Consider the following 125,000-nt stretch of genomic DNA (forward strand, 5'->3'; position numbering starts at 1 on the left):
GTTCATTTTATTCAAAACAAAAACTGTTAATGGTGTATGAGTGATTGATATTATTAGGTGAATGGCAGTGGCAGTTGGACCTCCAAATCTTCTCAGACAATACAACACAAGATTAATATTTTTCATTTTTTGTACACTAACTTAAAAAAGAATGGACATTGTATCAAGAAGAATGATACATAAGCAGCTTCCTAAATAAGTTAGGAGTTTCAGTATCTTATTTTCCTAATTATCTCATTGTAAGAGTCTATATATAGACTAGAATTGCACTTTTTTGTTGTAAGCTCTCATACTGAAGCAACATACATAAACACAGATATAGACAAATACAGACAGAAACACACAAACGGAATAAGGGCACTATTCTGTGGATGCTAGTTCTGGGACTGGCGTCACCGCAGTTCTGCTGGTCTGGATGTGCGACACCTGAAGAACAGGCAGCAGCAGCTGGAATGCATTGTGAATGTAGGTAATGCTATTACAACCCTAGGGAAACAAGACACAGTGTAGTGATGAATGGTCATCAGTATCTTAACTACAGTCATTCTAATCATCAACATCAAGTCCCCTAACACAGTCTCCTCATTTGTTAGCTGTGCATTATGAAAAAAATAAAAAATAAATCACATTCAGTTTTACCTCTAGCATCACTCTGTCCACTAGAGGATTTACTTCTTCTGCTTTTCTCTGACTCTATAGGGTCAAAAAAAGGATGTTAAATCTAAACTTCAGAACAAAAATTACATAATTTAATCATTTCAGCAAAACCCATTTCATTTCAGTATATATATATATATATATATATATATATTACCAAAAGCAACAGTATACACATTTTATGTATCAAAAGCATATATTTTTGGGACAATCCCATGGAGCAAACTACCTGGGGTTCTGAGTTGTTGCAACCCATATTTATACTATTTAAAATAAATAACATTATTTTAGTTTTAGTAATTTTGGTTTAGTAATATTTATTGTTTTTTTTTATATCCATTTTTATTTTAGCTAGTTGCCAAAGTGAAAAATTAGCGATGAATTGGTGTGGACAGTTATATTTGTGGTTCACCTTACTGCATATGCATTTTAAGGAGTTTCCTTTTCAGAGGAGAGGGAATAAATCATGCAAGATCTTTTACTAAGGTTTGCGGCAGTCAGTTTACTGGCATTTGCGCCATTATTTAATGCTTAAAAAAGCATGTATTAAGCCATTTTGCACTTGAATTGGCTGTGATAATTGCTAATTAGTGTTGCTCTTGTTAGACTGCATTAGTCATTATGGAAATGATCTGAAAATGATTTATGCATTGCCAGTAGGTCAACCACACAACTTTCCACTCCCATCAGTGCTTTTATGGGATTGCGATCTCATGTTAAAGTACCACTATAATGCCATTTTTACGTTCCTAATATTGTTTTGGGAGTCTCCAGTTTTCTCAGAATATACACCTCATTTTCCAACAGTTCTCAAACAATTCATTCGAAGCAGTTCTAAGATTCAGTCTCTAAACCCCTCCTTTCCATGAGCCTACACTGCTGTGATTGGTCAGATGGCCCAGTCTGTTGTGATTGGTCTACCACATATAGCGCACGTTAGAAACTATAAGCACATTGTTATAGTTCCATATTTTGAACGCTCGATAGAAAGTATAATCATCTATTATTTATCATACTTACAGGTTGTGATACATGGAGCCAGCTGGCCCAAATAAACTGGGTACATAGCCATGTTTCTAGAGCACGCGTTTTGTGAATCCCACGCTGAACTCCCAGACATTAGAGAAGCAGTGATCAGTAAAATGAAGTGTTTGAGGGCGGGTTAAGTTGTTCACGGCCGGCCAATGTAGAATATAATAAAATGGGTGGGCATTATGCAAATGTAATACCCCGTGATGTGCAACCGTCACGGAAGTGTGAATTGAATGACTAACGACTCGTTTAGGCTGTTCAGAGTCGATTCTTTCTTTTTGGAGACAGTAACTTTATTTATCGTGCACTTTTGCTTTACAGTTTAGCAGATCGTTTGCATTCACATACAGCTATATTACACACTGCATCAAAGGCAATATTCGAAAGGGGCACTTTAATTTGCCCTGTTTAGTAAATCCGGTCCAAAAAATTCAACTTAATTAAGATATTACAACAGAAATGCTCCCAAACCACAAGAGGGCAGTGTTGACCTGCCCTGAATAATGAAGATTTTACAAAGTCTTACTAGCATTAATGTAAGTTACAGATTTTGTTTGTTCTTTTAATTTTTTTATGTGTTATGCCAGAGTAAAAACATTTTGAACCGGGAAATAAAATAGTTGGGACATCAATGAGGAAATGATTGGTTCAAGACATGACTCAGTGTGGCAGGTGGTTGGAGCATCTAAAAAAATGAATGATTTCATCTTAATAAGGAAAGTCATTTCAGAGGCTGAGCTATTAGTTATTGCTTTTTGTTAAAAGATAAAGACAAATGATTGTTTTCTTGGCAAGAACATCAAATGATGAATCGTTCACAATAAGATTAGGAGCATCCATTAAGAAATTAAATAAGGTCAGTTATATCATGGATAATGTGTACAGAATGAACTGAGCTCAGGTCAGTCAGACTCACCCCTACAGCCATTAATGTGTCCGTGAACTTTCGGGCCAGGCATTTGACTTCCTTACACATGGCACTGGTTAACCTGAGCACACGCAACAGTCACTAAATAACTAATAAAAGGACTTGTCAAATAACATCTTACAGAAATGGCTGAGGAACTCACCTGACCAGTGTACTGGCCTGTTGGCAGGCTGGCTTCTCCAGCTCTTGTCCGTGTAAAATCAACTCGGCCACTTTGTGTAGCTGTTCTATACTACGAGCGGTCACCTCTGCAAGACTGCCCACTGATGACATATACACCTTCTACATAAACAAACATACACAGATAACTAAATATTGATACACAAATTATTAGAATGATTTCTGAAGGATCATGTGACACTGAAGACTGGAGTAATGGCTACTTAAAATTCAACATTTCTATCTCAGGAATAGAAATGTTAAATTTTAAAATGAATTAAACCAGACAGCAGTTACGGTATGTTAGGCATTAATATTATTTCACAATATTACTGTTTTACTGTATTTTAATCCTATAAATGCAGCCTTTTTGAGCATAAGAGACTTCTTACAGAAACATATAAAAATAATGTAATTATTGCAAATGGTATTTTTTAAGAAGAAAGAAATTAAGACTTTTATCCAGCAAGGATCAAATTAAATTGATCAGTAAAGACATTTATACATCAAATAATTGCTATTCATCAAAGAAATAAATGCATCACAGTTTCCAATTATTAAGCAGTGTTATTAAGTGTTTTCAAAATTGATGATAATAATAAGAAATGTCTCTTGAGCAGGAAATATAAGCACACAGTTCAGATTTGATAACGCATTTCTCACCTCAACAGCATCTGAGTTTGCATCCTTTGCATTATTTTCCTCATTCTCTCCCTCTTCTCCCTTCACTTTCTTTTCTTCTTCTTTCTGTTCCTCCTTCCGTGGTTCAGGGCAAGTGGTGGCGCTCTCTTCTAACAATTCCTCTGTTACATTCTTGACATCATTGCGGGATTGCTCCACTTCTCGCACCCAATCATGAGCTTTTATATGGGCCTGCAAGGCACAGGGTATGATTAGTGTTTGTGTTTGTGTGCTGGGGAGAGTAGGTACACATTTGTGTTGCGTGTGCATATGCAGTGTGTGTATGTGCAGCTGTACTTTGTTCAGTTTGTCTGGAGTTGCAGCAACATGAAGCTCAAAGAGTAGCTCAGTAAGAACACTGACAAACTCCTCTCCATCAGCAGCTGAAACACACAGATCACGTAAATTTAATACCCGAGGGCAAAAAAGGAGGAGGACTGAAATATTTATAGCGCTCTGACAGAGTCGCCTGTCGTATCAAATCAATGTTAGTTCATTGAGATTTGCTAATATTGGGTTTTCAGATACTTGGTGATTTCAACCAGAATTATAGCCTACAAAATCATTTCACAGCCGTAATAATTATGTCGATTATATAACTAATCAAGATCTGTGATTGGATTTTAAAATTAAAATTAAAATTGTGAATGTGACCATTTAACCTGATTAATCTACATTAATGCACAAATTGTAATAAAGATTTATCAAGCACAGGATCTTGATTGTGGTCTGGATTTGACAGTGATGATCTGGATTTGTCTAATTATGTTAAAGATCACCGTTTTCCCCTGAGGCGGCATCAGCTTCCTCCTCTTCATGAGTGATGAAGATCTCTTTAATCGCAATCAGCTCCTTCTTCAGAACTTCCAAATCTTCCTCCTCCAAAGAGGACAAGTATTCCTGCACCTGAAATGAGGAGAGAAACAGGATGAAAAGAGGAAAGGAGAAGGACTGTCATGTCTAACTTATTAGATACGTTCATTTATTTGATCAAAAATACAGTAAAACACACTTTGTTTACTATTTTAATATATTTTAAAATGTATATTTATTCCTGTGATGGCAAAGCTGGATTTTCAGCATCATTACTCCAGTCTTCAGTGTCACATGATCCTTCAGAACTCATTGTAATATGCGGACTTGCTGCTCAAGAAACATTTCTTATTACTACCATCAATGTGGAAAACACTGACAGAGACTTTGCAGTCACTTATGAAAAATGTAATGCATCTTTGCTGAAAACAATAAAGCTAAAAAAACTTTCAAGAAAATACCTGACCAAACTAAGGGTTGTGTATGCTAGCTTCATGTCAACAGTATCACTCAGTGGTCTCTTATTTCACAAGTAATAAGATCATTATTAATATTTTGTTTCCATTTATTTATTTATTTAATAAGTAGCTGTGTAATAGTGGGTTAACTGTACAGTCAATCATTAGTGCAAAAAAAAGCTCTCATGGGATTATTTTGCAATAGGCAAAAAAACTACAAAAAACAAAGGAATTTTGAAAAATCATTTTGTTGTTAGACAAAGCATTAAAATAATGTAGGACATAGTCTTGGATGGAAATGTATTTCTGGTGACATTAGTATTTCAGCTTGTTTTTACATTGGTGTTACTAACCCTCCCTTCACTCTCATTGGAAAGTATCTCCAGTGCCTCAAGATGAGACAAGCCTTGGTAATCATCAAACAAGATCCCATAGTGGACGGTTGGTTCTGTGACCACCTGACTGCTCAGTCTCTCTCTCTCCTTCTCCTTTGCTTCTTTTAACATCTGCAGACAAACACAAGTACATACAGCAGCTAAGAGACACACAAGCATACTGTATACTGAAAATATGGCAGGATTTTCCAAAAACAAAACACTGTATCTTCTAAAGTAAGACGGTTGTAGGCACTCCGCTGGGTAACAACACCCAATAAACATGGTGAGAGATGTTAATTGAGCATTTGTTGACCATCTAACCTGAGACAGAGAGACCGTTCTCTGCATTAGTATTTTGGTCTTTTTAAAACCTGGGTCACTCTCTGCCAAGACATTCATGGTCTTCTTTCCAATGAACTCCAAAGCATCAAGGCCTCCTGTTATTACTGACTTTCCCTGAAAAAGCAAGAGGAAGAAAACATTTGTATGAACATGACAATTGTTCTGCGATACATTCACAAGTGGTCAGCCGAGACTCAATACTACGTATCTCAAAAGCATCTCCAGATTTGAAGTATTGGGTCTGATTTTGCTACCATTCAGTGATATGTTAATGATAGTAATCCACACTCACTGTGTTCTGAACAGCGCTGCTGATGCTTGACAGTACTCCTCTGTGCACCTCCTCTGAATGAACGTGTTCTGCCGTCTCTGTCCCAGAATGCTCATGGGCCTCTTCTGCCTCCTCACATGATGAGCTCTGCCGGATTCGTAATGCCACGCCTGCTTTCTCTTTTACAGAGCTTAACCCTTGACCTAGGGACAAACAAAGGATGGAAAATCATTCAACTTTACCCTGCAAGGCCTAACACACAGAACAGATACTGACTGAATCTGATTTATTGTACTGTGACAATAACATCTATGAAGACACACTGAGCTGACAATAGCACTTTCTGCAAGTTAGCCCTTTAGTATTATATCTAAAGTGTTTTTAATGAATGCCAAGTAATATATTATTTTGCAAGTACTTGCTCTGTATGCTGTTAATTTAATTAATACAACTTGTGTGCTGTCAATCACCAGAAACTTTTCTTAGTTTATAAAAAAAAAGAAGGACAATTTGCATACAGTAATGCACTTTAAATCACTTTACCTTGGTCCCACCGACTGCATGAATGATAAAACAGATAATTTGAGATCATTGCAATATATAAAAAAAAGACAGTTCAAAAGGTTGGGGTCAGTAAGTTTTTTTTTAAGAAATTAATGCCTTTTATTTTGCAAAGATGCATTAAATTGATCAAAAGTAACACTTAGTTTATAGTTTATAATGTTATAAGAGGTTTTTTTTTTTTTTTTAAATAAATGCAAAACTTTCTATACATAAAGTATTCTTTAAAAAAAAAGTATCAAGGTTTCCACAAATATATTAAGCAGCACAGCTATTTTCAATATTCATAATAATGAGCATCAAATCAGCATATAAGAATGATTTCTGAAGGATCATGTGACACTAAAGACTGGAGTAATGATGCTGAAAATCCAGCTTTGCCATCACAGGAATAGGTTACTTTTCAAAATGTATTAAAATAGAAAACCATTATTTTAAATTCTAATAAAATTTCACAATATTATATATATATTGTTTCTACTGTATTTTTAATCAAATACGACTTCTTTTAAAATGATTTTAAAAAATTGTATCAACCCTAAACTTTTGAACAGTATAGTGTTTTTATATTGAATTTAGAAATACGTTTTAGTTGCCACAAATTGGATAGCAAAAAATTAAATCTCATATGTATTTTTGCTGTTTACATGCATGCAACAGAATCTGATCTGTGCTAGATCAACAACCCAAATGCCAAACTGTGACTCTCTGTGATGATGTTATCTAACAGTTAACTATGGAAGAATCTACTGTATGGTTTACTAAGGCAGCCTCACTGTAGTGACAGGTTGCTATGGTGACTTACCCACAGTGGATGTAGCGGTGGTCAGAAGTGACTTCCCCCAGGAGCCCCAACTACTCCAGCCTTTAGATTTAGACTCATCCGGGCACTGATAACATGCATCCACACAGCCGAAAAATACACACAAAAGATGGATTTATGGATTTTGTAACATGACGCAAACACAGATCAATCCTATTAAATGTACCTCCGTTCCCTGCACTTCTTCCTGTGTAACTTCTGGATCCAAGCTCACTGAATCCACACATTCAGTCACCTGTCCCTCAGGTTTTTCTTCTGATGGATGTATGTGCTTCACTTCAACACCTTTAGTTGTACTGTGCTCTTCTGCAGCCACATTGGTTGAGTCAGGGGCCGATGTGTCTAGTGAGAGCTGAGATATCGGTGGGATCTCGTCTGTATTTGCTGCAGCTATGGAGACAGTTTCATCAGAGGCAGTCGTATGGAGGGAAGGGGGGGATTTTGTAGCGAGGTCTTCCAAGGTCTCATCTTGCGACATGGTGCTCTAAAAAAAAAAAAAAAAAAAAAAAAAAAAATTAGACAAAGTGAAGCAGCTGGCCATGACAGGTTGTGACTGACAACAAACTAAACTAAACACTGAGACAGCTGAGCTCTGACTAAGGTTTGCAAATTACAACTGGAAATTGATCAGTGACACAGACGATTAGCAAAAACACACCACAAGCACAGTGAAAAAGAAAAATGATGTTGCTCTTGTGAAATATCAAGTCACATTCTAAAATATATTGCTCATAAACGCGTTTCTCAGAAGTGCAGATATAAATTGGCTTGTCGTTGTGCATACAGAACATACTGGGTGTTATTTAGGAGGCTAATGTTAATGGGATCCTAGGATCAAGAACAATTTGTTAAGATCTTCCTTTATAACTGAAATACTCATTTATTTTTAAATTTATCTATTAGGATCTTATTTAACTCTTAATGAATGTTTTTTTTTAAATTAACAAATAAAGCAAAATGCACTACAGCTTCAAATATAATGTGAATCCAACACATACATGTGCATGTAAAGATAATAATTCAGCTAAATCACATTTTGTATTTAATCTCATCATGTCATCAGGTTTGTGGTCAGGTTAAGGTTAGATTTGGGTTTAGCAACTATCATCGTCTCTGTATAAACCCCACTGCACTTGTGAGATATATTAATACATACCTTGAATATAACATGAATACAGTGACACCAATTGTTTATGTGCGTGTGTGGACAGAAAAGCACTGACACATTGAGTAGCAGAGCTGTCCCTGAATGGTGCCACACGGTCAAGCGCCTTTGTTTGATGCGGATTGCAGCGCCATCTACTGGTTCTTTTATACACGTACAAGCTACTTTCAAACTTCAGTTTGTAAATACACGTTCAGTAAATGAATACGCGTATGCATAGACTGTAAATAAAGCAGATTATAAACGTCAAGTCACACGTTACAGTTTCTATACAACAGGTTTATGATCTCAAAGACGGTATTTCTACTAGCTGAGATAAAACGCCCATGTTTGATTATAAATCGTTTATTCGTTTCACCGTTATATTTGTCTTTTTTTTTTATTGGAACTTATTTATTTGAAGAATGTTATTATATGTATATACTCCGCGTGCACTTGAAAAGCGCCAATACAAACCAATTTAACTTTTAAAAAAACGACATGCAAAATAATAACAACAAAACGCGACAAATGCAAGTACGCTATAAAGATAAGCATAACGCTAAAATACAAAATAAACACATGCAAAACTAACATACGTGTTATTTCTTGCTTCTGAAATACAGTTAAATCATAAGCTCGTCCCTTCTCGCCAGTTCTGCTGATGACAGTCGCGCTCGCGCAACCCTTCCGCTCGAGCTCGCGCCACGTCGGCAGCAGGGATGCGTGCCGCTGTGGATGGTGACGTCACTTGAACTTTTGGCACGCAGGAAAATAAATAAGCGCACAGATTCCAATCACACCTCGCGTTAAATTGCAGTAAAATGCTACATCCAACTGTAACTGTGCTACTTATACAGAGTGAGGTATTAATCGGTTTGGTGTCGGCTTTTAAGGTGGCTTTGCGTTTCAGAGTTGTTTTTGCAAGTGGGAAAACTGGACGTAATGAAATAACTGATCTATTGCAAAATAAGAAAAAAAAAGTTTTCCTAACACTGAAAAAATATATATTTGTATTCATATTAACGAAATGATGGTAATAAGAATATCACGTTCTACCTTAAAGTTTTGTGACTTGTTACACAGATGTGTATTTTGCAGCTGGCTCGTTGGTCTAGGGGTATGATTCTCGCTTAGGGTGCGAGAGGTCCCGGGTTCAAATCCCGGACGAGCCCTAGTTTTTAATAAAACCTGTGCAATGGGGCGGAAATTTATATTTACATTATAAATGACTTACAATAGAAATGTGGAAGTCCTGGTGCCAGATGCATAAACTTGCTATTAAGACTGTGTCAAAAGAACTATCCTGAGCCACTAGCAGTTGATATTGAGTCTTATCTTTTGGATTCAAATTAGACCAGTCTACGTTTTTATGTAACTGACTTAAAACAGATTAGACCAGTCTTAAAGAAAAAAAAAGATAAAAATTGATGACTAACCTGTAAGACTAGTCAAAGACTTATTTGCAGCTGGTCACTGAAAATCTGAATTTGTCGAGCAATTTGGTAATGCTAAAATAAAAAAACACAATGACAACACATTTATACAAAATATTCACCATAAAAAGTTTATTGAATGATACATATTGAAATCTATATAATACAAAAAGTGTCTGAACAATTTGTATTTAATTCACAGTTTGATATAATAACAGCATAATATTCCCTTTGAACTGTGAAAATATAAGTAATTTAGAAAAGACACAAGATTCACATCTTTATAAAAAGTATTTTTGTTTAGGATTAAAAATTTATCATAATCATGCTTTCTATAAATTGCCCATTCAGTCATATTATATATAATATATATATATATATATATATATATATATATATATATATATATATATATATATATATATATATATATATATATATATATATATATATATATATATACATATACATATATATATACCATATACATTATACAATATATATATATATATATATATATATATATATATTATCTCCATTATCCTATCTGATTAGTTCATTCCTGTGATGTGTAGGTTTATACATTAGACCAAGAAACATATGCTTCATCCTTTTTCTCTGTAATTCTTTCTTTGACTCATATCAATCGTTTCATAAAGGACTATTTTACTTTCTTATGTAAGCTCCCCCTTGTTCTTTTCCTCCTTCAAAATTGTCCTTCAGTTGTGAAGAGAAAAACAGGAACGGGTCTGTTACAAACTGTTAAACTAAGAAAGACAAAAAAAAAAAAAAACGGAGATAATGTACAGCACAAAGCTCAAAGCCATTCATGGACCCCCATTTACAGATATTTGCCATTTCAAATCTATTTTTAAAGTGCACTGTTTCCGTTTACAGATTGCCCTTAACAAACATCTGCTCACGTAAAAATTATTTGCAAAACCTACAAACAGAAAAACAAAAAGTACACTCGTCCCAGCATATATCCATGACTATCTCACGTGTTTAACAAATATCTCACAAACAAAGTGTTAGCAGTAAGACAATGTTACCCATAACCTAGATGAACACACTCTAATAAAATAATGCCCCTTATTGAATGGTTCACATTTATCACATTTCTCCACCTAAACATCCCTCAGTGAAATAATAGTTTACCCTTTTGAGCCTCGGACACTGGATTTGATAAAATACAACAAGACACAACAAAATATTTAGGATTATATGAATATTCATGATTACAGAAATTATTCAAATATGAATAATGGTGAGATTAAGCAAAATAAAGCTTGCTATAAGTCCTTGCAACTAACATGTATGTGTTGGATGACCAAGCGTTCAATTTTCAGACCTGCCTATTGCTTTAAGACGCCATTATTTTGAACTTATTTTCTACTTGTATTTTTAACAGGTATGTAGGGTAAAATCATAATTATAATTTCATTACTAAATCGTAAATTGTGCATGTGCATAGTTGCAAGAACTTACACAGTACATAGTACTTACGGTAATAAACTACACTATTAATTCATGATTACAATTAATAAAACATGCCAATGTTTCACTAAGTAAATAATAGGTCAGTTGCTCGGAAGCTACTTTTGGAACCAAAAACGTTTTGTCAAAACTGAACTCCTTAAGGCTCATTCACACCAAGGACGATAACTATAACAATATAGTTTTTTAAAAATAGTTCTAAATGTATAAGAATAGCAGAGTCCACAACTATAACGATAACGACACAGAGGAGCCATATCGTTGGAATCGTTTTCACCATGATTTCTTCCAGCATCTGAATGATGAAAGCATTGGCAGCCAAACAGAATCCATTCTGCTTTAAAGGGCTTGAGCATTTAAAGTGGCAGATGACAAAACTGCAGCGCGTGCTTATAATAAACAGCATGTTATCGTGGGTTCTTGGTGTGAACGGGCCTTAACTGACCCAACCAAACGATCTCAGGAAACATATGAAGGCGTAAGACAATCAGCCTCGGTCCTTACACTGAAACATGAAACACACATGCTGAATACATATACAGGACCTGTGTATACACATTCATTTTTCTGAATAATATAAAAAAAGAGAAAAATTCACATTCTGCAGGTTTGACCCGAGTTGCATCTTAAAACAACATTTAAAGTGTGAAACTGTGTGTGTGTTGGTATATGTGTGTGACTAGCTACTGATATACTGTAAATGTATTTTGCTTGTTTGTGTAGTGCTGTAACTGGCACAATGAGCCCTCTGACCAGCAGAGGGGTAAAACAGAATGGTAGAGAGACCTGAAAAGAGAGACGGAAGAGAAGGGAGAGAGAGAGAGTGCTTGGTATCAAGAAAATACTTAAAGGTGCCTATTGTCATGAATTTGAATGGCATTCAATTTTGCCTATAAAAGGGTCTTTCCACAGCACTATCAACGTTTGTCCGAATCCATAGTAATGGTGACGAAATCCACTTGGACAAAAACTGTTTTCATGAAGTACGAGCTAGCCATCATAATATCCATCAACTCCACTCCGTTTCCTGAACAGAAAGGGGACAGGAAACACAAAACGGCCCATAACATCACTGAAGATGAAGCTCCTGTTGAGCAATGGATTAATCAAAGGTGCAATTTCTGCTCCGGTCACGTTGCAGTATTGAGTTCACATCAGCAGGTGGCGCTTCTTGTGCAAGGCCAGGTGATCGGAGCGGGAGAAGGTGCGATCACAGTCAGGGCACTGGAATGGCTTTATACCCGTGTGCTTCCGAAAGTGACGGGTCAGCTCATCAGAGCGGGCGAACTTCCACGTACAGCCTTCCCACATGCACTTGTAAGGCTTCTCTCCTAAACGGTCACACAAAGAGTAGGGAAGGAACATTTAGAAGAGTCTTTATTTATCCGAATTAATAGTATCAGAGTAAGGGTAAATGAGTATTTCCATCTGTATATGGGTCAATAACAATCTCTAAGATGATTAAAAAGTATTTGATGATAAGAAAAAACATGAATCAAGTGATTAATAAAAAGTTGGAAAATCGTTTGTAACATTATAAATGCCTTTACTGTCATTTTTGATCAATTTAATCATTCAGTTCTTTCTTAAATACATAACATATATAAATCCCCCCAAAACTTTTAAATGGTAGCATATCATGGTTTTAAACATTGATAATAAAAAACCTTTCTTGAGCAGGAAATCAGCATATTAGAATGATTTCTGAAGGATCATGTGACATTGAAAATTGGAGTAATGATGCTGAAAATTCAGCTTTGACTCAAAGGAATAAATTACATTTTAAATATATATTCAAATACAAAAACTTATTTTAAATTATAATAATAATTAACAATATTACTGTTTTTCTTTATTTTAGATCAAATAAATGCAGCCTTGGTGAGCATAAATAACTTAAAGACCAAGTCCCATATCATGCAGAAGTGTACTTATGCAGTTTTTGTGTGAATTGCATTTGTATTGTATTTTTGAACTTACATCCACAATACATCCAGGCAAAAAAAATAAAAATAAATGAGCGTCACATTAATTGTGCATGTATGAACAAAAGTCTTTGCATATATAGCCTATGTACCTGTATGTGTGCGTCTGTGAGCTTTCAGGTGGGAGCTTTTGGTATAGACTTTATTGCAGCCATTGAAGTCACAGCGATGAATTCGACGCTTCTTCAGTGGATCTGGAGACTCTACCTTTCGACGTACAATCACAGAGTGTGTGTTTTCCCTGTTAAAGACAAAAAGAAAGATAAATGTATTCATGGTCTCCACAACCTCTTTGTTTGAAGTGCACCTCTTGCTTTAACCACCAGAGGTCAGATCCATAACATACAGTCTACCTCAAAGCAAAAGCCAGTCCTTTGTGTACAGTTACCTGAGTATTGTATGTATTTATGACCTTAGATTTTGTTTATAGTGCCCCTATTATAAGTTCCTAATATTGTTTTGGGAGTCTCCTACAACAGGTTTACATGCATGCAAGATCAAAAAACATTTGTTTTCGCATAACATTTAACTTCACCTCAGTTGATTCAATGATTAGTTTGAAGCAGTTCAAAAGAATAAGTCTGTCTAAACCCCTCCTTTTTCGTAAGCCTACACTGCTCTGATTGGTTAGATGGCGTAGTGCTTTGTAACTGGCCTACCGTGCATGCTGTAGTGTTTGAGGGGGGGTCAAGTCGTTTGTGGGCGGACAATGTAGAACTTAGGCAGGCATTATGCAAATGTGTTACCCAGTGACGTGTAGCTGTCACGGAAGTGAGACTGGAGTTCCTGACAACTCGTTTTTTTTTTTTTTTTGCTTTTTTTTTGAGAAACAATAACGTTATTTTTCGTGCACTTTCGTCTATACAACTTTGTAGATCATTTAAATTCACCGACAGCTACATTACACACTGCATGAAAGGAAATATTCGAAAATGCATAATAGGGGCACTTTAATTACAGTACACTGATGTCACATGTTAGCAAGAATCCTTATTACTGCTCACACGTAGGCCTTAACCACAAGAAACTAAGGTGGGTAACTTGTTCCACACCATTTGAGCTACAGACATGAATAACACATCCAATTGTGCAGCTTTCTGATGAAAGGCTGTTACTTTTCTAACTTACTTTTCCAACTTGCAGACAATAAACCAGTTGAAAAAACTCCCATACATTTACTTAGAGGAACACCTCTTACTGTAAGTTCCTGCCTAAATACACCCTGTAATTAAATAGATCCTTCTCTCTCTCATCTCTCCATTAAACCTCTCCATACACTTTACCCTCCCTTTACATATTTTCAATCTTGGATTACAATGTCACTTATTCACCCACTTTTTGACATTTGTTCCTAAAAGAAGCTGTTTTCTGGCACCGCACCCACTATAAAATTATCATTCTACCTTCCTCCTCCCTTCCTCTCTCAATCAAGCGCTTTCTCATCCCTGCGTCATCACTTATTTCTCTGTATTTCACCACTTTTTTTCTTTTCTGTCACGCAGTATGTCCATAACTGATGACACCAGACCCACTGGAAGACATCCCACACACATCCACTGTGAAAGTGCACTAAACCACGTACGAATAAGAATCCAAAAACGTCTACACAAACTCTCAAGCATGCACTTACATGTGCTCAAGCATGACCCCATGAGGGTTTGAAGAATACGTGGAGACACACTGTCTCTGAAATACATACTAGGGAATTTTATCAGACCCACAGCAAGTAACATCAGATACAGAAATGTATGCATTACACCACACACACATACACACATGGATAAAAGAGAACTGTAGGCCAAATGTACTATAAATGAGATCCATAATAGACAGACAAATATATATATATATATATATAGAGAGAGAGAGAGAGTTAGACAGATACTACATGTACAGTATGTGTAGCATTTGTTTGTTTCTGTGTCTAATTACAGGTTTCTGTATAGAATCCAGTAGGCTGTTTTTACAAGCAGCTGTTCATTGTTGACTGGGGATGAACCACTGTAAATGTGTAAAAACATGCAACAAAACTCCTTAAAGTGACAAGCTGTGACCTGTCTCACAAAGAAATTCACAATCGCATACACATAACCAAACTCATTTCATTTAAACACAAGATACAATTTTTTTATATATCTATATATATATATATACATATATATAATTTACAAACATAGTTCTGTCATGAATCTCTAGATTGCGCAAGCCGATAGGTTCTCAATCTGACATAATCCCAATATTATTCACATGGCACAGCTGATTGGTTTCTTTTCGCATCAGCAGCCATTGAGCTTGCTGTTCAACGTTCATATACTTGGCTAGTGCTTGCTGTAGCAGCTGTAGCGCTTCAGAAACCCTTCACCTTCCCCAGCTCCACCTGTATAGATCTGCTGCGGGGTTATTTCATATATGTGACCCTGGACCCCAAAACCAGTCTTAAGTCACTGGGGTATATTTGTAGCAATAGCCAAATATACATAGCATGGGTCAAAATTATTTATTTTTATTTTATGCCAAAAATTATTAGGATATTAAGTAAAGATTATGTTCCATGAAGATACTTTGTAATTTTCCTACTGAAAATATATCAAAATGTAATTTTTGATTAGTAATATGCATTGCTAAGAACTTAATTTGGATAACTTTAAAGGCGATTTTCTCAATATTTAGATTTTTTTGCACCCTCAGATTGTAGATTTTCAAACAGTTGTATCTCGACCAAATATTATACTATCCTAAAAAAAACATACATCAATGGAAAGCTTATTCATTCAACTTTCAGATGATGTATAAATCTCAATTTTGAAAAATTTACCCTTATGACTGGTTTTGTGGTCCATGGTCACATATACTACATATGCAGCAGCAGTATTTCTCACATGCTCACAGCAGCATATCTGTGGATGTCTTGGCAGTAGCAAGTCTCGGTTTTTGCTCTGAAACAGCTGCAGCAGCAGCGAGCAGAACTATTCCACTAAGACCAAACTCAATAACATTGCCATGTATGTTACCATGCTGAAGAGTTGCCATGACAGAAATGCATGTCATGACAGTATTATTTGTGATCATCCAAAATATATAGGGATATTACAAAAAAATAAAAAACTGAGCGTTTGTGTGTGTTTGAGGAATCAGTACTCACTCATAACTCGGTGGGACAGTAATGACAGGTGAGGTTATTTCCTGGCTGTGGGAATCCTGAGCGTGTTCAGGGTAGGGATCAGATTTGATTGGCTTGAGGAGCTCATGGTTGTCTGGAGGATTCTCTGACTGCATTATAGGGACTGAAGACAAGAAAGGAGAGACAAATCAATCAGCCAAGCAAAAATATGTAAGGCTACTTTATATCATTACAACTGTCACCCACTAAAACTCATGAGAAGAGAGTAAGAGCATGTGTTTGCTTCAAAAGGGATTATGCTTGTGTGTGATGGAGCATGTCATCCCACTTACACTGTTTGTGGTTAGTAGGATCCTCAGGTGTGACAGGTGATATCATGATGGAGGGAGACAGGTGTAGGGCAGAAGGGTAGAGCACAGATAACGGCTGCAGCATAGAAAATACTGGTACAATAGGTGTTAAAACCTGCATCACACGTAGAGCAGAAAAACAAACACAGATGGATTATGACACGAGAAATGTCTGTTGGTCTCTAAGTTTAAGGTAAGACATCACAGCTGTGCTTTCTACGATATACACTTTTGTTCAGATGTTCAGGCTCAAGATTTAATATTTTTATTTTTTGGATGCAAGTATGCATTAAATTTATCAAAAGTAAAAGTTTTTATTTTTTTTATTTTTTTACATACATTTTCTATTTCAAATAAATACTATTTTGAACTTTCTATTTACCAAATAATCCTGAAAAAATGTATCACCGTTTCCACAAAAATACGAGGCAGCATAACTGTTTTCAAATTAGATAATAATAAGAAAAGTTTCACAAGCACCAAATCAGCATGTTAGAATGATTTTAAAAGGATCATGTGACACTGAAGACTGAAAATTCTGCTTTGCCATCACAGAAATAAATTACATTTAAAAATATACTGAAATAGAAAAAATATTTTAATAATATTTCACAATATTACTCTTTTGCTGTATTTTTGATTAAATATTTGCAGCCTTGGTGAGCATAAGTGACTTTTTTCAAAAACATTAAAAATCTTGCGACCCCAAATAATATTTTCATCCATGTTAGTCACATAACAAAACCATTTTTTGGTGGACAAAAAGTTTTTCAAATATTAACAAGCATTATAATAAAACTATTATTACTACTTATTAATATGTTTTGTTAAAAACATTTTTTTCTATTAAAAAATTAATTAATAATAATAATAATAATAATACAATAAATTAAAAATACACGTTTAAATTAAAAATATTCTTATCAAAGAAGATGTATTCTCAAATCATTACACATATGAATTGCATTATTTATGTATTTTTGAAATTGTCAAATCATACTGACATATGTGACAGAGCTAATAAAATAGGATATGTATAGATATATACCATGTTGTTTTTTTAGCACATGTAAACTGAATTACCATGTAAATACCATTGCATGGGAATATGGTAAACATTCAGTAGCATGGTATCACCACAGCACTTTTTTTGTAAGGCATCACCACTATTCTTACCGGAGCAATGGGAAGGGCCAGTGGTGGGGTCAGCTGCCTTGTCTGAGTGCTTCCTGTTACAGAGCCGTTGCTGGAGCCAGGGCGAGGACGTGACACAGGACTGGAGTAATCAAAAGGGGATGGGGGAGTGGCTCTGGGTGATGATGATGCCAGAGATGAGGAAGGCGACGAAACGGAGGATCTTTTGGTGGTCAAGTCGACAGGTTCAGTCTGGGACTGATGGAAATCCTGGGACTGAGGGTGTGTGTGAGGGGGGCTCACGTAGGTGTAATGTGCTTGGGGGTAGTAAGGAGAGTATAGTTGAGCTGTGGAAGTAGGGACCATAGAAGATGGCATTACGACTTCAAATGCCTCAGGTGTAGGTTTAATCAGGTAAGTCGGGTAAAATGACTGAGAGAGAAAAAGAGAGAAAGAGACGTTAAACATGCTGAACTTGCTAGCATAATTACACATTCACATGTACATAATTACACAAGCACTCATATAAAGCAGCTGCGCTGAACAGCAGTTGAGTCTGGGGAGTATAAACCGACAAAAAAGACTAACTTTGAATGACTGAGTATGAGCCAAATTCAACTTCCCACCCCATATAAACTCCTAACCTAATAAGAAAGGAATGCATGTCCATCTGCAGCCAGAGGAAGAGAGAAAAAAGGGCAAGTACGAGATGAGTTTTAGAGATACATTTTGTAAGATCCTAATAATAAACTCATGCGCTTTAAAACATATTCTTATTAGTGTCTATCAATGAGTCTTGTGCTATTACAGAGAATTCAATGATTGCACATGGATACTGAACACACCAATGACCCAAGACCAGGGTGTTCAGAGGGCCAAGTGCCAGGCAGCCCATTGTGTGTACGTTGGTAAGGCAGGTTTGTTATTGGAAACGGAAAGTGCAGCATTGTTTTCTTTAAAATCGCATAAACCGGATACAAAGAACTAGACAAGCATCAAGGTGGAGGACCATTTCAGATTAGCCCAAAACCACTTCTTCTTGCTAATAGATTTTAATCAGGTTAGATACCATATTTAATTTAAAGTGAATGAAAATGAGGGATAGACTTACAGTAGTGTTTACAATGGCACGTACTGTACAAAGGTTTTAGATTTTTTTTTTTTTTTTTTTTTTTTTTTTTTTTTTTTTTTTGGATTTCTTCCAATTTTTTTCTTCAGCAGAACAATCAGTTAAACAACAGTACAACCCCCATTTTTATTCCTGTCAAAAATTAAATATGGCGCTACCCTGACTAAGGTATATACACTAAACAAAAAAGTTGATGTAAAAAAAAAAAACCATTCACTCAAAACCTGTTTGCATATTTCACAAATAATTACGTAGAACTCCTTGAATTAAACTTTTTATGCAGAAAGACTGAAAGTAAGTATGTTCTCATAACACTATTTTTACAGTGTAAAAGGGATCTCTACAAAACCTTTCAGAAATGATTTATACCATCATACCAACCATTTCTTAACAATTTATTTGAGAATATTTACCCTTAAAACTGTACTCACCATGTCTGGCTTTATTGGGTCACACCTGAGCATGGCTGGAATTCTGGAAAATACAGAGAACAAACAGTGGTACATCAGATAGCGACCAAAAAGCTCTCATTAGAGACATGTCCTGAGCCATCAGGAAGTCATTCTTCATTCCAAGCACACAGAAGCAGAGAAGCATGAAACACTAATCATTTAAAGTACAGGGGAAGTCAGAATGCCCAGGGCTATGAACGCTGTTTGTGTGTGGTTGTACATAAGATTGCAACACTATTAGGAGTTTTTCCACCTGACCCACATGTCTTGGGAAACAGAGAGGCCACATCCTACTGCTGCTACCATTTCATCCGTAGATAATGATTCATTCCCTGATCTTACCAAATCTTGGGTTGTTTCTTTAACTTCAGGGGCTTTTTGTCCAGGTTTTTTTTTTTTTTTCTACTGATCATTTTCCTCCTTTGTGTTAAATGGCAGTTACATTAAAACTTCTTTGGAAATCTTTTAAATTTTTTTTTTTTTTAAAGAAATCTCTTATGCTCACCAAGGCTGCATTTATTTGATTACAAATACCATAAAAACAGTAATATTTTTAAATGTTTTGTCCATTATAATATATTTTAAATTTGTATTAGATCATAAATGTCTTACTGTCACTTTTGATAAGTTTAATGTGTCTTTGCTGAACAAAAGTATTGAACATTTGAATGGTACTGTTTATAAATAAATACAATTTTAATTTTACATGAATAATATAAATAAATTGATTGTAAATACTGTCCCCCAGTTTAAAAAAAAAAAAAAATCCACCATAATCCAAGGTTAATGTATTCAAAGTAAGCTTGAAATGAAATATGAGACAATAACAAAGCGAAATCAAAGTAGGAATTTAACCTAAGCAAGACAAAGAAGCCAACTTTTTTATTAAAAAAAAAAAAATCTGATTTCCTCCACAGAATGCTATTTAACACAACACATCATCTGAAATGTGATGGAAATGTTTATATCAGACAAATGTGATGCCAGTACTGTTTGATATTGTAGGTGGACAGATTAGATAAACTAGCGAGAGTGTGAAAAGTGTATTATAAGAGAGTTTACTTTGTAAAAATCCACTGGGTCAAAAGTAGAAAAATAACACACCTAACAAGTCTACAATGCACAAAGGAAGCTAAAAGCTAAAGATGAAAGGTCTACAGCACTACCAGCTCATCAGATATCTTAGATATGGTCATGTTGTCTTGCGAATACAAAAGAGACAAATATGTTTTGTGCTTTAATCTGTCTGTGTGTTTGTGTGAGCGCACAAAGCCTGACACAAAGATGCAGATACTACAGTCTATACAGGTGCTATAGGTGCTGATCAATGTCTATATCCAACAATTAAAGTAAAAATGATCCAGGACTTGTTTTCATGGGAATTCAGGAACGGGATGTGGGACTTCAGTGAGCCATGAGACTGACTTCAATGATATGTGAGTGTTTTTACAGTCCAAAGTCTGAGAGACAGAGGAAGAAAGAAAGAGAGGGGTGAATGTAAAGTCTCTTTTTACAATCATTAACCCAGGGTGGTGCTGTTAACACACACACACACACACACACACACGCACACACACACAGAACAATCATACTACAGTAGGTCCACTGAGTCCAGATCCACTTCCAGCAAACTGAACACTCCTCAGTCCTCAGACACACATATATAAACAGGACTACTATCGCAAGAGACAATGCCGATCACACACACACAGGCTTGCAAAACACTCCCTTTGGCCCCAGGGTCAGGTGTGGGTTAACAAAACAATGTATTGAAGCGTACACACAAACACAGACATACTCATCCCAACCTGAAACCAACAGTATAGAATCCCATACAGATAAAGAGATGCATCAAAACATAAGACAAGTCGCGACATATGAGTTAAACACCATTCAAGACCTCAGTTTGAACACTTTAATAAGAGGAAGTTTTTGGAACTAGACTCTGTTTTCTTGTCTGTAGAGCTTAAAATGAATAGTTCAGCCAATACTGAAAGTTCTACCATCATTTATCTACCATCACGTTAAGCCTGCATATGACTTTCTTTCTTCAATTAAACACAAAAGGAAAAGTTTAGGAGAATGTGCAGGCTGTTCTTATCCATACAACGAGAGTGAATACCATGCTACCAAGCTACAAAAATAAAATAAAAAAGCATCACAGGTCTACATATGCAGAGAAAGAAAATGAAAGTTACATGGGTTTGGAATGACATGAGAGTGAGTAAATAATGGCGGATTTTTATTATTGGTTGAATCAACCTCACATTTAGAAAACTGCACGAGCTGAACCCTCTTAATTATTTTGATGAAAATAAGGGTTGTATGGGGTTGTAAGGCCTCTATGTACACTACAATTTAAAAGTTTGGGGTTAGTAAGATTTGCACTTATCAAAGCACAGGTTTTCTTTTCAACTTGTCTGCAGAAGCATCAAGGTCTGCTAAGCTCCCTCTTGAGAAATCTTAGTCAAACAAACAGTCCCTTTCAAAATAAGAGACAGACATTTTTTATATTGCCATCATAACTGTTGCACTCGGAAAGATAGATAGATAGATAGATAGATAGATAGATAGATAGATAGATAGATAGATAGATAAGATAGATAGATAGATAGATAGATAGATATAGATAGATAGATAGATAGATAGATAGATAGATAGATAGATAGATAGATAGATAGATAGATAGATAGATAGATAGATATAGAGGTGTTCAAAACTGTCCTCCGGGCTTGGCAGAGTTCAAGTGAACCTTTTATATTAAACATGAAGCTTTTTACTGCTAACAACAACAAGCACACACTCACATACACACAAGATCGTCAATTAAACTTTACAGTCTCATAAAATAAAGAGAGGTTAGAACAAGTTCCATCAGATGCTGTTAGTACGGAGAAATTGGAGTGCCAACTAACTTCATAACACATGAAACACCAATAATTATCATTTTCTGTGAGCAATTAAATGAAGATGTTTAAATGCTTAATTTTATTATTATTATAGTCTTTGTGAGTTGATAACACAATCTGTTTCTACCCTCTATCATATCTGATCATCACTTCAATGTTAAGATGTAATGGTAATGATGAGGGCCCTATAAATCGGCAGAAAAATTTTATGTTTTAAATGATCTTTTAAATCCCACATTAACAGCTGTATGTGTTCTTATACAGCTGTGGCTAAGTTTAATATTTTTCTTGAATGCTGTGGTGTGTTTAACCTCAGGTAGTAGAGACTGTTCGAAGAACTCTTTCTGTCAAATCCACCATGTGTGACACCTTATAAATTACACACGCTTGTCATTCAACATTGCAGACCGGTGAAGTAGGCAAATCCATTAAGGCACACACACATACACACACAAAACCACAGAACGCCAGTGTTACGCTCTAATGCAGTTTCCTAGTGGAGAGAAATGGTCCGGCTTGCTGACATGAGGAAAATGCGAAGACCACAATTACAAAGTACAGAATCTAATAGCAAACCCATGTAAAGCCCAAAACCAAACGAAATGGCTCTGGTTCAGTGCACAAAACCCATCAATAACCGCCGCCGCTCTGAGATGCCAGGTGCCAGGTGTCTGAGAGTTGCGTGAGATCTGAGTTTGATCAGGTGATGATCGGGATGATCATAATGTGAAAAACTTTACAGATAGGCTTCTATCTGACTGAAAGATTTAGACTGAAATTTAGCCCGTAGACCAAATTTGGCAAGAGGGCCGCAATGTGTCTGTTATTGTTTCCATAGTGAGACTAACACATAGAGAAGCTCTGCTACATGGGGGCCATAGAGTCCCTTTTGGCCTTTCCTCAAACTAAAGAAAAAAAGAAAAACAGACAGAGAGCAAGAGAGAGGCTGAGCATTTTAACAATGGTATGCGGCTCTGAAAATGATCCTCTTTTGTAGTGGGTTGTTTGTGTGTGTATTGAGATAACATCAGAGTATTGATCCAAGGAAAGAGTCGTGTAAGTGGGTGGAGGGTCTAGGCATGTGTGTATGAGTGTATATGTGTGTGTGTGTGTGTGTGTGTGTGTGTGTTCACTCCCCTCAGTTAGCCTCCCCTCAAATGCTGAAAACAGGAAAAGAGGCTCCATGTTCCAGATGGAATGTCTGACGCAAACCTCAGCCTTGAAACAAAGCTCAGAATACAACAGCCGTACTGACCCTGGGACTTTGACTATTAGTTTTACTGTATTTGATTTGTACACAAATAATGCTACAGTATGTCCACCATGTGCATATGTACTCTTCACATAATCTTCATACAGTCCAAAATGCAGGGGCAGGATGTTCAGATTTTGATTTTTCATAATAAATGCAGGCCAAGCTGATCACAAACCAAACCAATTACAGCAGAAGCCTACAGAATTGGGCTTGGAGCCATATTAAATAATATTTCTGACTTTAAAAAGTTCAAAAAACAAAAACTATGTATGCACTATCTTGCCAAAATTTAATTTGAATAATTTCAATGAATAATCAGTAGTTCATGCACACTCAGTACATACAATATATGAATCAAGGTGTCATGACATTTCTAACTGTTTAAATGTAGATTAACTGAAGACCTGTCAAGTATTTTAATGCAATACTGTTTGTTAACATTTAAACTTCTTATAAAGAGTTGCAGGTCCCAGCTCAGAATGTGACCAAATAAATGTTTAGTTAAAAAATGCAACATGATCCTGCACGCATGTTCCTACAGTGCATATAATTTGCCTGAAAATTAGATTTGCATATAAGCTCTAGCACTGATCATATGCCTGAGAGACTGTAAATCATGCCAATTATTCATGCTGATACAGTACAAGATTCAAGTTTAAGTCCAGCTAAGAACACAGTATCAGTACAACAATAAAACAGTAAGTGCTAAAAGAGCAATATTAATACAACTCACAATAATCAGAACAAATGGATTGCAATGACATGATCATCCATATTTTTAAGTTGTTCAAAATTACAATAAAAATGCAATTCATACTGGTTAATTACTTGAATTCACCTCTCATTTGATGAACATGTTTCTTAATTCAAATAATTTAGATTTTGTGATATTGCTTTAAAATATCTGGATGGTGTAACTGTATGAGAAGATTTATTATAGATAAATAAATAATTTATATTAGATAAGAATTTTTGTATAATATAGAAATGACCCATTTAGATCCCCTTGATTGCATGTCAAGGCCATTAAATGTTTGTACAATCACGTATGAAATATTTTGGTACTTTTTTTACAAAACTTTTAGACACTTTAGATCCATTAAATTCATGTTTGTATGGAAAAAAAAAAAAACTACAACAATTGTTTACTTTTTTTTCCGTATAAACATGAATACATAAATGACATTTCTGAAAACTTGGCACAAATGTTAAACTAGATTCTTAAAAAGCTTTCTCGTTGTCATCACCTCATAACGTCCTTATTTGACACTGGCCCATACTGTACGTCTGTCAAAACTACTGTAGAAGTAGCCTACTTACTGCAGATTGTGTGAAATAAAACATTCTAAAATGGACAAAAGAAACTGAAAAAATAATTCTACTTATATAGGCTACACGATTCATACGTGTGTATTTTGTTTTGTTTTATTGAATATTTATTACATATTAATTTATTTAAATAAATCAATTAAAGATGGACTAAACTGTTTATAACTACAGGTTGGGTTTTGCCTGTTTTAAGTCAGACTATGGTATTTAATGAATATAGCAACTTACTTGTCAGTAAATATTCCTCAAGGCAAAAGTTCTCCGTTATGAAGGACCGCAGACGACAGCAACAACCCGGATCACAATGGCATAAAACACATCCAAATGACACTTTAGGCTGACGCCGAAAAAAACTTCACTGAGAGTTACGAAACAAGTTGTCCAAGTGTTTAAAGTGTCATGAGTGCATTGAGCGTCTATCACATGATTAGGGCCGGGCGGGCGGGCGCGCGCTCGCGGGAGGTGAGGGTGGGGCGCGCTCTTGGCTCCAGATACGCGCAACCGGAGACAGGAGGGGCAGAAGAGAAGAGAAAGGGCTGGGTGTGTGTGTGCCTGCCTGCCTCTCCCTCTACGCCCTTTCCTTCCTTCTCTGTTTGTTTCTCTCTATCTCTCCTTCTTTCCCTTCCTGACAAGACACGCCTCACAGTTTCAAAGATCTAACAAGTACGGATAAAGGTCGCCTAACAATGGGTGAAGACAAATGACTTACATTATACATTTTTATTTAAAGGGGTCATATGATGCGATTTTAATTTTTCCTTTCTCTTTGGAGTGTTACAAGCTCTTGGTGCATAAAAAAGATCTATAAAGTTGCAAAGACTAAAGTCTCAAATCCAAAGAGATATTCCTTATCGAAGTTAAGTCTTGTCCACGTCCCCCTGAAACGCCTCGTTTAAACACACCCCCACATGTCTACATCACTGTGTGGGAAGATTTGCATAACACCGTCCAAATGTTCACACAAAGAAAGAAGGCGTGACTTTTATTTTCGCTGTAGTATTGAGATGCTGTGTGTTTCGTTGTGAAAGTGAAAATACTTTGTTTGGGCTTCCGAAAGAGGACGATATCCGCTTTGTCATGCCTGGGGCTGATCCGTGCTGGTCGCTGAGGAAATACATCAACTTCACACTGTGGATCGCCGGATCTGCTTTCATGGTGGATGAAACGGAGTCCAGCCCGGGGTCATCACATGTGGTTGCCACAAGCCTGCTGGCCGCTCCTTCGTCGAGCCGCCTACCGCGCCATTCTCAAGTCCGCCGGCCGTTCCTCACTCAAGCCCACAGTGTGTGATGCATTGTGACACATTTTATGGAGGACCATTTCCTGAACCTACAAAGTAGTAGAAAGGGTCTGTGCTCAAAAGCTGTTCTATAAAGTTGGGCAGTTCCAACTTTGCGAGGACAGTCTGGCGCTTCTGACTCACAGACTGTAAGTACATGTTTTATATTTTAAAAATTTGCCACTGATGATTCAAACACGTTTTAAGCAGTGTAGAGTAGCGCTTGTTGTTTCTCCGATCACAAATGCAGACATGGTTTTATGTTCACGCGCTGCGATATGCAACACAACACATAAAAACACAGTATAAGCAGTGGTGGAATTGCATTTATTAAACAAACTATTATTTTCAAGCTTTTTTTCCCTTCTGGGGCCTGAAATGGAGGAATTTTGGTCAATACTGCTAATTAAACTATTTTGCTAAATTTGTTTTTGTGCTGGCACCTTGGCTGGTTTAGGACTGTCATGGATAAATAAAGATGACAATAAAACTGCCAGTGGTGGCAGCGAGTCCCTGTTTTAATAAATAATTTATTGAATCATTCAAATCAAACGATTCGTTCAAAACGGCCGATTTAATTAGAAACGAAACAAGGGAATGGAACGTTGAATCACTGGCTCACTTGATTCGTTCAAAAACAGATTCATTCAAGGAATGAAACACTGTGTTGATCTACACTGTTGTATGAAATTATTAGCATATTTATGCTCGCGCACATGTGCTGATATTCTGAAAAGTACATTACTTGTGCAATAAATATATAAAAACATAAAAACTCATACATGGGTATTTTTTTCTTTCATTTCTTTAATTATAAGGGCATTCTAACAGCACTTGAATGGGCTTCATCATGCAGTGAATGCTTTTTTGTTTGTTTTTTGCAAAGTCGGTGACATAGGCCTACTCGACAATGTCAGCTCTCCTATCGTCTCTCAAGTCCCTCAGAGTCACACATACAGCACAATGACATTATGTCAGGGGAATGTCTTTAAAGGTGTCATATGATTACAAATTTTCCTTTGTTTTTGGAGTGTAACAAGCTGTTCGTGAATGGATAAGGTCCCGAACCTGTCAGTCACGCAAACATGTGTATGTATAGACTGGCTGCTGAAGTTATTGTATACTGGAGTTATGCCAAGTCATCAGTAACAATAACATATCGCGTACCTGATGATGCCAGTGCACGTAAACGCAACCTGTGTCTATTTACCCGGAATAATAAAGCAAACCATTGAGATTTACCAGACCTTTACTAGAACTACACTCGCCTCCAACACTCTCACTCTCTCACCCACCCACATCTCTCGATTTGCGCAAACCCACAAAACCAATACTGCACAACTTTGAATTTATTTTCTTTTTGGCAGTTAGGGGCGTGGAAGTGGAACTGATGAAACTCCACGCACTCAAGTTTGTATTCATATTGTACAAATCCACTTTGCATGTGTGCGTGAATTGCAGAAGGTGTCAAATGATTATTACTGTTATATCTATAATTTTATGACTATAATATTGTGTGTGTGTGTGGGTGGGTGGATGTGGGTGTATATACAGGTATAGGCAGGATTTTCAGACAGCCTGTTTTTCAGTGATTAGCCTAATTAGTGAAACAATAGCAGATTGTGTCATTTTGCTTGTAAATGCACAATACATAAAGCCTTTGCCAAAATATTTTCAGGTAAGTCAAGTTGGGCAGAAAAATCAGTAATGATAAAGATGCCAAATATCCAGAATCTTTGTGCTTTCATTTGTTTTACGCTGTCAAATAAAATCTAAATACTCTTGAAATGAGTTAGAAAACCTTACACCTTCAGTGAGCCCAAAATAGAATGATAAAATATTTTTATAATGTTAGTTAAAGCATGATCTCATGAAAGTCATGAGGTCATCATAGACTCATTCTCCCAGCCAATGAGAATTATCTCATGATGTCATGGAGGATGGAACAGTTGCACTTATCTTATCTCATTCATTCAGGGCTTTCCAAACAATAAAACAAGGTGTGTCAAGAACCAATAACAAAACAACTGAATTGTGTCCAACACATTCTTAGAAAGATTCCAAAAATATTTAATAATCACTATTTCTTTAAAAGTCATTTTTCTAACATTTGTAGTGTCACTCACTTAGCATAGCTTTTTTTTTTTTTTTTTTTTTTTTTGAGGAAGCTCAGATTACAAACAGAAACCATTTATAAATTTGTGAATAATTTGGACAAATTCCTAAACACACACACACACACACACACACACACACACACACACACACACACACACATTTGTATCCACAAGCATGTGTAGCACATATGAAACCAAACACCTACTTTGTTTTTACTGTTAAACATGCACACAGTGGAATGTTCTATTGAAATGTACAAAAACCCCCAAGGCAGAGATGAGGTTGGAAAAAATGAAAAGGAGATAAAAAGATTAGGTGAAAAGAAGAAAATGAGAATGCCGAAAAAAAGGATTGTCAACACTGAAATACATACAAACATGACAGTCTGCATTTTAACAGCACTATATTTACTTATACCTACTTTATTGATATTTAATTACTCAAATTTACATTACACACATTGTTTCAAAGAGTTTTACAGAAAGTCACGTACATAAATTTTGATTAAATATTACAAGGTTTTTAAATATTATTATTTTTAATGAAATAGACATGAATAAAACAATTAACACATTCCAAACAAAACGCTAACAATCAATATCAATAATGTAAAGTTCATAATACACAGCCAATGAATGTGTTCATGAATTCTTATGTAATTTATGAAGACCACAAGTAATTTGGAGCATATATAAAAGATGTATCACAAACAAAGACTAGTTCTATATTACAGAATAATAAGGAAAACATTTTCTTCATTGGTTCAAAGTACTGTTTAAATAAGGTGATTCTTAACACAATTAAAAAAAAGTTACATTTAATTCTAGCTGATTCGGACAATATTAGTGAGACACTGTGAGATTTAATTTTATGCTTTACATGATGTGTTGTATTCTACACATTCTACAATTGTGGTGTTAAATATCTATTTATTTTTTTACTTCAGGGAATGTCATTTGTATAAGGCATCCACCCATCTACAGTGACTTGATAGCTGTTCCACAGCAACACATGGTTCATTAAAATGATGAATTGAGCTGGGTGTTAAAGTGATGCCCTCAGGAGAGAACGACATTGTCTAGAGTTTCTTTATAAAGCCTGCCAAGTAACTTCATCTCACCTCTGCCTTTTCAAACCTCTATTAGTTTGTCAGGTGTGGAATTTATGGGAATCAATAACAATATGTGTCATAAAAATGGAATTAGATACAAAATGTTTTCAATTGTCCTCACCTGATTTATAGGTATTCAGGTCAGAGTAAGGGAATTAAGTCTGGTTGTGTGAGACAAACACTGTTTTATATAGAAGCTTGTTTCTGCCACAGGACAAAAAAGGTTGCAATTACAACTTTTTATTTCACAATTCAGACTTTCTTGTAATTCTGAGGAAAAAATTCAGAATTGTGAGATTTACCCCCGGTTTCACAGACCAGGCTTAAGCCTAGTCACAGACTAAAGTGTTAATCTGAGCTGTTTTAACTGAAAGAAACTTGCACTGACTGAGCTTGAAATATATCAGTGCCGTTGTTTTGTCTCAAGATGCACACAGGTAATGATTTTTCTAAGGCATGTTAATAAAAATTACTTAAATGTCCTAATTGAACTATGGCCTAATCCTGGCTTAGTCTAAACCCTGTCTGTGAAACCGGGCCATAAACGTTTATTTTGTGATTTAAACTAACAAATGTGAATTTAAACTTGGAATTGCAAGAAAAAAGTCAGAATTCTGAATTTATTTCTTGAAATTTTGTCATTTTGTCCTCAGAATTGTAAGATATATCGTCATTCTTACTTCATATCTCACAATTCAATTTTCCCCCTCAGAATTTAAAGAAAAAAGAATTGTGTGATAAAAAGTAGGATTTTTTTTTTCTTTTCTTTCACACGTGGTGGAAACCAGCTTCCATAGTTTTATGTAAATTAGTATTTGTTTATGTATTATATATATATATCTATATATATATATATATATATATATATATATATATATATATATATATATATCTATATTTTTTACTATTGTGGTTAATAGTAAAAAAAGAAAAAAGAAAGTGGTTAAGCAAACATTATAGATGCTTTACAAACTTTCCTCTTGGTTTAACATGTTCTACAAGTAGTTCAAAGGTTCTCTTTATGATAGATCCAACTTCAGAGGGCAAAATACAGGTTAAAATGTTCACTCTGTCACATTCAGGCATGTACACAAGAGGTTAAACAGACAGGGAAGGCACTGGGAATGACAGCTGATATTTATTAGTTTCAAATACTTCACAAACACAGCTCTTATTTCATGTCTATTGCTACACGTGGCCAAGACCTGACCAAAACCCATCCCTCGAGCAATGCTTACCCTTTAAAGGGTTATTGAAAACACCTATGATAAAGCCAGGACCACACCCAAAGAATAAGAACCTCCTGGGAAGAGAAGCGGGGGTCTGGATCAAACTCATGTCTATTACCTCTGTAAACATGCACTCCTGGTTAACATATTTATTGCCTGACAAACACATGGAAATTGATTTGTCACTCACCATACAGAGAAGAAAAAGGATGAGTCATTCCATGAAAGTATCATTTGAGTGTACAACCACAAAAAAAAAAAAAAAAAAAACACATACATACTGTTTATATACATACTTATATATAAAAGATTAATTATATTTAAAATATAACATCATGTGCTGATGGCATACATTTAAAAAAAAAAAAGAAATTTTTAAACTTTAACTTTAAGATAACTAACATTTTACATGTATGTTAAGCCAGTCAGATAAATTGTTTAAAATATTTTTAAAAATTATATCAACACCAAAACCTATAATATTTTTTTCCAAAATGAAGAGTATGGAGTACGAGTATAACGGGTAAGGCATGTATTTGCATATAGTGACGTTCACATACCAGCACACACAAACACAAACACACACACACTGATAGCCCTTGGGTCCGTTCATAATATAACTATCATCATTCATATGTCATGTTCAGACATGTATCTGTACATGTGTATGTACATAAACAATATACTATTTGACTTCATCTTCTCCAAAACATTTTACTCAACATTATCCAAACTCTTTAACAGTAATTGTACCACTAGTAATTTGGAGCGTATATAGAGCATATAAAACAATTCTGAGTTTAAATCTTGCAATTCTGACTTTTTTCTCTGAATTTACATCTCACTTTTTTTTTCTTTTTTTTTATAGCATGGAATAAAAATTCTGATTTCTGAGAATCGCAAGAATTGCAAGGAAAAAAGTCTGAATTTTGGCAAAAAGTCACGATTACCTTTATTTCTTCATCTGATATTTTGTGTCAGAAACAAGCTTCCATACAATGAATGCAGGTTATCATCAAATAAAACCTGACAGCTCAAAATTGGATATAATATTACAGGTTTGCTGTTGTAAATTGCACTAAGGTTTTTTATGCACTTGCTCGATAATGGAATTTGATTCATTTTTAAGCATATGAATATAAGTGTATGCATTTCCAAAGTACCATGGCAGGGTAAAAATAATGTACTGCTTTTGAGTTTGCTGTTTTGAGGGGTAATAGTTTACAAATTAACCACTAGGAAAACAAACAAACATTGTTATTAAATTATTGCTAAAAAATATAGTTAATTCTTTCATGTACAGATGACACCATTCCTGAGATGCACTTTCTCCATGGTCATGTTCTTTATTTTGAAACCCTTTGTTTGAACACACTCCAGTCCCTGATGGGCAAAGAATTTTGCGTAAAGCAATCATTCCTGAGGTGTGATTGGAAACCAATCTCTTAATACAGATATTGCACAAACAGACACACACGCAGCACTGTGAACTGTATCTTTATTGTATGCACAGTACACATTCAGTTCAAATTCATCACTGCCTGCAGGCTATAGCACAAACATTTAATGAAGCACACAGCAAAAGTATCATCTGGTTGCTATGGCCAATCACAATAACAGAGCAAAAACAATAGGAAAGTGCGTGAGGGAGGCAGACAGAAATGGTGACAGTGGTTAAAGATCTGAGCAGTTATCCAAAGTTTCAAACCCAAAGTGACCACAGACGTTCCTGTAGTCACTTTGGATTGGTAGTCTGTAAATTAAGCTAGAGATTCCAATTATACACCACGTACTGTACATGCATGAAACTGATTTCCATAGTGTTACTAGAAATATGCCTACATTTGGATTCATGTAAGTACCTGTTATTCAACTTATATCTGGATGAGTGAATTTCACTCAAGGCATGAAGGTTACTATGGGCACAATGTGTACTAAACATAGTAAGTGAGTCCAATCAATCAGGGAGGCCTTACACTTATTGGTAATGAAAAAAGTGATCTTATTTCCACAATCTTATTAAAAGCTCAGCAATGAGAGAAAATAAAACATGTATTGCAAAGAGTATGCCTTCCAAATGTGTTCTTTTATTTAATAAAAGTATAATGCTCACCCAAAATTAAATATAATACAAACAAACAAATACATACACTACCATTCCAAAGCTTGGGGCCAGTAAGTAATTTTATTATTATTATTATTTTAAAAGAAACTTTTAGTCAGCAAGGGTGCTTTAAACTGATCAAAAGTGACAAAGACTTTTATAAGAACTTTATATTTTTTATATGAACTTTCTATTCATCAAAGAATCCTGAAAAAAAAATGCTTCACCGTTTCCACAAAAATATCAACATTGATAATAAGGAAAAATGTCTGTTGAGCAGCAAATCCACATATCAGAATGATTTCTGAAGGATCATGTGATCCATCAAAGGAATAAATTACATTTTATAATATTTAGAGAAGTAATGTTAAAGAGTTAATTCACCCAAAAATAAAAATTAGCCTGTGTTTTACTTACCCTCAAGCCATCCTGGGTGTGTATGACTTTCTTCTTTCAGACGAATCCAATCAGAGTTATATTAAAAATTGTCCTGGCACTTCTAAGCTCTATCATTGTAGTGGGTGGGTGTTTCTGTTCAACAGTCCAAAACACTTTCGATAAAATGTGTGCATCTTTAATAAAATGTGCCGCAGATGGCGAATATATGCGTTTTTGTCAGAAAAAATATCCATATTTTAAAAGTAATAAACACTTTCTATCACTTCCGCCATCTCTCATATGTGGAAGCCGTTCCTATGGTGCCAGAGAGAACTCAATGCACTGCAAATAGAAAAACACACCTGCAAATTAAGTAAACAACTTCATCAATTTGACAACACACATGCTGCAAATACTCACAACACAACCAAAGAAATGCGCTGCAAATAAAATTCTTTATTTGGTTGTGTTGGGAGCATTTGTTTTTCTTTGCTAAAGTAAGGAAACTTTGCTACCGTAAACAAACTCGTTAGACTAGCATATCTCAGAGGCGCGCACATGATGCATATATCTTACATCATCCACCGAAACGCTTCCACATACAGTACGACAGTCAAAAGAGTTTATTACGTTTGAAATATGAATATTTTTCTTACAAAAAATGCATTGATTCGCTACAGGAGGCCTTTATTCACCCCCTGGAGCCGTGTGAGGCACGTTTTATTAAGGATGCGCGCACTTTACTTAAAGTGTTTTAAACTGTTGAACAGAAACACCCGCCCACTACAATGATAGAGCTTAGAAGTGCCAGGACAATTTTTTTTATAATTTTGATTTGATTCGTCTGAAGGAAGAAAGTCATATACACCTAGGATGCTTCGAGGGTGAGTAAAACACAGGCTAATTTTCATTTTTGGGTGAACTAACCCTTTAAATTGTATATATATATAATGGTTTTACCTTTTACCGTTGTTAGGTGTCTTCACAGATTGCATCTTTTCCAGCTGCAGCCCCACCCATGTGCCTAATTTGCATATTACAGGAAAAATACAGAGTGATGCGCAGAAAACTCACAAACAGCAGTTACATAAACTCATGGCATCTGTCCAAGACACTGGTTGTTTGCTCCATATGCATTTATCTTATTTGTGTTATGCGCTTAGAGGCTTATTCAGTACTTTATTTAGTGATTACAAGAGGAGCTACATATGCCCGACATGATGTCTCATCAATAAACAATCTAATTTATTTACTTAAAACTAAATCACAGCCAAATACAATATATGACCTGTTCTAGTTTTAGGTTTTTTTCTGGTTGTGACAAGAAATTCTACATTCCAGCTCAAACAAAGACTAAAAAACGTGCCAATTTCCTCCAAGAGCTGAAGAAATATCCACACTTATTTCCATTGGACTTCCATAGAGATCTTCTTAGTGAGTCACATCAGAGTCATTCAGTTTAGCTGGTCCAACAGAGAAAGCAACAATGCTGGAAATCTGCCATTACTAATTGAGGCATTTATTAGTTCTCTGTTAACCAGACGTCACTCTGAAAATCATAAAAGACACAGTTCCAAGACAATCATTAAAACTGGCATAATGGAATGCATGGAACAAAGGCTTCCACAAAACATTTGTTATTAAAAGTGTCAGTCTGTAATTCGTAAAGAGGTGGTTTGCAATCAAATAGTATTTTAAAAAATGAGTAACCATTATACAGTATAACAACCATAATAACTGAGCACCAAATCAGCATACTATAATGATAATGATCATGTAAAACTTTTTTTATATATATTTATATTTCTCAGTACTGTTTTGTGCCGTATTATTGATCAAATTAATGCAGTCTTGGTGAGCATAAGAGGCTTCTTTCACAAACATCAAATCTTAATTAATCCAAACAATTGATCGGTAATGTATATATGAATTATAGAATCTTTAAAACATTAAAAAAAAATTAATTAATTCACCCAGTTCAACCTATAATTTGATTGTTTTTATTTATTTATTTATTGTTTGTTTGTTGAAGTTTTTATAAAAATGGTAACGTCAATGTTGAAGTTAAAATTCAAAACATCTATTCTAATTTATGCAAAGTTTTATGACTTAAGAGTTTTATTGAGAACTGTCACTTAGAGCTACTTTTGTGATTTAGAAACGCTTATCTTGATCAAAACCAAAATGCAAAGCAATTTTCTTTCGATTTGAAAGGAATCAAATACAACTAGATTAACTGTCTCTATTGTGAGACACACCCTGAGATTTTTGCATAAACTAGAGGTAGTGTCTGATAACATAAGAAATAGAGCGACTCATTTACTGTAGGACAACAACGTGAGGCGATGTGCACTAATTAGTTCTAAATGCATTCCATACATCTCCTACCATCAAAAAGAAGACATCTGCATGTGCTCGTTGTTACTTCATTTACTTGCACTTTTAGTTTTGTGTCAATATAAGCTCAACACATAAAGCTGATTTAAGGAAGCTTTGAGAATGAACAACCCATATATTGAGGAAAAAGATTTATGAGGCGTTTCGAACAATATGTATATATAGTGGTGAAATATTTGGATTTGTAGATCATTAGGCCTTTCATCCATCTTTTGTCAGGAACCTTTTGTGCCCCTGTTGCGAGTAGAACCAAGTATAAAGATGAGCATAAACATTTGGGGTTGGAACCAAAGAAAGTTGTATTACATCAGACACAGGAGTGTAGAAAAAAACAGAAAAAGACAGACAAAGAGAAGGAAATTAAGAGAAAAGGGAGGGATGGGTCACTTGCTACATTTCAGATGTGACCTCAGTGTCCTGATCAGCCATGCAGTGTTTTTTTTTTTTTTTTTTTTTTCTTTTGATACAGGACCAGGGAGGGTCAGGGTAGTGTCTCTAAGAGCAAAGCTATGTGTGTGTGTGTGTGTGTGTGTGTGTGTGTGTGTGTGTGTGTGTGTTCCGATGCTGTCCCGGGCTACATTTCCTCTGTGCACATAGAACTTAGGCAGGGCAGATTGTTTCCTGTCATAACCATCCCATATGAATGTCTTTCTGCCCTCTGTGCTGCTAAAAGAAACTTTTACTTTGTAACAGTATTTATTTTTTAGCAGGAAACAGATATGAATATTAATGTCTTAAAAATAGTTAGCAGTGCTTAAGGCATGTTGTTCTATTACTGTTGTACATCCCTTTTAAAACAAAGCCTAAATTGTAAGTATTAAATGTTGCTGTATAACACATCAGTTATACTTCAAATGATGATCCCCCAAAAGGTACCCTGGTAAAACTGGTAAAGTGTTGCTTTTTATATTTCCAGTATCATAAAGATTCATTTCAAGCACTAGAAATCAGAAATGTTACTTAAATTGTATGGTTTGTATGGTTGTAATGGACTTATTTCTATTAATTCAATTCAATTAAATTTAATTTCTAAAGCACATTTAAATTCAACCTTTGTTGGCCAAAGTGCTGTAGGGGTAAATAAATTAATTCATAAATAAAACACAAAGTGGTCTTTTTTTTTCATAGTAAAGTATCATACACATTATTGAGATTTAAAAACATTAGAAAAAAGATGCGTTTTTAACCTGGATTTGAATTCAGCTAATGTGGAGGCAGTTCTGACAAGTAGTGGTATTAAAGTATTAAAGTTACAAAAATGATTTAGCCGAGATCGAGAGATTTTGTTGTTTTATTAACATTGACACAGACAACACCAAGTTTATAAGGATGCTGTCACTTTAAGACAGAATGCAGGGATCCAATATACTAATACACATTTTCTTTCTCAACTGTTTACTTACACTTTTACTAACATAGCCGTGTATTTTGACACGTAAGTGTATGTATTTGACTCTTCAAGCTCAGTAAGATGTCAAAAAGTTCAGTTCAGTACTAACTTGCTGTGTGAGAAGCAGCTTTATGTGTGCACACTCAAACCATCTCTCAGACAGTACCTTACAAAAATGAACTATGGTTTTATTATAGTAAAAGCGTTGTAACTATGTTTTGCAGGATTGATTACAATTTGTATAACCACAGTTTTACTATAAATTCCATGATTAAACTATGGTTAGTGTAGCAAAACCATGGTTAATTTGTGGTTATTATGGTTTAACTATAGTGTAACTATATTTTTTCCCTGCTCAAACAATTTAACCTCTTTGTGTTCCACTGTACTTCCCGCGGTACACTGCATGTTTGTGAGGGTTAACTTCATGACATAACTCAAAAACAAAACAAAAAAGCTAAACTTGGCTTTTTTTTTTTTTTTTTTTTTTTGAAAGCTGACATTTGTAATTCGAATGATGCAAACCATTATAAGATACAATCAACAGCAGGTACCACCAGAGTCTTTGTCAGACCACCAACAAGGCTTCATGTTGTGATCCCATTGTGTTTTCCAGCCAATAGCCCGCCCCCCCTTTTCAGTGTGTTCAAAGTTCTATTACTCAACACCAGTAAGACTCAAGCCCCTTTCACTCTGCGATTCTGGAAAATACACGGGTAATGTGTCCCTGCAATTGTTCCCGGGTTGCTAGATTTTGCCCCTTTCACACTGCCAGTGATTACCCAGAATATGTGCGGGCGTTCACACACAACCCGTAAAGGTCCCGTGAAGACACGTGATATCAGGGTGTGACGTGTAATGTACGAGTCGAAAAAAACTAGGCACGTTAACTTTCACTGAAGCTGGCGAACGATCTCATCTTCAGTGCGGATAGAGAGGAACTAACTGATCTCTGCTTCGTACAGTTTGCACATATTTGTTTTGTCGCGAACGTTGATCTGCCTTCAAAACACCCGCTAAAAGAGTCGCGCGATAACGTGCGTCATCACTACGACACACCCTTTACGGCATTGGTTCGGGCTTTTGTTCACACAGAGCTCGTTCCGGGACTGAACCTGACAATGTTACTAGGCCCCCAACCCAGGATCGATCCAGGAATCAATCCCGGGATGTGTTTGCGTTCACACAGAAGGCGACCCGGCAATGTTCCGGCAATTTTCCAGGTCCAATGTGCAGTGTGAAAGGGGCTTTAGAGTGATTCTGAGGTTTGTTCTGTTTGGTCTCCTTTCAAAAGAGACCAAAACCATGCATATACTCCAAATGTTTTTTTTACTCCAAATTTTACAGGATTGCTAAGGGGTTAAACACCTGGAAAACACCGTTTTTAAACCGCAGAACTTTCAAATTCAAATGACAGGCTTTTGTGACAGCGGTACATGGAAGAATCCAAAATCTAAACTGGTTGACAAATTTCTACTTCTATCTTGTGCAAATAATGACAAGCCTGCTGACAGTGTATAATGCAGTGAGAGCGACAATTGCCTCTCCTTCATGCTGCCATCATCGAAGATGCATCAGAACGTCAGCTTCTTCACCGCATCCGATGGCTACCGTTTACCGAATTTGCGCATGCCCCATTTTTAATACGTTACATAGAGCTACCTTGCTTACTGTTGTTGTGTCTGCCCTGCATTCAGTGCAGCTGCTTGTTTATTCTGGCCAGATGCTAATTTGGTATACCCGAGTTAAGACCTTAATTGGTCTAGCTCCATCTATCAGCTGCAGGAATTGTGCACGATTTTTCCAAATGCGAATGCTTCGTAATGTAGAGTGAACGCTCGAAAAGGAACATCTCTGGTTACTGTTGTAACCTCGGTTCCCTGAGAGCGGCAACGAGACATTGGAAGATCACTGTGATCGTTGTTCGATCAAAAGAATTCAGTCTTAGATTCTGGCTCAGACTCTGATTCTTAGGCTCACTGTCTAACGCTGGCCGCTTGGTCATTACTTAAAAAAAAAAAACTAAAACTTACATTTAACAAACAAAAAATGCTCCAAACGTTTTTCTAAATTAACTTAATAAAAAAAAAGAAACGAAATAAAATCACTTTGCTATTACATACAAAACAGAACTATTTTAATAGCTGTGACAGTATAAGCTGTTTAGGGACTGTTTAGCGTTTCAGATCAGACACTAGAGCATCCCTTCATTCAGACACAGTGGAAGATCTGATAAGAATCAGTGTAGAGGGGCCAAGTCTTCAGATTTTGATGCTAGAGAGAGTGTGGCCAGCTGGTTTAGCCAAAGATCAAGAAGGCCAAACTACAGGAGTTTGCCATCCGAGGGGCATGTCACTGCAATGGAGGATAGTCCATAGGACATTGAGCCATGAGATGTTCAGTTTGAAGCCCTTAAAACACTTAATTTAGATTTTATTTTTATTTCATTTATCTTGAGATATTGTAAGTTTAAATTTCAGCTCAGTGAAGCACTTTAAGCACCAACACTTTTTCAGTAAGTTACCTTTCTTGTAGAATTGTGCTTTATATGAACTTTATGTTGACCAGATTGTTAGTTAATCATTTACAAGTCAATATTGCCTATATGGACAGCGATTTAAAAAAAAAGTGTTAAATGTTAAATGCAATGCGGTCGAAAATTTGGCTGCACCTAACTTTTGTGCTGGTGCACCTAAGAAAAAAAATTTAGGCGCACCAGTGCAACCAGTGCAAAAAGTTAGTCTAGAGCCGTGATTTATTCTTAAACTCATATTACACATAATAGAGCCATGTTATCATTTATCAACTGTCCAGATAAGTCACTTCCGTGTTTTTTTTTTTTTTTTTTTTTTTTTGGGGGGGGGGGGGAGTATCTAAACATGCACCTGATATTAAGTAATGTGTGCGTTTACTGTCTTTTGACTTTGATCATAGTTAGTGGATCTGAATGTTGTGAGCTATTACACATCACACAGAATCCACTGATTCCAGGGCTTAAGTTAAAACACACTGTATTTGCACATGGTTTAAGACTTGTTTGATGAGCACTGATGAATGTTGTGTAGCAAATACAAAAATACAGTCATTGATATCCAGTTAACAATTCCTAACTATTTGCAAACTGCAAATTTCATTCAAGTACCCATACTTCAAAAGGATATTTCACCTAAAAATGAAAATTCTGTCATCATTTACTCACCCTCAAGTTTTTCAAAACCTGTATGAGTTTCTTTCTTCTGTTGAGCACAAAAGAAGATATGCTGAAGAATGCTGGTAACCAAACAATGATGGTAGCCACTGACTTCCGCAGAATGGAAAAAAATTCAATACTACGGAAGTCAATGGCTATCAAGAACCTTGCCATGCAGTCTGCATTTACTTTTCCACAAATTTGTGAAAAAACGGGTCACTCTGAAGAGCTGAATGAATTCAAGCGGGGTACGAGGATAAAATTCCACTTTTGCAACTAGTCAGAACAAGGCATTAGATTACTGTTGGGGATTTGTCGTGTCACGTCGCACCTCGCCACATCCAGTGAAGACAGCATCACTGATTATAATGGGCTCTGTAGCATTTTGTCGAGTCGCACCGTGCGGCTCGCATCCGGTGTAAGTGGTATTATTGGAAATTGGAAGTGTTTAGTAACAGCAACTCAGCCACGAAGCAGAAGACCACATAAAGTCACAGCGCAGGGTCATTGAGACTTGAGTGTGTAAAATTCACCAATACTTTGCTGATTCCATAGCTGAAGTGATTCAGACTTCCATGGGCATTAATATCAGCTCAAAAACTGTTCAGTGGGAGCTTTATGGAATGGGTTTCCATGGCCGAGCAGCTGCATGCAAGCCTCACATCACCAACTACCAAGTGTTGGATGGAAATCACATTTAGAGTACCAAGACATTTTGGACAATAAGGTCCATAAAGGCATTAGGCTGGATGAGTTTGGTGTGGAAGAACTTGACTGGCCTGTAAAGAGCCCCGACTTCTTTTATTTAATAAAGGTATAAAGCTCACCCAAAATTAAATATAATACAAACAAACAAATACATACACTATCATTCCAAAGCTTGGGGCCAGTAAGTAATTTTATTATTATTATTATTATTATTTTATTATTTTAAAAGAAACTTTTAGTCAGAAAGGGTGCTTTAAACTGATCAAAAGTGACAAAGACTTTTATGAGAACTCCTCAAATAGAAAAACACACCTGCAAATTAAGAAAACAACTTCATCAATTTGATAACACACGCGCTGCAAATACTCACAACACAACCAATCAGAGAAACACACTGCAAATACTCACAACACAACCTAATAATGAAATGCACAGCAAATAGAAAAAAAAAATCACCTGCAAATTAAGAAAACAACTTCATCAATTTGACAACAAACACACTGCAAATACAACACAACCAAAGGAACGTGCTGCAAATAAAATTCATTTGGTTGTGTTGTGAGCATTTGCAGCACCTGCTGTCAAACTGATGTTTTCTTGTTTTTTTCTTGATTTGTTGGTGCTTTTTCTATTTGCATGTGTTTTCTGAAGTTGCAGCGTGTTGAACTCTCTCGGCCACCGTATGTGCAGGTGGATGACGTAGGACGTCGGCGTTGCGTGATTAGTGACGAACGTGGAGAGAGAACAAAACAAAACGCTGGTCATGATTTCGATATAAGCCATGAGGAGACTGGTTTTTCTTTGCTAAAGTAAGGAAATTTTGCTACCGTAAACAAACTCGTTAGACTAGCATATCTCAGAGGCGCGCACATGATGCATACAGTATATCTTACATCATCCACTGAAACGCTTCCACATACAGTACGACAGTCAAAAGTGTTTATTACGTTTTGAAATCTGAATATTTTTCTTACAAAAATGCATTGATTCGCTACAGGAGGCCTTTATTCACCCCCTGGAGCTGTGTGAGGCACGCTTTATTAATGATGCGCGCACTTTACTTAAAGTGTTTTGAACTGTTGAACAGAAGCACCCGCCCACTACAATGATAGAGCTTAGAAGTGCCAGGGCAATTTTTAATATAACTCTGATTGGATTCGTTTGAAGGAAGAAAGTCATATACACCTAGGATGCTTCGAGGGTGAGTAAAACACAGGCTAATTTTCATTTTTGGGTGAACTAACCCTTTAAATTGTATATATATAATGGTTTTACCTTTAACAGTTGTTATGTAGGTGTCTTCACAGATTGCATCATTTCCAGCTGCAGCCCCACCCATGTGCCTAATTTGCATATTACAGGAAAAATACAGAGTGATGCGCAGAAAACTCACAAACAGCAGTTACATAAACTCATGGCATCTGTCCAAGACACTGGTTGTTTGCTCCATATGCATTTATCTTATTTGTGTTATGCGCTTAGAGGCTTATTCAGTACTTTATTTAGTGATTACAAGAGGAGCTATATATGCCTGACATGATGTCTCATCAATAAACAATCTAATTTATTTACTTCAAACTAAATCACAGCCAAACACAATATATGACCTGTTCTAGTTTTAGGTTTTTTTCTGGTTGTGACAAGAAATTCTACATTCCAGCTCAAACAAAGACTAAAAAACGTGCCCATTTCCTCCAAGAGCTGAAGAAATATCCACACTTATTTTCAGTTTGACTTCCATAGAGATCTTCTTAGTGAGTCACACCAGTGTCATTCAGTTTAGCTGGTCCAACAGAGAAAGCAACAATGCTGGAAATCTGCCATTACTAATTGAGGCATTTATTAGTTCTCTGTTAACCAGACGTCACTCTGAAAATCATAAAAGACACAGTTCCAAGACAATCATTAAAACTGGCATAATGGAATGCATGGAACAAAGGCTTCCACAAAACATTTGTTATCAAAAGTGTCAGTCTGTAATTCGTAAAGAGGTGGGTTGCAATCAAATAGTATTTTAAAATGACAATCAAATAGTATTTAAAAAAAATGAGAAACCATTATACAGTATAACAACCATAATAACTGAGCACCAAATCAGCATATTATAATGATCATGTATTATAGAATTATAGAAATTATAGAATCTTTAAAACATTTAATATTCATTTTCATTCATTCACCCAGTTCAACCTATAGTTTTTATTTATTTATTTATCATTTGTTTTTTGAAGTTATTGTAAAAAATGGTTACGTCAATGTTGAAGTTATAATTCAAAATATCTATTCTAATTTATGCAAAGTTTTATGACTTAAGAATTTTATTGAGAACTGTCACTTAGAACTGCTTTTGTGATTTAGAAACGCTTATCTTGATCAAAACCAAAATGCAAAGCAACTTTCTTTCGAGTAACAGTCTCTATTGTGACACCACACCCTGAGATTTTTGCATAAACTAGAGGTGGTGTCTGATAACATAAGAAATAGAGCGACTCATTTACTGTAGGACAACAAAGTGAGGCGATGTGCACTAATTAGTTCTAAATGCATTCCATACATCTCCTACCATCAAAAAGAAGACATCTGCATGTGCTCGTTGTTACTTCATTTACTTGCACTTTTAGTTTTGTGTCAATATAAGCTCAAAACACATAAAGCTGATTTAAGGAAGCTTTGAGAATGAACAAACCCATATATTGAGGAAAAAGATTTATGAGGCGTTTCGAACAATATGTATATATAGTGGTGAAATATTTGGATTTGTAGATCATTAGGCCTTTCATCCATCTTTTGTCAGGAACCTTTTGTGCCCCTGTTGCAGTAGAACCAACAGATGAGCATAAACATTTGGGGTTGGAACCAAAAACGTTGTATTACATCAGACACAGGAGTGTAGAAAAAAACAGAAAAAGACAGACAAAGAGGGAGGGAGGGATGGGTCACTTGCTACATTTCAGATGTGACCTCAGTGTCCTGATCAGCCATGCAGGTGTTTTTTTTTTTTTTTTTTTTTTTTTGACTACAGGACCTTCTCAGGATAGGCTGACCAGGGAGGGTTGGGTGTGTCTCTAAGAGCAAAGCTATGTGTGTGTGTGTGTTCCGATGCTGTCCCGGGCTACATTTCCTCTGTGCACATAGAACTTAGGCAGGGCAGATTGTTTCCTGTCATAACCATCCCATATGAATGTCTTTCTGCCCTCTGTGCTGCTAAAATAAACTTTTACTTTTTAACAGTATTTATTTTCAGCAGGAAACAGATATGAGTATTAATGTCTTAAAAATAGTTAGCAGTGCTTAAGGCATGTTGTTCTATTACTGTTGTACATCCCTTTTTAAACAAAGCCTAAATTGTAAGTATTAAATATTGCTGTATAACACATCAGTTATACTTCAAATGATGATCCCCCAAAAGGGACCCTGTTTTTAAAATATAAAGGCATTTATATATTTCCATATATTAAAGATTCATTTATACAGTGTATGAAACATGTGATGTGATATTGTAAAGACAGATTAAATAACTGTAATTATTATATTATTTGAAAATAAAATAAAATAAATTCTGGCATATATTTTCAAAACCTTACACTGAACATCTTTAACTGAGGTAAATTTATTTCACTTTATTTAAACTGGTAAAAGTGTTGCCTTTTTTCATATCAAAGTATCATATAGATTTAAAATAGAACTTCAAGCACTAGAAATCAGAAATGCTACTTAAATTGTATGGTCTTCGCTGTGCAAATTAAATATAGACTTATTTCTATTAAAGTTACAAAAATGATTTAGCCGAGATCGAGAGATTTTGTTGTTTTATTAACATTGACACAGACAACATCCAAGTTTATAAGGGTGCTGTAACTTTAAGACAGAATGCAGTGGTCTAATATACTAATACACATTTTCTTTCTCAACTGTTTACTTTCACTTTTACTAACATAACCGTGTATTTTGACACGTAAGTGTATGTATTTGACTCTTCAAGCTCAGTAAGATGTCAAAAAGTTCAGTTCAGTACTAACTTGCTGTGTGAGAAGCAGCTTTATGTGCGCACACTCAAACCATCTCTCAGACAGTCCCTTACAAAAATTAACTATGGTTTTATTATAGTAAAAGCGTTGTCACTATGTTTTGCAGGATTGATTACAATTTGTATAACCACAGTTTTACTATAAATTCCATGATTAAACTATGGTTAGTGTAGCAAAACCATGGTTAATTTGTGGTTATTATGGTTTAACTATAGTGTAACTATATTTTTTCCCTGCTCAAACAATTTATTAACCTGTTAACCTGGACCAAGACGCCGGCGTCCTCAACTTCCCTTTGTTTGCACGTGTCAATATTTAAAATTTACATGTACATTCCGCCTACATTTTTTTTTGGAAACAGATGACTAGATGGGAGCTATTAGCTGGAAAACACAGTGGGATCACAACATGAAGCCTTGTTGGTGGTCTGACAAAGACTCTGGTGGTACCTGCTGTTGATTGTATCCTGTTAGCGTTCCACTTTACTTCCTGCGGTACACTGCAAGTTTGTGATTTAACTTCATGACATAACTCAAAAACAAAACAAAACAAAAAAGCTAAACTTGGCATTTTTTTGGAAAGCTGACATTTGTAATTTGAATGATGCAAACCATTATAAGATACAATCAACAGCAGGTACCACCAGAGTCTTTGTCAGACCACCAACAAGGCTTCATGTTGTGATCCCACTGTGTTTTCCAGCTAATAGCTCCCATCTAGTCATCCGTTTCCAAAAAAAATGTAGGCGGAATGTACATGTAAATTTTACAGGATTGCTAAGGGGTTAAAACACCTGGAAAACACCGTTTTTTAAACTTCAGAACTTAAAACGCATTCAAATGACAGGCTTTCGTGACAGTAGTACACGGAAGAATCCAAAATATACACCGGTTGACAAATTTCTACCAAATTTCTTTTCTGCCAGTACGAAAGACTGGCCAATTATCACTAATTAGGCAAATCTTGTGCAAATAATGACAAGCCTGCTGACAGTGTATAATGCAGTAAGAGCGACAATTGCCTCTGCTTCATGCTGCCATCATCGAAGATGCATCAGAAGATACGTCAGCTTCTTCACCGCATCCGATTGCAACATTTTGCCGAATTTGCGCATGCCCCATCGACCCGCCTGAGCACTGCATTACCTGGGCCATGGTGAGGCAACATTCTCTGAGTCCAACTGTATGCACTGCACTGACTTGCCGGCACACATTTGGAGGACTCAGAGGAGGATCACTCATAGCCTCTGGTTACTGTCGTACGAGAGCGGGAACGAGACATTGCGAAGGTCACCGTGATCGTTGTTCGATCAAGAGTTAAGTCTTAGATTCTGAGGCAATTGTCGCTCTCACCGCATTATATACTGCCCAAAAGCTTGTCAGTATTTGCATGCAATTTGCATAATTAGCCACAATTGGCCAGTCTATTGTACTGGCGTTATCCTATAAGGTTTCAGAATTTTGGGAGAAGGGGAGGAGTTCCCACTGTGAATGCTTTCAGTGTTACCAACTTATTGACTTTGTCGCTAGATTTAGCAACTTTTCAGAACCCTTTAGTGACTTGTTCAGCGAGCAGCTGAGAGAAGCAACGCTTTCAGTTAAAAAAAGATATTCTGTCACTTCTAACTCTATTTTACATGCAAATACAGCCGACATCACAGCACAGCCATTGTCTTTATCTTAAGTGTATTTGATTTCATTAGACGACGTCCTGATTATGAATCAGGATTTTTGTGCAGATTAACATCTAAAGGGAGAGATGGTTATTTAGTCTTAATGGGCCGCGTTTCAGTCACTATTTCATATTCATCCCGTTGTCTGACAACAGAAACAGAGAAATACACAAGTGAAAACAGTTTTATTGAGAACTTGGCTGCATTAAAATACAGTTTGTGAGTTTTGTTGAGAAATTGGCTGCATTAAAATATATGATGCAATGTCATTGTGAATATGCTAATTAGCATATGACATCATCAAGCAACATTTAGCGACTTTTCAAGCTGGCTTTAGCTACCTTCAGTTAAGAGAAGTTGGCAACAGTAATCTCTCGTTCCCGCTCTCAGGGAACCGAGGTTACAACAGTAACCAGAGACGTTATTGCACAAAAACAACGGAGCTAGATTGACTTGAAAATAAAGAAAGGTGAGAAAGCGAGAGTGGGAGGATGTGTGCGTGTGTGCTAACGGACTTTGTTCTGAATGTATTATAGAAGGTTAAACTGAGCTTAAGTGGACACTTGGCAAGCAAATGGACAGTTCACGACAAGCTGAGGAACAGGCTCCACAGCACTGCAGATAAATACTTTTTTTTGGGGGAAGAAGTATCTAAACATGCACCTGATATTAAGTAATGTGTGCGTTTACTGTCTTTTGACTTTGATCATAGTTGTGGATCTGAATGTTGTGAGCTATTACACAATCACACAGAATCCACTGATTCCTTAAGTTAAGTTAAAACACACTGTATTTGCACATGGTTTAAGACTTGTTTGATGAGCACTGATGAATGTTGTGTAGCAAATACAAAAATACAATCATTGATATCCAGTTAACAATTCCTAACTATTTGCAAACTGCAAATTTCATTCAAGTACCCATACTTCAAAAGGATATTTCACCTAAAAATGAAAAATTCTGTCATCATTTACTCACCCTCAAGTTTTTCAAAACCTGTATGAGTTTCTTTCTTCTGTTGAGCACAAAAGAAGATATGCTAAAGAATGCTGGTAACCAAACGATGATGGTAGCCACTGACTTCCGCAGAATGGAAAAAAAATTAAATACTACGGAAGTCAATGGCTATCAAGAACCTTGCCATGCAGTCTGCATTTATTTTTCCACAAATTTGTGAAAAAACGGGTCACTCTGAAGAGCTGAATGAATTCAAGCAGGGTACGAGGATAAAATTCCACTTTTGCAACTAGTTAGAACAAGGCATCAGATTACTGTTGGGGATTTGTCGTGTCACGTCGCACCTCGCCACATCCAGTGTAGACAGCATCACTGATTATAATGGGCTCTGTAGCATTTTGTCGAGTCGCACCGTGCCATTCGCATCCGGTGTAAGTGGTATTATTGGAAATTGGAAGTGTTTAGTAACAGCAACTCAGCCACGAAGCAGAAGACCACATAAAGTCACAGCGCAGGGTCATTGAGACTTAAGTGTGTAAAATTCGCCAGTACTCTGCTGATTCCATAGCTGAAGAGATTCAGACTTCCATGGGCATTAATATCAGCTCAAAAACTGTTCAGTGGGAGCTTTATGGAATGGGTTTCCATGGCCCGAGCAGCTGCATGCAAGCCTCACATCACCAACTACCAAGTGTTGGATGGAAATCACATTTAGAGTACCAAGACATTTTTGGACAATAAGGTCCATAAAGGCATTAGGCTGGATGAGTTTGGTGTGGAAGAACTTGACTGGCCTGTAAAGAGCCCCGACTTCAACCCCATCCAACACCTTTGGGAAGAACTGGAATGGCGATGGAGAGCCAGGACTTGTCCAACATTAGTGACTGACTCCACAAATGCTCTACTGGATGAAACTCCTGCAGAAATACTCCAATATCTTGTGGAAAGCCTTCCAGGAAGAGTGGGGCCTGTTACAGCTGCAAAAGGGACACATTAATGTCTACTATATTTAGAATGCAATTAAAGTCCCTGTTGGTGTAATGGTCAGGTGCCCCAATTCTGTTGTCCATATATATACTGTATATATATATATATATATATATATATATATATATATATATATATATATATATATATATATATATATATATATATATATATATATATATATATACATATATCTCTATATATATCTATATATATATATATAAACTCACACACACACACAGACACGTATACATATATATATATATATGTGTGTGTGTGTGTATATATATGTATATATACACACACACTGTGAAGCTGACTTGTTCACTTTAAAGAGCAGAACAGCTCATACAGGTGCCTTAAGTACTGAGACCTAAAGAAATTTACCTTATTCACTTTAGATCCAGGCAAAACCAGGTGCAATGTTGTATAATTAAACTGGTAAGTCTGATTCAAGAGAACATCTGCTTCAACAGAGCATTACATGGAACTGCTCTTTGGTATGACACACAAGCAAAAACACACACACACACACACACAAACACACAACCAAAGTGAAACCAACCCTGTATTTCAAGTAAATCAACTTAACTAGCATCAATTGAAAATGTTTTTAATGCACATAATAAGAATTATACTCCCAATAAAAACCTATAATTAAAATAAAGCACTTAATCAAGAATGATGTTTTAACAGTGTCCCTGTCTTTCCAACACTGAGAAACACAAATGGAATTCTCCAGAAAAGCACAAGAGGTCAAAGGTTAAGTACATACCGTTATGCAAATGATGCAAGATGATCTGTTTTCTTTGCTCGTTCACACACACCCCTTTCCAAATGTATTTCCATCAGTCAAAATATATCATAGTCAAATACAGAGGTGACAACTCTGGAACGTGCATTTAAAACAGACACTCATGTACAGTGTACTCAGCCGACACACACACATTTAAGCACCAGACACGTGCGGTTTGTCACAGAGAAAGTCTTGAAATAATAACATTAAGATCTTTGGTTCATTGGGTACCATATCAACAGCAGTGCAGCCAAGTAGCTAAAAATGCCATCACTGGAGACCACATAATCCAAATTATCCAATTTGTGTGTAATAATGAAAGGGACTGAATTTTGTCTGAATAGTTTTAATGTTATTTCAGGAAAGTGTAAGTGAGAATTTTCTGTTAAGAGCAAGTGATTTCTTGATGATCTGAGTAAATCAGCAGCATTCGGTCTGAGTCTCAGAAGAAAATAATTATAAAACAGATATTTCTCTGTTTATGGAAATGCACTCTGACTTGAACTCTTTTGTTTCTGTTAGAACTGAAGATTGTGCAGATTTACAGTGTACTGGAGGGTTGTCTTTTTTAGTTTATATTGCACTGGAATATAATGTTAGATTTCCACATACTGTACATACATGCTCACACAAAAAAACATTCACACGAAATAAGAACAGGGTGCAAACAATACGCTGCCCACAAAGAGTGCATTTATCCATAGCGGGCTGACCAGTGCTTACTGGGGAACTGTCAATTTGATGTCAGAAGGGCCAATCAAATCAACTTAAGAGGCTTTGTTGGGGTCAATGCCATGTTAACAAGTTAACAACACCACATCGACAGCAGGGAGTGTAAAAGGGAGTGTATATTAAAAATGGTGACCCAAAACGTCAATGTCCAGAAAGGAAACATCAGTCACAAAAGATGTAAGAACCAGAAAGGGTTAGCAATCTTAGCTATTCTTTTGAGCTGTTTTAATGTTTTGATCTTTTAGGTTGTTTGATCAGTTGACTCTAAAAGACACCATTTCAGCCCTTCAAGAAAATCTCCATTGAAGGAACGTCAGTGCCCTGAAAACCTACCTGTCTACCTCCACTAAGACAGCTTGTCTAGAGCCAGTAGGATGATGCCAGAGGTGATGCTTACAGGAGGAGCTTGATAGCAGGTCAGGTGAAGACAGTTGACAGTAGACTCTGAATCCTCACTTACACAGTTACTGGTTGTAGCTTGTGTTGGTGAGGTTTTCCTGGTCAGGGCAGGGGCTGTTTATACCCAGACTGCTGAGGAGATCTCTGAGATTGGATACAGTCTGCTGCAGCTCTGTCCGTTCCTGTTGGAGAGTCTTTACCTCCGACTGTAGCTCAGCCTCTCGATTCACCATACTGTCCACACGAGTCTCCAGCCATCTGATCTTTGCGTGGGCAACCTGATGGAAGACAATAATGACTTGTTCACTCCAAGCCAGATGCAATATAAAGAATAAAATGTTCGGACAGAAATTCTGTAAGGAAGAAATTCACACTGTATATGATGCTGAATTTAAATAGTAGAATTTAAATAGAATTTAAATAACTCATAACCAAAAATACTAAACATAAAAACAAGCAGACATACCAAACCGGAAAAAAAAGGATGCACCATTTCACTTTGAAATCTTATGTTTGCAAGGAAACTATTTACACTACATCTTATGCTAAATATAACAGCTGAATAAATAATACTGCAAAAAAAAAAACAAAAAAAAAAACAAAAAAAAAAAAAAGAAAAAAAAAAAAGAAAACATAGCATTGAAATAATTAAAACAAAGTTTTGCAGTGCAATATTTTGAACTTAGCATTAAGGATTTCATAAAGATGCACCATTGTTCATATATAAAAATACAAATATTTAGGAAGGAAACTATTTATTCTATGTCTGATGTTCAGTTTAAACAGCTGAATAAATTATACTAAACACAAACTAATAAGCACACAACCCCACCCAAGAAAGCAAAGCAAAACTTTTTTTTGTGCATTTTTTGCTTGGTGGAGTATATGCACCATTTCCCTTTGAAATCTTTTTGTTTACGTAAAAGCTGAAAATTCAAATACAGGGTGAATAAGCCTTTAATCTACGTAAAGGCAAACATATAAAAGGAGTCTGTGTTAGGATGAGCCACCTGAACGTCCTCTAGGAGGTCTAAGTTTTGCTGTCGGAGGCTTCCATTGGTCTTCTCCAACTGGGCCACCCGCTGTGATTGGCTGAGAGTGGAGGGACCATCCAAGAGCTCGTCCTGAAGAACATGATATTCCACCTCATAGGCCTGCAGCTGTTTACTGATATCCATCTCAGACACCTACACAGAGACATGTACAAATATACAAGATAACAATATCAAAGCTGGACAAGTCAAAGCATGTCTCTTTGTACACACAAACTTCAGTTCGTAAGATTGCCCTTTGTGTGTGTGTGGTGTGTGTTCTTCACTACTTGTCTTTTTTATAGTGTCATAAATAGTCTCTGGCCTGGTTAAGTTTCTTTTCTTTTATGAATTTGTACTGCAGCAAAAGAACCCTAACAAAAATAAAGTGTAACATATTTAAAAATATTTTAATTGTATTTTGTCCTATAAGTTTTCATAAGTGACAGTACACATAAAATTAAAATTCACCATAAAATCATTATCATGCACTCAACAGGGCAAGATATTCATTGAATAAATTTCAGCACGTTCCTCACACAGCAATCATATGTTTTAAAAGACTTGTTATATAGCACACAAGTCACATTAACCACTTTACAGTGCTTTTAAAGTGTTTTAGGAGCTTGAATTTACATTTGTGTGTGTCTACTCTAAAATGTATTTACCAATCCCTTACCACAAATGAAAAAAATGTGTTCCTCTAGCCATTTCTCTATACCAAAATATCTTTTGGTACGTTTCTCTTTTGTACTTCTCCCAAAAGTATTTGCTTATTGACTCTCCTTGCTTAGATAAGAGCTAAAGAGATATCTGATCCTTTTTCCAACTCAGAGCTTTAAATATTGTTTGTTTATTTATTTTTTTCTGACTGCAATGCAACAAAATGTGATTATTTTAAAGCGGGTGATTCTTTTCTATAGCCACAGTACTGCACTTGTATGGAAGCCTGTTTTCGCTACTGCTTTTTATCAATTCTGACTTTTTTCTCAATTGCGAGACATTAACTTGCAGTAGCGAGTGATAAAGTCAGAACTGTGAGATATAAACAGCAACTGCAAGAAAAAGTCAGAATTGTGAGATCTAAACTTGCAATTGTAAAAATAGTCCGAATTTTGATATAAATTCAATTCTGACTTTTTTCTTTCAATTCTGATGCTTTTACTCACAATTGCAAGTTTATATCTTGCAGTTTTAAATTATTTTCTCAGAATTGTAAGATTTCACATTTCTCGCAATTGCGTTATAAAGACAGAATTGCAAGATATAAACTCGCATTCTGAGGAAAAGTCAGAACTGCGATATTATAAATTGCAATTGTGACTTTTATTGATTTTATTTGAAATTCTGACTTAATAAATCGCAATTACCTTTTTTATTTTTATTCAGTGGTGGAGACAAGCTTTCATGCACTTGTTGTTACTCTTGCTTTATTTCATTTATTTTCTTGCTGCTAAATCTATTAATTGTACATGGTTGGGCATTATTTAAAATATTTAAGAGAACCTGTGGTGAATTTCTTGCATGAAACCCTTTTCATCGTTTCCGACAAAAAACACATACATGCACAGACACACACTGAGCAACACCCATACTTTACTAACTCCATCTATTATTTGTGCCGAGTTCATGATGAAACTAGTACTTATGAAAACCACATATGAAGATGAACACAAGACACACCCGAGCACGAGTATGTGTTGATTGTGTAGGGAAAGATACACATATATTGCTGTTACCACAAAAGCACAAATACAATCCACACCCAAATGTGTCACTGCCTTGACACTCAGCGCAAGTGAAAGTGTGTATGTGTATATGCAAATCACATTTGCAGGTACAGTGCAGGCATGCAGACTAACACTGATATATTTATTACCTGATTGATTGTTTTTTCCATTTGCACAAGGCCGAGATTGGGTAAGGTTGTTTTGATGAACTCCACAATTGACTCAAGATTGTCGTGCTGGAGAATCAGTGGCTTGTGGCTACCAAGAAGACTCAAAGCCACCTTGAAGATAACCTCTGATCCCTGAAGGAACAGCATGTCTGGAAGATATAAAATCAATAAATACTTTTCAGTTTCCGTCAAGGAATCCATTTTGAAGATACCCCAGTCGAAGAAAGAATATTTGACTAAAATATTGCATAGTGATATAATACAAATATAATTTAGATTCACAAATGAAGTTCAGTAGTCTATTAGCATCATGCCTGATAACAAATAAATTATGGGTAAACCAATAAAAAAAATGCTTGCAGATAACAATAAAATGATAATTATTTCATGTTATGCCATATAACCAATAAATATGCAATATTAAAATTCTTAAAAATTTAACAAATAAAACTTTAAAAACAAAAATTCATAATTTAAATAGCTTTAGAAATTTAGTTAAATTTATTATTTATTTTATTAAATTAATTGTTTTTATAAAGTAACTGAGGAGCATTAGAGGGCAAAAAAACTAAGAAGCATTTTGCCTCAAAATCATGCATTAAAATATTTAATGTACACCAAGCTGTGGATTATGTTTAATAAATAATATTAAAAATAATATTAAACAATATGAATATTAAAAAGTATTAAATATCCAATATGCATTATAATCATTTAACGCACGCACGCGCGCGCGCGCACACACACACACACACACACACACACACATATATATTTTTTTTTTATTACAATTTCAACAATGCATAAAATAGCAGAAATAAATCTGCAGAGAGTTGTGTGTTTGTTTGTAAATGTATGTGCATGTGCAAAGAAAAAAAGACTGTAAAATGTGTATGTGTGTAAGTCAGTGTAAAATGAGATGGTTGAAGATGGTACGAGATAGTCTGAGCGATTAACCTTGGAAAAAGATGTGAGTTTGTGTGTCACAAGGTCAATGACATTCACCCTTATAATCATACCACACACACAGTCACGGAACTGTGATTAAGCAAAACAAAGTTAGCGCCAGTCGTTAGGCATCAGTGATTTTGATTACCATACAGTACATAGTTAACTTTAGTGTGCACATAGGAGATAAAGTGAGATGCAAAAGAAGGATAAAGAGAAGCAGAGAATTTTGCATTCTGAAATTATAAATGGTGACATAGTTAATTAAAACCTTATCAGAATTTTTTTTCAGCAACATATCACAGGATGAATACACACACAGAAAAACTATTTTCATATTTACTGTATGAAAATTATTTAATTTGTATTGACACCTCCTTTTTCATTTATTTGACTTGATGCCAGTCACTTTATTACTATACATTATGTAATATTATTATATTATTTATTCATATTTTGCATTTGGATTTTATTTTTAGAATTTCAGTTTTCAATTTAAATTTAGTTTAAGTTTTAGTAATTTTTAGGGCTGTCAACGTTAACGTGCTAATGCATGCGATTAACCCCAAAAATCCTTAATTATTAACGCAAAATTACTGAAGCACAATTTATATTCTAAACCTTTTACCCGATTTCACGTCTCTGTTTGCAATCAGATCATTTTAAGCCGCTAAACTCCAGGAAAGTTTTCAGTCCAATGATCCAGTAAGCGAATGCATTCAAACAATCAGTCCAAAACAGTGCTAATGTAAAGAAAGCCAGGCTGATTACATTATATAGATCAGCAATAGAGACTCCCATTGCCTTTTAAGTGAATTATTAATCGAGCCGTGTCATTTTCTGTGATTGCCTCTGAAGAGCGCGAGCGTCACCCTGTGTCAAATAGAGACTGCACGGAACGTCAAAACTTCCCACCGCTGGATGATGAAAAACTACGTATTCTTGACTGGATAAAGCAAACCAGTTTCTCTCTAGTAACGTGCTGATGGTCAAGGATCGCAATCAAGGTAAAGTCGATTGCGGTGGTGTACAGGAACCGTACAGTAAGTATATATTGATGAACAAACAAACCATGTACGAGCGCTCTTGACACACACATCATACATTGTATTTATGCACAGACACATTTCCATACATTCACATTGTTTCCACACACATTCAGGACAATATTTGGATTTGTCATCATGTGTATGTTGCTGTGTTTAGTCATTCTGAATGGATCCGTGTACTGTAGTAGATATATGCAGTCAGCTCAAGGTGGTAAGTTTAGGGGTATTTTGGCATCTCCATGTGGTCCTGTTCGGTATCGCAGTTTGACTTTTCTACTATAAACATACTATACACTATGAATTCTGAAAAGTTTTGTATTTTTTTTTTATGTGTGCTTTGGTGTGCACAAATGAATCAATTTTAGGTAAATTGTTTTTGGTTTACTTTGCTGGGTATAATAAATAATGACAAAATGAACGATTAAACAAGATAAACGGTACATGCTTACTTTCATGATAAGTGTGCGATTAATCGTAATTAATTAAACAAAAAGAGTGTGATTAATCTAATTAAAAATTTTAATCTATTAAATTGCACTAGCAATTTTGTTATATGCTTTTGTCATTTTTATTAGTGTTTTCTAATATTTATACTCTTTTGTTTCAGTTTTAGCTTTAGTAATTTTATTTTAGTTGCCAGGGCAACATATCAAATCTTTGTTTGAATTTTGAAAGTTTACGTTTGTCATCTTATATTTATATTTTATTTCATTTCAGCTTTATTTCAATTCATGAAATTTTTTATCATTTTAGTTAACAATAAAATTTTGAAAATCCTAACTTTGCTTATCAAAGTAACAACACACCTCTCATTAATAAGCCGCATGATTTCAGGTATCATCCATGTCTCTAGTAAGGTGCAGGGCAAATTACGCACCAAAGACTTAGGGTTAGGGGTTTTAAGAAAGAATGTGCATTAGCAGGCGCCACTAAGAAGACACAAATAATAAAGAAATTCAAAAACCCAGGTGCAAAAATCCTTCCCCAACCTGTAAAATCGCCCCTCAAGATGAAAATTGGTGCCAACTTGCAACATTTCATTAATATCTCTGCATATAGGGTGTGTCTGTATACATGCAGATATGGGCGCACCTGATTGTATATGGTAACGACAAAAGAAATTATGCGCTGTTATGTGTTTGTTCCACATTATCCTTCCAGACAAAAGAATGTCAAACATGTAGGCCATCTTCATAAACACTTCTGAGGAAATTAAGAGAACGGCAATCCATCACTATCTACCACACTGGCATCTGATTGGCCTGTTGATATCTCCTAACATGGTTTCGTTTTGAACTTTTTAGATCAGTAGGAGATGCTTTTAATATGTGGCTTGGTGGTTAAACCTCAGAGCTGGTAACAAAAACCAAGGATTGTATGTTGTACGCATTTCAAGAGCTACGACTAAAGTGCACTTGAGCAAGGAGCTTGTCCAAAGGGACTGTGCCTGCTTTAAATAAATGTGTCTGTTAAATGCATAATTACAAAAAGCAATGTGGTAATGGGCAATCTCAGGAACTTATTTTGATTGGGAAAGTATGTATTGAGAGTGTGTGTGAGTATTTAAGTGTGCATTTACCAAACACTCGTGCCACGAATCCAAGCGGGAAGTGAGAGGCAAAGGCGGTGAGGAACCAGGGAGCGGCATAGAGACTTGGGCCGATCTCATACTGCTCCAGATGAGTGTAGAGCTCCCTGTGATAGTCATGCAGCAGACGAGACAGCTGATACATCTGAATCTGAGAAAGAAAGAAGAGAAAAACTGTTACTGACAATATCAGTCAGTAGAATACTAAAATGCTAATCATTTAATTAAAATGTATATAAACTCTCTCTCTCATGAACTTATGGGAAACTTAGACAGCTGATACATCTGAATCTGAGAAAGAAAGAAGAGAAAAACTGTTTGTGTATAATATAAGTCAGTATATTTCTTCTTATGAACCTTAAAGGGATTGTCCACTTTCCTGCAGATATTAGTTCCAACCTGGATTAAACACACCTACACACCTACCTACAACTTTGTAGTAATCCTGAAGACCTTGATTAGCTTGTTCAGCTGTGTTTGATTAGGGTTGGAGATAAACTCTACAGGAAAATGGATCTCGAGGTCCAGAGTTGAGAACCCCTGGCCTACAGTTATGATCAAATTCTTCACACATGCTTAGCTGTAGAATGTTTCTTGCTTGATTTGTATCAGGGCTGTCAAAGCACACGCATACCATGTGTGATAAATTGTGTTAAAGAATTTTATATATATATATATATATATATATATATATATATATATATATATATATATATATATATATATTATTTTTAAATGCAGTTTAAAGGCACACAATGCATTTCTGAGCAGGAAGTGAACTGCAAAAAAATAAAAAATAAATAAAACAATAATAAGATCACGCTTAAGTTTTCATGTCATACAAAATCGATCCCATAAGCTACATATTCACGAGTTATGGCTGAAATTGAGTTTATAGAACAGTGAACTGGACTCAGACATGTTTGTCTCAACTATGCTCAGATTCAGAGTAAACACATTTGGCCGGACATTCAAACAAAAAATTTTCTCATCTACCATGTTTTACATTTTGGTTCTGTAGGGCAGAATGTGGCCACATTAAAATTAGGATACATACATCAGTAACATTGTCAAACATTTTTACAATTTAAAATAACTGTATATATATATATATATATATATATATATATATATATATATATGATGGCAAAGCCATTATTCCAGTCATCACATGATCCTTCAGAAATCTGTAACATTTCTTATTACTTTCAATGTTGAAAGCAGCTGCTTAAAAAGTGCTGTTTACTTTTTTGTGGGAACATTTTTAGGGATTTGAAATAGAAATCTTTTGCAAAAGCACCACTGAGGTGGAAAACATTAGGTGGTATATAATATCATACACTGTACGTGAGAATGTCAAAGTTACTGTACCTGCAGTATGATCATATCAGGCCTGTACTGTTTCCGCAGCCCCATGTCGTACATCAGGAATCTGAGCATGTGGAATGCGTCCTCCTCACACATATGGAGCAGCAACACGCCGGCCACAAAACTCAAGCCCTGGCAGTAACCCACCTCTGGGTCCAGCAGAGAATATGCCTTCAGTAGATTATAGAGAGACAGCTGGCCAGCACCCAGCTGAGTGCTGAAATACGGATGAGTGGGAAATGTACGTCCTGGGAGAGGAAGAAGAATAATCATTCAAGTATTCTTTTTTTCTTTTTCAGTGCAGATTGAGCAAAACAATGCTGCTGTTGTTGTTGATGTTGGCAGAGACACATATGACCCCTCTTCTTTCAGCTCAATCTCCTCCTCTAGTGTTCAGACTCATTCAGAGGGTTACTCTCATGGGTGTGTGGCGCTTTAGCCACATGTAGAAAGAAAGAATTGACAGAAGGACAGAACAGACCAGGGCTCATTTATTTGACACGATATCATCAGCCAAAGTCTGGTGCAGGTTTTCAGCTTTTGAGGCACATCTACAGTATATGCTTATACTCCCACAATGCTTCTCTCATGTAGGTTTACAAAGAGGCCAAGTATCTGGATACTTAAGTTACACTTCAGTGTTTGAATATCATTGTATTACTCATATATTTCAAATTATGTGGAATCTGCAAAAAACTGATGCAAGACTTTTCCCCAGAACTAACTTTTTTTTGTTTTTTTTTTAGTAATTCCTGTTACAGAGTTGGCCAGTTGCTTGGTTGATGTTTTAATGCCATGCCAACTTCCTTTGCTATTTTCATAGCAGGTAACAAGTTAAAATAATAGAAAAAGGCAATTTAAAAGCTTGTATAAGGTAAAAAAATTCTAAAATTAAGTCAGGGTTTACTCTGTTAAAAATTTATTTTTGTGGAGTTCTAATTTCCAAAGTGAACAAACTGGCCCAAAAAAAAAAAAACAACTTTGGCACTGTGTATCTATGATCTAATCCCATCAATTATTGAAAATAAAGATGCAACTTTAACTGACAATCGGGTTAATTTTATACAGTTTGTTGTTCGTACACTGGCCCCATTCATTTGTCCACTTGATGATGATAATATGGTAGTCTTCTTTAGCAGCTGTCCACTTGTTCATTTCCTGGGATTCCACAATGTCCAAGTGGCCAACAAAAATAAATATTAAACTTCTGTGTTTCCAGTTCTGACAGTCTGAAAAAGATTTTTACTTGAACACGAAAATAGAAAAAAAGAAATTTACTGAAAGTAGACTGTGTGCATCTGAAGTGGCATATGATGAAAAAATGGTGTCACTCAATTGGTTGGAAAGCTGTAGAACATAAATGCATACATGAAGCACGCAAGCATCTCCCGACAGGAATTTAAAGTGTTGCATTGAAGTAGAGCTTTTATGTTCCTGTCTGAGAGGGCGTCTTCCTAGAAACAATATACATTCCTATAAGATTAGGTTTCTTCCTGCGTTGTGAAGCTATCCATCTCTCTTTCTTCCCACTGTCACTGTGCTGAGAGCCAACGACACCTCCCTTTCTTTGTCTGAGCCTCCCCATTAATCTCTCCATCTTCACATCTGTCCATCTCCGCTAGTGTCTCAACCATTCATTCAGCCTGAGGTTCTGCAGAAGTTTGTCCTCTATAATAACGGAGCTAATGATCGTTTTGCAAAGAATGGAGACTTGTGTGTATACTCAGATGACAATTTTTGGAAAAATTTCAGGGCAAGCGTGAGCATGTACAAGTTGTACTTTTTACAAAGTGTGTATACAAGTGTGTATTTTTAAGACGGAAGAGCAGAATAGCTGTTTTTCAGCAAGCTAGAACGCAAGCCCACCAAATAAGTGTCAGGTTGAGCTCATCAGCTGAACATGTTTCTGTTCCTCAAAACACACGCAGTCGACTACAATAAGTCTACTAGACATTCAACAATCATGTAGATAACTGACAACCATTAAAGATAACAAAGAGCTAAGGACAATACAAAAGCAATACAGTAACCTTTCCAAAATCTAGTGAGCTGTTTACCAGGACTGTATTTTAAGAGTCAGTTCCACTGCATTGCTTTTTAATTATTTTATAACTTTTCATGACAAACACAAAAGAAATTGAAAAAAATTATATTAATATGATATTATAAAATATTATATTCATACACACTACCGTTCAAATGTATGGGGTTGGTACGATTTTTTTTTTGTGTGTGTGTGTGTGTGTAAGTTTGAAAGAAGTTTCTTGTACTTACCAAGGCAGCAAAATACAGTAAAAACAGTAATACTGTGAATTATCATTAGGATTTCAACTAACCTTTTCTATTTTAATACAATTTAAATGTAATTAATTTTTGTGATGGCAAAGCTGAATTTTCAGCAGCTATCAATCTAAGCTTTAGTGACACACGATTCTTCAGATATCATTCTAATATGCTGATTTGGTGCTCAAGTAATATTTTTTGTTATTATATCAGTGTTGAAAACAGTGCTGCTTATTATTTTTCTGGATACCATTATATATTTTTCAGGATTGTATGATCCAAGATTATCTCATGAAGTTCAAAGGAACAGCATTTATTTGAAATAAAAATCTTTTGTAACATCATAAATGTCACTTTTGATCAATTTAATTCATCCCTGATGAATAAAAGTATTAATTTCTTAAAAAAAAAAAATCTTACAGACACCAAAATTTTAAACGGTACAATTATTAATATAATAAATAATATATGAATATTTAACTTAATACCAAATAATTAATTTAATTCATTTTACTTTGTATTGTATTTATAAAGAACTAAATTGAAATACCCTACTATACTGTATATAGTACAATGCCCTACTATATCCAAGACAATATTCGAAGGCCCTCCTACCTAAGCTGATATGTACCTCTGGTACTTGTGATTTTAAAAACAATGTTGTAAATTTAATTTTGTACATCTTTACGATATCACAATTTATTTGTACTATTTTTATGATTTTAGTTAAGATATATGCTAATATAAAAATTTAAATAATTTCATAATGGTAAACTTTATTATATAGTTTTCTCAGGCCCCTGGTTGAGAACCACTGTTATAGAATACTGATTTGTTTGCATAGCAACATGCTTAGGACAAATTCTATTGGAATCAGTCGTGGGCCTAGTCTTCTGTGCACTTTATGTGAAGAGCGACATTTGTGCATCCAGAACAGATGTTGCCTATCAAGAGTTTCTCAAATCAGTCACTTGTGAGGTTCCATTTAAAGGCTGGAATACACTACAGGATATTTGCCCTGATTTACAGTTTGCGTCTGTAATCAAGTGTGCATGTTTGAGTTGACAGATTCCATAGAAAATCACTTAGTGTAAGATGGTCACAGACTCTGATTCCATCTAGTTGGAGGATATCAAATGTTTGCTATTTTGAGCCATCTGTCACACATCTACTATCAACAAGGCGCACGTTTCTGATTGTTTGTGTGTGATCCTCAGTCGTTTAGTGTATGATGCCCAGTTTTTCCTCTCTGGCTGTTTACAAAGTCGGTAAGTGTATGATAAACTAGTGTTTTAAAATCTGTTCCGATTTTAAAAGTCATGTCGTGTTTTCCAGCCTTTAGATGGATGTAGGCAGCAATGCAGACCACCAGGTTTAGTCACAGATCACCGTGCTTGTAATACTAACCCAAGTCTATGAGGATGGCATGCTGTTGGGATGTGAGCTGCTTCAGAAGCTCTTTGTAAGGAGTGTCATTATTCGGAGGTTTGTTGCTGGGCACCTCCTGCCTCAGCAAATACTGCTCTGAAAGAAACTTCCAAATCTCTCCTCGATGCTGCCGAGGAACGCCTGAGAGAGAGAGAAAAACAGAAAGAAGAGCAAAAAGAGTGTTTCATTGATCTTTTGAATGTCTTGAGCAGAACACTACAGTTTTGAGTGCTTTTCCAGTAGTGTGTGATCTCATCTGACATGTAGATGGATGTCCATAAAATCACTTCAAGAAGACTAAGTCCAAAAATCAGCTTTTTGTGTAATTTCTGTGGCACCAAACAGAATTGCAAACACTCAGCAGTTTGTCCCCACTGCAGTTTATGAAGCATAAATCAGTACGATCATGCAAAGTGCAAAGAATTGCACCAGATTCATCGTGATAATGAACTCTATAATGAACATGCCACATATTCATGCCACAGTTGCACTTAACTTGAACAGGTGTGTGCTTGTGTGCATAGGTGTGTGCAATCTCACCAATCATTCAACAGAACTACCTCTATAAAAACCTGACTATCAAAAAGACAGCTCCTGTGTCTATATTAAACACTCCCACACATACTCTGCATAAACATCAAATATGAAAAACATACCCCATTTTTTCAGGAAAGGCAAATTAAAGGCTTTAAAATAAATGCACACAGTTAACTCAGTTTACACTCCTCTGAAAAACTGACAACTGATACTTAAGCTGTCTAAAACAACATATTACATTATCTTCACTCAATGAACAGTTCTAGTTCAGTTAATCCAGGTATCAAAACATTCACTGACAAACCTCATACAACTCATTGTTAAATCAAATTAAACATTCTCATGTATCTACGTGTGTGTGTAACTCACCTTGTCCCACAGCTGTGTGGATCTCCTCGGTCTCAAATCTGACCTTTGACCTCCCAGTGGTGTTGAGCATTCTCTCCCAGACCAGAGTGACATCTTTCAGACATGGAGTGATCTCTTCATAGTCCAGCTTCAGTCGTCTGCACTGCAGATCACTCTCTGATGCTGTACACACATTGAATGAAAGGTTATTTATTTTATTTACTGTCCACTCATTGTGCTACTTTTCCATTGTTTTTCTCGATGCTCTAAACGGGCGTGTTTGACCATTGCACTTATTTTGCAGCGTCTTGACATTGCCTTCTAATAAAGCAGTACTCAAGTTAAAATAAGTTGAACTTTTAAAAAACACATCTCAAGAACTGTTTCCCCATTCCACTGTCTGCATCTCGCATTTTTTAAAGCAAAAATGTGTTCTGTGTGAATGGTCCCTTACTCAATGTTTTAAACAACATTTATTTGTTCTGATGTGAAAAACAGCTTAAGTTACAGTACATAGCCTAAAAAAACTGTTTTACATATTGGTTATTGGGCACAAACATATTTACTACGGTTTAAGAGTTTGGGGTTGGTTACAATTTTTTATGTTTTTGAAAGAAGCATTTAATTGGTCAAAAATACAGTAAAAAATTATAATAATAATAATGTGAAATATTATTAGTTTTATTATTTCTGTGATGGCAAAGTAAAATTTTCATCAGGTTCTGCAGAAATCATTGTAATATGCTGATTTGGTGCTGAAAAAACATTTCATATCAATTATGAAAATGCTTGTGCTGCTAACATTTACATGTAATCATTAAGCAGATGCTTTTATCCAAAGCGACTTTCAAATGAGGAGAACAATAGAAGCAATCAACAAGAGGGCAACAGTATACAAGTGCTGTGACAAGTCTCAGTTAGTCTGGCACAGTACACATTAAAACAGAAATATTGAAACATTCTAAATGTCTTTGCTGTCATACTTTTACTTTGCAATAAAAGTATAAAAGGAACACTCCACTTTTTTTTGAAATTTTTTTGAATTTTTTGGTTTCATTTTCTGGTTTAAACTGTTGTTATTTTGTTGTTTTTTAATATTTTCGGATGATTTCTGGGTATGTCTGTGTCACTTTTAGCTTATCTTAGGATAGATCATTGATTCTGAGAAGTAAAGAGTTTCTATATTTTTCCTATTTAAAATAGGTTACATCATGTACCATTGGTGCAGCAGGTGCAATGATATTATGCACCACCTGAAAATAGTCCCAGCTAACTTCCAATAAGTCTATTTTCATTTATATATTTTTCATATTGTACCATGGGTGCAGCGCCTAGTTGCACCCATTTTTCATTTTCCGTCGTTCTTAGTACACGATGTAACTACAGAAGAGTCCAGTTTTAAATAGGAAAAATATAGAAACTCTTTGGTCATTTTTAAGCGAGATGATAACGGTCTAATCAGATTCAATGATCCATGCTAAGCTAAACTAAAAGTGCTACCGCCAGACCCAGAGATCAGCTGAATGGATTTAAAAACGGTAAAACTCAACTGTGAGCTGGAAAATGAGCCTATTTTCAAAAAAAGTGGAGTGTTCCTTTAATTTCTTTCAATAACTACTGACCCCAAACCTTTGTCGTTGACATATCAAATATTTAATATGATTATATAACCCTGGGTTATAAAAAAAAAAAAAAACAGTGCCCAGCATGCAGCACAACTTCTTCACTACTGTTACTGAAGCAACAGTACATACAAACAGTACTAGAAATTGTGTTTAATTTACATTATTTCTATTCTGTCATTATTAATGTATCAAGACTATTAAGTTCAATTGCACCAGCGGAAACTCTCCTTCAGACAAACACACCAAGAGGGGAAATAATATCCTCCCCAACCATCCTTACCCATGGGACAAAAATAAATAAATAAATAAATACATAAATATAAATAGAAGTCTCCAAAGTGTCAAACATCAAAAGTCTTGTGATTGAGAAGTGGTAATATAAACGCAGACTAGATGTAGGGCAGACAGTCTTCCCAGTAAACATCTTCTGACCCACTTCTTTACATCCACACCCTGTTCAATAGGTTGTGCTGTTTCTTTTCAAGCTTCTGTTCTTTCTTTTCAGGTCTGGGCATGGCAGGGCAGGCGGGACACTGTCAATCATGAGCACACCCAAATCAGAGTGCATCTGTGCCAGCAAAACTCTTCACCTGTCATGATCATCTCATAACCTGCAGCAGGGACTTCCAGGTAAGGCAACGCATGGGTGTGTCAGGTTGTGCAGAAATGTGTGTGTGTGTGTGTGTACACGCTACTGTTTATGGGAGGTGCTTTTGTGTATACCCGCTGAACGTATGCCAGGCAAATCACCCGTTTGACAGCTGCATGTGACCTTAAAGCAGCTCTAAATTCCCAAGAACCGCAGAAGGAAGTCTTAATGCTGAATACCATTCATTGAATAAATCCTAAGGGCAAGAACAAACTAAGCTTTATAATAACATAATACCTAATAACCTGGATGTTGTGATTTCATAAAAACAAATGTAAGATCTTGTACAGGCAGAAAAACACTAACATTAACAAAAGTAATAATAATAATAATAAACTTAAATAAGCTAACATAAAAGTACAGCCAATATTTTCCTGGAATGGGAAATATAAAATAGAGCTAACTGGGAAAATTATGTGATTTTGTCAAAATTCCTTTTAACAATTCTAAAACCAAAATCAGTCTCATAATTGATTTCATCTTTTGTTAACAGACTAAGTCAGACCGCTACTAGGTCATCTGTATGCTGAGCAGACAGTATTCACAGTGATAATAGTTACTGCATGTGTACTTGTGTTTCACCTTGTAATTTCTGGTTCTCTCTCTCCATCCGCAGCAGGAGAATCTGTTGATGAATTGCTTTCCTCCATAGCTCTCTTAGCTCCGCCCCACTCTTCTTTCTTCTCTCCTCTGGCACCGCCCCCAGGGTGCTGTCCCCGCCCCCAACTCCACCTCCCAGCGCCATTCTGCTGCCGACCTCTAAGGTTGATTCTGAAAAACAATATAGTTTATGTCACTACAGAAGAAAAATAAAATCACTTACATGAACTACATTAATTACCAACAATAGTAACCAACATATATATAAACTACCAAGATGTTTGTCATTATACCATGATTTCAGCAGTCAGTACCAATGCTTGTACCAAGTTTTGTGATTCTGAATTGTGCTATGTTCGTAATTTTTTCAGAAGAAGGTCATCATGACACATAAAATGAGAAACTGTAAATGAATAACATTTTACGGCAAAATAAATGCTGAATTCATGGTTGTAAAAACTATGAATCTATAAATTGCTATAAAATTCACAATAAAAAACATTCCCTGTGTGACACATCACATATGATTACAGTTCATTTAAAAAGTTTTTCTTATTATTTTTATCAGTACTGTACATTCGGGTGTTTTGTGTTACAATTTATTCAATTTAGTTCATGTTTATTGAATTACTTTAGTGTCACGTATGTTATGCTAAAGGTGATTTGTATTTGTATATAATATGACCCTGTGTTTGTTGAATAAACAGTAATAAAATAAAGACAGACAGAAATGATAAACAAAAAGACAAATAATATGGGAAACGATTAAAAAAGTAAACATTGGAATAAAGTATTATGGTAAAAGTTCAGAAATTAAGAAAAAGAATTAAAAAAACAAGTAATGAAAGGTCAAATAATAGGCCTACGACTTAAATTTAACTTTAATTTTTAAGACAATCAAGACAAGAGTTTAATGTCGCACTAAGACAAGTGCATTTGAACACAAATTTCACTAAATCAATAACCATCATCTCCCTAAATCAACGACACCTACATCAATTACTAACATCACCATTACTTATCACTGATAAAAAATATATAATTCATGTAAGCTTAAAATGATTCAGATAAAGGTTTTTAAGCTTACACTAAATAAATGTTTTGATTCAAACATCTGTAAACATACTGAAAACATATGTACACATGTCGTCATAGTAAAAGATGAAGCTAAAAGAACCCGCTTTGATAAAGGGCAAGCGTATTGGATAACAGCACGTCTTCTCCACAAGATTTTGTAGTTTTCGCTCATGTTTGCAAAAATTAACACTTAACAAAAGAGCAAACCACAAAACACACAGAAATACAAACACATGCTTAACACTCAAATACAAATGTCCATGCGCACAGGCAGAGGTGTTAAATGAACACCACCCAAACTATAGGGCGGATCCGAGACCTCAAACTACCCTTTGTTAACAAAATGAGAAATTGTGCATAAACAAAAATAAAAAGTACTGTTATTTACTCTAACACAGAGTGAGATCACCTGATAGTGCTGCACAATCACAAGGAAAAGAAAAATCAAATCAAATCTGAGTGCTAAAAAAATAAAATGGCATTCACCCACACACTCTAGATCTTTCTTAAATTTCACTCCTATAACATACAAAACCAGATCTTGTCTAAACCTGCTGTAGTTTAGTCCTCTTCCCACCCACAGGTCAAAACAGACAAAAATATCATAAATTGATTGCATTTAAATGTTAACGTTCAAACAGCAGTTCTTATTTGCACAGCTCAGCTCATCTGAATAAATATTAACGTTTCCAAAATGTTTATCACCAATTCTCACTGAAAATATTGCTGCTGTCAGTTTAAACAGCTTTTAAAGTTTACAGTAAGGGTTACAGGATTTACAAATATATAAATGCATATTTTTATATTTTTTACTGATTAAAAAATAAAAAATAAAAATGTAATTAATAAATATGAAATAATAATAATAATAATATACAATTAATTTAACAACAACAAAATATAGCCTATACATACACACACATACACACACTCACACACATATACAATTATTTTTTTAACAACGTTTGTTTGTTTGGGATGTACGATAAATATTGGTACTATATTAATGCGCATCTCATCAGTAAAGCCGGTTCTGTAATCAGTGGTAAATCTCTACACGTGCGTGCTTTCATGTGGAGCAGCATTTACTACACAGAGCCGTTGTTCTGTGTAGTAAATGCGCAAAATATGATCGTGGTTTTGCGCAGCTTGTCAGTGAACAATGGCTCTGTGTAGTAAATTCTGCTCCATGTGAAAGCATGCATGTGTAGAGTAGGGCTGCACGATTAATCGCACGTGATTAATTGCGATTGTCATGCACATTTAGTAAGTAAAGCTGGTTCTGTGATTAGCAGGAAATCTCCATCACCTGCTTTCAGGTGGAGCAGCATTTACTACGCAGAGCCATAGTTCTCTGACAAGTTATGCAAAATCGCATTCATAATCGCAGATGATATAATTGTAGGATTATGAAATCAACAAAATCGTTCTCGATTATGACAGCTGTTTGCGTATCTTCTCAGTGAACTATGGCTCTGTGTAGTAAATGCTGCTCCATCTGAAAGCATGTAAAAATACTGCATTTAATAACATGTTTTTACTCCAAATTCACTTCATAACGTCAGTCGAGTGTTTAAAATAAATCCTTCTGTGAGAGGATGTGGCTTCTTAAACAGAATAATTAAGGCACATAATATTTCATAGTATTCTAAGCAGTGATAAAGGCTATGTCGATTAGCATTTCATTACAGATATACTTTATTATGATGAAAGAAGAACTCATATAAAACGTATATTGCCGTAGTTGTGTGTTTATTAGTCACGTTGAATCAATGAAAGCAGTGAAATCTTCTGTTTATTCAGCTGCAGTCATAGGTATTTCCTGGATTTCTTCTTCGGGGCATATTTGGATTTTCAGCGCGAGAGCACCCTCTGGCCTTCGGATGGAGATTTACTGCTGATCACAGAACCGTGCTTCACTGAAAGATACGCATGACAATTGCAGCTTCTGCCTAATCGCGATTTATTGCCTTTGCGATTTAATTTCAATTAATTGTGCAGCCCTAGTGTAGAGATTTACCGCTGATTACAGAACTAGCTTTACTGATGAGATGCGCATTAATATTGTGCCGATATAAATCGTTCATCCCTAATATATATATATATATATAAAAATGGCAGATGGGTAAAGAACTTATTTCCCACCCAATCCTTAAGATTCCTCCATACACAGTAATACAAGTCAAGTACATCTTGTCAAGACTGTGAGAGAACTGAAGTGCCTCTACACACACACAAACACTCTTGGTCTTGGTCAGTCAATGTCTCTGCATGGCATAATTCAAGGCTTTCAGCAGAAGGGCCATAAAACTTCTCTCAAAACAGCAATTTCTTATGTTAGGAATCATACACACACACACACACACAAACACACACACACACACAAACACCTAAACCCAGTTCCAGCAGGGTGGAGCCGCACATGTGTTTGAGTGTATGTGTGGAGATTTCTACAGCGGACACTGACGCACTTGGACACTTGGGCACCGGTCACTCCCTCTGCAAACATGCACACACACACACACTGGCCACTCCCTCTGTAAATAAGTGGTGTTTCTGCCCAGACCAACGCCTTGCAAGTGTGCAAACACACACATGTAAGTGGGTCAATAAGGCCTTTGCTTTGCTGTAGATGTCTGTCAACATGACCTCCTGCAAAACACCACACCCAACACACACACACACACACGTTACCTCATTAACACAAGCATTACTTCATTCAACGCAGACACACACTTATCAAGACACACCCAAATATACTGGAGAAACACACTCATACAATAACAGCGCTCTTGGCACGCATTCTACTTTAAGGAAGTGTACTCATATTACTACACATACATCAACATATACTTTTTTTCCGTAAACAGAAAGAAGGTCAGTTCTCCAGAATCAGATACTGGACAACCTTTGAACTGAATATACAAACATAGTCCACACAACTGCGGATGCCTATTTCTGCTTTAAAGAAAAACCTGAAGTATTTGAAACTTTATATGTCACAACTGTAACCTTATTTCTCCCAACTGTAACTATTTCTCACAGTATGACTTTTTTTTTTAAACTTTATCTCACAAATACCTTATTGAATTATTTTTAACCACCTTAAAACTATCATAAAAGTAGTCTTGTAGCCTATATTCCAAGTCTTCTGAAGCCATCTGTTAGATCAGTGTTATGAACATACCAATATGCTTTTGTCATTCATTTTTATATCTTTCTGTCCCGAGTAGGCTATACAATAGAGACCCACCCAGATCTTTTATTTACACTCTTTTGTCCCCAAGGTAGATATTTGGTAATGTCAAATTAAGTCAATAGGTTTAAGTAATAATTAAACTATGTTAATTTGTTTAATTACTATTATTCAATGTAATATTATTGTTTTTACTTTACCAGTCAATTTATAATACTATATATATATCTTTTTTTTCTTCTTTTTTTTTTAAATAACATTTCCTCCCGTTTAATTTTGTAGGTTATTCGTAATATAATTTTTTCTTACATTTGTTTTCTGGTACAGTTTTGCTTACATTTGTTTCTGGTACCGTTTTGCTGTGTCTGCTTTTTATATTGTGTTTCTAGGGAACTTACTTATCTCCCAACCAAAGCACAATAAAAAGCATCTCACAGTGTCAGCATGCTCACTTCTTTTAGACCACAAAAATATAGTCGGTTTATGTGAACGGACGTTGAGACCCCATATCGAATCAAAAGAAATGATTATCAGCTGGCTCCGGTAAGTGCCTGGTCATTTGGAGCCTTCCTAGAAACAACCTATGAAAAGGCTTTTTTGCATCCACATTTGCAAACTCTGACGTCCTCACAGATGCTGTGTTTACACCTGGCACAATAATTGATTTGGATTAAACCGCTCGATTCATTTGGATTACTATTGTGATGTTTTTATGTACTTTTTGAAGCTTCAAAATGTTGAATACTTAGACTTTCAAAAGCATGGATAAAAATAATGAGATCCTTTTAAAGAAAATCTTTATTTTTGTTCCAGAGATTAATAAAAGTCTTTGGAATGACATGAAGGTGAAAATGATCATTTTAATTTTTGGATGAACTATCCCTTTAAGAAATTCCCATTAACTTCTACCATTAAATGGCCATTAAAACAGGCAATTTGTAGTTTGTAACAACTGTTAAACCAGGGCTTAACATCATAACTTGAAGGCATTTAATTTTGGGGGCCTAATGAGCTACACAATAGTGTGGATAATTAATGATAATTTGTCTCATTCACACTCACACCTGAAGGGTGTTTTGACATCTGGTACTAACAAGTCTAATGAGCTACCAACTTCAAAATAACAGACCTCGTTTGCTGTTTTGGCAGTTCAAAAAAGACATAAAACAGGTCAAGAAAAAAAGAAAAGCAAGTCATATCTGAGTGCGGAGGAAATGGGTAAAGCGATAATCATTGTAATTCTGTTCCTCTGCCAAAAGAAACATCAAGTCCAAGTTGGCTGTCAGTTTGAACTCACTCACACTTAGCACGTCATTAAGAGCAAGAGCGCCACCTAGAGGACACACACTAACTGCATTGTACACGGTAAAGTGAAGTTGATATAGATGATGTTAACGTACCCTACTTATATATTTAACTAGGGTGCTACCTTTGGAGTCTGAGCCCTTCTGTGGTGTGGCGACTCGTAAGAAGATCTGTTGTCTCCAGGAGTGTCTCCGGTTACGTAATGGACTGTCATCCCCAACGACACACATCACTCCAGGACTGGACAGGGCCGCCACATCACTACACATACAAATACATAAGCATACAAATATATACATACACTGACAGACAGTAGTCACAGGCTTGTGTCAGAGTACAGGCCATATTAAATTTGAAAGCTCATAAAACAAGACCAAAAAAATATATATAAATTTCAAAACAATCCTAGACCGACTCATTACTAGTGGCATTTTTAGTGTTCTTTTGAGTTTATTTTTTTAATTTTGAGTACTCGGTTTCTTTATTTGGAAATTGAAATTTCTTTCTTTCTTTATTACAATATGATATTGTTTTCATAATATTAAATAACCCTGTAGTAATGATGTTTTTCAGAAATTTTTTTTTTTTATAATTTTACATTTTCCATAATTGTATACATTATTAAATTATGTAGATATGCACAATAAAGTAAGCATATTACAGATTTAATATTTTTATTTGTACTTTTTATGTACCCTTGGTACTATCCAACACTCACTTAATTTTTAAAAACACTAATTCATCACTGTTAAATATAATCTTTAGGAAATCCCAAAACGTATTATTATATTTTGTACATTATAATGTTGATTTATGTATTATTTTATTTTTAATATGGCATTGTGTTTTATTCACAAACATTAGGCTATCCATTTTTTTATGGTTTCAAAATGAGCATAATATCTTAGCTAACAAATGAAGCTAACAGTCTAAGCTTTTCTTCTGAAAAATATAATAAAATAGCCATTAATAAAAACTCAGCTGCGGAACAACTACTCAATTATTTGATTTTCTGTGCACATCCTGATTCATTACAAGAAAATGAATTATTTTTCTTATCTAATGAGTCCTTAACCACATCAGCCTCTGTGGCAGGTGCATGAAAAGAACAGAGATGCAAGACAGTAAAACGGAAAGATGCATTGGAAGAAAGTGAAGAAGAAACAGAGTACCTCTTCTTCTGAGAGTCACTGGTATCATCGCTCTCCACTACAGGGGCCAGAAATTTGAGGAAATTTGGAACAGAGGAGGAGGAGTGTAATCTCGCTCTAAAGCCACTCAGCCCTGATGGACTGAGAGATAGAGCATGAGAAAGAGAGAGAGAGGCCACAGAGTAAGTGAGAGAGAGAGAGTGACTGTAATGAACAGCCTCATTAGATTGAAACTAGCACAAAAGCGAAATCTATCTTCTTGTTGTTGGAGCAGAACTGAGAACACACTGAGGTTAATTCACCAAAAAGCTATGCAAATTTAATGCAAGGTATTTCATGACACAACCCTGTTTTTTTATTTTCTATAATAACTGAAATGAAATCAAATATAAACATTAGATAAAAAGCTTAAACATAAACAAAAATGACAATTGTTGCCTTGGCAACTAACTGAAGTCTTAAGAGGAGGAGCACTAAAATAAAACCCGCCCACTATTCAATATTCCATTTCAAGTATAAATAAATAAATTAAATTAAATTTATGCATTTGGCAGACGCTTTTATCCAAAGCGACTTACAGTGCATTCAGGCTATCAATTTTTACCTATCATGTGTTCCCGGGGAATCGAACCCCCAACCTTGCGCTTGTTAACGCAATGCTCTACCACTTGAGCTACAGGAGCAAGTATGTCACTATTCTGAAGCAATGTTGGAGCTGCTACTGTGTGCAACCTTAATCTTTAGACAAAGGCAAACATAAACTGATCAATCATAGAAAGGGCACTAAAATAACTTAGAGGCTATTTTAAAATTAAACTTAAACTGTGGGCAAACCCAGATCTATGCAAATGAGCCCCATTCCAGAATGCGCCAGAATTGCCTGACACGATTAATGTCCACAGAAAACTGACAGTATTTTATTTGAAGGGGATGTTTTCTATTGATCGTGGCAGCAGTATCAACACAAAAGAGAGGTCTTACTAGACCACATCACGGTCATCTAATGCATACTCAACAACCAAACACTCCATTTGTTTTTAGAGAAATCTCCCCAATGTGTTTTCAGAGGAACTTCAGAGGAAAGAAAGACAGAAAAGAAAATCATTTTATGGGGGAAAAAGGCCTGACGTGTTTGTTAATGGCATTAGAGCAGAGAGAGGACACATACTAACACCTCACCTCCGCTTGAGGGGCCGGGTGAAATGATCTAGAGCAAAAGTATGAGGCCTCAAAGGCTGCTGACACACAGGAGCGGAAGAGGCCGGAGGGGAGGAAGGACTGATGAAAACACAGAAAGGATGGGAAGAAATAAAGTAGGGCGCAAAGGGATACAAAAGCAAAGATGCACAGAATAAAAAAGGTGAAGCACACAGGGAACTGTATTTGCACTGCAGACTAAAAAATGTGATGATGTAAGAACTGGAAACAGAATTAAAAGCACCACCCACAGTGACTGACTGACAGGAGTCTGTCACTGACATCAACAGTGTGCATGTAAACATAAATGCATATATTCAACTTTTATTTCTATTTCAATTGGGTGCTACAAAACTACAAATCAGCTGCAATTTGAATTTGCAGCTGGTGATTTGGATTTAGATAAACATAAACTATGTACAATGATCAAAAGAAGCAGCTAGCACACACACACACACGTCTCACTTGCTCTGATGTGGGGAATCTGTGCTGACGGAGTAGTGTCGGACCAGTTTGGGCTTGGTGGCGGCAGTATGTTGTAGTGGGGGGAGGCTCGGCTCAGAGGACGACAGCGTGGGAGAGTGACTAATTGTGCTTGCGCGTCTCCTAAAACCCTGAGGCGGGCTCTCAGGACCCTCCTGACCTCCCACTGAGCCTTCTAGACGCTTCAGATCCCCTGTGGAATTGTGGGAGCGGAGTGGACTAGAGGGAAGGAAAGAGCAGAGGGGATCCTCCAATGATGTTTCTTAAAAGAAAAAAGAACATGTCAACAATCATGCTGAAACATAAGCTATTTTAAAAGCAAAAGGTTCATGTGAGGTCATATAACTTCTTATAAGTGTGAATAACACATCTTATATGACAGATAGCTGTCGCTCTAAAATTACTGTGTGAAATACAAAGCTGTGAAACAGTTCAAAAAATAGAATTTCAAATTATTGTGATTATTAGCACTAAAAAAATGTATTCTTGTGTTGCACACACTGCTGCAGTTAGTCATATTGCTGCTGACACCATAATTATATAAAAGCATTAAGCTGCTGGTTAGTTATGGGCTAGTTATGCGTGAACCATAGAATAAACAGAATAACAGATCAACAGGTTATTTTATCTACATTAACACTACTGTTTAAAAGTTTGGGATCAGTAATATTTTTTTAAAGAAATTAATTAATTTATTTATCAAGGATGCATTAAATTGATCAAAAGTCCAAATCAGCCTAAATGATTTCTGAAGCATAACATGAAATAACGTCTGCTTAATTCAGCTTTGCATCACAGAAATTCATTTTAAAATATACTGTATTATCAAATGGTTGTTTTAAATTGTATTAATCTTTTGCTTTATTTTTTTAAACCAATTAATGTGACCTTGGTAAGCATTTAGAAAAATGAAGCCCCATCAAAATCATTGCAAATGTATTGTAAATAGCCAGCCCTATATGACAGCATGACAGAAAATATACTGAAGATGTTAGTGTTCTGCAGACCTGATTTGTGCTGTTCAGTGTGGTGGAGCTGGAGGAGTTGCTCTCTCCGTCACTGTTCTCCCTCTGGGATTTGGACTTACTGCTGCCCTATTATACGGAGACATCCATTTTTCCATAAATTATATAACAGTATTACAGTTTAGTTCAGTTGGGCCTACTGAAGCTGCAGCAGATATCTTGCTACAAACCATACTGTAAGTCCTATACTCTACTCAAGGCCTGCGTTTCTTTAATGTTAGAAGCATGTAAAAATTGTAGATGTGGGCAAAATATTCAAAATGCATAAAATATTTGCGTACCTTCCAGATCCCCTCCAGTGATTCTGTGAGGGATCTTTTTGCTCTAGTCTTGAGCTCCTCCAGACGCACACGACTCGAACTGACACTGCTTTCAACATTCACAGCAACCTCCTGCGAAGTCGAACACATATATGCATACAGTACTGTATACACTTTTCACTTCTACTTTTAAAACAGACTGACAAAACAGGAGTGTTCATCAGTCCATAAGGATCATTGAATCATTAAGTGTACCTTTTTTGTTTGTCCGTTGTGTGTGTGAGTGTGTGTCTTTTGTCTCTCCTCGTACAGTTGTCTTAGACATGACACAATCAACTCGTTCCCTTCCTGATCCGACTTCGGCCTGGCTTTCTGTTCAAATACACTAACAAAAATTGTATTTCTGCAAATTTCCACAAGGTGGCACCATCGATGTAACAGAATGCACTCACTGTCAGTGAGGAATGTGACCAGCAGAGAGCAGAAGGAATTGATTCAATAAACTTATTACACTATTTTCCACAACAACAACAACAACAAAAAAACACTAATTTAAACTACCTTAAGGATTTTGTTCTGACTAAAACTTACATATTTAAAAGTTATGTGAAAGAAGGGGTATATTTAAATCAATTATATTAAAATCAATATTGTAAACTAAAAACAACTTTCTGTTTGTTGCACCCTCAATGCTGAAATCAAATATAAACCTGTGTCTGAAAGTCAAGAATACAGATAATCAACACTCTGATCATATCAGTCCGTTCATCAGGTTGTTCAGTCTTTCAGGTTTGATTGAGGTTTCAAGATGCTGGACTAGTTGACAAACTGGTTTAATTTATACCGGTCACACCCTCTCAAGAAAAAAACACACACATTCTTTGAATGCCGCTCTTAAAGAATTTGACACACACTGCTAATCCTAAGAACGGGAGCTAAAGCGTATTTGTGTAGTGTGTTATAGCGGTTTTAAGTTTGGAATAACTGAACTCACCATGGTGCTCTCAAACACAGCTGCCTGCTCCTGATTGTCCAGATCTGCCAAATGCTTCTGCAGTTCCAGCTTAGCTTTGGATGGATGGAGACCTGCACATAAACGCCCAATCATGCCATGCACAAAGAAACAAACACAGGTGTGCACTGCTGCAGCCCACAGAATTCTAAAATAAATAAATCTAGCATCCTAATTCATGTTCTGTATAAACAAATGTTCAATTCTGCCATTATTATGGTTAAATTAGGGTGTGTTTAAAGGATTGTTCCCATAAAAACTACAACTTCAATTCATAATTTACCTACATCCCTTACCAAAAAGTAGTATACTTCAAGTTTATTTTATTAAGTATACTTAAGTAAAGTTCAAGTATATTTAGACTTTTTGTAAGTATAAGTCAAGTATACTTAAATGTCATTTTAAGTATATTTCTGAGGAGTACATAAAGCCCATTTCTGAGAAGTACATAAAAAGTAAACTAAAAGCATACTTTCCTATTTTTAAAAGAAGTATACTAATAGCACACTTGAATAAACTTATTTTTCGTAAGGGATTTCATCAAACTGGTATGGTTTTTATTCTTCCATGGAACACAAAAGGAGATACTCTGAAATTCTTCCCACTGCTCTTTCCATAAAATCAAAGTAAGGGGTTAAGTGTTAAGTGTCAAAAAACTAGACTCTTTGTTACTCTGGACCTCTGACAGGTGTGAGACATTAAGGAAACAAAAATAAAGTAGAGTGGAGTAATGGCCTGATACAGGGATAAAACATGATAGACATGAGTGATATGACAAGCAGTAGACATCTCACCCTCTATTCTGTCACACAGTTTGTGCAGCTGCTGCAGGGGACAGCTGTCACACTGCTGACTCTGGGTCCTACTGTTCTGCTGGAGGGCGGCCACCGAAAACGCCTGCTTCAAAGTCAACATGATTTCATCCACCTGAACATGAAAGAGTGACATTCACACAGAGCTCTTTGTGTGCTGTAACACTAAGTATTTTCTATTTTCATCCTCACTTGACTGAACAAGGACATGAAAACATTTCTGTCCTCTCTACAGCAACTATTCTGAATATATTCTTCAGACTGAAACAATGTATTCAGCCCTCCATCTATTTATCCATGATTCTCACCAGAGCTTCGTTAGCACACTGGAAAACATAGCAAACAAACTGGCAACCTCCACATTCCACCGACTCCCTGCATATGAAGCCAAAGTGGTCCACGTGACGAATACCCTAAAGAAAGAAAGATAAAAATGAATAGGGGAAAAGCGCAAAGGGGATACAACTAAACTTCTGTTCAAAAGCTGGAGTCAGTACGACCTTTTTTAATATTTTTGAAACAATTTCTTAAGCTCACTCAGGTTGCATTTATTTGGGAAAAATAAAATAAATATTACCATTTAAAATAATTGTTTTCTATTTGAATATTTTTTAACTCAAGTTTTCAAAAAGCATTCTAATATGCCGATTTGCTGCTCAAGAAACATTTCTGATTATGATCGATGTTGAAAACAGGAAATGATGATGCATAGTTTTCAGGATTCTATAATTAATAAAAGTTCAAAAGAACAGCACTTATTTGAAATAGAACTTTTGTAACATTATAAATGTCTTTACTGTCACTTCTGGTCAGTTTAATGCATCCTTGCTGAATAAAAACATTCATTTCTTAATTCAAACGCATTCAAAATCATTTTTTAATATAACAGAAACGTTTAATAGTGTGAACCACCCACTAACAGGCTGCAATACCTGATTTGGCAAATATATGTTTAAATACTACAATGCAGCATGTGAATAAAAATACTTCCAAAACAGGTCTGGACAAGCGCGAAGACAAAGGGCTGATTTCTTTTCAGCTTTCATTTAAGCCATTTTAATTATGTTTTGAACTCAGTTAGCCTGAGTTCCTGCTCAATCATGTCTGACTGGTGATCAGATCTTTATTTGAGAAAAAGTCATTATGTTGACGCGAGTCAATTAATTGCAGCTTAGCATCAACAAGACAGAACAGACCTGAGAACAGAAGGAAATCTCTCTGAAGCTCTTCTCTATGGCCACCTTCTTAGTGTCAGGACTCACAAGAAAGATCTGAGAGCAGCCAATCTGCAACAGACAGAAGTACACTCATACGTGAATATGGATGCGTGTAGGTACAAAGAATGGAGAGTGAAATTCTCCTTGCATAGAGTAAACATTTGCATGAAATTGGTTAATGATAGCTCTTTCTGGGATGCTGACCAATTTAGGTCAGAGCTGAGGCTGTTTTACAGTGTTATCATGTTTGAAATTCAAATCAGTGTTTGTGTTTTCACTAGATGACCATGCACATATTTGCTCCATGACACTAGACACCTGTGTAACCACTAGATTTGACTCAACTCCAGGTTTCCTCTGTAGTTCTACAGATGAGATCATAACTTCATAGTTTTAGATACACCGAGCATTCATTCATCCAGGACATTCATTTAAGAGCAATGTGTTGTCTTGTTTAAGGGTTTAAGGGACGGTGATCAGGACCCCGACGAGAAGCAAAGCCACTTATTACACATATACTTACCGCATACATAAAACAATTAGACAGAGTTGAAATATTTTATTAGCTCATTAAAAGCAAAGCTTCCATGAAGAAAACAGTGCCTAGCAAGCAGCTTTGAGCCTAGACGAACAAGACTAACATTTAAGGGATACTGTACAGTCATATCACTTATTAATCACAGACTTGTAACCCAAAAGTCACAGGTTCGAGTCTTTGTCCAGTACCACTGTAGGTGGGGGGAGTAAATGACCAGCGCTCTCTTCCACTTTCAATACCACATCTGAGGTGAGACCCTTGAGCAAGGCACCGAACCCCCATCTGCTTCCAGGGCGCCACAGCTGCTCACTACTCCAGGTATGGGTGTGTGTGTGTGTTCACTACTCAATGCTGTGTGTGTGTGTGCACTTGGATGGGTTAAATGCAGAGCACAAATTCCGAGTATGGGACAGCATACTTGGCTACACGTCACATAACTTCCAAGTTTTTTTTTTTAACTTTAAGTTTTAAAATCTTACCTGTTTAACGTGCGAAACAATTGTTCTAGCAAGAAGACAAAGAGTTCAATTAGGCATGGGCCGGTATGAGATTTTGACTGTATGATAACCTTAAGCAAAAATATATAATATGAAATGTAGGGCTAACCAATAGAGTGAGCGCACCTCCGTTCTCCCCGATCAGCTCTGCTCTAGCCAACTGCGTAAAACCCACCATTAAAAAAAATTAACAACAGAAAGCGGGAGAGAGAGAGTGTGTGATTATGTCTACAGGGTCAGATTGATAGTTGGTAAATTAATAATAAAGAAACCTAATGTAATATGAGATTACTTCGGCTTCGAAATGACAGACGCCAAACAAAAAAGGTAACGTTAATTTGCAAGAGCTGCATCACAACACATATCAAGAGCTCCCTTATCAGTTCTGCTTTCAGTACTGGAGAATAAAAAATACATTCTTAGATGTTTTTATTAGTACATTAACATTATCTTGCACATTTTATCTCCCCAACAGATTCTAATTTGAAAGAAGTTTATAATGCATGTTCGCTATTCCCAATTCAGAAGCCTGTGTCTCTGAATGCGTCTCATGGAGGAGCCGTTTACACTCGCCGCACACACGCAGCCTGTTTCGTAATGTTCGGTTATACTCGCGCATGGCTCCACAACTCACTGACATGTTTTATTTTTGGGATTTAAAAAAAAAAAAAAACACAATATATTGGACACAATATATTTTGTTTTTGAGCAACATACAGAATATTAGAAACAGTAAAATTTGTTTATTTTTTTCTTTGATTTGTTTCCAAAAAAAAATTAAGGACTGACATCTTTATTTAACCTTAATCTGTAATTACAGTTATTTAATTTTAGTTATATAATTCATATACAGTACATATCATTTATATCATTTCATGTCATTTAGTTATATAATAATAATCATATACATAATTTGATTTAATAATAACCCAATTTGCAGCAAAAACAGAATGTTCTGACAAGCTTTGTGAAATTATACCACGTAAACTTTTCAGAAAACAGTCAGCTCCCCTCAGAAACACATTCATATAAACCCCCAAATCGATATTGAGGATTTTCTTCCAATAGTTCGTGCATCAAGAACAGTGAGTAATCTGCCCGCTACAGTATTTTTCTCTGTGCGTCCGTCTTCAGCGTCTCTAGCCTGTGTTAACGGGTGTTAACAGACTTCATATTTTCACATAAATTATTTTTTGGAAAATGATTGCATTGCAAAGCAGTTTGTGCAAGTCCAGAACAAAGAGTTTCATGAGGTAAAAAACATCTGGTTGCCGATCACGTAAAGGCCAAAGTATATTTCGGCCGTCCGCGCACTGTCGGCATTACGTTATTTTCGTCATCAAGAGGGCTTGCCATGGTGCTGCATATGTGTCGAGCTCATCCGTCCGTGCTCATCTGCGGTTGAGTATACTTTTGAAAGCTGTGCAGACGCCGCTGTGCGCGTGATGGAAAGGAACGCTGAATGTGAAGTGTACCCTGGCCGGGCAGCTCCTTAAGTTCGGCCATCCTACACACACGTGACTGACCGCTCGCTCGCACCAACAGGAGGAGGAGGGGTCAGTGTTACTCTCTACACTGGACGAGCAGGAATCCCTCAGGCTGAGTGCAGTCATTGAGGAGACATGGAAAACAGCGCATACCGCAGGAACGGTATAATGGAAAATATTAGTTTTTTTTAAACCGTGACATTTTCAAATCGCGGTGTACCTTGAAACAGGTAATCGGCCCATGCCTAAGCTCAACAGTATTACCGAAGTCCTCCAGTGTCATTATACAGTAAACAAATAAGTTGGCGCCAGCTGTGTTTGAACGAAACTAAAGAGTGCACATCTGCGGAGTGATACCAGAGACGTGAAAGAAGCGCCGGACTCAAGATCCCTGGATGACCCGGTCATTATACAGCATTGCTATTGATGACGGAATCTGGCAACTGACCAATTAATATCAAGCATTTCAGAGAGCCACGTAATAATAATCTTAAATATATGCTAAACAAAACAATAATACTTTTAGTAATTTTTTTAAATAACTGCATCAAAACTCATTGCCTAGTCATTAATGTCAGATGTTCATTCAGAAACATATCTGACAGATTCAGTGAGCAATTCTTGCTGAATTTATGAGCTACTGTATAATTTCAAGAACCATTGGAATAATTTGGTTTGCTTTCTGCATGTAGCCAGTGAAAGTGTGTTGTCTCTGTGATGAGAGAGACTGGGTCCTACATAATAATCCATTCAATTCAGACTTCAAACTCACAACTCAGCTAAAATCATTTCTTTTACAGCACAGCCACCGAAAAAAGTTCAGGAAACACAGCTCTGATTTATGGGAACAAGTTATCCTGTCACTGTGTATAAGATCACAGACTATTCACATCTTTAGAGAACATGAACAACACATGTGTGTGACCATTTCTTTCCCCATGGATGATTACACAATAGCACACACATCACCAAACATTTGATGTGACTTCCTTATCAAGAAAAGACCAAATAAATAAAACTGGAACATAGTGGCCAATAGAGTGACCATGTCATTTCATAAAACTGGGCTGCTGCCAGGCAATTTAGTTTTTATTTTAAAATTGTTAACTGTGATGCTCATCATTATTGCTAGGTCATTTCCTGCTGAGTAGCTGAGAGCTTCCTGTCAGTCTGAGAAACAGGAAGTGCTGATCAGATTTGGCCAGCACAATGTGTAGCTTGCTGATTGTATCTTTAAAACAATAAATTACACAGCACAATCCACATTTTAAGCTTTTGGATCAGACTATAACAATATGAAAGTGTGCAACCTCTAACATGTTCATGCGCACTAATCAAACTACAACAAATGAAACAAATCATTTGTTAATTGTTCTAACCTAACTAATTAGAAACATAATGGAGTATTAAAATACAGACCATCTACAGCAGGGATCCTCAAATCTGGCCCACAAGATCCATTTTCCTGCAGAGTTTAGCTCTAACCCTTATCAAACACACCTGAGCGTGCTAATCAATGTCTTCAGAATCATTAGTAAATCACAGGTAGGTGAGTTTGATCAGGGTTGGAGCTAAATTCTGCAGCGCATTGGCCCTCCAGGGTAAGATTTGAGGAACCCTGATCTACAGTAAACAGTATATCTATTTTATAATTGCACTACCTTTCTAAAGTTTGAGGGGAGTAGAATTTTTCTTTCTTTTGAAAGAAATACTTTTATTCAGCAAAGATGTATTAAATTAGTCAAATGTGACATTAAAGACATTTATATTATTACAAAAGATGTCTATTTCAAATAACGGCTGTTCTTTCTGAACTTTCTATTCATTAAAAAAAACCTGACCAAAAAAAGAAAACTTTTTTTTTAACAAAATATTAAGCAACACAACGGTTTTCAACATTGATAATAATAAGAAATGTCACTTAAGTCTGAAGTAATGGCTGCTGAAAATCCAGCTTTACCATAAAAGGAATAAACAACATTTTAAATAAAAAAATAAGTAGAAAAACGCTATTTTAATTTGTGATATTACTGTTCAAACAAATGCAGTCTTGATAAGCATAAGAGAGCTCTTTCAAACGCATAAAAAATCTTACCGACCCCAAACTTTTGAATGGTTGTATATAATTTAAAGCTTTTTTTGTGTGTGTGTGTGTGTGTGTGTGTGTGTGTGTGTGTGTGTGTGTGTGTGTGTGTGTGTGTGAGAGAATTTTTTTTATTTCTAAACTGAGCTATATTTCATTAAAACAAAGGGCAATTGGTTTAATATTTTTTGCTTGATGCAATGACATGATGTCAGCATGAAACAGAAGTTGTGGTTGTCTTTTCTTCCCTATTGTGACATCCATCTGAGTGAAATGGCTTTTAAAAACAATTATAATGATATGCACGGTTAAATAATTTATAATAAACACTGCACCATGTCTAAGTGACTTTAAGTATGATTTGTGTACAAATTTGTTTGAAAAGAGGCAGTGATGGTTTTAGCACAGACTTGTTTAATGACAATCTCCATGTCCTTCAAGCTACAACACTGACCATCTCACACTCCACTCGGGGGTGAGGAACATGGAATTCAAAGTCAGAGTGACAGAGAGAGAGAGAGTGAGGGTGAAATGAGTGAAGGACCATAAAGAACATTTGATTAGTGCCTCATAGTGCTAGGACCATAAAAGAGCCACATACAGATAGATAAACACGTGCTCAGATGTCCATGCATGAACACAAGTGCACACAGGCGTAAGACACCAGTTTGCTTATTTGCTAATTAAATTCTAAGCAATTATGTGAATGCACATATTCAGGGATCTAAACTAAAGTATTGATACAATCTAATGAGAAAAAGAGTCATTATATTATGATGCATGATTACATCAGCAAGTCCTGCCTCTGGTTCAGGTGTTTATATTGGCACATGTGAGAGGGAGAGTGTGTGCGTCACTCACCATGAACAGCATGGTTCTGTTCTCCTGTAGGCTAGTGGGTTGGACCCCAGTGGCTCCGTCTGCTGCCCGTCGCTGGAGCTCCGGTGAGAGGCCGTTCTCGTCCAATGCCTGCAGAAACGGAAAAGTTTGATCTCTTTTTAAAAACATAGGTCGCTTTCCTCCTCCATCTGCTCCCTCGTTTGTTCCATTCACCACCTGAAAATCAAGCATAATTATCTGTTAAAGACAAAATATTATTAAAAGAGATATTAAAAAAATAATAATAATAACATTTGAAGATAAAGAGGATGAGGGTGGAAAAATTGGACATGAAAATGGTGCTTTGAAAATGGATTAAATATACATATTACATGTTATCTATATAAAAATATTTCATATAAAAGAATCTTTTTATATTAATATAAGAAAATATACACAATGGACATTAAAAGTATACGTTATGTTATTTAATGTAACAATAGAATAGAATAGAATGGTTAGACTAGACAGATTAAATTCCATTTTATTATTTAATTATTGGAGTAATCTAATCACTGACTTGAATGTTTTGCTGCAGTTTGCAAACATTACAAAATTTATTTGATAGTCTGAATTTAATAGATTGAAGGCTCTAATATTAAAATATGTAACTTTTTTCTTATTCATAAAGTACATATACTTTTGCCATTTTTTTTTTATTTTTGCTGTTACGTTTTGTCCTTTATTGCATATTCTTTTTTTATTTTATTGTCTTGTACTTTATTGTATATTCTATTGTCTTTGTAACTTATTGTCTGTTCCCCTTCTACCCCGTCTTTCTCAAGGGTAAATAACAAAAGAAGAATTTCATTGTACCTAATACATGACAATAAAGATCTTGAAACTTAACATAACAGAGAAGAAAATTTGAATAAGCTTATGCAAAAACAGCCACATTCACAACACAAAGTATTTTCTACATCAATAAAGAGTCAGAAAAGATCCGAAATGTTAAATCTAGTATATCCACAATCTAGTATGAGGTTAAGAATCCAAAAGCATGAATGTTGAGTGTAACCTGATTGAGTGAGAATGCGCGTCTGATGCCCGCTGCTAGTGATCCAGTGACGCTGACACGTCCAAACTTCTCAATACACTCATCTATCAGTGCGGGTGGTGCTTTCTTATGGGCCACCACCACTCGCCCACAGAACAACACCTCAAACTTCTTCGAGAAGGCTGTTGCTGCATCAACCATCGTTGCCGTGGAGCAGGAGGCATCTGGCTGACCGTTGCTAGGCAGAGATGAGGGAGTGTCTTCTTGTCGGGCAGAACTTTTGCCAGCCTGCCTGATAGTGCTTATAATCTCTGGAACCTGGAGGACAGATGTAAACTTGAATGAGGTCATGAGTCAAAGTTTTCAGTTACCAGTGTCACTTACATCATGTTCCAAATTATTATGCAAGTGACATATCAATAGAATTTCGGTACAATAAAGAGTCAGATTTTTGTTTGTGTTGTTTTTCACATCTTTTTAGATAACTGGTATCAATCTCAGACAGGTTTGTTCAATAGTTTGCCAGGTCTTCTGAGGTAAATGGAAACTCTACTTAAAGAGGTTGTTCCACATTATAAGCAAGTCACAGTTCTCATGAAATATGGTGAGGAAGAAAGATCTTTCTGAAGAAGAAAAGTATGAAACAATGCAATGTCTTGCAAAAGTCCTCAAAACAAACAATATTTTGCAAAAAGCAAATAGAAATGATTGAACTGTCAAAAGATTTGTGAGTGACACAGAAGATCTTGGTCAGATAAAGATTTATTAAGGAAAGTTTCTGTCAAACAAATGAACTGTATTGTAATGCCAGCTGTGTTTAAAGCTACTGGAGTCTCAAGTGCAGGTTTCTCTTTGTGAGGTTTGGTAAGCAGTGACTGAAACGCAGCTTTACACACAACTGTCAGTCTGCATGGAGAGGATCTTGAGACTCCAGTAGCTTCAAACACTGTCTGCTGCTCAGCAGTGGCTTTTTTACACCTGCCATTACAATACAGTTCATTTGACTGACAGAACCTTTCCTTAATAAATCTTTATCTGACCAAGATCTTCACTCACAAATCTTTTGACAGTTCAATCATTTCTATTTGCTTTTCGCAAAATATTGTTTGTTTTGATGCCTTTTGCAAGACATTGCATTGTTTCATACTTTTCTTCTTCAGAAAGATCTTTCTTCCTCACCATATTTCATGAGAACTGTGACTTGCTTAATAATGTTGAACAACCTCTTTAAGTAGAGTTTCCATTTACCCAAGAAGACCTGACAAACTACTGTATTAACCAAACCTGTCTGAGATTGATACCAGTTATTCGGGCTGTGCAAAAAATCGATACGATTTTCATGTGCGTCTTCGGTAAAGACGCTCCTGTGATTAGTAGTATATCTCCAGCACGTGCGTTCAGATCACGGTTGCCAGGTTTTCACAACAAATCCTGCCCAGTTGCTTCTCTCAAAACTAGTCCAAAACTAGCCCAATCGCATTTCCAGGAGGATCCCCGATAAAAATTGCATCCCGGGTTAAAATATAAGTTTTTTAGGGTTATCACATTTTAGGGGCTAAATATCACGTTATTGGTATTGGGGTCGAACCCGCGGACATGAAAAAAAACAACCGCAGACTTGGCAACACTGGTTGGCATTTACTACACAGAGCGTAATTCACTGACAATCTACACAAAATCGATTTTAAAAAATTCTTTGGTCGATTTTGAAAGCGATTTTGTGTAGGCTTGTCCCACTACGGCTCTGTGTAGTAACTTAAATGCCGCTCCACCTGTGTTGCCAAGTCTGCGGTTGTTTTTCATGTCCGCGGGTTGAAGGACCCCTACCAATAACGTGATATTTAGCCCTTAAATGTGAATATTACCAGGGCAACCCTGACAAAAAAAACTTATATTTTAACCCCGGGATGCAATTTTTTATCGGGGAACCTCCTGGAAACGCGATTGGGCCTAGTTTTGGACTAGTTTTGAGAAGCAACTGGGCGGGATTTGTTGTGAAAAACTTGGCAACCCTGATCTTAACGTGTGCTGGAGATATACTACTAATCACAGGAGCGTCTTTACTGAAGAGACGCACAAAATCGAAAAACTAGCAACACACTATTAAGCAGAGATGCCCAAATTAGGGCCCATGGTGATGGATTTTGTTTTGACTGTTTGTTTTGCCTGATTTGAGGTGGATTGGGGTGGGGGGGGGTATTTTAATTGGAATGTAAAGGAAATAAGTGAATTTGATTCAAAATAAAAAAAAAATGTATGTATTTAATTTAAATGTATTTAATATACAGTTATATTTTTGGATTTATTGTTAAATTTATTTTTGGCTTCTGCTATAAAGGTATTTTGATGGTTCATGAAGAACCTTTAACATCAATGGAAACTTTCCATTGCACAGAAGTTTCTTTATAGTGGAATTATAGTATACAAAACTGTTCTTTTAACAACTGCTTGCTGAAAAGTTCTTTGGGGAATTCCAGTTTACTAAGAGTGCATTATTAATTTATCAATGTTAAGAAACACATAGAAATAAATAGCAGTTTTTTGGGGAAATATGTCTTTTATCATTGCTAGTGTAATAGCTGCTGGAGGAAACATGATTTCATAAACTTCCAGAGTTACTTTACATAAGGAAAATCTGAGTGTAAATGTCACTCCAGAAGAGGAGGGTTCAGAGCTACTGTATAAACTTCAGCAGCAGTGATGGTGTGACAGACACACAATCACTGCCTGAAACCATGACTTGCAAAACATTACCACTTTAAAAAAATATTTTCTATGCTGAGAGACATGTTCTTAGTAGCTGGGTGGGAATATGATAAAGAATATACTTTGTTTATAAGTCTCCACCACAAAAAGTTACACATAATTTGATGTATCATTCCTGTCCATAAAACAAATGGAAAAATGTGTTTTCAAGTACGCACAAAAGTAACAAAAATATAACTTTAAATTCCTTATGGAGGAAAGGCTATTCCACAATAACAAAGTAGTACCACTCTATAACTCATCTCCATGATACTAAAAGAGCCAAACTACCAGAGCATTTACCACCAACCCAGATGATTTTCCACAGAGGGCATTTACTAAAAAGTACTGTAGATATTTTCCAAAAACCCTCATTGAACAAGGACAAAACCAGATGGATCTGTTAAACTGGAATCTTGTTTTCTGCAGACATTGAGCTAATGTGAATTGTTACAGTGTGTTTACACCAAATTTATCCCATCACACCCACATACTTATATTAAGACAAATCCGGTATTAAAAAACACTGCTTCAGATATAGTTCACTGACAGGCCTTCACAAATGGTCACCTCAGTGTAAAGGGCAGTAGAGTGCATCTAAGCTGTTTGCACCAGCTGTAGCTGCAGTTGGTTATTTTTCTGCTAATCAAATCTTTAATTCACTGGTATGCGGAGCTAAGTCTATTTCAGCAACGTCCAAAGAAAAAACAAAAAGCCAAACAGGCTGGCCCAAGAGAAAACAGCGAACATTGGGAAAATACCTTAGGCTATAGCACAAGCTCAATTTGGAGTTGTTTCATAAGCACCGAATGTTACAGGCTTGTGTCCAGGAAGTCAATGTAGTTCCACCACAATCTACTGATTCTTGTATTGTCATTCATTAGCTGTTTAAGTACAATATTGCCACCACTTTGGATGATCTTTTGTGGGACACAGTGAAATTTGTCGTAGGCTTCTGAGGCCGACTGTATGTGCAGTGGCCCCAAAACTTGGGACACGTCCCATTTAAAGATGCTGCAACTGATTTAGTTGAATTTTACACATAAAATGTCTCTGTAAAAAAAAAAAAAGTAATAGAGATAGAGAAAGAGAGATTTAGGGGAGTGGACTATAAGAATATCTTTCTAGAATATCGGAAAACTTGCCATTCAGACTAGCCATTCTGTTCCTTTGAATAGTTTTGCATGTTCGGGTTGGCAAGAATCAGATTAAATGTCACTTAGAGCGTAAAAAAAAAAAACACATGACTGACAATGGATTACACAAAATGTAAAAGCAAGTTGTATTTAACAAGTAGGGTACAGCAAAACTGACTAGTTGATGGGTTGCCTGAATGACTGGTTGACAAATCAAAGCATTAAAGGGATAGTCCATCCAAAAATTCGGTAACCAAATGTAAAATGTTGGTTACCAAAGAGTTTCAGTTCCCATTGACCTTCACTATATTTATTTGACCATAAAATGGAAATCAATGGGAACCAAAACTCTTTGGATAACAACATTCTTCAAAATATCTTCTGTGTTCTATAGGAGAAAAAAAAAAAGTCATACAGGTTTGGAACAACATTAGGGTGAGAAAATGATGACCCACATTCCTAAATCAATACACTTGCACACAAACATACACTCGCACTCAAAAAAAGTCTCCTCTTCTCTAGCCTGCTTCCTAATCTAGTTGTCTAATAAACCTGACATTGTATATTACGAATGTTCTTTGCCAAACTTCTCTGTTTCTCTTTTGTATGTTGCTTTGAATAAAAGCAATTGCTAAATGTATAAATGTAAATAAATGACAAAATTTGTATTTTTGTGTGTACTATCCCTTTAAGAATGCATGAAGACAACCAAAACTAGTTGACCATCATCAAACCATAGTTAATCTGTTTAAAATGAAGACAAAAAGTAATTGGATGCTTTCTGGTTCTTAAAAGTTAGTGGAATATGTTTATAGATAATGTGATACACCTGCTAGGACACCTTTGTGAACTGGAAGGGAACTGACTTCCTACATAACAGCAAATGAAACAGTATTTGTTTGCAGATCCAACTTAGTTTGATATTTTAATTGTGGCTTAAATTTTTTAAATATTTTGTGGCCACAGTGTAAGTAAAATACAGACAAAGAAGGTAGCTAGTATATTAGGCCAGAGAGCATAGTGAACTGTGCACATGCATATTTGTGCTGGTTTGAACCTACTGCACCCCTTAGCTATCTGATGGAGATGTTGCCCAGTAATCTGATCAGCTAAAGAACTCTTCAAAAACCCGCTATGTGGGCAGTATGGTACAAACCTTTTGGCTCATCAAAGCTATCGCACAGCTGAAGGTTTCTGAATGAGTGCTTTTCATTACAGCCCTGGTCAGAAACCAATCCAGTGCATTTTCTTTTTTTATGTGCCTAGGTCTTATTCAGCATGTGCTAGTGTGTGAGTCAAAGTGTGCGTGCATGTTTATGTGAATCTCAGGATATGAGATCAGGATATTATGTTGAATACTGACTCATCATCTGTCTCAGATAAAGGTGTTAAAAGACTTACTGTGAATCCAGAAGCACAATCAACCATTGTCTAATGTTAGTAGATCTGAAATCTCAGCTCTTTTTTATAGCATTCACTGCTCAATTTACTTTAATAATTATACATATTTCAGAGTGAAACTGGATATTAAAAAATATCAAAATTTCCAACATGACTTTATCCATTAAAATAAGTTGGATAATGAAAAATGGGCTTTCCATACTAGAATGGAGCCAGATCAGAATGTGAGTTTGCAGTCTTCTCTCCCAAATATGAAGAGGCTTTTTGACCAGGATGTAGAAACTCAAAGCCATCCTCAAAAGCATCTTGGCACACCCAACTGGTAATGCTTTTTTCAATTCTATTGTTTGCGTAACCTTAATTTCATTACTGTTAACTACAATGAAATTACTTTAGAAAAGAATTACAAAGCCATTAATTGGCTATTGGTTAACAATAACCAATAACCCACACAGCCTAATTGGCATAAGCCTATTTTAAAACAAATCTTAAAAGAAAAACAAGTTATAAGTATAATATTCCTGTAGCTCAAACAGAAAAGCATGGTGCTAGCAACCCCAGTGTCATGGGTTCAATTCCCAGAGAATGCTTGAACTGATCAGATGTATACCTAAAACGCAACAGAAGTCACGCTGGATTACAGCAAATGCATATGTATTATTCTGATAAACGATTACGATCAATGTTACAAAGATTACAAAGAATTTATATTACTTTTGAATAATGTGCATTGATAAACTGAAAATTCTGTCATCATTTACTCAACCTCATGTTGTTGATGAACAGATCCCTTTAAGTAGGTTTGGATCCGAAGCAGGCCTATAGTTTAACACTATGATCTATCAGCATGCCCATAGAGTTAATCTAAACTTGGTTTTGTGAGCTGTGACCAATTTCAACCTGCCAAAATAACCGGAATAGCCTTTAACTGCGTTTCATAAACCTGCAATAATCTCTCATCTGATTTCTGATCTGCTTGTACCTTGCTTAAAGGGCAAGTACACCAAAAATGGGCTTTAAGCTATTTAGTGCAGCATTATAAAGGAATAATTTGATTGGCTACCACAGTGTGAGAGTAATTTCATTGGCCGTTTTTATGAGAAGAGGATGACAAGAAGAAAACAACTGAACGGGAAGAAATGTAACACACTTAAATGCTCACAGATCAGTCTGGATGTAATGCTTATGGTGAAAGCGACAGAAACCTAGATGATGTTCTGCAATGAAAAACCACATGGCAGAAGATCATTAATCATCAAATGATATTTAATGGACTTTCAATCTATTAAAAATAAGTCGCTTCTTTTTGTTAATAATCTCACGAGTCCAAGGTTGCAAGGTTTTGTGCCAAAGTTGATGAACTTGTATATTCAAGTATCAACAAGGCCTGTCTTGCATAACAGCCTGTTGCAACCAGGAATATCAGAGACTATTTGACTGCTAACTAAAACTATGCATAAGCAGACCATAATGTCTTCATTCTAGCTAAAATGCCAAACTAAAATGAACTAACCACACAACACAGTTCAGATGCTTCGAGGGTGAAAGTTTTGCTCCCATGCAGCCTTATTGTTGAGGAAGATAACATTGGGAGCATGTTGTCATGCAAATGATTAGTAAACAAATAAAGGATGTCTAAGGAAATATATGATACACATTATTTACGTTACACTGGAAATGTTACGATCATAAATAACAACGAACACTTTCTCATACACTCGTATAACTCACCTGACTCAGCCATCTACGCAGAGAAGGCATGTCCAAACCTGATCGTCACCTTCCTGTTTTGTCCCTCATCCCAGCTTTCCTCACTTTTTTTACTTTCCTGCGTCCTCACCTTTACTTTCCTGTACCTTCAGATGGTAAATGTGAGTCCCTCAAAGCTTTCTCTGTTCTTTTCTGTCCCTCCCTCTCTCTCTCGCTCTATCGCTCTCTCTTTCTTAGCTGTTCCTCTGTTTTTCAGGACCTATGGCTGACTCTGGCTCCGCCTGCCCTGCTGATTCAGAACAATGTGGTCCAGCCAGAGTGCCACACCGTGACATCTTTCTAGGAAGATCACCTTCAGAAACACAGCAAAGTTACAATCTCTCATACTCTCCTCCTCCCCTCTCTTCTCTTCTCCCTCTGGGATGGCTTTATCTGTGGTAACAGTGTCTGATTGTGTGGTGGTATGCTTACAGTATAAAAATACAACAATGTCAAAGAATGGAAACACTGGCATGTGTTCGGAGGTGACTCTCATGAAAGCATGTCTAGGTTGCTTAAACACAATCAACTGAAAAAGAAATGTAAATAAGACAAATTATAGAGGCTAATAAAAATGGATCACTAAGAGCATTTATTTTTTGCATTGTGACTTTTTTATGGGACAAAATATTATGATAATTTCCCTAAAAATTCTCATTACTGTAATGCATCTGAATATTTTTGTAATTCCCTTTATTCACACTACTGTTATATGTTAACATTTTATTATAGTAATACAATAATTTATTGAAAGACAGTAAGCCAATTTAGCCAAATAATACCATGATGTATTTACATTATAAGGTAAATAATATATATTTTCTTTCATTATTTGACATTATGGAACTGAAAACTTGGGAAGGAATGTGCTTGAATATATATAAAAAAATATGCAATGACAAATCATTTAAAAAAGACCAGGGACATTTATAATAATTAAATAGCGTCAATTTTAACTTCATATTGATTGATTTGAAGAAAAATATAATCTCCAGACATGTCTGTCAAGACTTCTGCTTCTGCTTTTACGCATCTCTCTCTGTCGTTAACAAGAAGCCACAGTTTTCTGTGCCCAAGAACACTTAAGACAGACAAACACATGGTCTGTTCTTACTCAGTAACACACACATTCACTAACTCACTCACTCACTCACACAGAGGAAGTCAGGAGGGTTGGAACAGTGAGTAATCAAAAAATAAAGAGAAGTCAGTGCCCTTTTAGCTTAGCGTGAACACAGAAGAGCAGAAAAGGCCCTAATAAACAGCTCCTGTCCTTCAGTGGATGAGCGAAAGCGGCAGGCAGCTTTGCTGAAGATCAGGTCATTATTAGCAAACAAAGCACCAAGATCCGAACTCATTCAACAACTTAAACCAGTCAAAGTGAATGGAGGTTGAACTGCTTTGGGCATTTTTAACTACAAATACCTTGAGAGTCATGTTGATGAACAACTTGGGTGAGTCACAAACAGCTTAAAAGTCTTTAGTGCTGGCATAATCATTAAAAAAACAGCCGGCCTCAGCACTTCGATGCAACTCCAAACCTATTAAAATCTAAACAAGGGAGGGGGAGAGAGAGATACACAGAACACAAGGGAGTCTGGGAAGTGCCACACAGTTCCAACCCGGGAAAAAAAAACAGCTTTGACCTTATCCAGACACACACACCTATACACACAACGCTGGAAAACTTCTGGACAAGAGGGACAAACAATCCAGACAACTGTCAATGAGAATGTATTTAACATTTTTTAAAATCACTTCTGTGTCATTTCACAAATATTTACATGAATGTATCTGTCATATTTCACTGTGTTATAGACTTTTAAAACAACAGTGTGATAAAACAAAAGTATATTCCAAACAACACATTTCCCATGAGTACAAAACCACCGCACACCCACTCACAAGCCCACTATCTCAAAGTTCAGGTTTTTGAGGTCAGGAAGTCACAGGAAGAAAGAGGAAATACTAGACGATGATGTCATGTAATTACCACAACTCAACTTAAACAGCATACTTAGTCATATGATTATGAGATAAAATGCAAGGAACGGGGTAGCTGCATGAGATTTCAAGCAGTGACAGCAATGTCCTGCGGTGTTAAATGTTATATTTATATATAGCATTATAAACAACATTATTCTAATTATTGTATGATTATTATACATGCAATTTTATGACATCATATATTTTTATTAAAATTAGTAAAATATTTAAAAGTGAGAATTTATTTAAAAAAAAAAAAGAATTTAAAAATACAGATGCACCGATTTTAATTTTCTTGGCCAATTCTGATTACCGTTTTTTTTTTTTTTTTTTTTTTTTAAGTGTGACTTGCTGATACAGATTTTTTGCTGATTCTGATTTTCTTTCTATTTGGTGATTGGTGCATCTCTATTTAAAAAATTTAATAATCAATACAACAAAAACTTCAAATAGAATAGTTTTATTAAAACTCAGACTAACAGTATAGAAGTTTTATGTGAATATTTGTTTTATTAATTTTATAATCAATACAACAAAAACTTCAAATAGAATAAATATATATATATATATATATATATATATATATATATATATATATATATATATATATATATATATATATATATATATAGCAGTATAAACAACACACACACACAAAACTACAGGTTTTTAAGTTCTGCGTACACACACAGGTTGAGGAACTTTTTAAAAGAAGGAGGGAGCGCCGGTCACATGAAGTGGAACTGAGCGTGGGACATGTGACCGTCTGTGACACACACCTAGAAATGAGGTGGTTCCATTTACTACTGAAGAATCTGTGGCAGCCAAACACACAAAACACCACAGGAACACCTGATGGGACTACTGAACTACACTGAGCACAACACATCTACAACGTTATGGAAACCAGACGGTCAGGTGACCACTACAAATGTGAACGCACCACACAATATGACAAGTTGGGAGAAAATGACTGATTATATTCATTGCCCTCCTTCATGCATGTGCAAAAACAGCCTTTATAGTCTATGTGAATGATTGACATCCCTCATGTACACTTCCCCATCTTGTTCTTGACTTTCTTCCTCTCACACAATACATCTGACACTCCATCAGTCTCACTCCACAATGCTCTGAGTGTCATTAGTCTATGAACAGACTGCTGTTTGAATGTGCACCACCCTTTTGCTCTCAACATTTTTCAACATTGTTTAATTGACACATAAAGCACTTTTTAAACACTCCCAACTCCAAAAATCAGCTTTCAATAAGCCTGATCCCTTCCTACATGAAGATAAATGACTGTATGACACAGCTACTGTGAACTATCAAATGACCACCATCTACTGTCTTTATTTAAGTCACCTAGATTAATTCAGACCAGTATGTACAATACTACTTTTTGACCTTAAGCATAATGTTCTACATTATCAGCAAATTGACAGACTGTTTATGTCGCAAATTGACAGACTGTTTATGTCTCAAAACACAGTGAGCTGCCTACCTAGACAGCATTGTAGTCCCCTTCGGCGCATTATGAACATTTGAATCGATGCCCAGAAATGCTGTCTAGATAGGCAGCTCAGTAAGTTGGAACAGATCCACAAAGACAACTCCACAAAGAAAAAGTGAATTGTCTACATATACTTTATAAGGATTTATATAAACAATTTGTTATTCGCTCTTGACAGGAGGGAAAACGAAATAATTTAATGAAATAACAACGGAATTAATTTTTTTTTCTTTTTTTTGGCTAATGTTCAGTAAACTCTTATTAGTGGCTAACCGACTAGCTACGCATGCTAACACACGTAAGTTACACTTTCCAGCTTAACAAATTCCAAACAAACGTTATAAAGTTAAGTTACTCACGGTCTCCTGCTCGCTTTTCACATCCCTCCGCAGTAAATGAAAGATGTGAAAGCGCGCTTTCCTCGCTTCAGCCATCCAGACCTCATGGAGAAACACAAACTACTGCGAGTTTGTAGTGTGTGTAAGTTAACGTTATCCGTTTGAACGGCGCTCGGTGGGATGTGACGGCAACATTCACATGATGACAGACACTTACACTGGAGGAGCAGATCATATCACATCCACGGGGACACAGACCTGTCTAAAGACAGTCTTGTGTTTGGTGGAAAGTGTTAAATTGTAAGCTTACAAAATAGGTTTCATGTAGATCCCATGGGATGGGGGTTGCAATAATAGTAACTAGTTCCAATATAAATAAAACCTTTCAAGTTATGTTTAGACTAGGGTTAAGATTATTTATAAATAATTATATTAATTTTTGTTGACTGAAATAATTATTCACTCTCCGCACATTAAATGTTTTCCAAGATCAGGATTTGACCACCACCTGGTGGCAAATAGGATTTACAGTCACTTAACCAACTGTTCAAACTGTATTCTGTTTTCTGTTTTATATACTGTAATATTTTTCATCACGCATTATCAATTATGACACTGTACAAACTGTAGGAACATATAGCTTTTTTTAAGTTATAAATGGCATAAAAATATATACTGAAAGATTGTGTAAATTTGAATTTTTTTCGATTTAATAAAATATTTTTCATTACAATATTTTAATTATAAAAGTGTATACATTGATAGAATTATTTTTCCAATTTAATAATTTTTCCTTTACAAATTATAAGACTAAAAAATTTAAACCCTTTTTGAATACTATAATATCTTAGTATTTAATTAATTTGCTTTAATGACATTCATACTGTCCAGCATAATTTGATAATGATCCCAAGAGCATCTTGTGCTTCAGTGAAAGCAAAAATATCTATCGTTTTCAACTAAATATTTAACATCAAATATTTATTTAGAGATTTGAATGTGTAATAAATATGCTGTCAGACGTTTGGACCCCATAAGTTAAACCACAGTGACTCTCCAAAATTCCACACTAAATTAAATATATTCATTGAGTCATGTTTTTTGTTGTTGTTGTTTTTGTTGTTTGTTTGTTTGTTTGTTTGTTTGTTTGTTTGTTTGTTTTTGTTTTCAAACTGTACTGTCTACTTATTCTTTAACCTAAAGCAAGTTTTTTGTGCCACATTTTATTCTACATTCTGTCCCAAACACACACAAATCCATTTCTCTATCTCTCTGTCTGTCCCTGGACACTGTAACATATATCTATGTAATCTTTTTCCTTTACTTTTTCTGTAGCTATTGAGAATTTTACCTCTTGTCAATGCTGCATGTACATGTGGGGTACCACAGGGTTCTGTTTTAGGCCCTGTTTTGTTCTCTTCTTCCTTTAGCCAAGATCTTTTGGAAGTATCAGATCTCATACCATTTTTATGCAGATGATATACAGCTTTATCTTCCAATGAAACCAGATTAGAACATATCTCTCCAGTCTCTGGTTGACTGTGTGAGTGAAGTTAAAATTTGGATGACAGATCATTTAAAAAAAAACTTACTAAACAGCAACACATCTCACTCCTTATTCATACTTAAAGCATTATAAATATATTACATGATCCATAGAAGCTGTTCAAAGAAAATAAATTCTTGGAATAATGTTAAATAATTAAATAAATGATCAAATACATACAATTTTGAATACAGCCACACAACTTAAACATTATACTGTACATGTTGGCATTTAACTAGTTTCCAAAATCACTTTACTTTGTTTGTGTTAAAGTCACATCCAATTTTTCACCTCCTATGGTGTTTCATCATAGGTCATTTAATAAATTATTGTGATGTACAGCATCACCATATACTGTATAATTCATCTCCATACATAAGTACTGTCTATTGAACATACAGACATAAAAAAGCCTCATAAAGATATTATTAAAATATATTATAAATGCACAAATTGTGAGAGGGAGGACAACTTTTTTGTCCTTACCAATGACAAAATTAGACCCACATCTTTGCTTGTGCACAAAACAAGTAAAATCAGTAACACTTTAGATTACAAATTCACTATTAACTAAAAGTTTTCCTTTAATAAACTATTAATTACTATTAATTCCTAATTACTGCTTATTGATAGTAAGTAAGGTAGTTGTAGTTATTAAGTTTAGGTATGAAAGGAAAAAAGGTACAAAAGCTGTCAGTGGGGCGGTAACTTTTCAACTGCTGTCAGTCAGTAACTTTTCAAAAGGTACACTTTTGTACCTTTTAGGTACTAATGCGTACACTTCAGGTACTAATAAATACCTTTAAGGTACCAATATGGACTCTTCAAGTTCAAAGGTGTGCCTTTTTAAAAGGTACCGCCCCAGTGACAACTTTTGCACCTTTTTTTCTGAGAGTGTAGAGTTCTAAAATGTGGTTATACAGAATAAGACATTAATATGTGCTTTATAAGTACTGATGAACCGCCAATATGCTAGTAATGCATGCTAATAAGCAACTAGTTAACTGTGAATAGTGTTCCCTAATCTAAAGTGTTACCGTAAAAATAAGATGGCTAGTGGGATGCCACCTTAACCAGAAGTTCATTCATCTAATGAAAATGGATTTAGACAACTTTACAGATCAAACACCTTTTAAATGGAAGATGTCATTTTAAGTGCAAAAATTTAAGCTTAAAGTAATATTTTGACAAAAAAAAAAAATCATTTTTGGGGCAAAATTACATGAAATGAAAATTCACCCTATTTATTTTCTAAATGCATGTTATTGATATTATTGTGAACGATTCATCCAATCATTTGGTTTTTAATTTTTTTTTTTTTTTTTTTTTTTAAGTTTTTACCCATTTATTTGTTGAAACTACACACTTTTTTCTCTGGTGATGTATGCCGGATTTCTCCAGTATTTTGCTTTGATTAAACCCTGGCCCTTCACAATAAACTGCAAGCTTGCATTCCCTTTTGAATCCAACATTGACATCTCAAAATCCAATCAACAACTGATGGACAGAACCAAGTCACACCCTGCATTTTTTTCTATTTTGATAATCCATTACACTCAGATGAACATCACCATATAGAAGAAAAGATCTTTCACTTCTTCTGTTTTATCAGGACTCTAAGTTACCCAAAAAACACATTTAATGCCATAGCTTAAATGTGACTTGTTATTTTCACAGCTGTCTCTCCAATATTACAGAGACGTTATGAACAACATGAAAGGATACAAAGGCATTTGGTATATGCTAAGCTGTCTCGCATGAAAGATGCGTAATTATGTTTGTTTAAATTATGGTTAAATTGGCTGCAAAGCTAACATGAAAGCTGATCATTTATGAATAAATGAAGAGGCCATTCAACTGTTGTTTTTCGGTTTAAAAAAAGAACGTAGAGCATGTGAAGTTGAGGGAACACCACTATGATCCGCATCTCAGGCATTCAGACTTGCACGCACAAACTAATTTTGGAAGGTGGCAGGTGGTTAAAAGACAGTGACACAAACACCTGTCTATCTCTCTTTCTGTTTACCACACCAATAGAGAATCACCAGGAGTCCGTAGCCACATTGTGGCTGGCTCACTGACACAGGAAATGGTTACTATGACAACTTAGATCTACATCCTGCCTAAATGCAGGAAGCTTCACAATTTATATCTCAGACACTCCATCATTATGAGCCAATATTAATGAACATTCTGTCCACTGTAATAAACCACCATAGTTTACCACTGCAATAAAGACATCCTTTTGTTCTCTATAACACTATTTAGATCTGCACTGGGGTTTAGCTTTATTACAGATCGCAGAAGTCATGTGAGTCTGCCATAGATGTTATGTGAAGCTGGGGTCAAAGGTCAAAATCTTGTAAACCCACACACATAAATTTCTTTTTATAACCTCTATGGCAGTGGATAGCCACATTTGCTAAACTTTACATGAAAATTGCACCCTTTCATTAATGATTAGTGGTGTTTGTTAAGACAAGAATCACAGTTGTTATTGCTCATGCTTTAGATTAATGTTAAACTTCAGTTTAAACCTAGGTTTCAGACTTGATCAAACTGAGGAGATGTGAAAGCTTGAAAATTATAAACGCATGAATATTATGACATCATTTACTGTCATAACGTCCCAAACCTACATGATTTCTGCTATATAATAGATATTTTGAAAAATGTCTGTGTCTCCATACAATGGAAGTCATTTATTTTGTTCCCAGTGTTTTTTTTTAATGTTACACAGAAGAAAGGAAATCATACAGGTTTTAAAACCACATGAGGGTAAGTAAATTATCACAGCATTTTAATTCTTGAGTGCGCTATCCCTTAATAATTAGAAGCCACTTAGCAACCCCCTAAACACCTTAGCAACTGCATAGCAATGACTGGCATCTACCTGCAACACTCTAGCATTGTTGGTGAAATGTTTTGCATGGACACCAGTCTTGTAAAATGACATTCTGGTTGTTCTCTCTGATTGTCATTGTGCTGTTTTGGTACTGTGTCTTATTTACACAAAACTCATGCATGCACAGATACACACACCCATAAGGAGGGAGGGCTGACATTTAAACATCTGAGCTTTCCCTCATCAAAAGAGATTCATTTCAAAGTCATATGTGAGAATAACACCTATGGTAAACCTCTAACAGTTCTAACAGCCATAAACACAATAATCTCAAATCTACCAACACTAATTTATTGTTATAGTGACACTGCTTAGTATGGAAGTTTATTTCCGCCACAGAATAAAAATCTAAAAAAGGTAACTGTGATTTTTCTATCTCAAAGTTGTGAGGTAGTATCTCAAAATGTAGACTTTTTTCCCCAGGACTGCGAGTTTTTATCTTTCAGTTGGGAATTATTAACTCGCAATTCTCATTTTTTTTCTCTCAGAAATTCAAGATTATATCTTGCAATTGCGAATTGACATCTCGCAATTTTGACTTTTTACCCCGGCATGTGCATGTGGTAAGTTAAGGTTGTCTAAAAAAAGAATTGTGAAATGTAAATTCGCAATTCCAAGAAAAACGTCATAATTACAAGATGTAAATTCAGATTTCCGAGACAAAAAAATTCAAAATTGCAAGATGTAAAAAAAAAAAAAAAAAAATCTGAAATATGAGACATAAAATCAGCATTGTTAGAAAAAAAGTCTAAATTGTGAGATAAGTTGCATTTACCTTTTTTTATATATTTTTATTCTGTATTAATCAATCAAATGCTGCTAATCCAAAAAATGTCCCCTTACCTTCATGTGGTCTTGGCAGCGGAATACATAGCAGGCTGCTTTCTTCTCCTCTCTGAGCAGACAGCCAAAATAGCTGGGCTCTTGGCTGTTGTGAATGAGTTTGGTGATACGATGAGGCCTGTGATCAAACAGAACCGTGTGTTGCAATGGGTCCCATGACTTCCCCGGGCCTGCCGTCTCCAGAATGCAGCACACTTTACTGGATGAGATCTTCAGCAACACAGGCTGATCTCGAACTGGACCATCAGAGAGAAAAAAATAAAAGTTAAGAAGAAGAAAAAGAAAAGCACTAAAAAGTGTCATGATGCCACCATGATATTCTATATATGTACATAATTTAGTACAACAATATAGTCAATAATAAGTACCATAGTACTTTTCCAAATAATACTTCTTTGTATACTTTCTTTCTGAAAATGTTGGAGTCAAGTTTTTTTAAATAATACTTTTATTCAGCATGGATGCATTAATTGATCAAAAGTGACAGTTGAGACATTTGTTATGTTTTCTATTTCACATAAATATTCTTTTGAACTAGCTAAAAAAATTATCACCGTATCCAAAATAAAATAATCAAGCAGCACAACTGTTTTCAACATTATAATAATAAGAAATGTTTCTTGAGCATCAAATCAGCGTGATTTAAATTGATTACTGAATGATCATGTGACACTGAAGACTGAAGTAATGATGGAGAAAATTCAGCATTGCATCACAGGAATAAATAATATTTGAAAAAGTATTAAAATACAACATGAAAAAATATTCCTCAATGTATTTTTATTGATATACATAAGAGACTTCTTTCAAAGACATAACAGACTAACAAACCCCAACTTTTAAACAGTAGTGTATCTTTACAAATCATTTACATTTAGGCTTTACATTGTTGTTTTTGTTTTGTGTGTGTGTGTGTGTGTGTGTGTGTAACATGGATTTTTAACATTACATTTAACTAGTATCAAATAGACTGACCTCTGGAGAGTGAGCACCATTGAATTCAAGGTTTCTGTTCTTTTCCCCCAACCGGGGCCTCCGTATCTCAGCCACAACCCAGGGGAGCATCGCCATGGTGGTCTGTGGATGGATGGCCAAAGATCCAACAAGAGTTAGCCTGTACTGAATCTCCTCTTCCCCTTCTTCTTTCTTCCTCTTATCCTCTGATCCAAGAAGTGTTTGGGCACAGAGAGGGTGAGCTTTGATTGGGTCATCTCTGGGTTTGACTTCAAAATAAATGCCCTCCATGCTCAAAATGAGGAACTAGGTGTAACCTCAAAATACAAAAAACACCAGCATTAATTAAACATGCATGTGCAGATACATGTAGGGTGCAACACACTTCATTGTCTATGACAAACCCTTTGCGTACATCTTCATCAACTTTGCCATTTGCAGGGGATTAAAACAGCTTACTCTGGAAGCCCCTGCCAATGTTACAGAAGGACAAAGGCAAAGAAAACTTTTTTGCCTATGATTCTCTTTATAAATTACAAGCTTGGGAAAAAGTTGTCTTAATGTTTGTAAAATAATACTGAATATTATTTAATTAACAAAAGTATTCAAGCATTTATTATTGCTTATTTACTCTTTAAATGCGAATTAGATGAGACACCAGATCCTTTTTTATAAATAAAAATTATAATATTTTAATATTATTTTAAAAATATAAAGATTATCACCAAATAAAAAAATAAATAAAATGCCAAGTAGGCTAAAACCACTGTTATTTTAGCATTTCTTAATATTTTGAATTGTCTTTTGAATAGTTTGAAGTTTCATTTTGATTTTAGTTTAAGTAATTTTATGTACGTTTGTCATTTTATTAGTTGTTTTTTAATATTTCAACATTATTTTTAGTTTTAAAAACTCAAATTGAATTTATTTACATTTGTCATGACAACATTTCTGTTTCATTCCACTTTTTAAAGTTTTTCCAAGTGATATTTATATTTTGTTTTATTCCAACTTTATTTCAATTGTCAAAAGAATATTTCTAGCTGACAATAACAACATGTGCTTCATGTGGTATCATCTAAATTAAATAGTTAGTCTAATTTAGAAACATCTGACTGCATTCTTACACCAACAAAAGTCATTTTTAAGGATCAGAGCAAGTAGAAATAACAACTGCTATTTTTTTTATCATGCCAAGGGATGCACTCTATTGGGAGGCAGCCAACAGACTTCACTAATAACTACATAAAGGCATAAAAATATGTGTTATAAGATAAGATAATGTCAAGGTCACATTGTAAATCTGGCTTTGAAGCATTGGAAGATATTGTCCTCTTGCACTGATCTGAGACCTTCCCCATGTGGCACAAATCCACTGAAGCCAACAACAACGAGTATAAATAGCCAAGCTAATGAAAAACAACTGCTATTCACAGAGGTCAACAGAAAGTTTCTCTGATGGCAAGAAGTCAACATAAAAATACAAAAGGGGTCATGGAGTCATATAGTAGCCTACCAGCAAACCAGGTCATCTAAAAAAAAAATAAAAAACAATATCCAGATTTTAAGGACAGGTGGCAAGGTCATATTTTGCTATAGACAGGTCACTTTGAAGTAGGCATTTCTATATACAATCAATGAACTTTAGCATAGAAGACGATTTTTCATTTTCACTTACCTTTACACACAATGCACCGCCTTGAGGAAGTGCTTGAATAACAGTCCCGTTAGTTTTTGACAATGCAGACTAAACTGTCCCATCGGGACCGGATTTTCAAGCTGCCCTTTACCCAAAGGAGTCGATTAATCACAGTATCTGTCGCACCCATAGCAATGAACCGGAGTAGTGTGAGCAGTGAGCCTGTGATTGAGGAAGTCTTCACCTCTGACGCTTGAATGAACTTCTGATGATGTGCAGATGACGGGGAGAGAGAAGGTCTTACAGCACCAACAGGAAATGAATGAAAACAAATCCTTTTCAGTCCGGTTGTGCTTTTAAATATCCACTTCACGTGTTAAAGCTGCGAAGTTTTTATTTTATAAGCTTCACCACAGTTTAAAGTGATGGTTTAAAAAGAAGAAGAAGACGAAAACGGTCATCATTACTCATTCTCGTGCTGTTTACCGTGTGACTTTCTTTCTTCTGAGGAACTCGAAAGGAAATGCTGACAGTCAGCATTCACTTTCACTGCATATTTTTTAAAAGTGAATAGTGATGAGGGTTAGCAAATAATGTCAGAATTGTCTTTTTTTGGTGAATTTCCTTTAAAATTTGTAGTCTAAAATGTATAGCTCCATGTCACTGTACACCGTCAGAGTAGCTATAGTTAATGTTTAATAGTGTATTGTTTATCGTTATTGTATTTAATAGTATGCACATCCAATATATGTGTATTATATACTGCAAAGTGTTTCCCAAAATAATGTGCCGTTTTCGTACCTGGCGCTCCACTGTCCAGTTTGATTGACCCCTGTGCACGCGCCCCCAAGTTAGTTTTTCACAAACCGAAAGTAAAGACCACTGCGAGCTTCACACACACACACACACACACACACACACACACACACACACACACACATCACAGTCACAGCTGTGCAAGACTATAAATAAACAGGTGTAGAGTGACCGAGAGTGCTTATAGCCCTAACTGAAAAGTTTAAAATAAAGCAAAATAATACACCATTAAAGACTAATATAAAACCAAACTTAGACTTTCACTGGACAAAAAATAATCGGTCTAAATATCCTATCCTCCTGAATATTTTTTTTTTTTAATGTTTATTTTCAAAAGATCATGTGTCCACTACAGTGGACATCAGAAACTGAACCGTAATGACAATATAAGTAAATCCCAAATAAAACCAAAGTCACTAGAAGAATTATGACATCATTGTTAGAGTAGTGTATATATGTTGGAACTTTGATGTAGAATCTTAGCATCCGGTCGGCCATGTCCACGCTGTCCATGTTGATGTTGTACTCAGCTGTTGCCACTGGTCTTGACACCTATACAAACTTTTTGTCTTTCTTGCCCTGAGGCTCATTGCTGTAGGCAGAGGATGCCATGACCACTGTCTTGTTGTCAAACCACTTAATAATAGCGAGTCCAGGAGGACTTTGTCTGAGCACAATCTCTGATGCTATTCTTCCTTTCTAATTTGATGGTCTGATCCCCTTTAATGTTGCACTCCTTCTGCTCTTCATGAGAGTTCCAGTGTCCAGAAGGTCAACAGTTATAATGAACTGGTCAAAGAACAAGTGGCTTCCTCTGGGAAGCCGGGACGCGGCCAAATGAAGGACATCTTGTTCTCCAATGCCCCGTCCTGCTGTAACTCTGGAGGTGGTATCCTCACTGGTAGACCACAAAATCTGAGACCATACCACTTGGTGTAGCCAAGACAAACACCTTCAATCCAGTAGAGAATGGTTTGCCCAGTACATACTGGTGAACTGGGCAGCGGCCAGTCAGTGGAATCATCTGCTCGTCAATGGACAGTTTTTGTGTTCTAGGCTGACTTGCCTCACCTTGTTAAGAAGGGGCCTGACTTTCCACAAGAGGCCTCTTTGTTTGTCCTTGTCTGAAACATCAAGGTCATTGAGGATCTTAATGGAATTTTTTAGTTTGTAGAACCAATTTCTGGTCATGGATTCTGCTACTATTTGGTGTTCAAGGCCCAATACATCTGAATGTTTGGATAACCTAGGTAGGTCATGTAGACAGAACTCCCAAAGAATGTTTAGTGCTGCTCCAGACACATAGCCATTTCTTTGAACACAGAGTCATCAACGTACTGTGCAAAATAATTAATTGGAGTCCAGTTTTGGCATGTTAGGGCATCTGAATAATGGGAGGATTATCGAGTTGGGGGTTGATTCTTAAAAAAAGCATAAAGGAAGAAAAAAGAGAATTAGTCTCTCATATGAGAAAAAGCTTTTTGTTGTTATACAAACAACCTTTACAATGAGTTTTCAGAATAAATTATTTTTGTGACATAATGTATGATGTTAATGTTAATAGTAATATATTTAGAATACAAAGAGAAGGTGTAGATTGTAGTCCTGCCCCAGAGTGGACAGCTCTTCTGTCTCTGCTTGCCCTGTCTGAACTTCATCCCCTGAGCTCTCATCTCTTATCACCGTTACATTTCGTTAGAAAATTAATGAGTATTTTTCAGAGGTTCATATAAAATATAACAATATTTCAAGACAAAATGTACCCAGTAAAAATAATTAAGCACTTACGTTTATTCTTTCCATAAATGTCATTTATAAATAAAATATTACTTTGTCAAATATATAAAAGTAATGCTGACATTTTCTAAGCATAATTTTTAAATACAAGAGTTAAACATTGTAATAAAATCACTGAAGATGCTGAAAAGCTGTAAAAAAACAAACCAAAAAAAACAATACAAATAATAAATTAAATATAGTCATGCAAATAAAGGTAACAAATATAAATCATATACATTAATTTAACAAAAGTTAAAAAATAAAATATAAGTATTGGGATCAACTATACCCTTTGCTGGCTGTAAACAGATATTCCATGCAACTTCCTTTTTTTATAGTCCAGTTTATCTCTCATACTTCAGGAAAACACAATTTAATGAACCCATGAGACCTGTGACAGACTTTCAAAAAAGGGCAATGAATGTTTGAATAACATGTTTAATATACTGTAGGCATAAAATGTATTTATATGTGTCATTTGCTATATTAGATTTCATTTATTTCTACACAAAGCACACAGACGAAAGGCAAATTTTTGGTTACCACTTACTGTTTATTAATGCAAAATAAAAGGCAAAAAAACAGCACTGTGAGAAAAGTATTAAATTCAAGAGCACTTGAAATGTATTAAATCACTTTACACAAAAAAATAACATTCTGAATGAATTATTTAACTAGCTGGTTGAGGCTGGCATTCAAAATATAATAAACATTTACAAACAAATCACATGTAATCAAAGAGTTACTGAATGGAAATGACTGAATAAAGATGCGATGGAATCATGTAAATGTGGAAATCTAAAATGTTGATGTCACGTTGTTCCACAGTAAGGCTGTTAGGTCCCTCTAATTTCTTTTAAATTATTTTTGGTAAAACTATTATGTATTTGAGCATTGCTGGTATTAACTGACATAAACTGGCTTTAAGTTTTCTGAGGTTATTCGGGTTGGCTGAATTGAACAGTAAGATATTGTCCTCTACTCCAGCAAAACTGAATCATTTCTCTGAATCATCAACTCAACTAATAAATCTGCTGAGTTGAATAACCTTTATATTAATTCAAATACATTTTATTTGCTACGTTAGTACATTCAGAGTTCACTACTGTAGGTCAAAAAAGGCAAATGAAAAAAACTCTCATATAATATATTTTTCATTCGATAACATTGTAGATTGCAAAACTGAGGTGAAAAAAATGTAAAAGTGCAAAAATGAAAAAGGCAGCTGGCATGTTCATGTGGCACCAGGTTTGATCTACACTTCCTGAAACAAGAGCATGAGCACGTTTATAGTTTATATGAGAGTGGTTATGTGTGGTAGGTTAAGACTAATAGCTGAATTAGATCAGATCCTTGTAATCCTGAGCGATGGTGTCTCTCACTCTGGTCGAGGAGTCAGGTTGTTTTTTTCAGGTTGGTAGAAGTGTTCCACGATGGCATCAACCAAGTTATCCAATTCAGTTTTCAGCTGGTTAAGATCACTAGAGAAAAGACAGATGGAAAACTTGTTGATGCAATTTATGCATCATGCACCGATACTAAGATTTTAGCAAGTGCCAAGACTATGATTAAGGCTCTATGGCCATGATGATCACACTATTATACTGCTCTTATTATTATTGTAGAATACTGGGCGCATAGTATGCTGAATTTTCTATATGCACAGAAAACCCTGATGACCCAGTGCCTTAATAAAATAAATATGCTGTATGTGGCAACAACATAGAAGGCCACTGTTGGAAATTTTTATCATGTAATGATACTGTTATATAATATATACTACATATACAGAATATATTTTACTGTTATTATAAAAAAAAAAAGTATCGTATTCAAGCATGTGATCAGCTAAAACAAAAATTTTTTCTCCCATTCAATATGAATATAATTTTTTAAAACAACAATAATTAGTTACATATAATAAAATAATACTAAAGTAATATAGAATTATATGTAATAAATTATTATCAAAAATATTTGTATTTTAGTATTTTCCTTTTTTTATAAAAACTAAACAAACCAAAGAAATATATTACTATTGCAGCTATACTTTTATATTGTAATAATAAAACAGTATTTCATAATAATAATAATTTTACACATACACAAATACATGTGTAATATATACTGCATACTGTATGTATGTATACGTGTGTATATATATATATATATATATATATATATATAACAACATAATTATTATAAAGTAGTATATAATTAGATGTAATATATTATTGAATAGTCATACTTAATATTAATAATAATAATAGTAATATGATATACTGTATAGAATAATAATTCTAATATATTATAATATTCATAATTATTATATTACTATAATAATTATATTACTATATAAATTATATGTAATAGTATATAAAATATATTAATATTTTAGTATTATTATTATTATTATTATTATCACAATGTAAAATTATTATTGCAATAGTAACATTTCTTTGATTTGTTTATTTTTTATTAATTAAATAATAATAAAATAAAATCACTTTTAATAACAACAACAACAACAATTATTGTACATAATAATAATAATTTTAAAATTAGGTCAATAGTGATAGTGCAAAATAATGACGCAGTCTAAAAACCTGTTTCCTGGTGCGGCACAGAGCTCAGTGTAATATTTGATTTTAGGCTCTGTGCCACTGGTCCTCATTGTAGCCACGCCCCCGTTAGCAAAGGTGAAGGTAATCATCTGACTGCTTTTACTGGTGGGCAGAACCTGTGAGGAACAGAAAAAGACTCACAGATACAGAATAAGAAAACTTTAAATAAGATCAGCTATCACAATAATTCTAATCATTATGAGCTACGCACGGCCTTGTTGTCTGGCTGGTTGCTGTCATAGCCTGTGGTAAGATCTCTCACTGCTGTGATGGCAAAGCCCCCGCACTCTTTAGGGTACGAATTCTTCCCGTCATAGTTCCGAAGACGCTCAAACAAACGTTTAATGGTGTCTTGGTCGTGACAGATGAAGTAGGAATTCTTGGAAATGTGGTAACCATACCTAAAAACAGTGAGACAATGTGAAAATAATGATCAACAACAAGATACAGTACATAAATATTAGAGATGTCAATGGCAATGTTTTTGTGACACATACTCCTCATAAATGGATCTGAGTTGATGGGACAGAGTTCTATTTTTAGAAGCCAGGTAAGAGACAAACTCGCCAGCAATGGCAGCCGCACTCACACCATCTTTGTCCAGAACTGCAGGAGAACACATGTAACCTACAACAACAGAGCAAACAAAGAACAATATTAAAGCTTCTGAGGTCTGCACCACTGATTATTAGAATAGTGATGGAGAACAATTTCATATAGAGGATGGTTAGTTTTAAGTTTAAAGCATAACGGGCTCTTATACTGTGACCTGGACTGGCGTAGTATGAATTTATATTGTGATGCACAAATATTCATTGAATCATAATAACATGTATTAGGCCTGTCAAGTGATTAATCGTCAATTCCAAATTCAAATGTAGTGCCTACTCAGACAGTATTTCAGACGCTCCAGCTGTGTGTTAATGAGTGAGTGAGTCATTCAGTCAGTCAATCAACCGATTCATTCAATCGAGAATGAAGCAAGTCACGGTATCATTGGCTTACTCGAATCGTCAAAAACCACTGCCGTGTGTTGTACAGAGATGCACAACAGTTCTTCTGTGGCTTTGTTAGGACATATTTTTGTTTGAGCAAAACAGACAATATTGTGTCTAAAATGTAACACAATATTACCTTCTTCACATTTGCGGTCGTGCAGATATTCGGGAAAAAACAGCACTCTTGCTTGTGACATTTCTAAACTATATATGATATAAATATAAGACAAAAACCCATACAGGGGCATTTTTGCCCAATATCTTGAATTTATAAGGTATTTCCTCCAGTTTTTCTTCTATAATTATGACACAGCTGCATGTTATAATCTTTTTATATTTACAGGGGGAAAATATATATAAAATATGTTTTCATTTTTTTTGTATGTTGTATGTTAAGTTAGATTATTATATTATTAATACTATTAATTTGAATATTTTAACTCATCCATTGGCCCCCTGGTTGACAACCGCTTCTCTAGGGTCTGTGGTTTGGACCCAGGATCAGTGGGTTACCAATCCTGACAGAACGACACTAATGCACATAAATGTTTAGCGGTGTGGATGTCAGAGTACCAATAGCTTCTTCAAAGGCAAACAGAACAGTCTTTCCCTGGTCCAACAGCTCTTTGGCTCGGTTTCCCATCCATTTAAAGCCTGTTAGAGTTTCCTGGAGAGACAGTCAGTAAAACATCAAGAGTGAATAATCACATTTTTTTATTAGAAGCAGAGGTACCTCAAAGTGGAAGCCCTCTTTCACAGCGATGGCACGGAGGATTTTTGAGGAGACGGTGCTGGATAGCATGTAGACATCCTTAATGGAGGCTTTCCCGTCTTCTTTCTGCTGCTTCCAGCATTGGAAAATCCACCATCCGAGCAAAGCACCCAACTCATTCCCAGAGAATACCCTCCACTGCCCACTACAGAAAGAATTCTTGCTATTCATAAAATGACACACTGAATAAAAATCCACACGGAAGGCCAAACAACACTGACCTCTCCTGCTTCTCTGCAATAGCTAGTCGGTCAGCGTCAGGGTCATTTGCCAGAATAACAGTCGCTCCCTCTTTATCTGCCAGCGCGAAGGACAGCGTCTACATACACAAACACAGATTACTGCATCTGACATTAAATAATAAGAGCAAAACAAAACGTTACTTTTCCAAATGTCATAAAAAGACCCTTTAAACAAAACAATTTGTGTGTGTGTGTCAGTGTATTGTACCAAGACTCCCTCTCCTTCCTCAGGGTTGGGGTATTTGACAGTGGGGAACTCTGGGTCAGGATCTTTCTGCTCTTCCACAGCATATGGAGGCTGAAGGTCGAAGGCCTTAAAAGCAGCCTGGACAAAAATATGGCCCACCCCATGAACTGAAGTATGGACAACCTTCACCTTTGTATTCTTATTCAGCTCCCTGTGAAAACACAAGACAAACGAAAATCAGACTGATATATATGCACACACACACACACACACACACACACACATAAGGTATATATAAAGGTATGTCCTGGATGACACATCATTGAGTAAACTGATCTTGGAATTTTTAAAACTTTGTATCTGCTATGTTCTGCAGACATATCTTTGTGAGTACCTGTGAAAGCAGTGCTGTTGTATGGTTTGGCAGTATTCTCTGTGTATGTCCTGGTATGGGTCATTGAGTAGGGAACTCTGAAGAGCTCCATCAGTGTCCCATGATTTAGGCCACGGCTCAAGGTTCTGTTCTATAGCTGCGGCGATGCCCTTATCATGGGGAGGAATGATCTGAGCTCCGTTTGCCCAGTACACTAAACACACACACACACACACATTGAAAAATATCTATGTTATCAATCTATAAGTCTATATTCTTCCAAATCAAACATATGATTTAGGGATCGATTATACCTTGTATCCATTGTCTTGTTTGGGATTATGGGAGGCTGTTACCATGACACCAGCACACAGTCCTAGATGTGATACAGTAAAAGGCTAAAAGAAGAGAAGGGAAGAGAAGAGAAGAGGTGTTCTTTTTTTTTTTTTTACATTTACACTTATACTAACATTCAAAATTTTGGGGTCGGTAAGATATTTTTATGGTTTTTGGAAAGATGTCTCTTACAAAGGACACATCTTTTTGGGGAACTATCCGATTTTTTATTTCATTTACTTATTTATTTTGTGGATACTAGGACACATTTGATAAATGGAAACTTCAAAGGGACAGTTTTTATTTGAAAAGTTTGTAACAAGTAAAAGTCTTTACTGTCACTTTTGATCAATTTAGTGCATCGATTTAATTGGTGAATAAAAGTATTAATTAATTTCATTTAAAAAAATATCTTACCGACCCCAAACATTTTAAAACATTTTATTATTATTATTTATGTTTTTTTCTCTCTCTGTCCTTATTTAGTATTCCGTCTATCTCTGTTCATTTCACCCACTGTATATATTCTGGCCTTACATGCAGTATTTGTATAAATCTGTAATCTGTGTTTTGTATGATATTGTCATGTACCGGATGAAAAAAATAAAAACTTGAATTACAAAAAAAAAAAAAATTAAAAAGCAAGTAAAAAGTAGAGCAAACATGTGCTCTGAGCATGCAAGGCGCAGATGATCAAGATGTAGCAGCTCTCTGACAGCGCAAAAAAAATTGTACCCAGACCCATGCTTGGCTAAGAATTGAGAAAATGACATTTAGATACCACCGGGCCACCAAGTTACAGATTTGGAGAGATAAAGAAAATGTAAGTTATGTGGCTGGCATAACATTTTCCCTCTCAAATTACAAGAAACATGAAATTTTTTACTTTTTAAAACAATGTTTTTAGGACAAATACACTGTTTTAAATAACAGTGACCGTTTTTGGGCTAGAGGACACCGAGTGAGAGAAAGCTGTTTGAGGGCTCAAAGGGAAAGGTTGAGAGAGTGATAAGAGAGTGAGAAAGAGCGTGTCCGTGTACTCATGGGAACAGAAAAGTTGATGATTGGTGGAGAATATTCATGAACGATTCTAGTCTCTTATGCAACAATCTCACAATGTGTTCACGTGCAATTGTGTCTCTCTATCTCTCTCTCTTCTTTCTCATGCGTTTGGTTGTTGGTTTGTGATTAGTTATTTGTAACTGGAAGTAGTAAATTTTGTTCCATAGATATGTCCTAAATATATGTACCATCACGGTAATCATTAAGTGCAATAGCATATGACAAAATACAATGTGATACCATTACCTTTTTTACTATGAAGAGAAAAATTTAAACGAGGAGAGAACAAAAAAAATGGTATTGGAACATGTCCATGACTACAGAAGGTTCATACGAACCACGTATGGGGTGGGTGTGATGTCACTGAAGAGGTAGACTGGGACGCCTCGGCTGATCAAGACAGAAGCAGCAAGACAGGCGAATCTTTTACTGCTGCCGCCACTAGGGGGGTGAGCGCGAGCATCAAACCCGATCACCACCCCTCTCTGCTTCAGATCTGTAAAACACTGCTCCAGGTACACACAGAAACCCTACCAGAAGCAAAGAGAGAATATCAAGATCCTCACATAACACAAAATGTACTGTGACACTGTGAAAACTGACAATGTGATAAATAGCTTTAGGAACCTTGGTTATGCTTTACAGTTTTTAAAAAACTCTGTTTGTGTTCCACATAAGAAAGAAAGTCATATACATCTGGGACGGCGTGAAGGTGAGTAAATGAGTGGAGTATCCTTTTAAGGCCCGTTCACACCAAGATGGATTTTGGTGTGATCTAAAAAGAAGTCAGATTACATTACCTAATAAAAGTAACCTAGGTTATGTTATGAACTACAGTTTTCATCGTGTAATCAGTAACGGACTACAATTTGTAAGTAATCTCCCCAGCCCTGGTTACTGTGTATGTTTGATTTTATATAAGCGCCATCTACTGTCAGAGAATGAATTTGCATTTTCATTCAGCCCATCTGTCAGTTTTTCTCATTGGTTTGAACAGATAAATCGAATGCACAAATCAGACCAAATTTTTGTGGCAAACATGGGTGTGAACAGACCTTTAGTCTACACGTACACTAAGATGTGTATGCATGTACACTGATATACATATGAATATGTATACGAGTAGGTTTTATAAAATGAAACATACACATGAATTGTTCACAATAACATCTATAACATGCATTTACGAAATAGATAAGGTGAATTTAAATTTTATTCTGACTTTAAGTAACAAACACAATCAGCTGCTGTTTTGACAATCTTGGTTGCTGGCATATAGCCAGGATAACACCAAACCTCCAGCCTGGGCATCTGTGTGACACTAAGAGCACTTGTATACCCTAATCTGATGTCTTCTGTATAGTTTTAATGATTTGGAATGAGAAGATGAAGTGACAAGGTGTCATGGGAAGCTTGTGTACAGTATGTCACCTGTGTGGTCTGTATGATGGTGAGGTCATTCATGCAGGACACTCCCGGGCCCATGGCGGCTCTCAGTCCCGCCGTGCCAAACTCCATACGGGCCCCGAAACACTTCTGCAGCTCTGACATGGCTCGATCCTTAACCATAGTCCGCACAGCAGCAGCCGTCTTTGGATTCTGTAAAGACACACAAAACTATTCTGTTCTATATGTACCAAAAAATCCTTTCAAATAATGTGCACTCAGAAAATCACAATAAGACCAGGAATGTGTATTAAAAAAAAGCAAACTGGGTCAGTTTTATATTATTTAAAAGTGACAATAAAAGTAAAGAGCATGGGGGGAGAAAGGAGCCTCTGTGTCTCCAGACACTTTGTCCTGATGATTCTGATTAGCGTTTGTGTGTGTGTGTGTGTGTGTGTGTGTGTGTGTGTGTGTGAGTGAGTGAGTGAGTGAGTGAGTGAGTGAGTGAGTGAGTGAGTGTGTGTGTGTGTGTGTGTGTGTGTGTGTGTGTGTGTGTGTGTGTCCATCTGTCCATCATGTGAGGGACAATATGCTTTCACTTTCCTGATAAGTGAGACCATGTGAGGATGCAAGCGAAGAGCTCTGATCCATGTTATGATGTCCTTTCTGAGCAGCACACGGGCCAATACAATCATTTTGGTGACTAAACAGCCAATATACAGTAAAAAAAAAGGACTGTATAATTCTACCTATTGTACATGCAATCAGCAGCAGTTAATTTTTTTTTTGCACTGTAAAAAAAGGTTGAAATCATCTGAATGTCCAATTTTCCTTAATCACTGACCTTCCACTTCTGCGTAAAACCATTAACTGTTTCATGTGACCCAGTTAAGCACAAGACTCCAATTACTGTAATGACACTACACAAACATGCTTGGTAATTACTTTTTTTTATGGAACTGTCCATTGACACTGATTTACATGCTATTTAACTGTTGTATTAATCAGAGTATCCTCTGACTGTTTCAGTGTAACTGGGACAGTCTAGAAACTGTTGTTTTTGAAGCATAATGCTCTTTGCTGTGAGTTCAGGCAGGTCATGTGTTTGTAGAAAAAAAAAAAAAACATTCTTATTCATTTATCATCTCAAATGTCTCTCTTGAGGTTAAATGAAGGCTTATTTTTAAATCTCCTGCTTCTCAGATTTTTCTACGGAGAAAAAGAACCCAGTGATCTGTGACCTGCTCAGATCTGCCAAATATATGCAAAAGTTTTTAATATGAAACATCCAAAACAAATTATCAATACTTTGAAATCTGCTCTCCTCTAAACATTTGGGATCTGCTTTTTGAAAATAAATTCTGCGAGGACACATAAAATGTGATCAAAAATGACAGTAAAGACATTTAAACAAAATATTTCTATTTCAAATAAATTCTGTTCTTTTGAACTTCTATTCATCAAAGAATCCCGAAAAAAAATCCACAAAAATTTAGCAGCAAAACTCTTTTTCAGCATTGATAATAAGAAGAAATGTTTCTTGGGCAGCAAATCAGCATATCAGAATGATTTCCGAAGGATCATGCGACACTTAAGACTGGTGAAAATTCAGCTTTGCATCAAAGAAATAAATTCGATTTTACAATATATTCAATCTGAAAAATTATTTTAAAATTGTAATAATATTATTGTTTTTACTGCTTATTTAATCAAATAAATCTGTCTTGGCGAACAGTAGAGACTTCTCAAAAACAGTCAAATCTTACCAACCCCAAACCTTTGAATGGTATTTTTAATTTTATAGTTGTGAGATAAATGAGAGTAAGTTATAGAGCTTAAAGAATTTTAGGAGAAACATCTTAGGCAGGGTTAATTAATCTCTGAGCAAAAGTGTATTTTGAATAATGGCAGATCAATAAGGATCTGACTGAATCGCAATTCAGATGGCATTGTGTTGAGTAATCCACTGTAGTTAGTAAGAGCACTTCCTGGAAGGCGTTGTGTAAAAGTATATCTACTCCTACTTTAGTTGATCATCACAGGGTGCTCCTCTTCACTGTTTCATAACTGAGCTGTCATAACGAGCCACTTTTGTTACCATGCAGCTGAAGCACTAGAGATGTCAGATCTCAAACTTTTAAAGCTAACGTTACACAAGAGCATGTGTTTGGTCTTACCTTGTCATACTGCAGCCACTGCGTGACAGCTTGGTCCAGACGACTGTCACCTGTGCTTTCCAGGCCGTTCTCCATGCTGATCGAACTCGGAAGTAAACAAATGAGCGATCAGCTGTGTTAAACGGGTATATGTGCGTTCACGGTCGCTCTGAATGAATTTAGTGACAGTGTGATCCGTGAATGTTCCTGTTTGACTAAAAATTATGGAATACGTCCGTATTGCACAGCAAATGAAATGGAGTGTGCGGGGATTTTTCATGAAAGGGGCGGGGCACGTAATTGGCCCATTCCATTGCGTAGCAACTCATTGGTGGAGCACTTGTAGCTTTCAGTTGTTTGACCTGTGTATTTATTACTTTTATAAAACTAATTTAGATATATATATAATTTAAGATATGTCTGTACTCCTGAACGTAAATTGAAATATAAATAAAGCAGTAAAACAGGTATTAAATGAACATAAAAGCTTGTTCATGTACAAATTATCCATACTTTCACTGGGATCCTAAACTGCACTTGTTTATATTATTTCATACAGTAGAGGGCGCCAAACTCCTGCTATAAAACCTACTGAGGTCACTTCAGTGTGAGGAGAAATATTACAATGATGTGCTGCAAATTGAATTATCTGTATATAATTAGTATTTGTAAGAAACCGCAATATAATTTCACATTATGGACTTTAAATATATGTTGCAGATTACTGAGTCTACAATGACTGAAAGAGTTTCTATAACAATCAGAGCAGAAAAGTTTTTTTTTTTTTTACTCATACAATGTAAAAGGATTTTATTAAAATTCAATTTTGATTTCAACAAAAGCAAAGTTTAAGGACTATATTATTTTTCACATTCTATATAACTGTATTTTCTGATATTCCAATGAAAATTAAAATTGTTTCCAATAAACATTAAGTTAATATGATGTTTCAGTGGAGACTCTAAAAAAATGTGGAATTGCGAAGACATTGTGAGGAATGCATGGAATATATTATTTGTATACTTTTAATTGACTGTTCTGTGAAAATCTCAAGTTTATCTCAAGTTCATCTTTGCAAGGGATATTTGTTCATCAGAAGTTTGATTGCCTCTAAGTTTTGCTATTGCTCTTTTTTTTTTGGTATATATTTGATATCTGATACAGTACACAAAATGTAAAGAAGGCAAAGTGTCTTTCTTGCATGAAGGTTTTAGAAAGGTTGACAGTTATGACAATAACTACTGATATCCTTATTAGTGTTCACACCCATGGAACAAATAATAACATGTTTGTGTAAAATGTGTGCTTAAAATTATGTTCTGTAAATGTAACTACAGTACTGGCCAAAATTTGTGTGGTTGTCAACATTTTTAATGTTAATCACTGAAAGTGATCGCAATGATATCTCCTAATGTTATTACTTTGTGGTTATAGTTATCATAAAAAATGTCATGATTTGGTAACTCATAATAACAAAACATAAAAGTCATATTTATGACAGAGTCAAAATAATGAGATAACAGTTATAATTATGAGATTAAAAAGTTAAAATGACAAGATGCTAAGACATAAAAATATAAGCTCAGCAAAAAACAAAAGTCAACAGAGTTCCTAGTGTGATGGAAAAACAAATGATTGTGTGTATGAAAAGAGAACTAGAAACCAAAATTATTCTCACTGTAAGCTCTCTTTTGTCTTCTGCATGCATAACCGCTTGACAATTTATTTATTTTTCATGTCAATTACAGTGTGCCATTTTGTTAAATATTTGCCACAGGTTTTCCAACTGTTTTTTCAGGGATGTGTTGTTTTTATTGTGTGTGGGTGACACTGCTCCATCGCTGTCACCCACATAAGATGTGAATATCTGTCACATCTCTGCTGGCCTGCAGGCGGTGAAAACAGCCTATGCCTCAGTTATGCAACCAGCTACTGCAGGGCAAGCGCTGAACTGGTGTGTCAGCACCACTTACAGCAGTGCCATGGCTCAGTGAATAAATCCTTGCTTATGAGTTCATTATGTGCTCCAAACCTTTCTAACATAAAAAAAATTAAAAACTTGGTGTGGCACATACAAAAATAATTGAAGAAAGCATTTAAAAGAAGCATGATATAGACAGACAGACAGAGAGATAGTCAATAATCAAGTCTGTGATCTTTGGAAGGCTGATGGGACCAAAACTTTTAAAGCAGAACATTTGAATTTAATGTGACAACACGCACTGTTTGTCCACGTTAACCTGCAATTTTGAACGCGTTTCTTTTGTATGTGCAGACACGTGCATTTTGGCCATGTTAAGGCATCATTTTTCACCCATTTCTTTATTACATGTAAAGACCCACAGTTTTACCATGTAAAGACAACGAATTTGAACATGTCCTCAATGCACACACATTCTGTGGTCAAATGTGTAAGACTGTTTAAAGCAGATTTCCTCTAGATTTATCCACATTAATCCTTCCTTTAGTTTGTGGCATTGCTTTAATGATATCTACTGTGCTAGAGCAAATTAATGTTACAGAGTAAAGACTAAATAAGAACTAAAAAGGACAAGAAAATTTAAGACTGACCTCACACCCAACATACTAATGCATTATCCTCATGAACAAATAACATCTAATGTTTGCATACTAGTGTGTCATTACAACATTCTACATAAACATGACATCTGATGTGTCATATATGTATATACCAACATGCCATTGCATCACACATGCAGATATGGTCTCAAATACAGCAACTTAATTGGCTGAAAATTTCACACTTTAGGTTTAAAGACTTCTGGCCCTATCCACAGTACTGTAATAGTTTACTAGAATGGTTAGCTGTCCCCATGTGAGCACAGAAAGGCTGGAACTGTTTTTAGTACACCATTATTGAAGGAGCACAGCCTATTCTCTGAAATACTTCACTATATTACAGCCAGTCCATCTGGTCTGTGATAAGCACTGTGCAAGTGCTACAAAGTGGAATGTTTCTGACTTGTTCCTCCCCCAACCAGTAAGACAAGAATTGAATTAGCCAGGGCAGATAATCCAGAATTTAATAGAAGGGTAATTTAAATGTTAAGACCACATATTAAAGCCTAGGTCACAAAAAAAAAAAAAAAAAAAAAACCCACGCAATGATATTCATTTGAAAGGTTTATTTCACTAAAGATGAGGGCAAATAAAATTCATTTTCATTTAGATTGACAAGAGTTAGCCTTGGTGCAGAGTAAACCATCTCTTCACTGACATGGATCATGAAGTCAGTCATCCTTCAGAAAGATCTTCTACAGAAGTTAAAACTGTGAGGGTAAATACCCCACTCCAGGCTAGGCTCTGTGTCTGGTGGTTGGGAGAATCCCTCTTCTGCTTAGTGAAGTTACTTGCCATCTCACAGTTCTCCCCAACTTGCCCTTGGTGAAGAGTTTATGCCTCACACTGTTTCTCCTGTTCAATAGCTTGAAATGAGGGGAACAAAACAAGAAACCCATTTATTTAAAAAAAAAAAAAAAAAAAAAAAAGAGCCCTACAAACCCCAAGCACAAGGCTTATGTTGCTAAAGGAGAAGTGCACTGTAAAACTCAAACTTACTCTCTTTAGTGGGAAGGGTGTTCTTCTCTTGTGTCTCGGTCTTCTTCAGCTTGGTCTTGTCAAACTGAGAGACCTCGCTGATATCTGGTTTGTCAGCCATTGCTTCACTTCAGTTTTCTAAGGAAAATAAATGACACAAACAAAGTGATTAACTACAAATATGAAGCTATAAGAGCCACAGAACAAATCACTACATAAAACATCTCACTTTACTGCTGCAGAACAACACAAAATACAGAAGACAGAGTACAATTACTGAATTGACACTTATATAGCCTATTTAAACAACGCAGTCTAAACGCTAGCTAACTGTGGAACAAATTAATTACAATTGCAGGTGCAAGGTGTTGACCATTTTGTTCCTTCGGTTTCATTGGTTAATTGGTCAATTGCTTGACAATTTTTTCCCCCAGTAATGACACCTCGTGTTTTCTCTAAAAGAATTAAATGTTGAATAAAATGCTAATATCTGGAATTTAGACTACTGTGAGTGCATTTTATTTATTTATTGTTTGACTAAAAAAAAATAAAAATGTAGGCTAAACCATAAATATGTAAAATTGTATTTATTAATCTACAATGATCTTTAGCTTATTGTTCTGTTGTTGTCATGTAATCTTAACCAAGCTCTTTGTAATTCGGTGCTGTTTAAATTAAAGTTTGTCAACTCTCAAAACAAATCTCAGATAATTGATGGCACTGTGAGACACAGCAGCTTTCAGATCAGCACATCAAGCGATGACATCATCAAGCCAATCAGAGCGCGAGCGTGAGGTTTCAATCTTAATCAATTTTAGTTATCAGATTGTGCGGTGTATTTTATCATATGTTCATTCAGAGACCGTTAACTAGCGAGTAAACAAAAATAATATGATCAAATCCGGCTGCTGAACGGGATTTGCTGCTTTTAGCTCTTGTTTTTGTCAGAGAAGATGCTTCATCTTTAAGTCCGAAATAATCTAGTGATTCAGTTTAGATTATTTTATATCATGATTTTGCATGACTGAGTTAAATGGGCGCGGCGATAAACATCACAGGTCACGCCTTTTTAAAAGAATTACTATAACCAAAAAAAAAAAAATGACAAAAAATGACTGTAAATGATATTCTCAAAGCGATTTGAATGAAGATCCATATTTATTTATTGTTTTACAGTAAGAAGACTGTAGGCTACTGTGTCAATCTCCATATCTTTGCTACTGTAAGGTCATCGTGGTAACTCTCTATAGACATGTTCCTCTCCCAGCAATGTGGAATTCATTGTTATTCTGGATTTGACAGGTTTAATTAAGACTAAAAATATTTTGGATTAGAAGTGAATGACCTGGCCAGAAAAACAAACAAACAAAAAACTTTACATAAAAATCAACTAGGGATACCTTATTTCTGTTTTAATTCAACATACTAGTCTAGTGGTTGTCAACCAGAAGGCTGGAGCCCACCAGGGGTCTTCAGCAAGCTTCCAAAAGGGATGCAACATGAGAAAAAATATGAAGAATTTTCTTTTTTTCCCTCCATAAGCCAAATAAATTCTAAAATGTACATAAAGCTGTTTAAAACTTTTTCATTCTAATATGCGGGCTTCTGATTTTGTTATTATAACAGTTGAAAACAGTTTTGCTACTTAATATATTTTTTTAAACAATTATACATTGTTTTTCAGGATTTTTGCTCAAAAGAACAGCATTTATTTTAATTTTGTATCAATATATTGCATGCATATCAGATATAAGATATACAAATAAACATCAGCATATATAGTGAGGGCATATGGATCACATTTTGTTCTCTTTTATGCTTAATTATGGTTCAGTTGTCCTGAAGTCAGTGGGTTGTTTGAATGGGTTTTTGGTTAAATGTCTGAAAAAGGTCTGTGACTCACATTTATTTAACAACATAAAATACAATAGTAATACTCCTTGTGATTTTTTTTTTTTAAAGCTTATACTTGTCTTGAAAAAGGCAGTTACAGACAGCTTAATGGGACTGCAGTGGTTGTCGACATAAAAAATCTTCAGTGGAGTGGAGAATGAGTTTTCCTCGCTCTGTTTCTGCTGCTAAAAATACAGCATTAAAAACAGCACATGCTTACTTGAAGTGCAATTATTGAACGGATAGTTACTCAAAAAATGAAAATTCTGTTTTCATTTCTTCATCAAGGCTAACTGAAAACACAGGGAAAGGGAATTGTTTGATTTTATCATTTTAGCAATATATCATTTTTTAATTTAAAAAAATTAACGTGATGCATAACCTTTCTAGACATCTCTCCTGCTCACCAAGGTTGCATTTATTTGGTCAGATATATAGTAAAAACTGAAATATAGTGAAATATTATTGCAATTTCAAATACCTGTTTTCCATTTGAATATATTTTATTCCTGTGATCAAAGCTAAGTTTTCAGCAGCTGAATACTCCGGTCTTCAGTTTCACATGATCATTCAGAAATCATTCTAATATGCTGATTTGCTGCTCAAGAAACATTTCTGATTATTATCAATGTTGAAAACAGTTGTGCTGCTTAGTATCTTGCACAACTCTAAATCTGGTTCAGATTGCTTCACAAACCATTCAGCTTGTTTTTCTGAACTGGATCAACTGATTCATTGACAGATCAGACTTAAAAGAACAATGAATTCATGGATCAGATGTTTTTTTAATAAGTGCTTCTCAAAAGTGGATATTTGGTGAAGACAAAGGGCACTTCTATGAAAAGAGTGGCCAGGATGTTCCTCAAAAATTCACCTTTTATGTTCAGTAGAAGAAAGAAGTTAAATTTTTAGCTGAACTGTCACTTTAATTCATCTTCTGACTGAATGAATCAAATGCATCATCCAGTTTTATGAATTTGATTAAAGATTGAGAAGTGAGTGTTGAGAGAGACATCTTCGACCTCAACTCACTCAAGGTATGCTCTGATACATTCCCAGTATTCTCTTTTCTAAATGGACTGTATTGTGGTCTCTTAACCACTAAGTATTCAGATCACTATGTATGTCATTACAAGGGTGGGAATGGGTTTTGTTCTTTGTTTTTTTGCCGCCAACTTTAAATATAGTTTTGCTGAGTTAGCTTTGGTGTCGCCAAAAGCTGTAGACTCCAGAAACCATATGACGACTTCAGCTCCATTCTAAGCATTGATTAGTGATCTGGAAACCAATAAACACAAAGAGTCAGTTTGGTGTTTGTGGTCTCTGTAGCTTTCATGTGGTAACAGAATCATCCCATCTGAGCCAGAATTCTTCATGCTTTTAGAGCCCATGAAGCTATAACAGATCATTTCAGTGACAATTTCAAGTACCTGGCACTACATGCTGAGTTTATTATTCAAATTAACATTCAAAGTGATTTATATAACTGGTAAAACAAGGTTTAACCTCTCTAGAACTTAAGCAAAATAGGTTAAAATGGTACATTTTTCCAGATTTTCATATGCTTTCCTATCACAAGTCTTTTTAATGTGGCCCACATGTAATGCATATGGAGGAATCACACCAGTGGCAGGTGAGATGATCCCCTGATGCTTGACAGAATCTTTTTGGACCAGAGCGGCTTCAGCAGGAACCTCTGGGACCAGGCAGGATGAGAGAGGAGCTCTGGGACGGGAGCTGCCTCGGACACCAGTTCTGGCTGAGGCTACGACAGGAATCACTGGGGCGGCACTTGCCATATTTCTTTGACGGCTGTGGCAAGAATCTCTGCACCATCATGAGAGGAACATTTGTGGTGGAAATGACCCAGTGTGACCCTGTCAGGAACCTCTGGGAGGCTTTAAAACTGGAGCTGTCCCGACACAGAGCTGTGGAACCGTAGCAGGTTTTGAGGTTGCAGCAGGACCCTTCAACATGGGACAATACACTCTGGGACCTGGGAAGCTCTGAAAAGGCATCCTTTCAAGCAACCTCTGTGGTGTCTGTAAGTCTGACCTCTCTGACCTCAGAAGGTCCTGGCATTCACACTGATTTCTGGAGAGGCCCTGACAGGATCTTTGGGACCAAGCTGCCTGTGGCAGGAGCCTTTGGAGCAGCATGTTGATGTCCCGCTGGAACACCCCCCGGGAACAGCACACTGCAGAAGTGTCAATCACATGCTATGTTTTGTATATGCAATATGCTTATCATAAACCTCGTTTTAATGGAGACTGCACTAAACACTGGTCTCCAACAGGAGGCGACGATAGCATGTCTGAAACAGCTCCTTCAAACACAATGAGAAGATACATTGTTTCCTAGAGCTGAAAGTGTGTTGTTTTTTCAATGCAGTCTGATATGCAGAATCACCTATAAATAATTTATTTTGTGTTAATTTCGCTTTAAAAGTGAAAACTGTGTATTCTCTTTTTATGGCACTATAAAAACATTGTTGCTTGGTTTTTATTTTAGATTTTTTTTTTTTTTTTACATTTCTGCTTGTTTAATATTACACGGCATCTTTTTTTGCAGTTTACTGAAATTTAAAATAATAATAATAATTAAATTCCATCACATATCTAACTTAATTCTGCTAGTTATTGAATGCATACTGTATATCTATATAGTAATTAAGACAGGTTAAGCCCAATTAAGGCCTTTAAAGACAACATTTGATACAGATGATTTTTAAAAATTTTGATCTAAATGATATGAAAAAAAATGTCACAGACTTCCTTTAAAATCACAATGCCTATTGTTATTACCTTCCTCACACAGACCTTCACTCCCCTTTATCACAGTATCTCATACATATCAATGAGATTTTCATATCAAATGAAAACATCCACATGTTTGAAAATACCCACATGTCTTTGTGTTTGATGATCCCGCGACACATTGTTCTAAGTGCACCGTTCTCTCATGGAGTGTGGTCTGCAGAGCTGCTGTCTCTGTAAAGATGAATGGACTGCTTCATTACTCTTAGATAGCATTAGCTATTAGCCCAGGCTTTGATTAGCACAATGACATTAGCCTCCTACATCCACATTGTCACCGTATGAGTGGGTGACTGTGAAACCTCCACCACAGAAGCACAAACTGAGTCTTATGAAGTGCTTCAGGGTGCTTATTAACA

General features: G+C 35.7%; 4 protein-coding genes and 1 non-coding gene across 10 annotated transcripts; 1 reads left to right on the forward strand and 4 right to left on the reverse strand.

Moving 5' to 3' along the window:
- Positions 1 to 6: 6 nt before the first annotated feature.
- On the reverse strand, positions 7 to 9,087 carry LOC109102258 (protein NOXP20-like). 3 transcript variants are annotated; one of them, XM_042771494.1, is made up of 13 exons: positions 8,846 to 9,087; positions 7,269 to 7,586; positions 7,085 to 7,169; positions 5,740 to 5,921; positions 5,427 to 5,561; positions 5,082 to 5,234; positions 4,237 to 4,363; positions 3,755 to 3,840; positions 3,440 to 3,649; positions 2,760 to 2,899; positions 2,606 to 2,678; positions 640 to 687; positions 7 to 486 (listed from the first exon to the last, which is right to left on the reverse strand). In XM_042771494.1, exons 2-13 carry the CDS (start codon positions 7,578 to 7,580, stop codon positions 361 to 363), a joined length of 1,677 nt encoding a protein of 558 aa, XP_042627428.1. In that variant the 5' UTR covers positions 7,581 to 7,586; positions 8,846 to 9,087; the 3' UTR covers positions 7 to 360. The 3 variants fall into 3 exon arrangements, with proteins under 3 accessions (XP_042627428.1, XP_042627288.1, XP_042627367.1); XM_042771354.1 differs by having other exon boundaries at positions 640 to 693; positions 8,846 to 9,083; XM_042771433.1 differs by lacking the exon at positions 8,846 to 9,087 and adding an exon at positions 8,259 to 8,477 and having other exon boundaries at positions 640 to 693.
- Positions 9,088 to 9,349: 262 nt separating this feature from the next.
- On the forward strand, positions 9,350 to 9,421 carry trnap-agg. The gene has a single exon. It is a non-coding gene; the product is annotated as a tRNA-Pro (tRNA).
- Positions 9,422 to 10,215: 794 nt separating this feature from the next.
- On the reverse strand, positions 10,216 to 25,263 carry LOC109080128 (Krueppel-like factor 3). The gene is made up of 7 exons (XM_042771598.1): positions 25,072 to 25,263; positions 19,330 to 19,372; positions 17,812 to 18,201; positions 16,618 to 16,750; positions 16,307 to 16,448; positions 13,257 to 13,405; positions 10,216 to 12,510 (listed from the first exon to the last, which is right to left on the reverse strand). Exons 2-7 carry the CDS (start codon positions 19,360 to 19,362, stop codon positions 12,329 to 12,331), a joined length of 1,029 nt encoding a protein of 342 aa, XP_042627532.1. The 5' UTR covers positions 19,363 to 19,372; positions 25,072 to 25,263; the 3' UTR covers positions 10,216 to 12,328.
- A 23,725-nt stretch (positions 25,264 to 48,988) lies between these two features.
- On the reverse strand, positions 48,989 to 104,132 carry LOC109080221 (TBC1 domain family member 1-like). 4 transcript variants are annotated; one of them, XM_042771675.1, is made up of 24 exons: positions 103,683 to 104,132; positions 102,026 to 102,321; positions 101,051 to 101,287; positions 84,910 to 85,206; positions 83,874 to 84,068; positions 78,387 to 78,476; positions 77,499 to 77,603; positions 77,173 to 77,305; positions 76,361 to 76,452; positions 75,622 to 75,738; positions 75,388 to 75,498; positions 75,089 to 75,175; positions 74,064 to 74,344; positions 73,581 to 73,679; positions 72,423 to 72,542; positions 71,375 to 71,511; positions 65,655 to 65,843; positions 62,820 to 62,981; positions 61,893 to 62,054; positions 58,206 to 58,450; positions 56,826 to 56,985; positions 53,229 to 53,398; positions 51,329 to 51,505; positions 48,989 to 50,596 (listed from the first exon to the last, which is right to left on the reverse strand). In XM_042771675.1, exons 2-24 carry the CDS (start codon positions 102,293 to 102,295, stop codon positions 50,384 to 50,386), a joined length of 3,849 nt encoding a protein of 1,282 aa, XP_042627609.1. In that variant the 5' UTR covers positions 102,296 to 102,321; positions 103,683 to 104,132; the 3' UTR covers positions 48,989 to 50,383. The 4 variants fall into 4 exon arrangements, with proteins under 4 accessions (XP_042627609.1, XP_042627649.1, XP_042627692.1 ...); XM_042771715.1 differs by lacking the exons at positions 72,423 to 72,542; positions 73,581 to 73,679 and having other exon boundaries at positions 103,683 to 104,125; XM_042771758.1 differs by lacking the exons at positions 101,051 to 101,287; positions 102,026 to 102,321; positions 103,683 to 104,132 and adding an exon at positions 95,778 to 96,168.
- Positions 104,133 to 106,776: 2,644 nt separating this feature from the next.
- On the reverse strand, positions 106,777 to 116,651 carry LOC109054660 (phosphoglucomutase-2-like). The gene is made up of 13 exons (XM_042771876.1): positions 116,396 to 116,651; positions 114,264 to 114,431; positions 113,171 to 113,362; positions 111,749 to 111,832; positions 111,456 to 111,649; positions 111,083 to 111,272; positions 110,854 to 110,951; positions 110,594 to 110,777; positions 110,434 to 110,527; positions 109,360 to 109,489; positions 109,074 to 109,263; positions 108,845 to 108,978; positions 106,777 to 107,719 (listed from the first exon to the last, which is right to left on the reverse strand). Exons 1-13 carry the CDS (start codon positions 116,468 to 116,470, stop codon positions 107,617 to 107,619), a joined length of 1,836 nt encoding a protein of 611 aa, XP_042627810.1. The 5' UTR covers positions 116,471 to 116,651; the 3' UTR covers positions 106,777 to 107,616.
- Between the last annotated feature and the right edge of the window lie 8,349 nt (positions 116,652 to 125,000).

Source organism: Cyprinus carpio, chromosome A1 (genome assembly GCF_018340385.1).
Source record: "Cyprinus carpio isolate SPL01 chromosome A1, ASM1834038v1, whole genome shotgun sequence".
Taxonomy (NCBI): Eukaryota; Metazoa; Chordata; class Actinopteri; order Cypriniformes; family Cyprinidae; genus Cyprinus; species Cyprinus carpio.

Excerpts from the sequence above, each read along its gene's own strand:
- LOC109054660 (XM_042771876.1), bottom strand. The coding sequence starts at position 116,470 with ATGGAGAACGGCCTGGAAAGCACAGGTGACAGTCGTCTGGACCAAGCT. Across the intron at positions 111,273-111,455 it reads CAACAGCACTGCTTTCACAG|GGAGCTGAATAAGAATACAA; the intron begins GTACTCACAAAG and ends GTGTTTTCACAG. Across the intron at positions 109,264-109,359 it reads CTCAGATCCATTTATGAGGA|GTATGGTTACCACATTTCCA; the intron begins GTATGTGTCACA and ends CACTGTTTTTAG.
- LOC109102258 (XM_042771354.1), bottom strand. The coding sequence starts at position 7,580 with ATGTCGCAAGATGAGACCTTGGAAGACCTCGCTACAAAATCCCCCCCT. Across the intron at positions 5,922-7,084 it reads CACCGCTACATCCACTGTGG|GTCAAGGGTTAAGCTCTGTA; the intron begins GTAAGTCACCAT and ends GTTTGTCCCTAG. Across the intron at positions 3,841-4,236 it reads TGCCGCCTCAGGGGAAAACG|CTGCTGATGGAGAGGAGTTT; the intron begins GTGATCTTTAAC and ends TGTGTGTTTCAG.
- LOC109080128 (XM_042771598.1), bottom strand. The coding sequence starts at position 19,362 with ATGCTCAGGTGTGACCCAATAAAGCCAGACATG. Across the intron at positions 18,202-19,329 it reads ACCCAATAAAGCCAGACATG|TCATTTTACCCGACTTACCT; the intron begins GTGAGTACAGTT and ends TTTCTCTCTCAG. Across the intron at positions 12,511-13,256 it reads TCACAGACGCACACATACAG|GAGAGAAGCCTTACAAGTGC; the intron begins GTACATAGGCTA and ends GTGACCGTTTAG.
- LOC109080221 (XM_042771675.1), bottom strand. The coding sequence starts at position 102,295 with ATGGAGGGCATTTATTTTGAAGTCAAACCCAGAGATGACCCAATCAAA. Across the intron at positions 71,512-72,422 it reads AGTGACTCTCAGAAGAAGAG|TGATGTGGCGGCCCTGTCCA; the intron begins GTACTCTGTTTC and ends TTGTATGTGTAG. Across the intron at positions 56,986-58,205 it reads CTGATATGATCATACTGCAG|ATTCAGATGTATCAGCTGTC; the intron begins GTACAGTAACTT and ends TTTCTTTCTCAG.